Raw genomic sequence first — 105,007 nt, 5'->3', positions numbered from 1 at the left:
ATAATTTAACTTCATGTTAAATAAAAACAAAATATTCTCATTGAAAAAAGAACTGCCATTTTAGGTATTGGTTCAATTCTTAAGAATTTAATTATCAGTAGAAATGTGAAACACTGTATTCTTCAAGGCTCTTAACGAATTGAGCCTGATCGTTGACATGAAATACGAAAGAGGAGTCAGAAGTCAACCTTTTTCCTTTTTAGAGCGATTCCATTTTCCAAAATATCCAGAGGTTATACTACAATGAAGTGGTTATTAGAATACTGCCATGTGAAGACTACACCTACTTCTCAACTAGTGCAAAATCATCATGTGAATCTCAACAGAGAAGCCATCCTTGACTTTTTCAAATGCTAACTTTTCACTGGACAATCATGACATGTAGGTATAAGGAAAATCTTAAACAGTGGATGACTGATTCCTTCACCTATAAAGGTAACAACATCTTTTTGCTGTAAAGGATCTTAGAATTAAGGCATATATAGGACATGCAGCTGAGAAGCAACTTACTAAGTATAATATAAGCCACTGTAAACTCTTAAACGCCAAAGGGACATAAATTTAAAAACAAATGTGCTGGCAATTACTACTTCACTATCCCTTGGACCAATAGCAAAGGAATAAAGAATGAAAAAGGTCATTTTATTTAGAATGAGGAACAGGGAAACGCTAGAAAACATTATGCATTTGGCTCATTCTCTCCTTTGATAATACATTTCCTTTCTGGCACCCAAGGGAAGATCAGGATGCAATACTTTTATATACCCATAGCCTCTAATACAAGTTACATTCATCACAATAGACCCAAGGCAAGGTTTAATACTTTAGAATATGAAAAATTTGAGCATTACTATATCCACTACTTTGGAGAATAGAAAAGCAAAGAATATGCCTTTAAAGAGTTGATGGTTTACCTGGGGAGGAAGACTAGTTAGTATTCAGGAATTATCAGCTACTCATTTTTCCAAGTCAGCTGTCATTCATTGCTTCAAGTTTTGCCAGATTCCTCAAATTTATGTTGCATCCCTCTTATGTGCACCCTCTACACTTCCCTTTCAAATCACTCCTCACACCATATCAGAATTAACATATAAAAACCCTATACAAGACTCTAATCTCTAAAGGCAGAGAACATGTCTATTCTATCCACTGCACCCAGCACAATGCCTAGAACACAGTAATTGCTGATGCAAAGATGAGGCACACTCTTTATTAAGTAAAAAGTGAAGTTTCAAAACAACATGAACAATCCTCTTTAAGTAAAAACAGAAAAAGATAAAACGTCTTGAAGGCTAAGGCTTATATACCATTATCTCTGGATTGTAGAATTTGGAGGAGTTTCAGAACTGTACGTTTTGTGTTATCTGAATTTTCACTGAAATATTTTTGTATCATAGTTGAAAACAGTAAACCATTTTCACTTGGGGAAAAAAATAACAGAGTTGATAAAGACTTCCTCCTCTGTTTTTCTCATCTACTACCTCCATGCCTCCCAATCATTGCCCCTTTCTTCTAAACCACATCTTCATTTTCTTAGAACCACTTCACTTTTTGTTGCCAGCTAATACACAATGTGAAAGTAAGCAGAAAAGCAATACATGATAAACAAATTAGCACTATTTCCTCCAAGTCAGATTTAGATGGAGAAAAGGAGTACTTTAAACACCAGATGTAATTTCTATTACAAGAAAATCCATAATTGGAGAATACTGCAGCTTCCTTATGAAGGGAATGAACTGCCTGTTGATTGTTATATTTAACTAGTTTTCAATTATTACTACTACTAGACTATAGCAAATGCTTGTCATTTTCTACACCTAAATTTATATTTCTCAATACCAAAACACGAGTATAATTTCTTAAAGAGGTCACTTTCAGTAACTACCTCAAATACTTTTTTTTTTTTTTTTTTTCAGTACGTGGGCCTCTCACTCTCGTGGCCCCTCCCGTTGCGGAGCACAGGCTCCGGACGCGCAGGCCCAGCGGCCATGGCCCACGGGCCCAGCCGCTCCGCGGCATGCGGGATCCTCCCGGACCGGGGCACGAACCCGTGTCCCCTGCATCGGCAGGCGGACTCTCAACCACTGCGCCACCAGGGAGGCCCTACCTCAAATATTTTAAGGCTGCTTTGCAGAGTTAGCCAAGAAAACCATCTGACATTTTTACTCACTACTCTGAATACCTTATAAATATTGTAAGTATCAATATTACTGACTCTGTTTCCTTCCCAGAACAGAGACTTTACCTCATTCTTTTTAAAACTCAAACTACATTCACATTAGTTTTTTTTCAGTATTTCTTTGATTTTTATTACAACCTGTTTTTTGTTTAACACCATTCAGAAGTATGGACTTTTGAATGCCCAGTATAGAATATCCATCTGGAAAGCCCCAGAAAGCATTCTCTTGAAAACATTTCCAAGTGCTTTTGCTTCAGAATAAGCTTTTAAATAAAACAACACAATGGTTTCCCACTATGTAGGTATTGTTTCAAAATACCAAATACTTCCTTTGTTCAACTAATACCTTAAATCTGCTCTAATTCTTATTTTTATTCTATGATAGCAGGTAAGACACATTTTTATTGAAAATTTTCAGCATACCTGCCACAGTACCATCATGAAGAAATATGAATGTTCTAGGTCTTTGCTTGAAGAATGATGAGCAAATGTTTAATAATAAAGGGCAGAAGCTTCTGGGAAATGCCTGACAGAAGCAACAACTGTTAAAAAATAGTCTTGTTCCATAATCCCATCCTACTCCACTTCTTTACTTATTCCACTACTTCCAAGCATCAACCTTTTCTTCCAATCAAGCCTATCTTCCTTACTGCTCTCTGAACAGGGCTGCTCTATTTAATGACATAACTAGCCTCCCAGGTCCTCAAAACTTAAAGACCCATGACCTGCTCAGTCAAGTACTGTCAACTAATCTCTCTAACCTCTCTCATAAGTATTCCCAACATCCCCACTGCTTCTACTACCTCAGATTTAAGTAGATTTAGGGACTTCCTTGGTGGCACCGTCTGTGCTCCCAATGTAGGGGGCCCAGGTTGACCCCTAATCAGGGAACTAGACCCCACATGCATGCTGCAGCTAAGAGTCTGCATGCCACAACTAAGAAGTCAGCCTGCCCCAACTAAGGAACCCGCAAGCCACAACTAAGGAGCCCGCCTGCCGCAACTAAGACCCGGCGCAACCAAATAAATACAATGTTTTTTTTTTTTTTAAGACACGGTTAAAAAAACAACAAAAAAAAGATTTACCTATATTTAGATTAGCCCTAGCTGGCTTTGTACCTCATATTTCCCTCTAATTCATCCTACATCCCAGTGCCAAATTAATTGTAAAACACAACTTAGCATAGCAGTCCCATCAGAATCCAGATCATTTCCAGCCTCAACTATGTCACACACTACCCAAATTCTACTGTCCTTTTCTGTGTGTGGGCTTAATGCCTTTGCTTACCGTTCCTGTACTGTGGAATGCCCTAGTGTGTTCCCTTCTCTACAAATCCTGATCATTCATGGTCCAGTTTAAACTCCTTTATGAAGTCTTCCCTAATAATTCCTTTTCCCAAACGTCCTCCACAGCCAGGCCCCAGGCAAAAGTACTCTCTCCCTTCCCTTAAATGCTCTTGCCACTCTTGCCACTTTAAATAGGTAAACATATACATTCTAAGCTTCCCAGCAAAGAGAAAGAGATAATTATATCTACTTCACATTTTCCTCCTGGTAGTGTCTTAGAAAACAGTAGGCCCTCAAATATTGAGTGAAATGTTCATTCTCAACTCCAGGCCTGTTCTTACCCTGTTCCCTCATTTTGAACTTAGCTTTTCTTTCCCTTAGCCTCTATTTAACCCATCCTTCAAGGTACAACCTAAGAAATATTACACCAAATTAATCTCATTTCTCCAGCAATATAGCACATATTTGTAGATACCTGTAGTCATATGCTGTTTCCAAACGTTGCTTAATTCTCATGTTTATATCCTAAACTCCCCAAGACTGTACCATTCTCTAAAGTATGCTCATTGAACTCCCACGCCCCCACCACCAAAATTCCATCTCCTTGAATTTATTTATGCTGTTTCTTATCCTATCCTATTTTCCCGCCCATCAAAATCCTATCATCCTTGGAGGAGGGATGGATTGGGAGTCTGGAATTAGGAGATGCAAGCTACTATATAGATAGAATGGATAAACAACAAGGTCCTACTGCACAGCACAGGGAACTATATTCAGTATCCTGTAATAAACCCTAATGGAAAAGAATATGAAAAAGAATATATATGTATAACTGAATCACTTTACAGCAGAAATTAACACAACGCTGTAAACCAACTATACTTGAACAAAATAAATTTTTAAAAAATCCTATCATCCTTCAGAGCCAAGTTCAAATGAGATTCCCTTCAGTAAGTCCTTCCCTAATGCCTCTCTTAGATTTACCCTTCCTATGGAATTCTGTACCAATATTCCATAGTACCTAATATATTTCAACTCAAATTTAGTTCTATTTATGTTTGCATCCTCCATAATTTAAGAATTCAGAGCAGGACTCCTAATATTTCATTTTTCTCTTACAAGCAACTCACAGGTATTCAAAATATAATTGCTGCATTTAAATAAACAATAATACAAAATGGTTTGAAAAACCATTTTCAGGAACTGAGGCATACAAAAAATATCCTGCAATAATACTGAAGTAGGTTGAATTGAGTCCCCCAGAAGACAGAAGTCTGAACTTCAAGTACTTATGAATGTGAACTTATTTGGAAACAGGGCTTTGTAGATGTATTTAAGTTAAGGATCTTGAGATAAGATCATCTTGGATTTGGTGTGGGGCTTTAATCCAGTTACTGGTGTCTTTATAAGAGAAAGGACAGGGAGATTTGATACAGACTAAGGTTGTATAAATTGAAGGCATTAACTGGAATGATATGTGTACAGCCAAGGAATGTCAAGGACTGCTGCCTACCAGAAGCTAAGAGAGAGGCATAGAATAGATTCTCCATCAGAGGTTCCAGAAAGAACCAACCTTGTCACCACCTTGAGTTCAGACTTCTAACCTCTAGAACCATGAGAGATAAATGGCTTTTGTTTTATGCCAAGCTTGTGGTAATTTTTTTTTGGCATTACGCGGGCCTCTCCCCGTTGTGGCCTCTCCCGTTGCGGAGCACAGGTTCCGGACGCACAGGCTCAGCGGCCATGGCTCACGGGCCCAGCCGCTCCGCAGCATGTGGGATCTTCCCGGACTGGGGCACGAACCGCGTCCCCTGTACCGGCAGGCGGACTCCCAACCACTGCGCCACCAGGGAAGCCCAAGTTTGTGGTAATTTTTTATGGCAGCTCTAGGAAACCAATATATATAGTTTTTTAAACATCCAGAAAAATAAATTTTTTATCTTCAAAAATAAGCGCAATAATGAAGCTCTTAAGAAATAAACATGTTTTGAATTTTATTTAACTAAAACTGTATTTTACCAAAACTTATGACATGGTTGATAAGCAGTGGCTTACCTTAAACTGAGTTTAGGGCAACCTCTCAATATGAAATGTCTATGTTAAAAGTATACAATTTTAAAAGATGTAAAACCAAAGTTATACCTACATATACTATAATTTTAAAAATTCACCCCAATTCTCAATATAATAATCATGATGAATAGATGAAGTTTTATGAGGTTATTTTCATTACAATATAAATCTTAATGTTCTTAATGGTGAAGGTTCAAAATTTCAATGTAACAATATTAGGTATGGGTCAATATTTTGTTTATTCTGTCAAAAAAATTTAATCCAGCACTACCCTTTAACACTTATATCATGTTTCTAAGTTATCTAACTTTTGCTTTTCTAAGTCAGAGTGTGCTTAAGTAACACAAAACTGATTTCAATAATCCTAAAACAATAACAAAGCCATTAAATTCAAAACATAAGTAATTGCATACTTTGTGAATCTGCTTATCTATGACACTGGCATTTTCAATTAGCAGATAAAATTTTATTATAACAAGGCTAACAACACACATAGTTTTTCTAGAAAGGGCCCCCAAATAAACGTAAATTATATTTTAAAACACTGAGTCTTACATTAAGTACTACTTTTTAAGTACAAACTTATTTTTTTAATATTTTCAAATTTAAAAAAATTATTTCAAAAAAATCAAGAGTTTGACCCTACTGAGACATTTTAAATTATACCTTCCACATAAAGGCAATAAACAGCATAGGTAACTTAATTTTACACATTTTCCTGACTTATTTAGCCAAGAAAATAAAACAAACTAAATTTAGCTGACATACAATCACATAAATTTAGTAAAACAACTATTTTCTTAGAAATTGTAATCCTCTGAAGCTTGACATTTTAAAGTTTAATTGCGATCACACAATTTCAGCATTTAAAGTAGTAAAAAGTTAAATTACTACTATTCAATTCTTGTATTCATTTAACCTATAAAGTCATGAGGATTAGTATGGAATTATTGCTCTGACTGAAATACTATCTCCTCTCTATTCCTTTAGACTACTTTTGTGACTATTAAATATGTTCATGTAATAACACCACCGTCAATTTGCTATTCTCTAAAATAATACTGTTCTTATATGACAAGTCCAAACTAGACAAAAAACGTATTTTCTCTTTCCCATAATGCACAGATGGCATGAGCCAACTCTTAACACCTTGTTGGAAAGGAAAAGCCTATTGGCTCATCTAATTTTATGGAGGAACAGTTTGGATTCCTGCAGCCCTTTATCACCAAATCTCCTCCAGAACCCAAGAGCATATCTATAACAAATCCACTGCTTTTTTTGGGGGGGGAGGGGTGTATGCAGTTTTTACTATCTTAAGACAAACTGAGATCAATCAGAGAGCCACAAAATAATCAACCTACTCTAGCCTATATTACAGTCTTACCTCACTTATCCAGGAGTCGAGACTTCAAACAATCTCCTAAAATAGGAAGCATGAAAAACAAAAACTTGTTCATTACTCAAAACAAGGATGTTGATTGAAAAAAAAACTGCACAACCTAAAAGTTGAGAATTATCTTTTATTCGGTGGACCTACTGAGGACTGAAGTCCAGGATACAGCCTCTCAGCTATCTCCAAGCAACTATTGTGAAGAGTCAGACGACCAAAACAAGGATATGGAATAGGACTAAGGTGCCAGGTGAAGCCTTCATCTCAAAAACAATGACACTTCCTTAGTCTTAAAAAGACGTGATAAAATGTCTCTCTTCTCATCATAGATCAAAGTTATTTTCATCATTGCCTTGGCATTTCCTCATTCTGAAACTGCTTTTGCATCTTCAGGAGACATGTGCAAAATGCCATACTGTAATGTATACACAGATAAATTACATTTTTGCACCAGAGAAATGGATCCAATCTTACAACCAATGGCAAAACTTACTCCAATAAATGCATTTTCCACAATGAAAAGCTAGAAAATAGTGGAAAATTTGAAATTTCATCATTATAGTAGTTGCTGGCTCTGCCTCAGCTACATAGGAATATATGGCTTCTATTGCAACCCTATTTTGCCATGGATTCTACAACCAATTAGAGTCTTCTCAATTAGGCCTTTAAATTCCTAGATGAACAGACAAAGCCTTGTATGTCACATAAGATGGAATACAGAATGAAGAATTTTTCCAACTCTAAGTACCTGCAAATGAAAGATTTTTATTTTCTATGTTCAATTATTCAATGACAGTTGAAAAACTATCTTAATTGTGTTTGATAATAGAAAACCTGATGCAACTTATGATCATAAACGTTTCAATCAATAAAATGTTAAATAGTAAAAAACAAAAAAAAACCTCGTTTTGAGTAATGAACAAATATAAGAAAGCCATTTACTTTTTCTCAAAGGAAATCACTTTTTTAATTAATTAATTTTTTTTTATTGGGGTATAGTTGTTTTACAATGTTGTGTTAGTTTCTACTGTACAGTGAAGTGAAATAGAGCTCCCTGTGCTATACAGCAGGTTCTCATTAGAAAATCACTCTTGAGCCATTACTCAAGAATCTGGGGGCTTCCCTGGTGGCGCAGTGGTTGAGAGTCCGCCTGCTGATGCAGGGGACGTGGGTTTGTGCCCCGGTCCGGGAGGATCCCGCATGCCGCGGAGCGGCTGGGCCCGTGAGCCATGGCCACTGAGCCTGCGCGTCCGGAGCGTGTGCTCCGCAACGGGAGAGGTCACAACAGTGAGAGGCCCGCGTACCGCAAAAAAAAAAAAAAAAAAAAAGAATCTGAAGATCAGAACTGTGGGTAAGAAAAGGTTTAAATTTTTACTTAAGTGGTTATCTATTTGTTCCAGAAAACTTCGCTTAAATTCTTCCCAGTCTACTGTAAATTAAAAACGTTTAGAAGCTAGATGGGAGAGAACGGAAAGAGAGAAAGCTGCTCAACACACTGTGAATACACATGTATTATCAACGTGAGGACTGACACAAAAGATATGTGAAAAGTAGACAAATATAAAAGCACCACCTAGGCTACGCCATTAAGAGTAAGGGCTAGGGCTTCCCTGGTGGCACAGTGGTAAAGAATCCGCCTGCCAATGTAGGGGACACATGTTTGAGCCCTGGTCCGGGAAGATCCCACATGCCGCAGAGCAAGTAAGCCCGTGCACTACAACTACTGAGCCCGAGATCTAGAGCCCACGAGCCACAACTACTGGGCCCATGTGCTTCAACTACTGAAGCCCGCGCACCTAGAGCCTATACTCCACAACAAGAGAAGCCACCGCAATGAGAAGCCCGCGCACCGCAACGAAGAGCAGCCCCTGCTCGCCTCAACTAGAGAAAGCCCGCGCGCAGCAACAAAGACCCAAACACAGCCATAAATAAATAAATAAATAAATTTCAAAAGAAAAAAAAGAGTAAGGACTAGATTCCCTTAACCACATCTGAATCCCTGAGAGTAGCACCATATTACAGCAACATACAATAAATGAACATTCACAATCTCTCAGTAATTAGGAAAAGGTTAGCATGCTAAGAATAGTGTTTTTAAAAACGTGAAGTACTTCATAACTAGAAAAATCTTCAATAAAGTTGCATTTTAAATGTTTCTGGTCTTTAATGGTTTAAAAGTTGCTTAAAGAGCAAACTGTGGTCTATAGAGGTATCAAGAATGGGTTTCTAACTAAAAATAGAACCACCATACAACCCAGAAATCCCACTACTGGGCATATACCCTGAGAAAACCATGATTCAAAAAGAGTCATGTACCACAATGTTCATTGCAGCTCTATTTACAATAGCCAGGACATGGAAGCAACCTAAGTGTCCATCGACAGATGAATGGATAAAGAAGATGTGGCACATATATACAATGGAATATTGATCAGCCATAAAAAGAAATGAAACTGAGTTATTTGTAGTGAGGTGGATGGACCTAGAGACTGTCATACAGAGTGAAGTAAGTCAGAAAGAGAAAAACAAATACTGTATGCTAACATATGTATATGGAATCTAAAAAAAAAAAAAGGTTCTGAAGAACCTAGGGGCAGGACATGAATAAAGACACAGATGTAGAGAATGGACTTGAGGACACAGGGAGGGGGAAGGGGAAGCTGGGATGAAGTGAGAGAGTGGCAGGAACATATATACACTACCAAATGTAAAACAGATAGCTAGTGCGAAGCAGCTGCAGTAGCACAGGGAGATCAGCTTGGTGCTTTGTGTCCACCTAGAAGGGTGGGATAGGGAGGGTGGAAGGGAGATGCAAGAGAGAGGAGATATGGGGATGTATGTATACATACAGCTGATTCACTCTGTTATAAAGCACAAACTAAAACACCATTGTAAAGCAATTATACTCCAATAAAGATGTTTTTAAAAAAATGGGTTTCTAATGGCATAATTCTTCACTGGAAAATTTATATCCAGAGGTAAGAAAAGCATAGAAAGTCTAAGATACATGGTTATGCAAAATTGTAACACCAAAGGGAAAAAAAAGCAATGGAACCGTTACAGATATGCTCTTGGGTTCTAGAAGAGATTTGGCAATATAGGAATAACAGGAACCAAAACTGTGCCTCCATCTTAAATGAACCAGTAGGCTTTCCCTCCCAAAACTCTCTCCAAAAAGCTTCATTTCCTTAAACTTCCATGTCTCCTCAAGGAAGTTTAACTTCAGGGATATCTAAGCAAGTTTTACATATTTTCAAAGGGGACCCAAATTCTCACAAAATCTTGTTTTTGTCTCAAATTCTGTACAGGAAAAATTTCCTTACATTCCACTAATTCTGTATAGGAAATTCTAATCCTTCACTAAGTATGTACAGTATTATTAATACTGGATGCTGCTATTATAACTTCATTTTGAGTAACTTTCAATGTAATTTATTTACTTATATAAATTGATTCTAAAATTATATGTGCAATTTTTATAAACACAAAACAGCAATGTAAATATTTAAAAATTCAAACGTGGTATTTCTCCAACAAAAGTAAAACATCAGAAAAACTTAATTCCTTAAAACAATTGTTTTTGGTGAGCTAACTTTGAACCTCTGCTTAATAGAAAAAAATTACTTTTAACCAGCTGCTAGATATTCATTCAGATATTGTCAACATTTTTTTCTTTTCAGTACCTAACACAGTTAGTGATGGGTTAAATATAAATAACCTTGAAAACTAAATAACAAAATATAAACTAGCTTTATTTAATTCTCCAAGCTCAGGTCACACACAAAAGCACTTAGGATCAAACATAAATGACATCACAAGGGAGTTAGTAGAAGCCAATACACACGTGCAGACCCACGTCTGACAATGTGAGTTCAAGACTGAACAATCAAAGTCCTCCAGAACATAGCTATACATTTGCCACGGTTTCACAGCACTGACCTTAAAATTATTTTGTGTATGTTCCTTTAACTCAATGTCAGTGCTGCTCTTGTGATATTCAAGAAAACTCAACAAAAGTAACTCAATACTAAGGAATAAGATTTTTGTCAGGTAGAGTTGAGTGAGCTCTGGAGGGCCACAAACCATTATCTCAGACTTTTTTGGCCCCCCCTCCCCACGCCATAAACCAATTTGTGCCCATATTCCCCCCACTGGGAAAGCATGTTACAGGATAGGGGGAAGAAAAAGGATCAAAACCTTTCGGTAAATATAAGGAACAGAAATTAAACTTATGATTTTAAACAGGATATAGTTTTACTTTATGCAGTAAGTACATCTTGTCATCTACGAAGGTTTTATTCATTTGTTTGCTTGCTTAAATCCAGTGGAAAACTTTCTTGAACGAGAAATCACATTCCTTGAAGATACTGCAAAAGTGAGGAGTTATTACTAAGCATCTATGCATCATCTCCAACAAAGAGAAAATGCAAGGGTTAAGAGCAAAAACCACCACTCCCTGGTGGTCCACTGGTTAATACTCCACCTCCGCTCCCAATCGGGGAACTAAGATCCCACATGCCACATAGCGAGACCAAATAAAAAAAGCAAAGAGGGATTTTGTTGGGTAGAAGTGAGGCGAGGGGAGAAAATAAGTAAGCTGGTTAATTTGCAGCCTTATTCTAATTTTAAATATAAAGAGAGCATAATATTTTGATCTAGTTATTGCTCCAAGATATTTTGATATTACGACTTAAAAGCTACTTGCTCCCATCTACTTGTTATTTAGTGAGCCAATTTGCTTTCACAACGTCTCCCACCTCCAAATTTATATCAGACAGATATCTAGTTTCTTAACTGCTACTAATTATAAAAGAATCCCATGATAAAGTTTTCATTTCACATTTAACTGTCAAGTTTTTATTTCCCTGAGGAAAGAACATGACTGATCAACTGCCACAAAAGAAACTGAAGGAGACTTTTGGGAGTATATTCAGAGGTACTCAAATATAATTAAAAAGGAAAACTTCCCCACGCAAAGAAGGCATTTTTACTATTTCCCAACGTTGCACAGACATCTTCCTTTGCCATTACATTCTCATTCAAACAACTCTAGAACCAGATTATAAAAGTCTGCTATAACTACAAGTCAGATCAGGTTCCAACCAAAACTTAACAGTACCTAATAAAAACTCAATCAAGTAGCCCAAAACACAGAATTAGCTCTACACCAACACTAACAGAAATCTTAATACATACACAATAGAAACCAAACATACCTTGCAAAATAAAACATGGAAAAATACCCTCAACTCACATATCAGTGAACATTCACTTCTGTTAAACATTTAGTAACAAAATATATCCAGCAAGATCTGTCTTCATCACTCCCACATTAGAATCTATAGAATAACTCTGATAGCTCATATTCTGATCTAGTTTGATCACCTAAAGGCCTAAGAATCCATATTTACCCATGACTATGAGTGTATTTATAAAATATATTTGTTTTGAATAAAAATGGAATTAAAATGAATAAGGTATATTATTTTTACATCTTTTCTTTCTGTAGCCTGGGGCAAAGCTTTTCAGGGGAAAAAAAAAAAAGGAAATCCTTTTACATGAACCCTGACACCTTGTATATCCTTAAGAAGAAAAGAAAACACAGTTGAAAACTGAATTTTTTTGAAGTTTGGGGACAGGGTAGATACAGGAAGATATATTGTCTTTCAAGTATAAAGTGTACAAGCTGCTAAACATAGTTTACTTCTTTACAGGATCATTTAAGATGAACATTCAATAATTATTAATATTTATTTGGGGGACAAGTAGAAAATGAAAGCAAAGTTTTATAAAGATTAATTCAAATGAACATATTTACAATGGAACTAGAACTCCTTGTCTCCCTAGCTAAATAAAAGTCGTCATCTACTGCACCAGTGTGTATTTTCAGGCAAATACAGAAGCAAAACTCATTAGCTCTTTAAAAAATACACACATTTAATGTTGGTCTGTTTTAATCTAAGTAAAGCAATTCCAAAAATACAAACTGAACATCAGAGCCATGTGAACCACCATGATAAAATAAAACAAACATTCACAATAATTACGTCTAAAGACAGTTCAGCTTAATAAATCATCTTCCAAGTATGCTAAAGAAAGAATTACTAAAAATACTGCTGGTGTTCAGTTAGAATTAAAGGACTTTGGGAAAAATGAAATAATATGATACACGTGGAGTGAATAAGGTTACACGGGATTTACATTTTCCATTACCCCTAGATATAAACAAACATTCAAAATCAACACAAACTCTGTGTGTTATTCAAAATATTGCAGCTGCAGGAAAGGCAACTTTAAATTAATAGCTAGGGGAAAATCAAGTTTTGGTGGAGGTAAACAGAAGTGACAGTTCTTAATTTGCACTTTTGTAAAGCTCATTTATACCTGGCCAACCAGGAACCAAATGCAGGACTACGAAGTTCTCTGCTTCTTTTGGCTATAATGTGACAAGAAAAGGTCATCTTTTGAAGATGTTTAAAGAAATAAAGCAACTTTCTTATAAACAGTCAAATAATCAATCAATGGAATAAATAAGTACTAACCCACATTTTAAACCGCTCTGTAATCACTACACTTTACATATTTTTCATTTTGGTGGCAAACTCTCCAAATTTTAGGCTAAAATCCACCAATCACTTTTAAGAGTAAAATGAATAGCCACCAAAATAAGAATATTCTTCTGTTTACTCTTTGGCTAAAAAAGAAAACAAACAAACAAAACAAAACAAAAAGAAACAGAAGACAGCTCTAACACTGGTGCTAAAAGAAACTTGTTTTTCTTTTTTTTTTTTAACACATGTAAAATAAAGTTATCAATTTAAATCTTGGTACGCTGTATAAAAACAAGAGGTAATGTTGTAATAAAACAGCAGTTGTCTCTGCAGGCAACACACTGTTTGTTAACCCTGTGCAATAAAATACTTTGTTCATACTACACTTACTCAACATGACTAACAGTTACTACAGACATTTCAGGAATCTTCACGGGACTCCTATAGACTTACTGTTAAAACTGAGAGACATTTACAATCATAATGTGCCATGAAAACTTGAAAATGTTACTTCTAGTAGGAGATAATATTCATACTATTTGAATTTGTTTTAGGTACTGAACAGCTGAGTTACAAGGACTGAAAGTGAAAAGCATTCGAAAAAGCCCATGAACACTGTTGTTCACACCCTTCTTCAGAACACACTAAACTTGTCTGACACATTTCTCTTCATACATAGCAAGCAACAGCACCCAATAAAAGCCTGAGAAGAAATGCTGCTGTGTAAATACTGCAACTATTCCTGAAAAAAGAATTATGGGATATATACTCCAAAGCTGCCCATTCCCATAATTTGTATTGCATAGGTCACATAATCAATCACACACATATATATACACACGTGTGTATATATATGCACATGCAAAGAATATATTAAGACGACAATGAAGTCTAGTCACAGAGCAATTTACAGGCTCAATATATTTTTTACACTTTGAAAGAAAATTTCAATATTTTACAGTCTTTTAGTAGGCATTATATACACTGCACTTTATGAATTCTAAAAGGTATTGAAATAAATTTTTTCCAACATTTTGGTAACAAAACAGACAATGTTTCTCCAAATACTTGTGCTATCTATCTACATGATAAGTTTGCTCTGATAACCACTAACCACAAAAACTGACTCAATGGAATAATTAGAAAAATTATCTAACACCATGCATTGGTTTGAATCATTTTTAATATCCTATCCTAGAAACATTCTACAAATCTTAAGATTTAAAAAATTAAGTCTCTGTTCTGATTTTTAAAAGATATCTTTTTATGACAATATCCATAACATTGACAAGTACATGTTAAGGCTAGTATTATCTCCTTAAGTGACTTTTTTTTTACCTTTTTTTTTTTTTTAAGAAAGATAGTAAAAGCCAGACTCCTTTAGGGCTTTGAACTGTACCTACAGAAAATGAGAGTGCAGTGAACATAATGTTCAGTCCTACAGTCAGGATGCAGTTGCTCCTTCCCATTCCACAAGATACTGCACCTTTCCATCAAGTGTCACCCGACGAGCCAATACTCGGTATTTTTCACCACATGCTATTCTACCTGCAGCACCAAAATAACTGGTAATGGAGTTTTTTAGATGATTGAGTTGTAACTCCTGATCTGCTAAGTTATTCAAAATCTCTGTGTTGAGTTCATCAAATTGGTAATCTTCTTTGCCTTCATCATCCTTTACAATTTCTGAGTTCTGAGTCTGGAGTGCTCTTCTTGGAAGACGACCCCTTCTCCTCCGTAAATGTGGTATTGCAGCAGGCCAAGATCTTCCTGTACGAGTTCTTTTTCTGGAGTCAGATAATCTATAGAACAAACAAGGCCATAATTGTCTACCCTTGCTGACATTAAAAATCAGCCAAATCAAAACAACAAATGCTATATAAAATGGATTATCACTCGCCTTCATTAAATTCAATCACCTTCTTGAGGCTGACCTTTGAAGAGCTTTTCTTCCTTAACTATGTACTATTAAGCTTAAAAGAATCAGAGGAAATTTTTGATTTATGAGGCCAACGAGGCAAATTCTTACCAAGAGGATTTGTAAGTCAGGTCTTGTCAACGTTTTTATCATTAAAAAGAAGACAGTTCATTCATTCATTCATTCATTCATTCAATGCAAGAAACATTTAATAAGCACCTACTACATACAAGACACCTTTCCATGTGCTTAAACAGATGGCAGAACTAGTATAAAGATTCTCTTCGTTACTAATTCTAGGCCTACTGTTAAGTAAGAAATAAGCCTAAACTAGATGTCAGGGTACCTTGGGTCTAGCTCAATATGATATTGGCCAAATTTAAATCTCTTATCCTCTGTGTTCTCTTAAGTGAAGGGGCTGAACTAGACAATCTTTGAGTTCAGAAATATAATGATTTTATAAAACAAAGTCAAAATATAGCATAACAGGGGCTTCCCTGGTGGCACAGTGGTTGAGGGTCCGCCTGCCGATGCAGGGGACGTGGGTTCGTGCCTGGTCTGGGGGGATCCCGCATGCTGCGGAGTGGCTGGGCCCATGAGCCACGGCCGCTGGGCCTGAGCATCCGGAGCCTGTGCTCTGTGGCGGGAGAGGCCACAGCGGTGAGAGGCCCGCGTATCGCCAAAAAAAAATTTTAAAAATAAATAAATAAATAAAATATAGCGTAACAGCTAAATTCAAAGATTTTATAATCATACTGCCAAAGTTAAAATCCCAGCTCTGTATGCTTGTTAATAAACATGCTATCTTGGGCTTGTTACAAAAACCTTCTAAGTCTCAGTTTTCTTATCTGCAAAATGGGAACAACTCAAAAGATTGTTTTAAGAATTAAATAAGACGATGTACCAAAAAAAAAAACACCACCAAAATAAAGTATGAATGCTTGGCAAGAGGCAAAAAAAAAAAAAAAAAAAAAAAAGCTCACATTATTATTATTCACAAGTCATTTAAAAATGAGTTACATTTTAAGCCTTTAAATACTTAGAATTTTATATGATTTACAAGAGCAGTTTTTGAATTGTGAACAAAAATTAAACAAGACTAAGTATAAAACCTAGAAGCTCATAGCTCTGGCCCCAAGTAAACTAAACTTTTCTTACATGATACATCAAACTTCTGGAAAATGTTGCCCTTCTGAAGAGTTAGGTTAAATAAAATATTAGAGGGGAAGTCTACTACTGATAAAAATCCTGAGTTTAAAATCCTTTTATTAATAAAAGGATCTGTGTTCCTGATTCCAACTTATTAAAAAAAATATCCACACTTGCATATTAGAAGCATAAAAAGGTCTCACAGAAAACAGCACACCTATAAACACCAGGATACCTCTTCTCTGTGTACATAGCAAAATTCCTGACAAATGTGAAAATTTTAATGTCTGTGCTCTGAAAAGCAAAAATATTCAGATGAATATCAACAACCTAAGGAATCAACATATAGATTGCTTCTCAAAAGCTGAAAGACAAACTTGTATCACTTTCAATTGCTAAAAATTTATTTAATCACCACTTTACAAAGAAAAAGTCTAGAGGAAAATTAGTCAAGGATAATAACATAAAATATCTACCCATAATGCCTGGAAATACTAGACGAGGTAGTTTCTTTTGCACTGGAAGCACCCGTGAAATCCACATCTGAGGTATTGGATGAATGTGCAGTTCCCTCAGTTCTCCTGAGACAAAAGAATTTAAATGGTATAACGACTATATTACATAACAGTAGAAATATTAATTTCCCCCCCAAAAGAAAATTCCTAAGGTAGGAGAAAATAACTTTCTATTTACCCTATAGAACAAGGTAAATCCAAAGTAGGATTCTCTGAAATTGATTCCTTATCCTGGAAAATAAAAAAACACACCTAAAGCATGGTTTCTAAAGTAAAGATATTAGTTTCTCAGTAATTTCAAGCAGACTTCCTCTCTGAGAACATATGCCAATATATCCTCTTACCAAAGGTGGCTCAGCAGTCTTCTGAATCATTTTTCTTGTATATGGGCCAGGTGGACGACCTACAGACTTTTTCTTTCCTTTTTTTTCTATGCCATTGCTTACTTCCCTGAAACATAAAACCATTTATGTATTTAACCTCTGCACAAAGAAAACAAAAAGACAATGGACAATATATACTATCATAGCTCTACTTATGTGATAATTAGATTATACTTATATTTTTACATTAATGGTAATATAAAAACAACAAAGTTAAATCTACAAGTTTAGTCAAGTTCATAGATAATACATTCTAATTTAAATACTTAAGAGATATTTATATACAAAAGGTTTAAGAAAAAAGTTCTCTAATACAATTCTGAAAAATACATACCACCTAAATTTTTTTTAAAAAAACATAAAACGAAACAAAAAAATACTACTATATTAGATGGAAGATTCAAAAACTCCTTAAAGTTCAATTATTTCATTTAGGTTGTTACTATGTAGGTACTTGGGGGATGTTTCAAGAATTTACTATACTAAAAGTGATTACAAAGTTAGTAGTTAACCTCATGGAGCCAGGAAGTATCTATGTTAAAACAGAGTAAGTATAAACAGGGACATCCTGTGGGTTCCTAAATGATGCTAATCAGAAAGAGAATGAAGCCCGGGGTGGGAGAATGTAAAGGAAGAAGGAATCCTTCATACTGGGCAGGGGAGTCATTCAAGGACAAAATTAGAAAGATCAGGAAAACCATTTTTGAGACACAAAGGCAAATATCAAGCAATAGGAAGGGGAAAAAAGCAATAGGTCAAGAACATCTCTAATTAATAGAAGGGAAGAATGGCAAATATCAATACACAGAACATCCATTTCATTTATGCAACAAACATCTCCATATAAAGGGGATACTAACAATTGGAATACAAAGCCATTCCCTGTGCTAAGGGTTCACAATATAATTTGAAGGTGACAAATGTGTATACAAGCAGGATAATAAAATGGTTTAAGTGCTATAAGAACATTATCCAGGAACATTCAACTTAAAAACAAGGTAAAGGAACAATATTATATAATAGGCTAGAAAGAGGTGACTGGAGAAAACTAGGAAAGACTATCCCTCCACACACCAAACTAAGGTTGGGGAAAATAAAGGTGGAAATACAAGGAAGGAGAAAGTAGAGAAGCATAACTAGAACTATAATCAAAAGTTTCAAGGATAAGATGGATGAGGTATACATTTTTTTGTTTTTGTTTTTTGGAAAGATGATCACCATTAACATTTATAAAGGACATTTATAAAGGACCTTTATAACATTTATAAAGGATCACCATTAACATTTATCTGGGACCTATATAACATATATAGGTCCCAGAAGAAACTGAGAATACCTTCAGAGAAAGTTAAACAATTACCTGGTGGCATCAAAAGAAAACCTTATAGCTACCACAGACAAAGTGTCCTATCAACATCATGATAGGAATAAGAAAGATTGTGGAAATCTTTTTTCTAATTCATAATATAAGCAATTGTTAGCAAAAGATTAATAATAAAATTTGAAAGTGATAGGAATAAGTATTCTTTCCTTAAGAAAAAACAAACCCTTAAAGTAGTATCTACTTAATTACCAACTCAAATGGATATAAAGCACTGTCAACCCTCTGTAATTACATTTTCTTATTCTCCAAGATAATTATCTCATAGCTTGTATTTGCTCCTTAAATTTCCCTCTCAGCTATCTTTCCCTCATCATTTCACTGAGAAAACAGAAGTTACCAAGCAATAACTTTAGTCATCTTCCAAATGCTAAATCTAAAACAGAACCAGCATTTGTACCCACCTTTGCCTTTTACACCCCATTTCAACAGAGGTGTGTAAGTCCTCCTATCAAAGGCTACTCCCACATTTAGGCTCTAAATCCTGTCCCTTTTGGCTTCTCAAAGACTTTACAATATCTTCAGTTTCCTCCCCCTCTCCTATACCATTCTCTTCTCCACTGACACACAAAAACAAGTTACAATTATCTTCTATCTATTAAAAAAAAACATCAATTGATTCAGCTCCCATTCCCTTTACAGTACAGTAAAACTACTTCTGAGAGCTGATGATACATATCCTTTTCCACTTTCTTCCTTCTCTTTCAGAATTTTTAAAGATTATTTCCTTTCTTTCCCCTTTTCCTTTATTATCATCATCATCATCATTTTGAATCCACCCACGTCCCTTATTGTAGAAAAAGCCCAGTTTTGACACGTAAATTGGGCAGTGCTGGATTCAATCACACTGACCCACTCCCATCTGACTTCTACCTTTACCACTCAAGCAGAATTGTTTTTGTCAAGGTCACTAATAACAGAATGTTATCTAATCCAATGAACATTTTTCTCTCATCTTAACCTGCCTCTCTGCAACAACATTCAGTAGTTTAATACACCCACATCTTTCTTGAAATACTCTCCTTCACTTGGTTTTCATGACATCAAACTTTCCTGGTTTCCTCCTATTTCACTGATTGCTTTCTGCTAGTCTCCTTCATTTACTTCACTTCTTTCAAAACTCTAGATGATAGCAGGACATTATTCTGGGCCACATTCTCTTCTCTTCCCCTCCCTCTCTAGGTAATTTCATCCATTCTCATGGCTTTATAAATCAGCTTCAAAATTTATTATCATGTGTCCTGACCTCTCCTGAGCTCCTGATTTACACACCCAACTGCCTATATCTAACATCATCACCACTTAGATATTCCTCATAAGAATCTCAAACTCAATGAGTATGAAACAGAAGAATGCTTTATTCACCTTGCCAAAATCTCTTCTTCCAGATCTTGGTAAGTTACACCATCCACTAGTTGCTCAAGCCAGATATCTGGGCATTGTGTAACTTAATTTCTCCCTTCCTTTCAGAAATTTAATTTATTAGCAAAGCCAGCAAATTCTGCCTCCAGTGGAGATCTTGAATCTATTTTCTGTTTGACTGCTACCACCTACACCTACATAAGCAACCATTATTTATCTCTCACCTAGAAAAGTGAACGAGTCAATTTTTTCTTGCTTCTATTCTTACCTCTACTGATATCTGTTTTCCAAACAGCACCCAAAGAAGTATTTTTAAAGGATAATTCAATCTGCATACATCTTTAAATAGCTTCCCATTATTCTCAGAAAACAACCCAAACTCCTTATGAGACCTACAAAACTCTGTATGACCAAGCCCTACCCAACGTTTCTAGCACCTGATGCTATTCTCTAGCCCTCATTCACACCTCAGCAGCCTTCTGTGAGTTCCTAGAACATGCCTCACAGCTTCACACTTACTTTTGCTACCTGAAATATACTTCCCTTTGTTCTTCACATTGTTAGGTCATTCTCATTCTTTAAGTTTCAGCTTAGATACTATCTTAAATAGGGCTTCCTTAAGCCTCCTTCTTAAAGTAGACCCCTACATCTCTATCCATCCCGGTACAGTCTAAATCTGTTTGCTATTTCCTAAATGGTATTAGCATGATCTGTAATTATTTTACTTGTTTATCACCTTTCTTCCCCACTATAATGTAAACCCCATCAGGGCAGAAAGAAAGTCTCATTTGTTATTATATCTCCAGCACTTAGACAGTAAGGTACTTGATAAATGGAATGAATGAACAAACGAATGAGAAATGAACAAACAAATGAACAGGCCAGTACTTAAGCTGTTTGCTAACAAAATCAATAGGGCCTACTCATGGAAAGCCTTAGATCTAAACATAAATAAATAAACATCTAGCATTAACTCTTTGTACCTTGTCCAAGCAAGAAATTATAAACAGGAAAACAAATCAGGGTCACTGCCACTTGTACTTTCAAATATACTAATGAGACTAAATAACACACATTTTTAGTTACAAATAAGCTAATGAGAAAAACTAAGCCACAGATCAACTTTTACCTTGAATCAGGTATAGGTTTGGATGCCTTTCTGCCTTTAATTTTAAATTCATGGGAAGTTCCTTCAGGTTCTTTCTCTGCTTTGAAAGCCACATTTGGTGGCACAGGAGGAACACGAATTCGCAACCCAAACAAATGCTTCTTCTTCTTTATTTCTTTCCCAGACATAAACCTAAATTTTTAAAAAAAATTAACTAAAAATTAAAAAACTGAACACATATACATGGCAGACCCTAAGTTATAACTTTCAGATATAAAGCCTTTACACATGAAATCCACCCAATACTAGAAAAACTGACTTTTTGCCCCTTGCTTTCTTTGATTCTTATCTGCTCCAGAGCCAGTCCATAGTAGGATATGATGGGGGAGTAGGGAGAGAGGAATAGTATCAGAAGGGAGAAGAACACATGTCCATTTTTCTTCTTAAAATGTGGCATCCAACTTTTTAAAGTTAGAACGAAGAATAGAGAGTGGTGTCTTTTTAGTTCCAATATGTTTCTCCATATTTTTAGTGTCATCTGTCAAAAACATCTCAAACAAGGTTTAGGAAAAGAATAATTCTATTTCAGAGTGGATCTGTGAGGAGAGAAACCCTGGCCAGAAAGGAATCGGTGAAAGCACTGGAAAAGAAAATAGGAGACCAATCCTAGAGGCCCAGAAAATAAAAGGAGTGTCTGGTATGTCAGATCTGGAATTGGAAATAACCTGGAGCAGAGAAGTGACATTTCAGTGTGGGCCTGAGTTTCTGAAAAATATGCTCCTTAATCCTTTCCCAAAGTGCTTAGGGTTCTTATTCTAAAACACCCTCTTAGCTCTACTAGAGCATGCCTGGCCATAAAAACCACTACCAAGTGCTTACATTGTTCTTCCACTTTTACATAGGTTTGAGAAAGGGGAGCTCCCATTTCTACCATAACAGGAACAAATGTATTTCAAGCACACTAAGTTGGATTACAGAATTCATTGTCCCATAAAGTATTTTTATGGCACTGTAACTGCTCGTGGCTTTTTGAGCTGGCCTAAAGATCTAGCCACTTGTAATTGTAATACTTTTTAATGAGGAAATGTTGCTAAGTTCAAAAAAAGCAACTTGCTGCAAACAAAAATGTTATAATTCAATAGTTGGTTGGAACCAGCATATACATTTAAAAAATTATTTCTATTGCATTTTGAAAATATTTTTAAGAGACGCAGATATGCTGGTGTAAAAAAAAAGGGAAAGATCTATACAAGAATGTATCAAACAATGTAGCTTAATTATCAAAAACTTAAATCAAAAACTAATACTACTATTTATCAAAATACTACTAATTATCAAAAACTAATACTACTATTCTCTAAATGATGGCAATAACTAAACTTAAAACCACAGAAGACCTCAATCATTTAAAAACCCACATTCTCTATACTATATCCCCCTATCTTTTGCATATTCCTACCAGCTAGCAAGATTTTATTTTACTTTCAGTAGATTAAATTATAAAAACAAGTCATTATTGAGTATGCTTTTTCAACTGAACTGACCAAATTCCCCTGAGACACTGATAATGCCTCCCATCCACCATTCCCAGAGGACTGATCTTCCCTTCTCCAGCCTTTGAGAATCACTGCTTTACTCTGACTGAAAGAGAAGAGGACATTAAAAGGTTTAAAATGGTATGTACTAACTCTATAATCAATCCCACAATTCTTAATGCCATTATTCCTTATACTTACTAAATATCTCCCTCATAGGGATACATAAAATAAATCAACTTACATGGTCTTGTAATCATTTAATGCCTCCAGAACATGCTCATATCTTTCAGATTTTGGTGTGTCTGCCAGCTGTGAAGTATCAAGAAACAATTTAATGCACTATAATTTCATCAATTAGTAATACACAGGTGCCAGATAGAGGCAATGTGATACAGAAGAAAAGTGTACTGACTAGTAGTCAGATCTAAATTCTAATTCCAGGTCCTCACTGACAAGCTATGTGACCTAAGGCCATTTAACCTTTCAAAGCTGTTTTCTCACCTATAAAAAAGGGAGTATAAATCCTTCATTAGTTTCTTTACTAATACTTGTATAGCTCAAATGATATGCCTGCAAGAACTATAAACTGTAAAATACAATAAAAATGGGATTTTATTATTAGTTATCATTAAATTTATTTTAATTCTATAACCTGGGAAAGTAATAATACATTAGAATTACTTTAATATCAACCATAAAAGCTTCTAATAAATATTAACAGGAAAGAATATAAAAAGTAAGGAGAAATATGCTATTTTATTTCCCAATACTTCTAATACTAACGCAAACCAATAATCTCTATAATTTAAAAAAATAATGTAAATTTGGGGATTTTATTTTCATAACAATTATAGACTTTGGTTAGCCCTAAACCCCAAAATGGCTCAGTAATTTTTTTATCATCACATACCACTTTAAAATCTAAACATTCATTTCTAGAAAATATTCTATTTTGTTCCAGAAAGTTTCTTTCAGAGTCATTTCTGCCTTTTCTTCAAAGTTTAAAGACTAGGGCCCAACAGAAAAGCAATTAAGTTATAAAAGACCATCCTCAAAGCAACAAAAACTAAAAAAACAAAAAACTTGCAAAATATCACCACTGACTTTCAAAATTACTACTAGTAATTTTCTTTACCAGTTGAAACTCCCAAAGCTCAGAACTTCTTCAAGTAAAAAGAACAAACAAACCTGTCAAATAGAATATTAGAAATAGAAGAGACTCATAAAATCATCTATTTTTATTTTACAGATTAGTCAACAGATGTAAAGGTTAAATTGCTTAAATTCACACTGCTGGTTAGCTAGAGAGCTCGAACATGAACCCAAGTGACAATTAAGTACCTTCACTGAACATTCACTGAGAGCCCATTCTCAGTGTATTGGGTACTTAAAAAAAAAAAAAAAAAAGAGGAAAAGGCAAAGGAAAGGAAAGAAGGAAGCTGGTTTGGCGGTCATTCCTCTTAACCCTACCACACCTTCCTATTGTAATTTCTGAAGTGTCCAGTGATAGAAAATTTCTATTAAAGGAGAAATAATGGACTCAGGTTTTACAGTTGGAAAGAGACCCAAGATATCCATCTAATTCAAGTTTTCATTAATACTTCAATCCCTTTTATAGTACTGAGTCATGCAACCTTGGTTTAAATAGTACCACTAATGAAACCTAAAGAAGGAGCTCATTCCATGGGTGAACAAAACCTTCCTTCCTGGATTCCCTTTTTTATAAGACAGTTCTTCAAATATCTGACAATAGCTATCATGGCTAAGTATAAGATTAGATTAAAAATTTTAAGCAGCCCCATCACATGATTATTTCATATTAAGCTTGGCTAAATAATTCCATCCTCTTCCTGGTCCCCCACTGCCACCTCAACTCTAAAATCTTATTAGATGAACTGCTATCAAGCCAAGTATCCCCCATCATACGCTGCTTCTTCCATACTGTTGTTTGCATATTTAAGCCTAAAAGCAAAATTTAACAACTGTTGTTAATTTGATTTTGTTTTCAGCTCAGTGTTTGAGATGGTCTTTTCTCTTGATTCTGTCATCCTTCTTGAATTGAAGATAGAGAAAAAAACAGAACCCTGTGGCTCTCCATTAGAATCTCCCTCAAGAATATTTCCAAGCCATTGACTGCTTTTGTTACTATTACTCAATTAGTTACAAATCCTTTTAATTTTTATTTTAACCAGTTCACATTTCGATATCTTATGTGAAACTGAGTTATACTATGTCTACACCATGTGCATTAGCATTTGACGTAACAGTGTTGCTAATCATATCAAAAAAGAAACCAGGGTATTTAATGTGGTTTATTCTAATAAATTAATGGCATTTTTTCCTTATTGCCTGTTCTTTTTTTGTTTTTTTTTTTTTGCGGTACGCGGGCCTCTCACTGTTGTGGCCTCTCCCATTGCGGAGCACAGGCTCTGGACGCACAGGCTCAGCGGCCATGGCTCACAGGCCTAGCCACTCCGCAGCATGTGGGATCTTCCCGGACCAGGGCACGAACCCGTGTCCCCTGCATCGGCAGGCGGACTCTCAACCACTGTGCCACCAGGGAAGCCCCCTTATTGTTTTTTAAATCTTCACAAGCCATATGTATGAAAAATCTGCTCTACAATTTTGCTGACATTCAACAACAGTTTCTAATTTCTCAAATCCACTCCTTTTTACTTTTTGAAAATCACAATGAACTCTCTTTTTTCTTTTGGTACTTATTCTCTGTGGGTTCCCAGAAATTTTATCTGTAAGTTGCTTCCGCACTCCAGGACTGTTCTGCATAGGACTGTTTATTTCAACTCGCATAATGCGGTCAAGGGTTCCCTTTCTGTATTTTGAAAACGAAGACTGCAAATATTATAATGTAAATCAAATAAGCTGTATTAGAAGAGCATCATGTTCTAGATCTTCCATCTGACCACGAGGTTTATAATATATATCTTCAACAGAATAATCATTTTTGTTCCTCCCTCTACAGACACTAATCTCACACTATGTTTTCACTTTCAGGGTTGTATATTTCTGTACAGATATACATGCTATTATGTATAGTTAAAATTCTTCCCTTCAGTAAAATACATGCCTCAATTACCAATATTTAATTCCACACCACCGAGGCTTAAGTATGCCAAAAGCTTCAGTAATTTGTTTACCAACATATACACTGCATGCTAATAATATACAACACAAGGCCCCAAGTACTGCTTTTAACTAGATTTCTTATAATTTTCACTTAAAAGTATTATACCACCTCTACTATACTACATTTTCTCTAGCCAAAACATTGTTTCTGCCATAGTATTTCACTTGAATTTTACCTATGCTTTTCTCCCTACATCCTTCAAGTGAGGCAGCACTCAACACACTGCTCTCCTATCAACCTTTACGTGTTTAAAATTTAAGACCACAGTTAACAGAAAAGTGGGTTGTCCTTACAGAACTGAAATTTCAAATCACATTAGGAAGCAAAGACAAATGATAATAGGCAGATTCTAAAAAGTATTAATATCTCATTGTAACTCCCAAAAGCAATCTGATACAACCTCATTCTAAACACCTTATTGTATATAAAAACCTTAAGCAACTTTTATTTGGGATGTCAAGTGTTATATTACATAGTTTTACTATCTCAAAGAAAATAATTCAAAACACAGCAGTTTCTCAAATAGCTATACTCGGTCTGTGTGATAATCATTAAGGCACCAAGTCTCAAAGATGTTTAACAAGATCACATAAGGAAATGATATAAAATAATCACTGTGTTCTAATATGTTCTAACAATCCTAAAAATAATCAAGAAAGAACAAAATATATGATACATAAATGTTAAGTTTGCCTTTCAGTATGTAAGGATATAAAGTTGACCTCTGAACAACTGGGGTTTGAACTGCATTAGTCCACTTACGTACGGATTTTTTTTCACTAAATACATACTACAGTACTATACCATGGTTGGTTGGATCTGCAGGTGCAGAACTGCAGACAGGGCAGGGTGCAGAGGGTCAGTGCCTCTAACCCCGTGTTCTTCAAGAGTCAACTGTACTCTCTAAAATGTACTCTCTAAAATACACTCTCTAAAATTCTAGAGCAAACGTCTTTGTCATATAATCTATAGTCTGTATAGTAAGAACTGATGTTCAAAATGACTTGAGTGTTCGAAGGTACTCTAACCAATACAAGCATAAATCCTTTCACTTACCTCACTTTACTGTGCATCACAGATACTGTGTCTTTTTACAAATTGAAGGTTTGTGGCAACCCTGCCTCAAGCAAGTCTATCAGCTCCATTTTTGCAACAGCATTATTTTTTTTTTTTTTTTTTTTTGCGGTACGCGGGCCTCTCACTGTTGTGGCCTCACCCGCTGCAGAGCACAGGCTCCAGACGCGCAGGCTCAGCGGCCATAGCTCACGAGCCTAACCGCTCCGCGGCATGTGGGATGTTCCCGGACCGGGACACGAACCCATGTCCCCTGCCTCGGCAGGCGGACTCTCAACCACTGCGCCACCAGGGAAGCCCCTACAACAGCATTATTTTTAAATTAAGGTATGTACATTGCTTTTTAAAGACAAAATGCTATTGTGCACAACAGACTACAATGTAGTGTAAGTATAACTTTTATATGCACTGGGAAACCAAAAAATTCGTGATTCTCTTTATTGTGATATTCGTTTTATTGCAGCATGTAGCAGCCTGGAACTGAAACCGCAATATCTCTGAGGTATGCCTGTAATATACTTAGCATACAGCAATTCTCATGTTTGGAAAGTATCGTTGGCCCTCAGTATCCCTGGGTTCCAACTGCAGAAAATCAATCAGATACTAAGGGCCAACTGTACTACATCATTTTATATAAGGGACTTGAGCATCCTCAGATTTTGGTATCTGAAGGGGGTCCTGGAACCAATTCCCTATGGATATCAAGGGATAACTGTAATTAATGTTATTTTATAAAAAGATTTTGAATATAAATATAAACAAAAAGAAAATTTTATTAACCTAATTTTGAGTTTGTGACAAAATTCAATTTGCAATTCAATTTCAGGTAACCAAAGATTTACTACTTTAATAATTTGGAATAATACATTATTTGTATTATCTTTGTTTCTATTACCACAAACATTTAGAAGTAAACTAAATGAAAACACTGAAAAAATATTACTGACAAATTTTATGGTCTCTTTATCATTAAAATCTCACTCTAAAAACCATTTACAATATTAAGATGAAAATATTAATACAGAGGATTAAAACCTGAACTTTCATCTGTAAATAACTAGTCTGAGGATGAGATGACTAACCTAAGACGTCCGAAATATTTTCTTTTTTTTTAATGCAGAGCAAGAGCAATGAGAAGTGACTAGAAAGTCACTTGTTCTGATAATAAATTTTATGGCTCCCAAAAATGAAACACTCCTCAGAAAAGTAAAACTTTTCTGTTGTAAAGTTATATTAGATTGTAATCATGTTTTTACTTTTTAAATAAAAGAGATATATTTTTCCATTTTGGCAAAGAATAAGAAATTGAAATTTCTTATGTGTTAAGACATTATCTCATAGGTTACAAAAAATAAAACATGTACCTATTGCTGAAATAAACTTTTTCTGACATGTGTCAGAAATTTAGTTGGAACTGAGATACCTGAAATTCATAAACTGAACTCATTTCTTTAAAAACATCTAATTATGGTTTTTATTATTTTCTATTTTCAGCCTCTTTAATAGAATCTAAATTACATTTTTATTTTAATAAAAAATGATAGCATTTGAAATAAATAAACAACTTGAATTTGTTCGTTTGGGGTTTTTTTTGATGTGGACCACTTTTTTAAATTCTTTATTAAATTTGTTAGAATATTGCTTCTGTTTTTTATGTTTTGGCTTTTTGGCCACAAGGCATGTGGGATCTTAGCTCCCGTACCAGGGATCGAACGCACACTCCCTGCATTGGAAGGCAAAGTCTTAACCACTGGACCACCAGGAAAGTCCCAAAACTTGAGTTTTTATATGCATGCCCGCTATCTACGTGAAGTAACCAATGCAGAATTTAATCATGTAAAACATAAAGTGTACTAAAAGGAATATAGATGTATCTGCATATGAAGTGCTGAAAGAACCATAGCTAGAAAGAAAGCATTTCAAATTAATGTATTAGAACAATATTAAGATGACTATAAAGAACACTACACTTAACAATGCCTTTCACACTTTTTTCTCCCATTACTAATCAGTTCATTAAAATTTATCAAATTTACAAGTCACTCACTTTCTCTCAAGTCATCTGAAAAAAGCTTTTAACAGAAAACTTAATGAGTATTATATTCCAATTTCTAACACTCAAAACACCTTAGCTCAATTGATTTTAATATCTTTGATTTTAAAATCTAAGTATTCCACAGGTATTTATTTTATGCAACTGATCTACCACTAACTTTTAAATAAATGTGTATTATGCACTCCTTGATGCCCCATAAAACCCCAGAACAACAACAAAAAAAACTTGATATCTTACTTGATGTGAACCTTATAAACTGCCTCACGTCTAAAAGCTACAGAGGCAGAAACTCTTCCTAAATTTCAAATCAGTTTAGTTTTTACCTCAAAAAGTAATGCATGACTAATTCCACATATTATAAAACAAAAAATTTAATGTCCATATTTTAATATTTAATATCTGTATTTTAATAATTCTAAATAAATGCTAAAAACAAAGTAAATATTAAAGTTACTCTAGTTATTTTCTTCTTTGTGCTATTCTGTAGTTTCAAAATCTTCAATGAATATGCATTAATTTTTACATTGCTTTTTCAAAAAAAGACTCTTTGTAAACCAGCATGAGTGGTTACACTTTGTAAACAAAAAGCAAATGAGATGTCAGAATGAGGGGAATAATCTCCAACTCAGGTAGCTTCACTCTCTAACTTAGCTAACACTACTATCGGGTCTCACTATTCCTGGAAGTTAAATATATATAAGGGAGTACCAACAAGAGAGGAAAGAAGAGTGTTGGTTATATCCGTAAGTTTTATTTATTTATTTATTTTTTGGCTGCATTGGGTCTTGGTTGCTGTGCATGAGCTTTTCTCTAGTTGTGGCTAGCTGGGGCTACTCTTTGTTGCAGTGCGTGGGATTCTCATTGTGGTGGCTTCTCTTGTTCCAGAGCACGAGCTCTAGGTGCATGGGCTTCAGCAGTCGTGGCATGCGGGCTCAGTAGTTGTGGCTCACGGGCTCTAGAGCACAGGCTCAGTAGTTGCTCCATGTGGGATCTTCCCAGACCAGGGATTGAACCCATGTCCCCTGCATTGGTAGGCGGATTCTTAACCACTGCGCCACCAGGGAAGTCCCCATCTCTAAGTTTAGAGTAAACTTAGAAGAAAAGGAGGAGGAATCATAAGTAAGATACCCAATAATAAGGATTTCTCCCTCCCTTCTATCTTTAACTACAGTGATTTTCACTTCAGAAAATGGAAGAATCAAGTAATTTACTTCCTCCTACATTTTTCCTCAAGCCAAGAGGCAACAAACAGGAGAATGAGGGCTATAGCCTCACCAAAGATTATTTCTCCCTAACTAAACATAAAATGCTACTTTAGATGTATGGCTTATACATGTGCGATAGTTGCTTTTAACAAAACAAAAAAGACATTAAGTAGCTAATGAAGTTAGCTCTAAGACCACCTACCTCTCCAGGGTGCAATCTATCCCAGTTTTCATTAATGTATGTCATAAGCTCAAGTTCAGAATCAAAGTATTTCTTCTTGTGAATAACACTTAGGTTGTAAAGGCATAGGTGTGCTATATCTACCCTGGAATCCAAAAATAATCAAACTTTATGAAAACAATGTTTTTGGTTATTGTTTAAAAATCACACAATATTTTTATAAAACCAGCAATTAAAAAATCCAAAGTATTTAGGTGAACAGAGGGTTAATATCACAAGTCATATTCACAATAAGTCATTACATATGAAAATAAATTAAAAACATTAGCTAAACATTTAATTTATCCTGAATAGTAAAAATTAAAAGATATTTGATTTCTTGAAATACATTCAAAGAGGACCTGACTGTAAGAAAAAATAACTTATGATCTAAAATTTCATGTTTTCACTACTACATAAGCTACAAAATGGATCACGCTTTAACAGACTTTTATCTGATTCATGAATTAAATCTTATCTTTTCCTAAAATATGTAAAATATTTGACAAAAATTTCTAAGCACTTACTATAAACATTTTCAGTAAATCTCCAAAATTCATCGTACTTCCCATGCCCAAGGATTACTTAACTGAGGCAGAAATTGGCATATTTGTTATAAGACGTTTCTCTGTTCTACTGATGCTATTCTGAAGGCCCAAAAGAACTAGAAACATGAATAAGAATTTTGAAGATCTAAAAGATATTTGAAAGTTACTTTTTATGCCATTAGAAACTGAATGGCCTTACTACTTCAGCAATAAAACTAGATAATCTTTGGGGAAGATGACATCAGGCTTGAGGATAAATACAGAAAAAGAAATAAAGCCAGGCATAAAGAAGAACAAATTTTTATTTAAGCTAAGTAAATGTATATATAAAGTTTCATCCTGTAGATTTAAAAATATGGCTCTTTTTTGTTCCTTAACAGAAATGTCCGTACTTACCATTGTAATGGTAGACGTTTGAGGTATTCTGGTCCAGAACTGCAGACAGAGCAAATAAATGTATAAAACCTAAGGAAAAAAGAAAAGTTATATATACTGAGTAATCAAGAATACATATAAATTATTTAACAATTAAAATTAATATTCAGCAAGTGCAAATCCTACAATTGACATAAGGACTGATACACAAAGCAAAATATAATTTGAATCATGACACTGTGCTTTAAAGAGTTTCTTTTCCAGTAATGACAAATAATAAAATAGTTTGTATATGGGGGAAAGGGGCAATTTTTTTTTAACCATTAGAGACCTTCAGAGTTCACATACAGATTGATATACAGGCATAGTTTACTAATGGCTTGTGTGTAACGGGAATTGTGATGGCTACTCCGATACACATTGTCACTTTTCAATGCTCAAAACAACATGGTAGAAAAAGCCCAGGAGACAAGCTGACCTTCCTAAGGTCAGAAAGACAATAAATCACATAAGCTAAGATCTAAACCCAGAGTTTTTGATGTTACATTTAGTGATCTAATTTTTCTTCTAGAGCTCTCTCTGCTATTTCATGCTCTCTTAATCCAAAAAGACATTAGGTCTATCTTTGAGGTTCTTTGGATCCCCTTGAGGTTCTTTAAAAGAAGGTACCAATGAGAATAGTTTAGAGTACTGTGGGGCAATAGGTGCAAATATGTTCACTGGTCAAATACTTCAAAGCTTTCTGCAATATCCAAAAGTACAAAAATTATGTGCTTTTTAAAATTATATATAATTTAAGTATATTAAACAATATATTCCCAAGGTGAACCTTTTACAAATCACTATTAAAACTACTTTTAGAAATGTGAAAATGAAAAAACATAAATACAATTTTAAAAAGCTAAAAAATCAGTCAAATGCCCTTCTCTCACCTGTCTCCAAATAGCATTGGCTTTTGAAGGCATTGCACACAAGCTTCATGAAACCACTGTTTACATTTGCAGCACTGCAGCATCTTTAAATACCAGCTATAAGAAAAAATTTAAGATTAAAATTACTACCTTTCATGAGGTAAAGTTTAAAAAAAAAAAACAACGACAAAAGTGACATACAGAATATAGTTCTGATTACAGTATCACATTTCTGGTATATTTAGTGCTAAATTTTTCTTCCCAAAAAGGTTATTAGTACTGACCATTTCATTCCTCTTCTCTTTTATCCATGAGAATTTATAAGCTCTTGAAAGCTACATCTACTATTTCTAATCAATAAGTGCCTGGGTCCTAAATTAGTAAAGGATCTTTGTGAAGCCTGGGATTTTTTCACATCAACAGTCTCAGAGGTCACTGATATGTAGAGCTATCTGTCTCATATACCAAATACCCATAGGCAACTTTATGCCTTCACTGTGTTTCTATTATTCTTGTTCCTTATAATGAAAAGAAAAGGAGTACAGCAATTTAATAAATTTGGTTAACATAACCACAAATCTAATCTAAGACTCCACCAGGTATGAAGGCTTTGTGACAGATTTTGTTCTCTTTCAGATGGCTGAAGATGCTAAAACTGAATCTTCAGCTAAAGATATCCTCTCTTTTTAGTTAGTACATGGTTTTAATATCCTTACTTGCCACCCAAATAATGCCTCTTCTTCAAATAATTCTTTTGCTCAGTAAGTTAGCCCCACGTTAATTTTAAGCCATACACAGGCAAAGGCAAGATGCTACTAGTAAGGTCATTCATTCATCAAAAGGCTAATGAATACTATGTTCTAGGTACTCTGTTAGGTGTTAAAGTGTTAGCAATATCAAACATAGTTCATGAAGTCATAGTACTTAAAGAACAATGAACAATCTGCTTCATAAAATAATGTCTATAAACTAAGATGCTAGGTATAAATGAGTAAAGGAGAAAGATCAATCTCTAGGTTCACTTTAGCTCTTATAAATGATTTAAAGAAACCAGAGAATGCTTCTTAAACCTGCAGGCAACCAAAAACTGAGAAATGTTATAGAAATGTTAAACCACAAATAAAAATTCCGTAAGACTAGAGACAAGGTAGAATGAAGAACTAAAATTTCATTCATTTACATATTCATTTATTCATGTTTTCGTCACTGAACATCTTATATGTCCCAGCATTCTTCTAGAGAGCAGCCCTGTCTTAAGAGAAACATGGAGTCTGATAAGATTTAAGAAACCAATAATTTAATAGAGTTAAATGTAAAGTTATCCACTAACATTTTTTTAAATGTAGTACAAATACATGATGCACAATTTGGTTTAATATTAGCTTGTATGAAAAAAAGAACTAAAAGCTTTAGTTTTAGTTGACCATCTACAAATTCATAATGAGCCAAAAGAGTATGATGGGACGACCAAAAAGGGGTAATACAATCTTTCCTTGCAACAACAGAAGCATAATATCTAGAACTCTAATAGCTTCGTTATATTCTGTCAGACTAGTCCTGGAAACACTGCATTTTGTAATCATGGCACCATTATTTCAAGAGTAAACTTTCAAAAACTGAAGAGCAACAAAGACAGAGTTTGGAAAACACGTCATAAAGAATGTTTGATAGGAATGCAGATTTTAGCCTAGAAAAGAGAACACTTGGTATGTGAGTCATGGGAGTGGGAAATACGATTACTGGATTTAAGTATTTTAAGAGCTACCTCCTAAGAAAGATAAGATGCATGTGTTTAGTTACAAAGAGCAGAACTAGAACCAGTGATCAGAAGTTAAAGGTAAATTTCTAAACATTCTTAGTTAGAACTCTGACTCACTTATTTAGCAAACATTTAATGATAAAGATGAATAAAACTACAGCTTCTAATCCCTCCCAATTTTCTTTATTGATGCTTTCATGCATTTACAATTCACTATCACTCCCATACCACAATCAATAACAAAAATAAAGTGGACAATATAAGCAATTAAGGGCATTAAATAACCATATTTACTTACTCTCCAGGGCCTCCACAATAGCAGTAACATTGCTGGACATTGGTTTTATGACCTGCATCCCATTCAAGGTCTGCCACACTATAGGGTAATGTTTGCTTCATGACTTGCAATGCTTTGGCATTTGGTCCTTTCTTAAGCGCACCACCCCTCTATATTAGAGGGAAAAAGTTATTTAAAAGAGTGAAGGATAAAATTTTAAATACAATTCTATAATTTAAAAATGCTTCTGAAACTTATGAAGAAATTTCCATTCTAAATTTCTTACCATATCACAAACTGTTTGACCAATAATAATCTTTATTTATTTTGTTGTCTTTTCTTTCAAATTATTGCCCCAAGACCACTATCAGAAAATAAGCGCAAGAATAGTTGCAAGTCACTTAAGCATCATTAGTCAAACAATAAGCAGTACCTCCTTCTACCCAAGATTGATTGCTCATTTCATTCAAATAAATTTTCAACGTACACAATCATTACGTTGATAGTGTCTTACAAATTCCATTTAGGGCGTTAGCCCAAAACACTTAAAAGATACCTTTGTTGTTGTTGCAAAAACACACTGTCGACAGAGCCATTTTTCATCTGAATCAATCACACTGGAATCAATATGAGGTGTGTGACACAACTGATGATATCCTTAATATCAAAAAAAGCATAAAGCAAATTCTCTTTTATTAATAAATACTGCAACACAATTTAAAGAAGGCATTTTAGTATTCTCTTTTCCTACGTTAATATATTTACAACTGATGACTAAACTTACGGTAACAGCTTCAAATTACCAATGTAAAGAATTTTTAATCATTAATCTTCAACAGGGGCATTAAGTATGTAATAAAACTTTTCCACAAGATTAAAAAAAAAATCAATGTTTACCTTGGCCACACTTATCACATATAACCATTTCATTGGGAGCTTCTGAATACTCTTCTTGACATATTGTACAGACCATTTCCCCACTTCCAGTGGCTCCTGAAATATTTAAAATATACATAAAGAATTGTTCCATATAACAAAACCACTTTTTTTACTCAGTGAGTAGCCCATATTGGCAATGTCTGTTTCCTAGATCATAACGGTATTTTCTCAAGGCAAAGTACTATACACAAAATGCTCTCTCTCTGCTCCTTATCTGTGTTCTTCCTACCTTTAACTTAAGATGCCTCACTGTCTACATTCATAATTTAATCTGCTTTTTGGCAGAGGGCATAATTTAAACTGCTCTCAGGCAGGATCCCTTACTATTTACTTCCAATATTCCCACCCTCTCGGGAGGCAAGAGAAGGGGATGTTTTGTGAACACTAGAACTACTCTCCAGAACACACACCTACCCATGAACATTACTCACTCACCCTACACTGTGTAACATCATGAGACTAAAGAAAAGGGGCAAGGAAGATCCGCCAATGACTCCCTACTCTCAAGATTCAGAACACTTCTTTTTACCTACTAATTTATAAAAAAGGCTGAACACTAATTATTTGATCTCCAGCTTCTGAAATCTGGAACTATGGTGTCAAACAACATACCTAAACAATATCCCACTGAAACAAAAATGAGGGGTTCCAGTTATTAATTACATTTTACCTGAATAGGTAAGTTATTTCTTCCTTAAACATTTTTATTCTAAAAACAATTTTATTCTGCAAAATTTAGAATAGAATTTTATCACTTTAGCACAATTATTTCCAATAATCTCTTCTCATGAATTTCAATATACATAGTTAAAATACTAATACATACACTTTATTCACATACCAACAATAATAAAAAGGTACAATTTTGTGCTATGAGCCAGCATTATGTTAGGCTCTTGATACATATTATTTTAATTCCACAATTTATTAGATACATATCTTATTTATAGAGAAGAATTGAAGCTCAGAAAGATAAAGTATCTAATCCAAGTACCCTCAGTCACAGAGTATCAAGGCTAGGATTCAAACCCAGATACACCAGAGTCCATATTCTCTCCACTGTGAGATGCTTCTTTTCATTAATACTATGTAATGTTTTTTCCATCAAAAGCATTTCTCACACTGTAGTTTTCAAACGTATAACTTCTAAAAGCTGTATAATATTCTGTCCAGTGGAAAGAACCAAGTTTACTTTATTATGACTCTATTCTTAGATATGCAGGTTACCAAATTTTTTGCTTGCTTGTTTTTTGCATTTCTCCTTTTTTGTTTTGGCTCTTGTCCTCTCTCCTCTCCTCTCCCAGGCTTTGTTTGCTTGGCTGGATGTGGCTTCCCATAGTTTCTCAGTTTATGGCTCCAGTCACGAGAGCGACCAGACTGAGCCTAGAACCTCTCAGTCCAAATCTGCAACTTCCTGGAAAAGGACCAATAGCCCAGATTGTGGTAGGTGCCTGATCTGACTCCCACTATAACCATGTGGACTGGTGTAGGAGAAGGCAGTTCCTCGTAAAAGAGGGTGCTGATCCGTCAAACAATATGTGTTCACCCTCAGGAAACAATCCTGAGGAAGCAGAGAACTGCCTTTACTTGTGAAATCTAACATGTCTTTTTTATCATCAAGTTTACAAAAACTTTCTGTGTAGCTTAGTGACCTTCTGTAGTCTCCCTCACTCTAAACCCAAATGACTATAAAGCCATTTCATCTTAGACATGCCGAATTTTTTGTTGTTAAAAGAAAGCTACAGCAAATATTTTTCATCTAGATTTTTTACTTATGAATTATTTCTTTTGAATAAACTGCTACAAATGAGTCTGCTGTATAGATGAAAGCATATAAAACATCTTTATGTATTTAATGCAACTATTAAATATCCAAAATAGAAATTTACATTGCCACCAGCAGTGTATCATTTTCACAGAAACCATAACAGTATTAGGTATTAAGATTAAAAATCCTTTTAAAATTATTTAATGGTTTTAATATACTATCTCCCTGTTGTAATGTACATTTCTTTGACTACTAATATGACTATACATTGTTCCTACTTATGAAAAATTTTTAAAAGAATCTTATGAGTGAAATTACTATAATTTATTAAGTTATTTTGATATATAACTACTATAAGCAGGATCCTTACAGGAAGAAAACTACTAAAGCTACACTCCACACTGACATCTGCCATATTGCAATTTTCAGGTTCACTTACTCATTCTATATCAACTGCAAGTTACATACATGTGTGCTACTTTCTGGGTGTTACAAAGAGTTAAATGGCCAAGGAGCTGTCCTATCTCATGAGGATAGTAAAAGGAGCCAGCGAGGAAAAAACAACCACAGACCACTGAACTGATATACTGGATATGCCACATGTAGGACAAGACCCCCTCACTTTCACAACAACTTTCTATCTATGTACAACTGGTTTTCTTCTTCCCTTCTGGAAGGGAGGAAGGATGGGAGGGAGGGAAGAAAACACAAAGACAGACCTATATTTAACCCACAGAAACCTCAAAATGGTAGAAAAGTTGAAAGGGACACATAGTTAATACAACGGGAACAGAAGCAGTATAACATGTTTCAGTTCCACCAGAGAGAACCATATTTACAAACTAAGTAAAAGGGATAATTCTGTATGCAGGGTAATAAGATCTGTTCAATATTACTACTGCTGGAGACCTCCTATCTGCCTCCTATTCCTTTCCTCACTGACCCCTCAATTTGAGATTCAAAACATAACTTTAGACCTTTAAACTGATCAGTCCTAAAAACGGTAAAAAGTTTCTTTCACTAGAAAGACATTTTACTAGAGTAACAGCTATTGAGTTCTCCACCTAATCCCTGAGTACCATGTATAAAAATGGCAACTACAACATTCCAATTCCTTAACCAAAACTTTTTTTATTCTTTAAAAAAAAACTAAGAGTGAAATCAAGAAATTGAACACAGCAGTAACCTACCATAAAGTCGCATTTGGGATTCAAATTAAAAACTCAATTGATAAAATACTTTACAGAATGTCTCCTTTCTACAGGGGGAGATATAAAAACACCTTAGTGCAGGCCCATTAACCCATTAAAAGGATACCAAAAGTGGGGCTTTAGTGTGCAGCTGAAGTACTCAGATTTTTACTATTCATAATTTTTTATAAAGCACTTTCCATGAAATAGATATCTGAAAAAAATACCTTTATTTAGCAGACTCAAAAAACATACAGTAATTATAGCTTGCAAAAATAAAAAGCATAACAAGAAACATACCTATTACCAAACCAAAGCATACCTGTATTCATTTTTACTTGTACCCAAATGCAGCCTCATTTTCCCATCTAAACATAAAAAACCGTAACTAAGCAGTAATTTTAAACTATTCTTATCAATGAATATTTCTAGCATTCTAAAGGTATTTAATAGTCCTAATTCCCCAAAACATCTGGCAAACAGTATGTTCTCAATAAATATTAGCTCTCTATATTACTTTGTACTAATACAGGCAAGTAACAGCAAAGGTGAAGTCGTGTTACTCATTAGTAACTAAAATTTTTCTTCAAAGTTCTTAGAAGGGTCCTAACAATAATTTATACATGTGCGCATCAGTGATGCATCTGTCGTCTAATCTATCTCTACCCTAACAGAGCAATTCTTGTTCTTCTTATGGTCTATAAAATAGATTATAACTCCTTGAAGACTCTGAAGAATACACGTATTTTTTTAGTTATCTTAATACACTGTACTAAACAGAAAGCACTAGAAAATGACAAGCTGAAGAAAATAAAATTTTAGTGTAAATCGTGTCCAAGGGAAATAGTAGCACCTGCCTGTTTGAATGTCCTTCCAGAGAACCCAGGATTTAGAACTGTCTTCAAATATGATGAAGCAGCTCTGTTTCAATATGTTTATCTGAAATACAGAGGAAAACTTATGGTGATTTCTTTTAAAATCAAAACCATGAAGTTAAATTTCAATCCAATATTATTAAAAGTTTACTACAGAAACTGCAAAAGGTATTAAGGTAACTTGCCTTTTTGATAGTTCCAAGATAAAACAAGCCATCTGACCATCTAGCTAGGACATCCTGACCCTCTTCAAATTTACATGCTGGCTTTTTGACTTTATGTCCATCCTGTAAAGACAGCTTGGTCAAGGATGTTGGGGTCTTTTGGTTTCGACGTAAAGGAGACCGCTTGTGGACCAGTGAATTACCTGCCCCTGTAGAGTCTCTGTTTAGGAAATAAATAACCATATATAAGAGTGACCGAAAGGGAGGGGTTATCTGTATGTGTATGGCTGATTCACTCTGTTGTGCTGTGGAGGCTAACACAACATTGTAAAGCAACCATACTTCAATAAAAATTAATAAAACGAAACAGAACAGGACTGATTTACTTATAGAGCTTATTTTATAACAATCATATATTTCATGTATTAATCAAATTTTTTTACTTACTGAAAACCTTACATTTAGGGAAAATATTAACAAGTACCTCAAATCATAAAAACTCCAGAAACAAAGAAGCTTAAAATAAAATGATAGCAGTTGTCAATATTCATTCAATGAGGCCAGGATTCAGCAACCACTCCAAGGTAACATATTCAGGGCAACTCTCATTAAAATGACAGCTGTAAGTTGAAGTGGGTAGGCCATGGTCATAAGCAAAGGATGCCGTGAATCTCATATCTAGGTTTAGATAAACTAAAAGAAGCTGCATGGTATAATTTCATAAGCACTTGATAAAGAATAAAAATGATTAGGCCAACAGATACACACTACTATATGTAAAACAGATAAACAACAAGGACCTACTGTATAGCACAGGAAACAATATTCAATATCTTGTAATCAGCTATAATGGGAAAGAATCAGAAAAAGAATACATATATAGGGACTTCTCTGGCAGTACAGGGTTAAGACTCCACGCTCTCAATGCAGGGGTCACTGGTCAATCCCTGGTCAGGGAACTAAGACCCTGCATGCCATGTGAACAAAAAAAAAAGAATATATACACATATATACATATATGTATAACTGAATCGCTTTGCTGTACACACGAAACACTGCAAATCAACTGTACTTCAGCTTAAGAAAAGATTATGCCACATGTAGTTAAAACACACTAACCAGTGACTCTGGGTAGTTGGGTATATTCAACCTACTGGAAGGGTAGTCATGACCTACCTCCAGGGAATCACCACTGAATTAAGCCTTGTTTATTGACGGGAATGTGTCACAGTCCCTCAAATATGCAGAATGGAAGTTTAAAAAAAAAAAAAACTAAGAGCCACCAATTTCACAAATCATACTCAACTGAGAAGCCAATTATAAGATCACTTACATTTTTTAAGCATAAGACCCCAAAATTACATACTCCAAAATTACATTGTAACTTATGTATCAGTTATTGTATAAACAGCATAGCGTACCACCAACAGCTTTCTTAAAGAAAACAAAGCCGTATTTGTTTGGTTTCACTTTCCCAATTTAGATTTTTTTTTTACTAACTAAACATACAACAGTACGTAAAACTAGATAGACGATAATTCAAAAACAGTATAAAAGTTAAGTAAAAACGAAACAAATAGGGAAGAAAAAAAATGTTTCCAATTGGGAATACCTATTTTCATTACCTATAAGGATAAACAAATTCTGGGAAATTCTGTCATAAACTACAACATGAACAAACCTTAAAGACATTACGCTAAAGCAAAATCAGCCAGACAAAATGGAAAAATACTGTATAATTCCACTTACATAAGGTTATAAGAGCAGTCAAATTGATAGAGACAGAGAGTAGAATGGGGATTACCAGTGGCTTGGAGGAGGGAGGAGAAACTCTACACACTTCTAAAGTGTACAGAGTTTCAGTTTGAAAGATACACTACATTTTAAAAATATACAAAGGAATATGGGCTGCCCTGGTGGTGCAGTAATTGAGAATCCACCTTCCAACGCCCAGGACATAGGTTAGAGCCCTGGTCCGGGAAGATCCCAAATGCCACGAAGCAACTAAGCTCGTGCACCACAGCTGCTGAGCCTGTGCTCTGGAGCCCGTGAACCACAACTACTAAAGCCCACGTGCCTAGAGCCCATGCTCCGCAACAAGAGAAGCCACCACAATGAGAAGCCCACACACTGCAATGAAGAGTGGCCCCCACTCGCCAAAACTAGAGAGAGCCCAGGCACAGCGGCAAGGACCCAATGCAGCCAAAAATAAATAAATAAATAAAATTTATTTAAAAACTTAAAACTAAAAAAAAATTAAATATCCAAAGGAATAATGACTGATAGCATCCCACATTTGCTAAAAAACATTAATCTATATAATCAAGAAGTTAAACAAACTCCAAGTAGGATAAATACAGAGTTACACATCCAGACAAACCACAGTAAAAATGCTGAAAGACAGAGAAAATCTTGAAAGCAGCAAGAAAAATAATTCATCACATGCAAAGAAACCCCAGTAAGGTTAACTACTCATCAGAAACAATGAAGGCCAGAAGGCAGTGAAATGACATATTCAAAGCACTGAAAGAAAAAAAACTGTCAATCAAGAATCTTATATCCAGCAAAACTGTCTTTCAAAAATGAAGGTGAAATAAAGATACTCCCAGATAAACAAAACATGAGAGAATTTGTTGCTAGCAGAGCTACCTTACAAGAAATGAAGGAGGTTCTTAAGGTTGAAATTAAGTAAACCAAGGTAGAAATTCAAATACACACACACACACACACACACACACAAAACAAAGAACACTAGGAAAATAAGGTAATTATAAAAGACAGTATAAATGCATATTTCCTCTAAAGGAAACATATGGAAAAATATGTACATAACTGTATTGTTAGGCCTATAACATACAAGAATGTAATATATTTGACAATAAGAGCACAGAGATGTTGGTGGGAACAAAATTGTATTTAAGTAGTGACACCAGATGGCAGCTCCAACCCATAGGAACAGATCTAGGAAACTAAAAATGGTAAGTAAAGTAAATATAAGTGAAATGAGTGTGTCAAGAAAGTATCCACCATATACCAAAGCAAGTCACTGTTTCAAGTAAAAAATGGTGTTCCATGGAAAAGCTACTAGCTCAGCCAGCAACTCAAACAATGGCATTAATACTTTATATATATATATATATATATATATATATATATTTCCTATTCTGTCACACATAACATTAAAAACCTGAACTCAAGATTAAGATTTAGTGAAAATAATTTCTACTGTTTCATCAAGAACGTTCTTGAATAAAATAGGGTTTTCTGCGTGTGTGTGCACATGTGTGTTTTGTTTGTTTTACTGTGAGTGCTCAAAAATAAAGAATGCTAGCACAGTTTGATGCTTTGTTTCATGTTAAGGTACACAGCAGTCTGACCAAACACTGTGTTTACGCCATTGTACAAATGTCAACACAGTGGGAAAGCAAACAACATCTTAGTATTATCATGAAAATAGTTTAGATCTTACAGGCCACCTGAAAGGACCCATGGATCACATTTTAAGAGCCATGCTCTAAATAAAGGAATATATATTGTCATACGTTATTGTCAGAGTCAGCTGTAAGGAAAAGGCACTTCAATACTATACTTAGAAGGGTTAAAAGACTTAAAAGCCTGACAAGATGAGTCCTAGATAAGTAAAAATGGAGAATGAGTCACTACAATAAATTTTATCAGCACGAATGCTCAATGCCAGGCTGAGAACTTTCTCCAGACAGTGAAACAATACTTTCAAATCACAGTCTGAAAATGACCCTATGAGCAAGTAACTTTCTAGAAAGCTACAAATCCAATGGTCACAGCAGCACTTTGCTTCCCGTAAGTTAAAAAAACTAACTGAAAGCCTGAGCAACCTAATTAATTATGGGTGAGAAATGACCTCAACAGAATGCCAGGGTGACTACAATGACCTAGAGCCTTCCAATTCTAGAGTGGAAGATGTACAAAAATCAAAACTGCAAACATTCCCAAATAGTTTCATATGCTCTGCTATTGCTTCAACAAATTCCCTCCCTTTTTCACCTTTGATGGCAAGGTCTGTCCCCATCTTACTCTCCATTATATTACTCCCACTACACGAGGACATGTATGTCCTTAGATCTTAAGAAATGAACCATTAAAAATTTTTTTTCCATCTCCTAGTGTTTCCACCTAGTGTTTCTGGTGTATCGTGTATAAACAGTACCTAATCTAATAACACTTGCCCTTGATTCCTTATGACCCCCTCCCACTACAACCTCCTTATTGTTTCCCTTCCATTTACAGCCAAACCTCTGGGGAAAAGTTACTTGAGTGATTATTATGTGCTCAACCACACATTAAGCTTTCTGCATATTTATTCTTTCACAGATCATTTGTTAAGCCCCCATTATGAGCCATTTACTGTGCCAGCAGAACAGAGATAATACTCAGAACAATGTTATGGAGACATTTTTACAGATAACAATTTCACAGATCCCTTTTTACATATGAAAAAACTGTAACTCTAAGAAGACAGATTAAATAACTTGACCAAGGTTATAGAATTACAGACCAGAGCCAGCATTCAATAAATCTTTCTACTCGCACCTTCCCAGTAACATTCAACTATTCTTAAAAACTTGCAAGGATCGAGGCGGGAAAAGCAGAGAACTAAAATTCCCTTGATTCCTTCTGCCCCTCCCACCACTTCCTATTATTTCTTCCCTCTCATTCACAGCCAAACCTTTGGGAGAAAGTTATACACATTTAACTGTCTCTGCTCTTACAGTCATTCCCATTTAGTCTGAAACCCACTGCAACACACACCACCACTCTCCCACCCAAACATTCCACCCAAACCAGGAAATGTGTGTGTTACTCTTATTCACAGTTGTATCCTCAATGCTCTATATAGGGCAGGGTACATAAAAGTCAGAAAGGTTATATGGAATTTATAAAGTTCAAATTCAATTCAAAAACATCTATATTTAAAGTAACATGTTTTCTAAAAATGAATCTATGCACAAATAATCTGTTTGCTCTGAGTAAACAAGAGACTCTAATTCACATTCTAAGGCACATGCACACCAATCTTTTATCCATATAAACATGGAGAACATAAATCATGTATTATATAAAACTGCTTTAATAAACAGATATTCTGTAAAATTATTACCCTCTTTTAAAATTCCTCTGCCCCTAAATTAGACATTATGGTAATAATAAAGCTATTTCATGTGTGGATTGTAAAAAAATAAAAGAAAATTCCTCTGCCCAAAGAAATTTTAGAGAAAGCAAATAAAGGGTAAATGATCCAATGACCCATAATACCATAACTCAAACATAACTAGGATAAACAATGTACATCTTCCCCTCTAAGGAACTTCCCCCCACTTTTTAACATATTTCTTGGAGTATAATTGCTTTACAATGGTGTGTTAGTTTCTGCTGTATAACAAAGTGAATCAGCTATACATATACATATATCCCCGTATCTCCTCCCTTTTGTGTCTCCCTCCCACCTCCCCATCCCACGCCTCTAGGTGGTCACAAAGCACTGAGCTGATCTCCCTGTGCTATCCCCCCCTTACTGTCACTGATTACTTCCCTCCTCTCTAGAATGTATGCTTTACTAGAAGTTAAATTGATTTTTAGAATTTATTATTTCCTCTCTGATTACAAAGGTAAACATGCAGCTGTTGAAATAAATAATAGAGAAATCAAAACTGAAAATTCCCCATGCTACTTCCTGAAAAGAAGTAATGATGAAAAGAAAACTGTTCATCTCCTGATTTTTCTTACATATAAAATCCATATGTAGATATAATTTACATATGTTTTAAAAGAAGTGGATTATTATTACATGTAGTGCTCTACAAGCTTTCTCACATAAAATGTATCTTAGCCTATGTAATGTCCATCTGTATAATAAAAGTATGTAAGATAATCTTTCCATCAGCTGTTAAGCTACTTTCCAACTATTACCCAACTGAGGAACATTGAGGATTTTCTAGTGTTTTACTATTACAAGCAATAATACAAAGTTCATCCTTTTACATTTTATTTTTAAAGTATTTCAAATACTATATAAGATAAACTCATAAAGAATAATTACTATATCAAAGAATATGCATTTCCCTTTTATTGTAGAAAATTATAAATATATACAAAAGTAGACAAGTATAATGAACCATCAGATATTCACCATCCAGTTTCAATTATCATCTCATGACGAATGCTGTTTCATTTAAACACCCCATTTCCTCCAAACCCATATTATGTATATATTTAATGTGATACATATTGTCAAATGAATCTCAAAAGTGGTACCAATAACACTCTGACACTGGACTTCCCTGGTGGCGCAGTGGTTAAGGATCCGCCTGCCAATGCAAGGGACACAGATTTGAGCCCTGGTCAGGGAATATCCCACATGCTGCAGAGCAACTAAGCCTGGGCGCCACAACTACTGAGCCTGAGCTCTAGAGCCCACATGCCACAACTACTGAAACCCACACACCTAGAGTCCGTGCTCTGCAACAATACAGGCCACCACACGAGAAGTCTGCGCACTGCAACAAGAGTAGCCCTACTCGCCACAACTAGAAAAAGCCCGGGCTCAGCAACAAAGACCCAACACAGCCAAAGATAAAATTTAATTAATTAATTAATTAATTTTTAAAAACCAACACTCTGACACTATCAGAGTAGACCTGATGGCCCACACCTTCACCAAAATGGAGTAAGCATTATTCATTCGCTATTTGACAACACACACAAGCACAAATTTCCATCTACATTTCTATTATTGAGAAGCTTTTTTTCCCCATAAATTTGTTAACAATTTGTATGTCTTCTGGGAACTGCAGTTGATGATCTTTGCCTGTTTTTAAAACTGAAATGTTAATCCTTTCCATAATGATTTTCAAGAGCATCTTACATACTTTGAACTTCATTATTATATAAGTTGGAAATATTCTTCCCAGTTCATATACTGTAAAAGTTCCTTCATAAATAGACTTTTTGATTGGGAGAATAGTGCTTCTGGGTGCTCAGTTGACTCTGGTCTATGGCTACAAAGCTGCATCTCTCATCCTGCATCAAGGCTACACTGGCTCTCATGTTTAAGTCAAACCTGAGAAATTTACACAGAAAACAGAAACAAATAAAGGAGCTGGCCTACCTGCCCGTTCCTTAAGCTCTGTACTCCCTACCTTTGCTGTTGGGTTATGAATGCTCTTCTCAACACCCATTAAATCTCCAGTCCGTACCTTTTCTTTTTACAGGATGTTAAGAGTGTCTAGAATACTCCTGCTTCTCCCAAATGGAGTTGATGCAAGCTAAATTTCACGGTATTGGGCAGATAATCTTTAGCATATAAATTCAATGAAATTCCAGTAAAAACCCCGGCAGAATTTTTTGAGGTCAAACACTTCAGAAAATTAATATGAAAAAGTAAAAGTCCTAGAATAACTAAGTCAACTTTTAAAATGAAAAACAAAGAGGTGAAGATGTGCCCTACCAGATACTGTGACACATTCCAGAGAAAACTGTTCTGTACTGGTAAGAGACAATCTATAACACCAGTTGAACAAAACAGGTATTTCCAAAACAGATCTATTTATGGGAAATTGTTAATGATAAAAATGATACTACAAGTCTGTACATACAGGATGTTATATTTACTAAACAGTGTTGGAGAAAATGGCTCACTTAAAGGGAGAAACAGTTGTATCCCTAGTTCACAATACACAAAAAGGTGAACTCCATAATGGACCAAAGACATAAAGGTAAAATGTAAAACTTGAAATCTAACTGGAAAATGTAGAATATTGTTTTGATCTTGGAAGTGGAGCATACATTCAAAAACATGGAAAGATTCTGCAAAAGTGTTGATAAAAACAGAAGCAGAACAAAATATATAGCACAATTATCACTTATGCAAACTGAAAAAATGCATACATAACACCACCAAATATTTTATAAGGACACACATATACAGGATGCGTATTAAATATATTCAAGTGGGTATGTTAAGACAATTGGTAAATGAGAGCAGGGATGTGACTAAGGATTGGGGAAACTGGACAAATCCTGACCACAGACTTGGGATGACGTATCACACTCATAACATATGATACAGGTAACTGAGCAGCAGGAGTCGAATCATATTTCAACAATACTCACTACTACTATTACTATTTGCTTTTGAAATTTGATGACACACACATACAGACTATTTCTATCTATAATGCTATTATTACTAGAGTAGCATTTTTTTTTTCATCACTACTACTGATATCCATCTTGAAGGAGACTGCCTGGACAAAAAAGTTTCTTCCCTTGAAATCAAGTGGAGTCCAAGGGTTTAAGCCACTCCTTCCTTCTTGTTTTACTACTCATACAGTAAATAAGACCCTAACTCAAGAACTTGAGAACTGGATATATAATTCAAACAGTGTGGCTTTTTTTCTCCCCCAGCCATTCCCCAACTTATTCCCCCAGCTAACTAGGAAACTTTCTGATTGTTACTTGTGAGACCATGGACAGTTTATTTCATCTGTCTGAGATAATCTGTGGAGACGACTACAAGGCTAATATTAAAATACATGAGGGGGCCAGACAGCCCGGGCGCTGAGACTCCCTTGTTCCCGGGCACCGCATCTCTTGTCCAAGGGGGTCCTAGGGGCGCCAAGCAGGAGGGATCCAGGAGACACTGGGTGCCACCAGCGCATCCTTCCAGCCATGAGCACCCAGCAGGATAAATCGCCCAACAAAGAAACATCCAAGACACCAGTCAGATTTTTCCCATAGTTCTCTACAGGTCTTGGTGCTCCAGCCGGGTGTCAGGCCTGAGCCTCTGAGGTGGGAGAGCCGAGTTCAGGACACTGAACCACCAGAGATCTCCTGGCCCCACGTAATATCAATCAGTGAGAGCTTTCCCAGAGACCTCTGTCTCAACGCTAAGACCCAGCTGTGCTGGACACCCTGTGCCAAACAACTAGCAAGACAGGAACATAACCTCATTCATTAGGAGAAAGGCTGCCTAAAATCATACTAAGTTCACAGACACCCCAAAACACACCACCGGAAGCAGTCCTGCCCACCAGAAAGACAACATCCAGCCTCATCCACCAGAACACAGGCACCAGTCCCCACACAGGCACCAGTCCCCTCCACCAGGAAACCTACACAAGCCACTGAACCAACCTTACCCACTGGGGGCAGACACCAAAAACAATGGGAACTAAAAACCTGTAGCCAGAGAAAAGGTGACCCCAAACACACTAAGTTAAGCAAAATAGGAAGACAGAGAAATACGCAGCAGATGAAGGAGCAAGGTAAAAACCTGCCAGACCAAACAAATGAAGAGGAAATAGGCAGGCTACCTGAAAAAGCATTCAGAGTAATGACAGTAAACATGATCCAAAATCTTGCAAATAGAATAGGGAAAATACAAGAAACATTTAACAAGGACCTTAAAGAATTAAAGAGCAAACAAACAATGATGAACAAACACAATAAATGAAATTAAAAATTCTCTGGAAAGAATCAACAGCAGAATAACTGAGGCAGGAGAACGGATAAGTGACCTGGAAGATAAAGTAGTGAAAATAACTACTACAGAGCAGAATAAAGAAGAATGAAAAAAATTGAGGACAGTCTCAGAGACCTCTGGGACAACATTAAATGCACCAACATTCGAATTATAGGGGTCCCAGAAGAAGAGAAAAACAAAGAGACTGAGAAAATATTTGAAGAGATTATAGTTGCAAACTTCCCTAATATGGGAAAGGAATAAATCCAAGAAGAAACACGTCAAGACACATATTAATCAAACTATCAAAAATTAAATACAAAGAAAAAATATTAAAAGCAGAAAGGGAAAAGCAACAAATAACATACTATGGAATCCCCATAAGGTTAACAGCTGATCTTTCAGCAGAAACTCTGCAAGCCAGAAGGGAGTGGCAGGACATATTTAAAGTGATGACACGGAAAAACCTACAATCAAGATTACTCTATCCAGCAAGGATCTCACTCAGATTCGACGGATAAATTAAAAACTGTACAGACAAGCAAAAGCTAAGAGAATTCAGCACCACCAAACCAGCTTTACAACAAACGCTAAAGGAACTTCTCTAGGCAGGAAACACAAGAGAAGGAAAAGACCTACAATAACAAACCCAAAACAATTAAGAAAATGGTCACAGGAACATACATCTAGATAATTACCTTAAATGTAAATTGATTAAATGTTCCAACTAAAAGACACAGACTGGCTGAATGGATACAAAAACAAGCCCTGTATATATGCTGTCTACAAGAGACCCACTTCAGACCTAGGGACACGTATAGACTGACAGTGAGGGGATGGAAAAAGATATTCCATGCAAATAGGAATCAAAAGAAAGCTGGAGTAGCAATTCTCATATCAGACAAAATAGACTTTAAAATAAAGACTATTACAAGAGACAAAGAAAGACACTACATAATGATCAAGGGATCAATCCAAGAAGATATAACAACTGTAAATATTTATGCACCCAACATAGGAGCACCTCAATACATAAGGCAAATGTTAACAGCCACAAAAGGGGAAGTCGACAGTAACACAATCATAGTAGGGGACTTTAACACCCCACTTTCACCAATAGACAGATCATCCAAAATGAAAATAAATAAGGAAACACAAGCTTTAAATGATACATTAAACAAGGTGGACTTAATTGATATTTTTAGGACATTCCATCCAAAAACAACAGAATACACTTTCTTCTCAAGTGCTAATGGAACATTCTCCAGGATAGATCATATCTTGGGTCACAAATCAAGCCTTGCTAAATTTAAGAAAACTGAAATCATATCATGTATCTTTTCCAACCACAGCACTATGAGACTAGATATCAATTACAGGAAAAAATCTGTAAAAAATACAAATACATGGAGGCTAAACACTACACTACTTAATAACCAAGAGATCACTGAAGAAATTGAAGAGGAAATCAAAAAATAACTAGAAGCAAATTACAATGAAAACACAACGACTCAAAATTATGGGATGCAGCAAAGCAGTTCTAAGAGGGAAGTTCATAGCAATACATTCCTACCTCAAGAAACAAGAAACATCTCAAATAAACAACCTAAACTTACACCTAAAGCAATTAGAGAAAGAAGAATAAAAAACCCCCAAAGTTACCAGAAGGAAACAAATCATAAAGATCAGATCAGAAATAAATGAAAAAGAAATGAAGGAAACAATAGCAAAGATCAATAAAACTAGAAGCTGGTTCTTTGAGAAGATAAAATTGATAAAGCATTAACCAGACTATAAAGAAAAAAAGGGAGAAGACTCAAATCAATAAAATTAGAAATGAAAAAGGAGAAGTAACAACTGACACTGCAGAAATACAAAGGATCATGAGAGATTACTACAAGCAACTTCATGCCAAAAATATGGACAACCTGAAAGAAGTGGACAAATTCTTAGAAAAGCACAACCTTCCGAGACTGAACCAGAAGAAATAGAAAATATAAACAGACCAATCACAAGCACTGAAATTGAAACTGTGATTAAAAATCTTCCATCAAACAAAAGCCCAGGACCAGATGGCTTCACAGGTGAATTCTATCAAACATTTAGAGAAGAGCTACCACCTATCCTTCTCAAACTCTTCCAAAATATAGCAGAGGGAGGAACACTCCCAAACTCATTCCATGAGGCCACCATCACCCTGATACCTCAACCAGACAAAGATGCCACAAAGAAAGAAAACTACAGGCCAATATCACTGATGAACACAGATGCAAAAATCCTCAACAAAATACTAGCGAACAGAATCCGACAGCACATTAAAAGGATCATACACCATAATCAAGTGGGGTTTATCCCAGGAATGCAAGCATTCTCCAATATATGCAAATCAATCAATGTGATACACCATATTAACAAACTGAAGGATAAAACCCAAATGATCATCTCAATAGATGCAGGAAAAGCTTTCGACAAAATTCAACACCCATTTATGATAAAAACCCTGCAGAAAGTAGGCATAGAGGGAACTTACCTCAGCATAATAAAGGTCATATATGACGAACCCACATCCAACATCTTTCTCAATGGTGAAAAAGTGAAACCATTTCCACTAAGATCAGGAACAAGGCAAGGTAGCCCACTCTCACCACTATTATTCAACATAGTTTTGGAAGTTTTAGCCACAGCAATCAAAGAAAAAGAAATAAAAAGAATCCAAATAGTAAAACAAGTAAAGCTGTCACTGTTTACACATGACATGATACTATACATAAAGAATCCTAAAGACACTGCCAGAAAACTAGAGCTAATCACTGAATTTGGTAAAGTAGCAGGATACAAAATTAATGCACAGAAATCTCTGGCATTCCTATACACTAATGATGAAAAATCTGAAAGAGAAATTAAGGAAACACTCCCATTTACCAGTGCAACAAAAAGAATAAAACACCTAGGAATAAACCTAACTAAGGAGACAAAAGACCTGTATGCAGAAAACTAAAAGACACTGATAAAAGAAATTAAAGATGATACAAACAGATGGAGAGATATACCATGTTCCTGGATTGGAAGAATCAACATTGTGAAAATGACTATACTACCCAAAGCAATCTACAGATTCAATGCAATCACTATCAAACTACCAATGACATTTTTCACAGAACTAGAACAAAAAAAGTCACAATTTGTATGGAAACACAAAATACCCTGAACAGCCAGAGCAATCTTGAGGGAGAAAAACGGAGCTGGAGGAATCAGACTCCCAGACTTCAGACTACACTACAAAGTTACAGTAATCAAGACACTATGGTACTGGCACAAAAGCAGAAATATAGATCAATGGAACATGATAGAAAATCCAGAGATAAAACCATGCACATGTGGTCACCTTACCTTTGATAAAGGAGGCAAGAATATACAATGGAGAAAAGACAGCCTCTTCAATAAGTGGTGCTGGGAAAACTGGACAGCTACATGTAAAAGGATGAAATTAGAACACTCCCTAACACCATACACAAAAATAAAATCAAAATGTGTTAAAGACCTAAATATAAGGCCAGACACTATCAAACTCTTAGAGGAGAACATAGGCAGAACACTCTATGACATAAATCACAACAAGATCCTTTCTGACCCACCTCCTAGAGAAATGGAAATAATAACAAAAATAAACAAATGGGACCTAATGAAACTTAAAAGCTTTTGCACAGCAAAGGAAACCATAAGAAGACAAAAAGACAACCCTCATAATGGGAGAAAATATTTGCAAACGAATCAAGGGACAAAGGATTAATCTCCAAAATATACAAGCAGCTCATACAACTCAATATCCAGAAAACAAACAACCCAATCCAAAAATGGGCACAAGGCCTAAAGAGACATTTCTCCAAAAAAAATATAAAGATTGCCAACAAACACATGAAATGATGCTCAACATCACTATTAGAGAAATGCAAATAAAAACTACAATAAGGTATCACCCCACACCAGTCAGAATGGCCATCATCAACAAATCTACAAACAGTAAATGCTGGAGAGGGTGTGGAGAAAAGGGAACCCTCTTGCACTGTTGGTGTGAATGTAAATTGATACAGCCAATATGGAGACCAGTATGGAGGTTCCTCAAAAAACTACAAATAGAACTACCATATAACCCAGCAATCCCACTACTGGGCATATACCCTGAGAAAACCATAATTCAAAGAGTCACGTGCCACAGTGTTCACTGCAGCACTATTTACAACAGCCAGGACATGGAAGCAACCTAAGTGTCCATGGACAGATGAATGGAGAAAGAAGATGTGGCACATATATACAATGGAATATTACTCAGCCATAAAAATAAATGAAGTTGAGTTATTTGTAGTGAGGTGGATGGACCTAGAGTCTGTCATACAGAGTGAAGAAATCAGAAAGAGAAAAACAAATACCGTATGCTAACACATATATATGGAATCTTAAAAAAAAACAATGGTTCTGAAGAACCTAGGGGCAGGACAGAAATTAAGACGTAGACATAGAGAATGGACTTGAGGACATGGGGAGGGGAAGGGTAAGCTGAGACAAAGTGAGAGACTGGCAATAACATATATATACTACCCACGCCCACTGCGTTGCAAGCACGGAGTCTCAGCCACTGGACCACCAGGGAAGTCCCAGAATACAGCCTTATTATAAACAACTATCTCATACACTTTCGTCTCCTAAGCTGCTAATAACTGAAAATTGGTATCTCAGAACAAATATACTTTTTAATTAACCAGATCATTTAAGCAACCAAAACAGGCCATTCCCAAAAACCATTTTGAAGAAAAGGCCAAATGAAAGTTAAGGAAAACATAATGATTTTATTTAAACTGTACAGCTGTGGACGTTCAACAAGTATTTACTGAATACCGGCTATGTGCCAGGTACTATGCTAGGTGGCAAGAGAAACAAATATGAAAGAATATGTGACATAAAACCAAGGAACCACAGCCTAAGTGGGGAAACAAAAGGCCACACAAAAACTATGTAACATAATTCCTATAATGAATACACTCAAAAAGAATTTCTAATCTATCCAGAAGCAAGAAAAAAGGTCAGTCAAGGCTTCATCAACACTCAGCTAATTAACCTGAAAGATGAGTAGTATTTTCCCAGATGAACTTTATAGAGGGCTTTGTAAGCCTAGGGAACATATGCAAAGGTTCAGAGTCCCAAGACAACACACACTTTTCTAGGAACAAAACTTCAGAATTGTTACAGCTAAAATTATAACAGAGAGAAAGTGGCAAAAATAACATTGGCCAAATGAAAAAGACCCAAGCTTGGGTCTTTAAAAAAGACCCAAGCTAAATTATCTTGCCTCTCTACTTCACTGCTATATATCCCCTGTACCTAGCACATAAATAGATTCTCAATACTGGCTGAATGAATGAACATACAAATAAATTAATGCTATTAAAGGAGAGAAAAGATGGGAACCATAATAAATCTGTGATAATCTATGAACAAGGAAAGAATAACATGAATTAGGGCCATGAAGAAATTGGGGGAAAAAAAAAGCCCTGTGTAGTAGGGCTTTGAGTAACTTAGTTTATATACTTTAGGCTTTCCAAGGTTTTTATTTTAATCATAGCATGACTCATATTAAGAAATAATTTAAAAAGTGGACTGGACAGGTACTAAGAATTATCTTGATGTGGTATTAAAAGCAAAGGAGAAATTCAGAGAAACTCCCAGGTTTTCAACTTGGGGAACTGGGAGGACAGTATGAGGGAAATTAGGAGGAAAACAGTAGCAACATTAAATTATCTACGTTTCGTCAAAGAATGGATGTCTATTAGATAAAATATTTATAAACACTGACCATATACTGAGACACAAAACAAGCCTCAATAAATTTCAAGCTATAAAATCATATGCGGACTTCCCTGGTGGCAACCTGGTTAAGAATCCACACGCCAATACAGGGGACATGTGTTCAAGCCCTAGTCCAGGAAGATCCCACATGTGGCGGAGCAACTAAGCCCGTGTGCCACAACTACTGAGCCTGTGCTCTAGAGCCCATGTGCCACAACTACTGAAGCCCGCACACCTAGAGTCTGTGCTCCGCAACAAAAGAAGCCACCGCAATGAGAAACCCATGCACCACAACGAAGGGTAGCTCCCACTCGCCACAACTAGAGAAAGCCCACGCACAGCAACAAAGACCCAACGCAGCTAAAAATAAAAACAAAAAATTAAATCTTTAAAAAAAAAAAGAAAAATCACATGGTCTATGTTCTCTGACTGCAACGGTATAAAGCTAAAAAGCGATAAGAAATATAAATTAAAAGTTTAAATATCTAGACGTATACTTCTAAAATAACCCATGGGCCAAAGAAGCAATCATAATGGAAATTACCAAGCATTTTTAATTGAACAATTATAGTAACACCATATATTACAACTTTTAGGATGCAGCTAATGCAGTACTTAGATAAGTCTTAAAATATCTGTCTTAGAAAAGAATAAATTAAGTCTTCTTTTGTGGTTTAACATATAATGTATCTTGAAGAACGTTCCATGTACACTTGAAACACATGATGGAATAGAAGAAAGTATATTCTGTTCCTTTTGGATGGAATGTTCTGTATATATCTGTGAAAGTCCACCTGAATCATTTAAAGCCAATGTTTCCTTTTTGATTTTTCTGTCTGGATGATCTATCCATTGATGAAAATGGAGTATTAAAGTCCCTATTATTATGGTACTGCTGTGTATTTCTCCCTTTAGGTTTGTTAACATTTGCTTGAAATATTCAGGTGCTCCTATTTGGGAGCATAAATATTTACAAATATTAAAACCTCTTGTTGTATTGACCCATTTACCATTATGTAATGCCCTTCTGCATCTCTTATTACAGTCTTCTCCCACTGTGATGGTATGAAAGTAGAAATGAATTATAAGAAAAAAACTGGAAAATTCACAAATATGTGGAGATTAAACAACATACTACTGAACAACCAATAATAATTCAAAGAAAAATCAAAAGATAACAAAAAATATCTTGAGACAAATGAAAGTGAAAATACAACATACCAAAACTTATGAGATGCAGCAAAAGCAGTTCTAAGAGGGAAGTTCACAGTAATACAGGCCTATGTCAGGAAACCAGAAAAATCTCTAATAAACAACCTAACTTTACAACTCAAGGAACTAGAAAAAGAAGAACAAAGGCCAGAGTTAGCACAAAGAAGAAAATAACAAAGACTGGAGCAGAAATAAATGAAATATAAACTAAAAAGCCAATAAATAAGATCAATGAAACTAAGAGCTCATTCTTTGAAAAGATAAGCAAAATAGACAAACCTTTAGCTAGAGTCACCAAGAAAGAGAGAACTCAAATCAGTAAAATAAGAAGTGTAAGAGGAGATGTTACAACTGATACCACAGAAATACAAAGAATCATAAGAGACTACTATGAACAACTGTACATCAACAAGACTGACAACCTAGAAGAAATGAGTGAATTCCTAGAAACACACAATCTACCAAGACTGAATCATGAAGAAACAGAAAACCTGAACAGACCGATTACCAGTAAGAAGATTGAATCAGTAATTTTAAAATAAACTAACAAACAAAAAGTCCAGGACCAGATGGCTTCTGAACATTCAAAGAATTAATACCAATCCACCTCAAACTCTTTCAAAAAACAGAAGACGAGGGGACACTTCCAAATTCATTTTATGAGACCAGCATTACCCTGATACCAAAACCAGTCAAAGATGTCACAAGAAAATTACAGACCAATATCCCTGATTAACACAGATGCAAAAAATCCTCAACAAAATATTACCAAGCTGAATTCAACAATATGTTAAAAAGATCACACACAATATATTAAAATGATCAAGTGGGATCATTCAGAGATGCAAGGATGGTGTAACATCCACAAATCAGTCAATTTGATACACATCAACAAAATGAAGAATAAAAACCATATGATCACCTCAATAGATGCAGAAAAAGCATTTGACAAAATTCAAAATCCATTTACGATAAAAACTCTCAACAAAGTGGATGTAGAGGGAATGTACCTCAACATATTAAAGGCCATATATGACAAGCCCACAGCTAACATCACACTCAGTGCTGTTCCTCTAAGATAAAGAACAAGACAAGGATGCACACCCTTGCAACTTTTATTCAACACACTATCAGAAGTCCTAGCCTGAGCAATTAGTCAAGAAAATGAAATACAAAGAAGGCATACATGGTCAAAACACATGAAAAGATGCTCAACATCACTAATTATTAGAGAAATGCAAATCAAAACTACAATGAGGTATCACCTCACACCGATCAGAAGGGCCATCGTCAAAAAATCTACAAACAGTAAATGGTAGAGGGGTGTGGAGAAAAGGGAACCCTCCTACACCGCTGGTGGGAATGTAAATTAGTACAGCCTCTATGGAGAACAGCAGAGGTTCCTCAAAAACTAAAAATAGTTACCATATTACCCAGCAATCCCACTCCTGAGCATATACCCAGAGAAAACCATGATCCGAAAAGATACATGCACCACAATGTTCACTGCAGCACTATTTATTGGGTTGGCCAAAAAGTTCATTCAGTATTTTCTATAAGATGGCTATAGTAGCACTTAGCTGTCTTTAACTTCATTTGAAACAATTTTGTTATACTGTATTGTGACAGCTGTCATATCAGCGTGCATTAAAAAAAAAATACCTATCAAAATTGGTGAATTTTTGTGTAGCCCTTTTAATATTGAAGATGGAAGACAAAAAGCAACATTTTCGGCATATTATGCTTTATTTAAGAAAGGTAAAAATGCAACTGAAACTCAAAAAAAAGACTTGTGCAGTGTATGGAGAAGGTGCTGTGACTGATCAAACGTGTCAAGAGTAGTTTGCGGAGTTTCATGCTGGAGACTTCTCACTGGACGACACTCCATGGTCGGGTAGACCAGCTGAAGATGACAGAGATCAAATCGAGAAATTAACTGAGAACAATCAACGTTATACAATGCAGGAGATGGCCAACATACTCAAAATACCCAAATCGAGCACTGAACATCATTTGCACCAGCTTGGTTATGTGAATCACTTTGATGTCTGGGTTCCACATAAGTTCGGTGAAAACAACCTTCTTGACAGTATTTCCACATGCAATTCTCTACTTAAACACAACGAAAATGTTCTGTTTTTAAAACAAATTGTGACGGGTGATGAAAAGTGGATACTGTACAATAATGTGGAATGGAAGAGATCGTGGGGCAAGTGAAATGAACCATCACCAACCACACCAAAGACCAGTCTTCATCCAGAGAAGGTGATGTTGTATATATGATGGGATTGGAAGGGAGTCCTCCATTATGAGCTCCTTCCAGAAAACCAAACAATTCCAACAATTATTACTCTCGATTAGACCAACTGAAAGCAGCACTCGATGAAAAGCATCCGGAATTAGTCAACAAAAAACGCATAATCTTCCAACAGGATAATGCAAAACCGTATGTTTCTTTGATGACCAGGCAAAAATAGTTACAGCTTGACCGGGAAGTTCTTATTCATCTGCCATATTCACCAGACATTGCACCTTTGGATTTCCATTTATTTCGGTCTTTACAAAATTCTCTTAATGGAAAAAAATTTTAATTCCCTGTAAGACTGCAAAAGGCACCTGGAACAGTTCTTTGCTCAAAAAGATAGAGTTCTGGGAAGACGGAATTATGAAGTTGCCTGAAAAATAGCAGAAGGTAGTGGAACAAAACGTTGAATGCATTGCTCAATAAATTTCTTGGTGAAAATGAAAAATCTTTTATTTTTAACTTAAAAACTGAAGGAACTTTTTGGCCAACCCAATACATCAGTCAAGATATGGAAGCAACCTAAATGCCCATCAAAAGAGGAATGGAAAAAGACGATGTAGTACATATATACAACGGATTATTACTCAGCCATAAAAAAAGGAACAAAATAGTGCCATTTGCAAAGATGTGGACAGACCTAGAGACTGTCATACAGAGTGAAGTAAGTCAGAAAGAGAAAAACAAATATCATATACTATTGATTATATGTGGAATCCAGAAAAAGGGTACAGATAAACTTATTTGCAATATAGAAATAGAGACACAGATGTAGAGAACTTATGGATACCGAGGAGGGAAGGGAGGGGTGGGATAAACTGGGAGATTGGGATTGACATATATACACTACTATGTATAAAACAGATAACTAACGAGAACCTACTCTATAGAACAGGGAACTCTACTCAATGCTCTGTGGTGACCTAAATGGGAAGGAAATCTAAAAAAGAGGGGAAATGTGTATACGTATAACTGATTAACTTTGCTGTACAGCACAAACACAACATTGTACAGCAATTATAATAAAAATTAATTTAAAAATAAAATAAAACTGATTGCAAAAAAGAAATCCAAATTGGAAAGGAAGAAGTAAAACTGTTTCTATTTGAATATGACATGACATTATATATTAAAAACTGTACCAAAAACCTGCTAGAACTAGTAAACAAATTCAGTAAAGTTACTACAGGATATAAAACCAACAAACAAAAACCTGAGTTTCTATATACTAATAACAAATTATCAAGAAGAGAAATTAAGAAAACAATCCCACTTACAATTGATTCAAAGAGAATAAAATACTTAGGAATAAACTTAACTAATGAAGAGAAAGACCTGTACTCGGAAAACTATAAGACACTGAAGAAAGAAACTGAAGACACAAATAAATGGAAAATTATACCGTGCTCATGGATTGGAAGAATGAGTATTGTAAAAATGTCCATACTACCCAAAGCCACCTAGAGAGTCAATGCAATCCCTATCAAATTTCCAATGGCATTTTTCACAGAAATAGAACAAAAAAATTGTACAATTTGTATGGAACCACAAAAGACCCCGAACAGCCAAAGCAATCTTGAGAAAGACAAGCAAAGCTGGAGGGATCACACTTCCTGATTTCAAACTATAATACAATTATCTCATAAAGCTATAGTAAACAAAACAGTATGGTAAAGGCATAAAAACAACAGATCAATAGAACAAAACAGACAGCCCAGAAATAAACCAATGTATATATGGTCAAACAGTTTACAACAAAGGAGCCAAGAACATACAATGGGGAAAGGATAGTCTCTTCAATAAAGTTTTGGAAAAACTGGACAGCCACATGCAAAAGAATGAACCTGGATCACTATCTTACACCATACACAAAAATTAACTTAAAATGGAATAAAGACTTGAACATAAGACCTGAAACCATAAAACTCCTAGAAGAAAACACAGGATGTAAGCTCCTTTACATCAGTCTTGGCAATGATTTTTTGAATTTCACACTAAAAGCAAAGGCAACAAAAGTAAAAATAAACAAGTCGAACTACATCAAACTGAAAAGCTTCTGCAGAGCAAAGGAAACCATCATCAAAATGAAAAGGCAACCTACAGAATGGGAGAAAATATTTTCAAATTATATATTGTGTAATGGGTTAATATGCAACATATATAAGCAACTCATACAACTCAATAGCAAAATGACAATCTGATTCAGAAATGGCCAGAGAATCTGTATAGACACTTTTTCCAAAGAAGACAGATGGCCAATAGGCACATGAAAAGGAGCTCAACATCTCTAATCAGCAGGGAATGTAAATTAAAACCACAATAACACTTGTATTTTGATAACAGAATGGCTATTATCAAAAGGACAACAAATAAGTGTTGGTGAGGATGTGGAGAAAAGGGAACCCTTGTGCACTATTGGTGGAAAATGTAAATTGGGGCAGCTACTATGGAGAACAGTATGGAGAGGCCACAAAAAATTAAAAATAGGACTACCACATGATCCAACAATTCCACTTCTGAGCATTCATCTGAAGAAAACAATAACACTGACTGAAAAATATATATGCACCCCCATGTTCACTGCAGCATTATTTACAATACACAAGACATGGAACCTGAATTTCCATTTATGTATGAATGGATAAAGAAAACACAGGGTGGGGGACTTCCCTGGTGGTCCAGTAGTTAAGACTCCCCACTCCCAATCCAGGGGGCATGGGTTCGATCCCTGGTCAGGGAACTAAGATCCCACATGCTACACAGTGTGACCAGTCAGAAGGAAGGAAGGAAGGAAGGGAGAGAGAGAGGGAGGGAGGGAGACAGAGGAAAAAAAGGGAGGGAGGGAAGGAGGGAAGGAAGGAAGGAAGGAAGGAAGGAAGGAAGGAAGGAAGAAAGAAAGAAAGAAAGAAAGGACTTCCCTGGTGGCACAGTGGTTGAGAATCTGCCTGCCAATGCAGGGGACATGGGTTCAATCCCTGGTCCAGGAAGATCCCACATAACGTGGAGCAACTAAGCCTGTGCGCCACAACTACTTAGCCTGCACTCTAGAGCCCATGTGCCACAACTACTGAAACCCGTGTGCCTAGAGCCCGTGCTCTGCAACAAGAGAAGCCACCACAATGAGAAGCCCACGCACCGCAACAAGAGTAGCTCCCCGCTCACAGCAACTAGAAACACGGCACTCAGCAACAAAGACCCAACTCAGCCAAAAATAAATAAATAAATAAAATTTAATAAGAAAGAGGGAGGGAAAAGAAAACGAAGGGTGTGTGTATGTGTAAAATAGAATACTGTTCATCCACAGAAAAGAATGAAATCTTGCCATTTGCAACATGGATGGACCTGAATCACATTAGACTAAATGAAATAAATCAAAGACAAATACCATATGATCTCAATTACATATGGAATCTAAAACAACAACAATAACAAAAAATTGAGCTCATAGATACAGAAAACAGATTGGTGGCTGCCAGCTGTGGGAAGTAGAGGTAGGAAGGGTGAGCCAAATGGGTGAAGAGGGTCAAAAGGTACAAACTTCCAGTTATAAAACAAGTCATAGGCATGTAATATACAGCATAGTGACTACAATTAATAATACTATATTTCATACTTGAAAATTGCTAAAAGCCTGAAAGTTCTCATTGTAAGAAAAAAGTTTTATAACCATGTACGATGACAGATGTTAACTTGATTATTGTGGTAATCATTTTACAGTATATACAAATATCAAATCATTATGTTGTATGCCTGAAATATGTAAATCATACATCAAAAAACAAAGAAACAAAATCCCAGTAGTGGATGCAGGGTCACACCAGGGATTGAAATGAGAAAAGTTCTAGTTGTCGTTTTTACTTTGCCAGTTGGAGTAAGTTTTCAACAAATAAAAAGTGGAGCAGATCTCAGAAAACAAAACAAAACAAAAAAGCAAAGATAGAAGACAGAAAGTTAACAAGTATCCATCTCATGTTGAAGGTGGGGGGAAAAAACAACAAAAGCAAGGAAACCAAATGAAAAAAAAAAAGAACCGAAATAAATGAAAGAAAAAAACCCCACAAAACAGAACCAATGGCACCAAAAATCAGTCCTTTGAAAAGACTGATAAAACTGGCAAACATCTGCAGAAGATTAATCAGGAAATCTAGGAAGCAGCTGGATATAAAGATACATGAAATCAGAAGCTCAGAACAAAAATCAGGTTTGGAACTAAAGATCTGGAAGTCTTGAAAATACTGATGGCTGTTTGGATCCCTGGATAGAAATGAGAAGAGAAATAGGATGAGGAGGATTTTACTGTATTAAGATGGCAGAGTAAAGATTTTTCTGTCCCTTCTCTCCCTAAAACAAGGAGAAAAGAAAAATTAAAACAGAGTCCATCTTCACTCATATGAGAGTACTTGTGAAACTCCAAACCACAATAAAGGAAAATGGAAAGCAGATGAAAGAATAATAAACACTGCTAAAATGAGGAAGATTAAACTTAAGCGCCCAGCAGAAAGAACAATGAGAAGCAAATCCATTTGTACCACAGAACCCCAAAAGCCTGAAGAATTGGTGGCACCAGATGGAAAAGGCAGAGGTCAGGTGGGGCACAAAGAATGGAATAATATGCAGAAGTCTGTACAAAAGGACAGCTGGATTCCCAAGTCACATCTCCAATCCTGCATTTCCCATCAGAAGATGGAAAGTTTATTCTTTCAAGGAACTGAATCAGGGAAGACACAGGGAGGGGAATAGGTGAAGTGTCTACTTTATAAAGAAAATAGGGGTAAGTTTTCTTTATAAACATATCAAGCCAATAAATTAAAAAAGGAATGAATTTTTTAAATCACCATTTTGCATTACCTAATGAATAAATGGATCTTTGCACTGAGTATCAGTAGCTTCTAATCGTGCACAACGAACACCCAGACATTCTATGCTTCTTGACGGGAGAAGACACCACAGCTATGAAGTAGTCTTGCCCCCACCCCAAAAAGCAAACCTCAATCTGGTAAGCCTCTAGATCTAGCCACCAATTTATAGGAAATGCAGAGAAATAAATGGTCAGCTACCCAAAAGGGATATAATCAGCAAGATCCAGGCTGGGAAATCTGCATGTTAAATGACCTGGTTTCTTTAGCAAATAACAGGAAGGGGAGGGAGGGAGGGAAGAAAAGAGGGAGAAAGGAAAAAAGCAAGGAAGGAAAGGTTGAGATGCAAGCTGGAACCTGTAAGTGAAAAAGATTTAAAACATTTATTTTTAATTTGGCAAAACTAAACTATAATCTTTAAGAGGCACGTTTGCATAATAAGACTAGAAAGAAAAATAAGTAATCACCACAAAAGTCAGGATGTGATTACCTTTGAGGGAACAGAAGACTTGAAATTTCGGCTTCTGCGTTGGCTGGCAACATTCTATTTCTTGACCCGGGGTTGGTTACAAAGACCTTCATGTTATAATAATTTATTAACCTATAAATTTATTTTATGCAGTCTACATAGGTGCTTTGTCTTACACCTCTGAAAAGGGTTTTGTTAAAAAAAAACAAACTATAATATCCTCAGAAATCTGAGAAAATACTGCATCCACGAAGTAAGATACTGTGAAAGGGAGAATAATAACAAGCTCTAAGAAATGAAATTACAGCCAAAATAAAAAACTCAATAGAAAACCCAAAACTAACTAAAAATAGCTAAGAAAATCAATCTAAGAAATCTAACATGTGACTAGTAAAAGTACAATAAACAGTGTAAGGTCGGATCTTAACAAACGGCACCGCAAAACAGAGGAAAGCTTCAAGTGCGCTTTATTAGGGAGCGCTCCCAGGCGAGGTTCACTGGTCCGAGAGAAAGGGGCCAGAGAAGTCGCACCCAGGGCGAGGGTTGGGCGAGATTTTATAGGGGAAGAAGGGAAAGGGGTGTGGTAAATCTGGGAGGGCTCAGGGTATTCCTTATTTGGTGGTCTTTTCGGGTATCCTGGGGGACGTTAGTCCCGCCCCTCGAAAGGCGGGAAGGCTGGGCCGGGTTCAAAGTCCCCAGGTCAGTTCCTGGAACTGGGTGGTCCAGAAAGTCTCCAGGTCAGTTTCTGGAACTGGGTGGTCCGGAAAGTTTCGGTCTGATACAACCTGTGAATCTGCCTCGGGCCAGTTGGCCTTACATTCCGACATCTTTGGTGTAATGAGGCGGCGTTCTGATCTCTGGATACTTCATGCTGAATGGCGGCGTCGAAAGGGGAGTCGGGCCACCAGAGGTCCGAGGCTTAGGGGAGACCAGTGGGGGGTTCTGTTAGGAAGCAAGGTGTAAAGACCGAGGAGCATTTGGTTTGTGGCCACCCGAGAGACTTCCTCCATGCACCTGCGAAGTAACCTAAGAAAACAGGGAGCAAACATGAGCAAGATACAGATGAGAATTAAGGGGCCTAAGATTGGTGTTAGCCAGGTATAGAGGGTGGATCGCCACCAATCGGGAATTGGGGAGGCGGACTGTTGGTGTTTGCGTTGGAGTTCTTCTCTTAAGCGATGGAGGGCTTTTACGTTGTCTTCGACGAGTCCTGTTTCATTGATGTAATAGCAGCATTCCTCCTGTAGGAAGAGGCAGGTACCTCCTTTGTCGGCCGTCAGGAGATCCAGGGCTCGTCGATTCTGGAGAGTGACTCGGGCTATGGAGGTGATTTGGCGCTGGAGAGAGGAGATGGAGCCAGCGGAGGCTTCAATGGCTAGCTGGAGTTTATGTTCTAAGTCGTGGGATGTTGAAACACTGTGTTAGAGCTCCACCCCCACCCCCCACCCCGAGGCCTGCAGCGACCAGGGAAGAGGTGAGAGAGATGCCTGCGACCAGAGGAAGAAAGATAGCTTTTTCGTCGGGTAAAGGGCGGCGTGATTAGCGAGGAAAATTCGTCTTGGCTATACAGTGGGAGAGTAACGGGGATACATGGGGAAGGGGGAGGAAAAATTGATCTCTTTTGTGAGGGAACCATTGCACCACAAAAACATGCCAGGTTAGTGCTTCAACTGATGTGTTTACCGTGAGGGATGAGTTGCAAAGAAACCCAGTATCAGCTAGATTTAGGAGGCTGCCGTAACAGATGGTGAGATTTTTTGAATCAAGGAGGCAGGAGGGAAGCCGGGTTCAGGCGAGGGGAGAGATCAAGATAAATAGCTGGGTTTTCAATGCATAGTAGGTGGAACTCCTGGATGCGGGAGGGGCCCAGGAGGGAGAGAGACTTGGGGCCTAGGAGGTCGACCAGCCGGTGGGAGGAAAACACGGTTAGTGGGTGGGCCAGAGTCAGTTTGAGTGTTTGTTTGGTCGGTTCGGCTGCCGCTGCTAGGGCCCAAAGGCATGGTTGCCATCCCCGAAGGCATGGTTGCCATCCCCGAATGGTTGGGTCTAGCTGTTTGGAGAGGTAAGCCACGGGGCGGTAGGAAGGCCCTACAGGCTGGGCAAGGAGTCCAGTGGCTATTCCGGTCCGTTCATCCACGAAAAGGTGAAAAGGTCGGTTTGGGTTGGGCAGAGAAAGGGGAGGAGAACATATCAGAGCGTTACGGAGGGTGAGAAAGGCCTGCTGAACGGCGGAAGGAGAGGTGAGGGGTCCTTCGGGGGTTTCTTTAGCAGCCAAATATAGGGGTTTAGCAAGAAGAGCAAAGTTAGGGATCCAGTGTCGGAAAAATCCTATAAGGCCCAAAAAGGAGAGAATTTGTTCCGCTGTTTCCGGAGGCTAGAGTTCACGGATAATCCGGGTGCGATCGGCTGTTAGACCTTTTGTGGTAGGGGTAAGGTGAAGCCCCAGGTAGGTTACAGAAGATACAGATAACTGAGCCTTGGCTGGGGAGACCCGATAACCACGAGAGCCAAGGTAATTGAGGAGATCTGCAGTATGTTGTCTTGAGAGGCTGAGAGATGGGCTACAAAGGAGGAGGTCATCTACATATTGAAGGAGTGTGCTGGGGGTAAGGGAGCAGGAAGTGAGGTCCCGTGCCAGCGCCTGAAGGAAGAGGTGAGGACTGTCGCGGAAGCCCTAGGGAAGAACTGTCCAGGTGAGCTGAATGGAAGTATGAGTATCCGGATCCGTCCAGGTAAAGGCGAAGAGGAAATAGGAGTTGAGATGTAGGGGGATAGTGAAAAAGGCATCTTTGAGATCCAGAACTGTAAAGTGGGTTGTGGATGGGGGGATATGGGAGAGCAAGGTGTATGGGTTTGGTACTACTGGGTGGAGAGGAATTATGGCCTCATTGATTAGTCGGAGGTCCTGGACCAGGTGATAATCCCCAGAGGCCTTGCGGACAGGCAGGATGGGGGTGTTGCAGGGAGAGTCAGTGGGGATAAGGAGTCCCTGGTTTAGGAGTCTGGTGATAATAGGTTGTAGGCCCCTAAGGTGAGTCTCAGAGATGGGAAATTGGGGCCTTGATGGAAATTTGGAGGAGTCCTTTAGGCGGATGAGAACGGGGGAATGGTGTGTTGCTATTATGGGCTTAGAAGTATCCAGACTTGAGGATTGATTGGGTTCGGTGTGATTGGAAGAGGGGGATAGGAGGGGGAGGGTTCTAGAGACAGGCCGAGAAGAGGAAGCAGGAGTTGGGAGGAGGGGACCTTAGGGTCAAGTTTAAACAGCTGGAGGGAGGCCCCTAAGTGGAAAAGGACATCTCGGCCTAGCAAGGGAACTGGGCAGGATGGTATGACTAAGAAGGAATGAGTAAAAGGGAGTCCTTCGATATGACATGGGAGTGGACCGGTCTGGAGTGGGAAGGATGGTTTGCCATCAATACCCATGACCGAGATCTGGGAAGGAGAAACTGGCCCGGAGTAGGTAGGCAGGACCGAACAGGTAGCCCCCGTGTCCACCAGGAATGAGATGGACTTACCCGCTACCTGTAGCGTTACCCTGGGCTCGGCGAGGGTGATAGGGGTCTTCGAGTCCAAGCGCCGTCAGTAGTCAGCCAATCCCAGCAGTTCGAGTGGTAATGCCGTTGGGTCGGCCTGCCCCACGCGTGGAGACGCTGAGGGAGGGCCAGTCGTAGGGCAGTCACTCTTCCAGTGGCCCGTTAGCCCGCAGCTGGGACAGGGCTTAGAAGGGGGTTGGGGATTGGGAGATTGGCGAGCCCAGTGGCCTTCTTTTCCGCATTTGAAGCAGGCCCCCGGCGGGGTTGCCCTTTGCGGACCCCGTGGATGCTGTGATCCATGGGAGATGGCCGGCCTTAGGGCGGCTACAAGAGCTTGGGTTTGGAGGGCCACCTTCTGGTGCATCCGAGCCTGTCGGCTGGATTCTGCCAAATCCTCACGGCCATTATAGACTTTAAAGGCCATTTTTACCAGATCTCGAATAGGGGTTTGAGGGCCGTCTTCTGCCCGTTTTAATTTCTTTCGGATGTCCAGGGCTGATTGGGTGATAAAATGGGTGGCTAGGACCGCTGCCCCTGCCGGGGTGTTGGGATCCAGCTGGGTGTAGAGAGTTAAGGCCTCTGTAAGGTGATTGAGAAAGATAGCTGGATTTTCGTTAGGTTCTTGGGTTATCTCTTTTTTCAAAATTGACTACCTTATGAGCTGCAGCCTGCATGCAAGCCAGGAGGCATTGGATCATGAGGTCGCGTTTACGGTGGCCATCTTGGCCATCCTGATTAAGTCCAGCCTGGATCGGTGCCAGGTACGGCAGTCGCTCTGACAGGCGTGGAGTTGTTGGTAAGGTGAACCTGAGCTGCATGGTTTCGGGCAGCAGTTTGAATTCTTCCCCTCTCGTCAGGGGTCAGAGTAGAAGATAGGATCACAAAGATATCGTGCCAGGTTAGATCGTAAGCTTGAGAGATAGCGAAATTCTTTGATGTAGCGGGAAGAGTCGGCAGAAAAGGAGCTTAATCGCTTTTCTATTTGAGAGAGATCTTGGAGAGAAAAGGGAACATGAACTCTAACTAATCCTTCCGCTCCTGCTACCTCCCTCAGAGGGCAGAGGAGATTTGAATCTTGGGAGACGTGAGAGCGTGTATGTGCACTAATTGGCGAAGCAAGGGGCGTGGGAGGAGAAACCGTTGGGGGGGGGGGGGAACGGAGTGGGCCGGAGCGGGTTATGGGGGAGGAGGGACCGCCTCAGGGTAGGGTGGAGGTTGGAGAGGAGCTCTGGAGGGGAGATTCGGGTGGGTCGGCTAGTGGAGAGGGGTCATCATCAAAGGAAATTAGGGGCTTGAATGTAGGAGATGTCTGGCAAGAAGGATCTGGGAAGTGGAACAATCGATGCAGAGGGGAAGGGCGGGAGCACAAATACCAGAAGGCCTGAACATAGGGGACCTCGGACCATTTGCCCGTCCTGCGGCAGTAATTATCTAGATCACGGAGGATGTTAAAATCGGAAGTCCCTTCAGGAAAATAGCGAGGGCTGTAAAATTGGCTAGGTGACACCCCAGGGGCGTCTTAGGATCTGGTTTCGATTGTGAGGTTCCCATGACCCCCAGTCTGTCCCTGAGTGAATGGAGAGGGAGGGAGGAGTCCCTGGTCTCAGTCTCCAATACACGGCAGGTCGGAGGGCGGTCAGGCGATTGGGACGTCTCCACAATCACCTGAGGCCCGATGGGTCGGAGAGCGGTCAGGCAACTGGGACGTCTCCACAGTTGCCCGAGGCCCGGAGAGAGGACGGAGGAGTCCCTGACGCGGCCGCGATTAAGGACAGGGAGTCCGCTGGGCAGGGACTCTGGGGATCGGAGGGAACGAGGGGGACTTACCCTGTTTTCTGCCGGATCGGGTGGATGACTAGAGGTTCCCTGGTTGTCTCCTGGGGGAGGGGAGGAGCAGCCCACGCGGTAACCCGCGGGGCTTGGTACCCATCCCGGTTTCGGCACCAAATGTAAGGTCGGATCTTAACAAACGGCACCGCAAAACAGAGGAAAGCTTCAAGTGCGCTTTATTAGGGAGCGCTCCCAGGCGAGGTTCACTGGTCCGAGAGAAAGGGGCCAGAGAAGTCGCACCCAGGGTGAGGGTTGGGCAAGATTTTATAGGGGAAGAAGGGAAAGGGGTGTGGTAAATCTGGGAGGGCTCAGGGTATTCCTTATTTGGTGGTCTTTTCGGGTATCCTGGGGACCGTTAGTCCCGCCCCTCGAAAGGCGGGAAGGCTGGGCCGGGTTCAAAGTCCCCAGGTCAGTTCCTGGAACTGGGTGGTCCGGAAAGTCTCCAGGTCAGTTTCTGGAAGTTTCGGTCTGATGCAACCTGTGAATCTGATTGTGTTCCCCTGCCTCGGGCCAGTTGGCCTTACAAACAGTAAAAGAAATAGAAAATTATCAAAGGAAAAGTAGAAGAAAACATTCTAGAACTGAAGGATAAGAGTCACCAGATTGAAAAGGTAAAATCAAAGAGACTATGCTTAGAAAGGCAACTTACAAAGGACTGAGAATAGGAATGACATTATCATTAGAGCAACATTAAAAGCTAAAAGACAATGAAACTACTCATTTAAAATTCTGAGCGAAAAATAAATTGGGTAAAAATCAACTTTATAACCAGCCAAATTATCAATCAAGAGTGAAGGCAGGCTTCCCTGGTAGCACAGTGGTTGAGAGTCCGCCTGCCAATGCAGAGGACGCGAGTTCGTGCCCCGGTCCGGGAAGATCCCACATCCCGCGGAGCGGTTAGGCCCGTGAGCCATGGCCGCTGAGCCAGCGCGTCCGGAGCCTGTGCCCCGCAACGGGAGAGGCCACAACAGTGAGGCCCGCATACCGCAAAAAAAAAAAAAAAAAAAAAAAAGAGTGAAGGTAGGGGGCTTCCCTGGTGGCACAACGTTTGAGAGTCCGCCTGCCGATACAGGGAACACGGGTTCGTGACCCGGTCTGGGAGGATCCCACATGCCGCGGAGCGGCTGGGCCCGTGAGCCATGGCCGCTGAGCCTGCGCGTCCGGAACCTGTGCTCCGCAACGGGAGAGGCCACAACAGTGAGAAGCCCGCGTACCGCAAAAAAAAAAAAAAAAAAAAAAAGAGTGAAGGTAGGGACTTTCCTGGAAGTCCAGTGGTTAAGACTCCGCCCTTCCACTGCAGTGGGCGCGGGTTAGATCCCTGGTCGAGGAACTAAGATCCCACATGCCTCATGGCCGCCCCCCCACAAAAAAGAATGAAGGTAAAATAAGAGTATTTTCAGGCCTAAGAAGTCTGTAAGACTTGTCCCCAAACACACATTCTTTGGCCTTGACAGAAGATACCAAAGAAGAACTAAACCAAATAAAAGACAGACATAAGATGCAAGGGAGTCAACATAGCAGACAAGCAAAGGGATGACTGTGAAGGCAAGCCTCAAGACAACACCTTTTAGGGAGCTACTTAGAGCAGAACTCCAGGAGAATATCTCTAAGAAAAATAAACGCAACTGATAAATAACAGAGTGACTGTGGGAAAGAACTGCAAGACATCTTACAAACAGTGGAAAGATCTGTGAAGATTTCAATGTTCAAAGAAAACTAAGCAAATTTTCATGAGACAATTTTTAAACCTAGCTGTATGAGAAAGAAATAGAATCCTAGAGATAAGAGCTAAAAACAGCTAACAAATGCCCGACATTGTTCTAAGATCTTTGCATATACTAACTCACTAAAGCCTCACCATTACTTTGCCGTATCATATTCTATGTGGCTCATATGTGAACTATTTTCATATAATCATACAAAGGTAAACAGGTTTTGAAATGTTTTATATAACCATATTGAAAGAATGGAGGAAGTGGCTATGAGAGAAATTCCGCATCCAACATCACAGGAAGAAAATGCCTAAAATTGGTGAATCAAGGCAAAGCAATGGGGACTTCGCTGGTGGCGCAGTGGTTAAGAATCCGCCTGCTAATGCAGGGGACATGGGTTCGATCCCTGGTCCGGGAAGATCCCACATGCCGTGGAGAAACTAAACCCATGCGCCACAACCACTGAGCCTGTACTCTAGATCCCGCGAGCCACAACTACTGAAGCCCACATGCCCTAGAGCCCGTGTGTCACAACTACTGAGCCCGCGGACTGCAACTACTGAAGCCCGCATACCTAGAGCCTGTGCTCCACAAAGAGAAGCCACTGCAATGAGAAGCCCACGCACCACAACAAAGAGTAGCCCCCGCTCACCACAACTAGAGAAATCTTGGGCACAGCAAAGAAGACCCAATACAGCCAAAACTAATTAATTAAGACACAGCAATGGGACTTCCCTGGTGTTCCAGTAGCTGAGACGCCCTGCTCCCAATGTAGGGGGCCTGAGTTCAATTCCTGGGCAGGGAACCAGATCTCACATGCCTCAACTAAAAGACCTGGCGCTGACAAATACATAAATAAATATTTTTAAAAAGACACAGTAATGTTTTATTTAGAAATATAAAGAAGAAATAGTTAAAAGTTTAAAACAGTTGCCTAGGGCTTCCCTGGTGGCGCAGTGGTTGAGAGTCCGCCTGCCGATGCAGGGGACACGGGTTCGTGTCCCGGTCCCGGAAGATCCCACATGCCGCGGAGCAGCTAGGCCCGTGAGCCATGGCTGCTGAGCCTGCGCGTCCGGAGGAGCCTGTGCTCCGCAAGGGGAGAGGCCACAACAGTGAGAGGCCCGCGTACCGCAAAAAAAAAAAAAAGTTGCCTCTAAGAAGGGTAGAGGGAACAGATAAAGCAACTGCATCTTTTTGGTTAAAAGTTTTTAAATTTTACAACTATTTGATGTTTTATACTCTTAATAAGTAATACTTTGATGACTATTAGAAATTAACTTTAAAAATATAGAAAATGATAAAAGTGAAGAAAAACTCTTAGTAACATCAACATCCACAGCAGTGTTTCCCAAAGGGTATCCTCTGGAATAACAGTTCTACATGAAAAAAGTAGAACTAAATGTAGTTCTACTTTTTTCATGGAGTTGCTACATGAAAAAAATAATACCATGTAAAGTGGGGGGCTTTTTCACAAAGGATTACTTTGAAGCCTTTAATATTTTATGACACACTTTACAGTTTTTCCTTAACATTAGACCACAGAACTCCCCACACTCCCTTCCCCTTGAACCAGCTCAAAAAACTACTGTTTTAAGTCAGCAGTTCTCAAATGTAATTAGGTCTATAGACCAGTGTCAATCTATAACAAAGAAAAGCAAGGACAATATATTGAGCTTTAATTGAGTTAAAATTAATCACCTTACCGACCATTCTGTATTTTGAGAGCATATCCTTCTTACATTCTTAGAGCTGAAATACCTCTTCTTTTACGAAATAATGATGATATGTGGCAGTTCTTAAAAACATTTTTACTTCCCAAAATAAAAAGCTGGCAACCCTACGTCAGTACACTACCTTCATCCCACCAAGAAAAGCTAAAGGTTTGCGCAAGTCAAATCTGGGAATCTTCAGAAAACTCTTTTATTCAAATGATGAACCAAAGAATCCTCTGAGGCAAGGAGTCACCACAGAAATAGATAATACAGAGAGAAATATCATTAAAAAAAAAAGACAACTAAGAAAAAGGAAAAAGTAGCGTATCAGATGTACCTAATAGGTTAGGTAAAATAAGTAATAAAAACTGTTTATCGAAGTTAACAATTCCAGTCACATATGATCATTGAGCTTAAATGCCAGACAACATGGAGTTTAGAAGCAAAGACTAACAGGTTAAGTTTAGCTTACTCTTTCTAAAAGCTTAGCTCCTCAAGGAGGTAAAAAGACGTTTTGGGGTAGGAAAAATCTGAGCATTAATACAAGCTACTGGTTGCAAGAATGAAGAGGCTGTTGAAACTAGATTATTTTTTAACCATAAATATTCATATTCTAACAAACCTATTCTTTTACTTTCATACACTGATGATTAAGTCTGAATCTTCTGTGTAAAACATATATTAAAAGCAGACTCAAACAATTTTCTAGAAATTTATGACCTAATAACTTCAAACAAATGGAATTTGCATTTCAAATTACAAGTGAAAGAAAATATTTCGCTTTCTAAAACTTTACACAGTGTCTGGCACCAAGTAGGTACTTAATAATTATCTCTTGAATAAATTAATGAAAGCCTATACTTACCAGTACAAATACTAGTTAAAAAAAGAAAAATCCACCTATCAGGCAAATATCACTATCCTATGAATACACATATACTACACAAAAGGCCAAAACCTCTTTTTTTTTTTTTTTTTTTTTGCTGTACGCGGGCCTCTCACTGTTGTGGCCTTTCCCGTTGCGGAGCGCAGGCTCAGCAGCCATGGCTCACCGGCCCAGCTGCTCCGCGGCATGTGGGATCTTCCCGGACCGGGGCACGAACCCGTGTCCCCTGCATCGGCAGGCGGACTCTCAACCACTGCGCCACCAGGGAAGCCCAAAACCTCTTTTTAAATTGCCCTTAATTTCACCTCACTTGAAGACAAACTAAAAGCAGAGGCAAATTCTCCACCCCCAACCTCAGGTTCGGCCTGTGCCCTGTAGAGTTAAAAACAGCTTAGCCAGCTAACAGGTCAGGCAATGACAGAAGTGTTTACAATTTCAGTGAGTGTGGCCTTGGCTCTCTTCATGAAATTATAGAAAATATACTTAAAAACCTTAAAATTTAGGATAAAATATCAGTTTTATAGAACACTTCTGTATGCTCAAGCTTTTGCAACAAGTATATAATATTTTGTGATCATAAAAAGATTTTTATAAACTATTAAAAGAGATGGTTAACTTTTTTAAGAACTGTAAATGACACTTACATTAACATATCAAGTTTTTTCAGAATGGCAAAGAAATACCAAACATTTAGAGAGAGTATAAGATTTCAAGAATACACTGGATTTTTTAAAATGACAGTTAAAAAAAATAATAAAAAAAATAAAAATGACAGTTGGTTAAGTCTTTTCATCACAACATCCATAGTCATCTAAACTATTTGTGCAAATAGAAAACAGAATGTCTCCACAATGACATTTTATTATTAGCTAGTAATATTAGTTTACAGATCTCTGATGATATATTAGTTGTGAGATGATTAGTTATCTTGCATAGAAGTTAGTTATATTGCATACAATAGATAGCAGGTAACTACAGATTTAAAACACCAAAACCAACAATACTAATAATATACATAAAAACCATAGATAACTGTGAGTTAAATATATATTCACGTTCAAGTCCAAAACTGGTAAGGTTGATTGCAATACATAAATGAAACTCCACTAAAAATTCAGCCAAAAATGAACTGAATGGAAAGTTGAGAATTTTCATTGTAATCCTGCAGAATTTGGTCCTCCTGCAGAATTTGGTTCTAAGACCAAACAAAACTGTGGTATCCTTGCTGCAAGCCAAAAATGCCCTAGAGTTTAAAAGTTCCAATTCCTAAAAGAAAAATATGAACTGGATCTTGGACAGTACAACAGAACAGACATTTTAAAGGGCCTGAAAACATCTTCACCTTATTATACTGTTTAACTTTCTCAGGATCATTCACATCTCATTTTTTCCTAATACCAATGCCATAAGATAGGAAGGGGAGACTACTCTTCCATTCAACAAGTAACTCAGAAATAAAAATCACTTCCTTGACTAACACAATATTTTAAGTCAACTATACTCCAATAAAAATTTTAAAAAACAATCACTTCCTTGAAGATCTAAAGAAAGTCACATAGTCTCTGAAACAGATGAAGTTATTCTAGATATTTGTCATTTTCGATCCCAAATATGAAATGAAGTCACAAAATATAGTGGGAAGGCCAAGAACATTTTCAGACTCAACAAGTGGTGAAATCAGGTCATTCATTACCACTAACAAGCCTTCTGTCCATAGTATATTTAACCACAAGGCTTCCACAAGCTTAATTTACCAATGATGAAATGTCTTTCTGGAGATGGTTCAACTTGGATGTTAAGTTTCCTGGGTAAGAACAGCTGGCTGTCCCTGATTCTGACAAAATAGAAAGTTCAAAAACAACCAACTGTCTCTATTTTACTTTTTCAAACTTCTGCATATAAGAGTCTCATATAGATAAATACAAAAGGACTTTTATAAATAGTTCCAACACTAACAAAACAGGGACATTAAGATATTTAGAGACTTCCCTGGTGATCCAGTGGTTAAGAATCCGCCTTCCAATGCAGGGTATGGGGAACCACATGCCGCGGGGTAACTAAGCCCGCACACTCTAGAGCCCGTGTGCCACAACCAGAGAGCCTGAGCACTACAACTACTGAGCCCGCGCACTCTAGAGCCCGTGTGCCACAACTAGAGAGAAGCTCGCGCCACCACAAAAGACCCCGCATGCTGCAAATAAGACCGAATGCAGCCAAATAAATAAATAAATGCATTAAAAAAAAAAAAGATATTAGGCTAGGGAACTATATCCAATCTCCTGGGATAAACCATAATGGAAAAGAATATTTTAAAAAAGAATGTAGGGCTTCCCTGGTGGCGCAGTGGTTGAGAGTCCGCCTGCCGATGCAGGGGACACGGGTTCGTGCCCTGGTCCGGGAAAATCCCACATGCCGCGGAGCGGCTGGGCCTGTGAGCCATGGCCGCTGAGCCTGAGCGTCCGGCGCGTGTGCTCCGCAATGGGAGAGGCCACAGCAGTGAGAGGCCCGCATATCGGAAAAAAAAAAAAAAAAAAAAAAAAAAAAGAATGTATATATGTGTATAACTGCATCACTCTGCTATACAGCAGAAATTAGCACAACACTGTAAATCAACTATACTTTAATAAATTTTTAAAAAGATATTTATTAGGCTAAAAATGTTATAAATAAAGTGTCACATGTTACTTTTCTCCTCTCATAGGAGTATTACATCCTTGCATCTCAATATCTAGCCATACACTCCACCTTTCAATTCTTCAAAACCAAGACCTTTCCCACCGAAGACATTCATACATATTGTACCTACTCCCAAAACTGCCCACTGCCCACCCCAACGTCTCCATTCTTTGAATAGCTGATTCTTCTAAGTAATTATATCAAAATAGTTGCACTCTACAATACTATCAGAGAAGCCTTATTCTTTAAAGCACTTATAACATATTTACATTTCTTTTTTCTCAATTCTTTATTTTGAAAGTTGCCAAATATAGTCAAAACATAATAATCATCAGTATACCCTTCACCTAGATTCACCAATTAATATTTCACATTTCTCTCCCTCTCTCCAACACACACACACACACACACACACACACACACACATTTTTGCTGATCCATTTGAAAGCTGCAGACACCATGACACTTCACCAGCAAATATCAGCATGTACCCCCTTAAAACAATGATCTTTCTCCTGTGTAGCCACAAGACCATTACCATTCACAGCAAATTTAACATTAATATCATCACCTAATGTACAGTCCAAATTCTCCCATTTGACATACAAAAAAAAATGTTCTTCAAAGCTTTTTTCAAAACCTAGGATCTTAGTCAAGGTTCACACATTGCATTTGTCATGTCTCTTTTGCCTCCTTTCATCTCAACTTTATCCCTGTCCTTGTTTTGTTGTTTTGTATTTTTAACACTCAACACTTTTTCATTTCAGCTATCTTGGTAGCATGCTACATGTTCTGGATTTGCCTTATCCTTTCCTCATGATTAAAGTTAAACAGTTTTAGAAAAAAACACTACATAGGTGATACTGTGTGTTTACTTGCTTCCTGTGTGTATGTGTCTGTGTGTGTCTCCCTCCCCACTCCCTCATCCAAAATACTGCATACTCCACAAAAGCAGTGAAAATGTCTATGCTGTTCCACAATATATCTCTAGCATGTAAAACTATATCCCACATTATAAGGTCCTCAATAATATTTGTTGAACTAATAAGAAAATAAATTCTCCATAGCATATAGCACTAAATTATAGTACTTTCTTCAAGATGAGCACCGAACAGATTATCTGTTGATGTTATTTCATGACTAAAAGGTAATGTAAAAGATACATGCACCCCCAATGTTCACAGCAGCACTATTTACAATAGACAAGATATGGAAGCAACCTAAATGTCCAATGACAGATGGATAAAGAAGATATGTGGGGGCTTCCCTGGTGGTGCAGTGGTTAAGAATCTACTGCCAATGCTGGGGACACGGGTTTGATCCCTGGCCTGGGAAGATCCCACGTGCCATGGAGCAACTAAGCCCGTGTGCTACAACTATTGAGCCTGCACTCTAGAGCCCACGTGCCACAACTACTGAAACCCGCACGCCTAGAGCCTGTGCCCCACAACAAGAGAAGCCACCACAATGAGAAGCCCGCTCACCGCAACGAAGACGCAACACAGCCAAAAATAAAACAAACTAATTTAAAAAAAAAGAAGATATGGGGTGGGTGGGTGTGTGTGTGTGTGTGTGTGTGTGTGTGTGTGTGTGTGTAATGGAATATTACTCAGCCATAAAAAAGAAATAGTAACATTTGCAGCAACATGGATGGACCTAGAGATTATCATGCTAAGTGAAGTAAGCAAGACAGAGAAAAACAAATATTGTATGGTATCACTTGTATGTGGAATCTTTAAACAAAAAAATGATATAAATGAAGAAGAAAACAAACTTGTGGTTACCAAGGGGGAAAGGGAGGAGGGCTAAATTAGGAGTTTCGGATTAACATATACACACTGCTATGTGTATAGATAACTAGCAAGGACCTAAAAATAGATAACTAGCAAGGACCTACTGTATAACACATGGAACTATACTCAATATTTTGTAATAACTATAAGGTAAAAGAATCTGAAAAAGAAAAAATATATATATAACAATCACTTTACTGTACACCTGAAACTAATACAACATTGTAAATCAACTATACTTCAATAAAAATAAAAATTAAATTAAAAAACTCACAAATCCCTGTTTAAAAAGAAAAAAGGTAATGTCATTAGGATCCAAAACTACATTATGAGGAGAATATTTTGAAATTCAGTATAAATTTATTTTTAGTACTAGGTAAGTGTTCTTAACCAGAGCTGCATAAACTACTCTTCTAATAGAGAATTCATGAACTGCTATCAAAAAGTCCTCAATTGTCAACAGAGGGGTTCAAGTTTCCATAAAGAAACTTTAAACTGTGAGGAGGAAATGATCATCTCTCTTCTCACTGAAAACTGGTTTATTTTGTTTCTATATGTTTTAAAACATCTTAATATTATAAAACTATTTTTCTTAAAAAAAAAAAATACTCACCTAGGAATAGTAAAGCAGTATTTGTGCCAGATAGTCCTCAAAGAGCTGACTTCTTTTTTTGGTGTGTATTAATAACTTAGCATATGTCTAGTTATAGCACCTAAGCTTTTTGAAAAATATGTGTTTACCATTTTTCTCCTATGTATACACACTTTCAGAAAGAAGAACTTGGTGGAAGATCTGCTGGGGTACTCAATTCCTTCACTCACAAGGTAGAGTCTAATCAGAGAAAACAGAAGCTACAAATATTAAATACCTCACCTTTCTCCCACCCCTTTCCCCCTAAACCTATCCACAAAAACAAGTACCTAATAAGCTTCTCTAAGAAAGACAAGTCTCTTCTCTCCAGTATGAGAGCGAGATCTCGTATTGAGAATCTCACTTTATCAATTATTGCCTTTCCTTTATTTTAAATCTCCAACTCTCCTTGGTGTAAATCTGCCGTAACCAAAATTAAAAACAAACAAAAACAACAAAAATCTTTACAAACTACATCTCCATTTTTATCACTCTTTTCACCAATAAACTTTAAAAAGCACACTCCACTTAATCCATAGCAAATTGACAGTCCTAATTACCAGTTGCATCGAAGACCTCCAAATGACCCAATACCAGTCAATGCTCTAATTTCAGTTCTCATTGTACCCAAATCTTTACATAATAACTGATGATCATGACATACTTCTTAAAATTCACTTCTCTTAGTTTCTAAAATACTCCTCACCCCATTGCAACGATTCTTCTCCCATCTATCTGACATTTCCTGTTACTGATTCTTCCTCCTTTGCCAACCCTTTAAATGGTGGAGTTGCCTAGGGTTCCCTCCTCTTGTGCTACATGTCTGCTTGTCCTAAGTAGTCATGTTCTCCTAACGCTTCACCTAATTTTTGTCTGTTGACAATTTCTAAATCTTTCATCTCCAGCCCCATCCTATCTCAAAAGCTTCTGACCCTCATTTGACACTGCCCACTAGACACCTCAACCTGGATTATCCCAGCACCTTTAACTTAACAAAACTAACATTCTCTTCAAATTCCTCCCCTTTCTCCAGTATTCCCTATCTCAGCTAATACCATTACTATCTGACCATCTCTATCTAGAAATTTGTTATCCTTGATTCCTCCCTAATCCTCTTCCCTAACCCTCCAAATATTCACCAAATCCTGATTCCTCCTTAAAGACCACCTCACAAATGTCGCCTATAACCACAGCCTTATTTCAGATCATTATCAGCTCTCACCTGCACTATTACCATCAACTCCTAACTGATCTTTTTGCCACCAACCCCATCACTTATTTAATGCACTTTCAATTTGCTGTAAGGAAAACCTGTTTTAGCCACTCACTCCTTTGCTTAAAGAGCTCCAATGGGCCCTATGCCTAGAGAAGTCATTAACTAAAGGACACATAATTTTCACATTTTAAGTCTATGAAATGCAAATCTGTCTTACAATTGCTGGTAACTCCTAATCACTAACTAGCCAAGCAGCAGCAGCAAAGTACTCCTCACTGCCAGTGCATATGCATACAATAAGAACACCAGAATCAAAACATAGAGAATGAGTATCAGAAGCCACTGGGGAGAAAATTTAGAGAAAATACTGAGGCACCTTTTATCCCTCTGGGAAACAAATGATTATAGGTGAAGTCAGGGTACACATAGTAAATCAGACATGTTCAGCTGGTCTCCTAAAGTGAGAATCAAGAAAAGACCTGCTGTACTTCACTATAAACCTGCAATAGAGACCAGCACCAATCTTTATATAATTATTTTAATTCTTACATAGATTAGTTTAAGAAATACTATCACCAATATTCATGATGGCACCAAAATTGACACTGTGAGGGAAAGCTATGCTATAAAACTCAAGTAGTGATTCAGAATACACACACACACACAAAAACTATTAGAACTAATAAATCAGTTCAGCAAGGTTGCAGAATACAAGATTAACATACAAAAATCAATACTGTTTCTACATACTAGCAATGAACAATCAGAAAATGAAATTAAGAAAAAATTCCATTTGCAATAGTACCAAAAAGAACAAAACATTTAGGAATAAATTTAACAAAAAAGTGGAAGGCTTGTACAATGAAAACTATACAACAGAGAGAGGAATTAATAAATAAGACCTACATGAATGGAAAGTTATCCCATGTTCATAGATGTTAACATTGTTAAGATGGCAATATTTCCCAAATTGACGTAAACATTCAATGCAATATCTATCAATATCCAGGTGCCTTTTTTGCAGAAACTGACAGACAGATCTTAAAATCCACATAAAGCCAGGAACACAGAATACCTAAATAACCTTGAAAAAGAACGGCAAAACTAGTTTAAGCATGCCCCAATTTCAGAACTTAAAGCAAAAGTAATCAAGATGTTATGATACAGGCATAAGTACACATAAGTGGAGGGAATGAAATTAAGAATCCAGAAACAGGGGACTTCCCTGGTGGTCCAGTGGTTAAGACTCCCTGCTCCCAATACAGGGGGCCCGGGTTCGATCCCTGGTCAGGGAACTAGATCCCACATGCTGCAACTAAAAAGATCCCTCGTGCCGCAACTCAGACCCGGTACAGCCAAAAAAAAAAAAAAAAAGAATCCAGAAACAAACCCTTATGTTTATGGTCAACTGATCTTTGAAAAGATTGCCAAAACAATTCCATGGGGAAAGAAGGGTTTTTAAACAAATGATTCTAGGGAACTGGTATTCACATGTAAAAAGAATAAAGCTGGACACCTACCTCACACCATACACAAAAATTAACACAAAACAGATCATAGACTAAATGTAAGAGCTAAAACTATATAATTCTTAGAAAAAAAGCATAGGAGTAAATCTTTGTGACCTTGTGTTAGGCAACAGTTTCTCAGATATGACATCAAAAGCACAAGCAAAGAAAGAAAAAGGGATAAATTAAACTTCATCAAAACTAAAAACTTCTGTGCTTCAAAGGACACCATAAAGTGAAAAGACAACCCACAGGAGAAAATAATTGCACATCATACATCTGATAAGGGACTTGTATCCAAAATATACAAAGAATGCTTACAACTCTCAATAAAAAGAGAAATAATCCAATTTTTTTTAAATAGGAAAGGACCTGAATAGACAGTTCTTCAAAGAAGTTATACAACAGACCAATAACTACAGGGTTTAAAACATGCTCAACAACATTAGCCATCAGGGTAACGCAAATCAAAACCACAATGAGATACCACTGCACACCCACTAGGATGATTATAATCAAAAAGACAGACAAGTACAAGCAAGGATGTGGAGAAACTGCAACCCTTAGTTGCTGGTGAGGCTGTAAAAAGGTGCAGGGTCTTTGGAAAATGGTTTGGCAGTTCCTCAAAACATTAAACACAGAGGTATCGTCTGACCTAGCAATTCCACTCCTAGCTACGTATCCAAGAGAAATGGAAGCATGTGTCCATACAAACCCTGTACATGTCTGTTTATAGCATTACTCATAATAGCTAAAAAGTGGGGGGGAAAAAACCCAATGTCCATCAACTGATGAATAAACAAAATATATGTCCATATAATTAAATATATTTTAGCCATAAAAAGGAAATACCGATACATGCTACAACATGGATGTACTCTGAAAACATGCTAGGTGAAAGAAGCCAAACACAAAAGGCCACAAAATGTATGATTTTACTTATATGAATGTCCAGGATAGGCAAAATATAAACCTACAACGTAGATTAGTGGTTTTCAGGGGCTAGGGGGAGGCGGCGGAAATGAAGAATGAATGCTAATTGGTATGGGGTTTCTTTTTGGGGTAATAAAATGTTCTAAAATTAGATAATGGTAATGATTCTACACTCTATGAATTTCTTTTAAAAGACACTGAATTGTATACTTTAAAAGGATGAATTATGACATATGAAGTATCTCAATAAAAATGTTTTTTAACTGTTTTTTTAAGTAATTCAAAACAAGCAAATTTTTAACAGAAAGTCATAGAAATACCTTAACCCAATGTCCTTTATACTTTCCTTTTTATGTTTATACAAGAATGATAGATAAAAAGCTGTCTTTCAATCGGCATAAAATAAAAATTCTACATGATAAGCTCTGTGTTCCAGCTTAATTAATAGGGCCTTTCCTTTCTTAATGATACACCAAATAATAGCATATCCTGCAATTGTTGGCATCTCATAGTTGATGATATACAGCATTTTACAGAGTTGTAATGAGTATCTTGGCAGGAAAAAACATTTTTAATTTTGTATAATTATTTTAGTGCGTATTAAAAATATATTCATTCCCAAACTGATGGTTATTGCTTAGAATAAAGCTAAATGAGTTAAAGCTAATATAAAGAAAACCATTTAGTAAATAATAATAGAGATACTCAGATATGGCAAGAAATCATTTTGGCAACAAAATTAAGTTTAAGAATCACATTGGTCAAAAGAATAAAGTTTAAATCCCTACAAAATATAAAATGCTTTCGTAAGTTAACCTCTCATACAATCCTCATTCCCACTCCCCAATATTCCAATCACAACAATAATTCATTTTTCTCATTATTCCTGTGAGATGACATTGTCAACAAACATACCATAAAGGGCTTTATGTGTTACATTTGGACCTTGTAAACATTACAGTCTCACTCAGTATTCACACGATATTGGTTCCAGGACCCCCACCCCCACCCCTTCTCCCCTGACCCCTCAGACACCAAAATCCAAGGATGCTCTAGTCCTTCATATAAAATGGTATAGTATTTGCATATAACCTATCTTCCCATATACTTTAAATCATCTCTTGGTTACTTATAATACCTAATACAATGTAAATGCTGTGTAAAGAGTTGCCAATGCAAGACAAATTCAGTTTTTTCTTTTGGGAAATTTCTGGAATTTTTTTCCTGTATATTTTCCATCTAAGGTTGGTTCAATCCACGAATGCAGAACCCCACAGATATGAGGGCCGACTGTATTTCTCAATCTTTTTTTTTTCCACCTTGGCCCAATGTTCCTGAAAATCCCATTAATAACAGCAACTCATTACAGCAGGGGTCCCCAACCCCCCGGGGCCACGGACCGGTACCAGTCTGTGGCCTGTGAGGAACCAGGCCGCACAGCAGGAAGTGAGCGGCAGGTGAGCAAGCGAAGCTTCATCTGTATTTACAGCCAGTCCCCATGGCTCGCATTACCACCTGAGCTCCGCCCCTATTCAGATCCGCTATAGGAGTACGAACCCTACTGTGAAATGCGCATGCGGGGGATCTAGGTTACGCCCTCCCGATGAGAATCTAATCTAAAGCCTGATGATCTGAGGTGGAGCTGAGGTGGTGATGCTAGTGCTGGGGAGCGGCTGCAAATACAGATTATCATTAGCAGAGAGGTTTGACTGCACAGAGACCATAATAAATCAATTGCTTGCAGACTCATCAAAACCCTATCAGTGAGTGGCAAGTGACAATTAAGCTGCATCTGGTGGCAGGCTTTATAGTGAGTCGATGTACTTCAATTGTACAGCTGCACCTGGTGGCAGGCTTTAAGTCAGAATCCGACACTTATTTTAGTCCGCACATGGCCCGCCCATTGTTTTATTTACCACTTCCGTCCGCGCCTCTTTCCTGCACTTTGCACTTGTCTCAGTCACAGTTTTGTTAAGCCCACAGGCTAACCCCAGCCAAAATTAGTAAAAAACAAACGTCGCTGGAGAGCTTCTTTGAAAAGGGGGAAGACCCGATGATGAGACAGCAAAAGACTCTAAGACTGCCAACAAAAAGAAAGCTGCATTTAAAAGAAAATACCAAGAATGCTACTAAAATTATGGGTTCACTGCAACAGGTGATTCACATTCTCCAAGCCCGCTTTGTATAAAATGTGGCAACCGGCTATCCAACGAAGCCATGAAACCTTCAGAACTGCTTTGCCACATGCAGACCAAGCACCCTGCATTAAAAGACAAGCCTTTGGAGTTTTGCAAAAGAAAAAAATGTGACCACGAAGAACAGAAGCAATTATTGAAGGCCACCACTTCATCAAATGTGTCTGCACTGTGAACATCATTCTTAGTGGCTAACTGCATTGCTAAAGCTAAGAAGCCCTTTACTATTGAAGAGTTGATCCTGCCTGCTGCTAAGGACATTTGTTGTGAACTTTTAGGAGAGGCTGCAGTTCAAAAGGTGGCACGTGTTCCTCTTTCAGCTAGCACCATAACTAGATGAACTGACAAAACAGCAGAGAACATTGAGGCACAATTGTTAGAGGATTAATGAGTCACCATGGTACACAATCCAGGTTGATGAGTCTACCGATGTTGACAACAAGGCAACAATGCGTGGTTTTGTTCGATATATTTTTCAGGAGGATGTACATGAGGATATGTTAAGTACACTTTTGTTGCCAACCAACACCACAGCTGCAGAACTATTCAAGTCTTTGAACGATTGCATATCAGGAAAACTGAATTGGTCATTTTGTGTCGGTATATGCAGGGACAGAGCAGCTGCCACGACTGGACGGCTTTCTGGTTTCACTACTTGGGTCGAAGAGGTCACTTCTGAATGTGAGTCTATGCACTGTGTCATCCAGAGAAGTGCTGGTTAGCCGAAAAATGTCACCTGAATTTAACGTTTTACAGGATCTGATTAAAATTATCAACCACTTTAAAGCACATGCCCTTAATTCACGTCTGTTCATGCAGCTCTGTGAGGAGATGGACGCAGAGCACACACATCTTCTCTTATACACAGAAGTGAGATGGCTTTCTAAATGTAGATCACTGGCCAGAGTTTCTGAGTTACGAGAGCCGCTCCAGAGTTTTCTTTTAGAAAAACAGTCACCACTGGCAGCACATTTCAGTGACACACAGTGGGTCACAAAATTGCTTACTTGTGTGACATATTCAACCTGAACGAACTCAATCTGTCATTTCAAGGGAAAACGACAACTGTGTTCAGGTTGGCAAATAAAGTGGCTGCATTCAAAGCCAAACTGTAATTATGGGGGCAACAAGTAAACACTGGGATTTTTGACGTTTCAAACATTAGCAGAGATTTTGAAAGAGACTGAACCAGGGCCTTCTTTCTCCCAGCTGGTGCATGATCACCTATCTCAGCTTTCAAAAGAATCTGAGCGTTACTTCCCAACCACAAAAGACCCCCAAACTGGGAAGGAATGGATCCACGACCCATTTGTGAATAAGCCGGGTGAATCAACTTTGTCCGTGCTAAAAGAGGATTGACTGCTTGAGATCGCAAATGACGGTGGCCTTAAAAGTATGTTTGAGACAACTTCAAATCTCCATATGTTCAAGGTGGGATATCCTGAGACTGCCACAAAAACAATGAAAAGCCTGCTTCCATTTCCAACATCCTATCTTTGTGAAGCAGGGTTTTCTGCAGTGACAGCAACCAAAACAAGATTACAGAGTAGAATGGACAGAAGCAACACACTTCCGGTGTCACTGTCTCCCATCACCCCCACATGGGACCATCTAGTTGCAGGAAAACAAGCTCAGGGCTCCAACTCTGCATTATTGTAAGCTGTATAATTATTTCATTATATACTACAATGTAATAATAATAGAAATAAAGTGCACATTAAATATAACGCGCTTGAAGCATCCCCAAACCATCCCCCACCCACCCTGGTCCGTGGAAAAATTGTCTTCCACGAAACTGGTCCCTGGTGCCAAAAAGGTCCAGGACTGCTGCACTACAGCATTAGTTAGTTCTCTTTCCTTTCATTTCTACTCCCCTTCCCCCTTTTACTGAGGGGAGGAAGGGACTATTTTTAAATATACCTCCCCATGTTCCTGAGATGTCACCATTCTTGAGCAGCATCTCAAGAATTGGCTGCCTCCTCTACATCTAACCATCATTGGTATGACCAGCTGCTGGCTTTGGGAGCAAAGGAAGGAAAACAAAAAAAAAGTGAGGGTTCAACTCACAAGGAGAGTGCCTGAAAAGAACTAAGAAGGGTGAATGAGTGCTGGTGTCCCAATGCCTTTCACATTCTGGAACATGGGAGCAGAAGGGAGCTAGCTATCCACATTTCATCATGAATTAAACCCTGCCACGCCAGGTACCAAAGCATGTATTGCCTCCTGATTTAATAATATTGAAAAACTACAATATAAAAGACGAAGCCCAAGAAAACAGATTACAAAGGAAACAATCCAGGAACAGAGAACTTAAAAAATAAAGTCTATGGGGCTTCCCTGGTGGCGCAGTGGTTGAGAGTCCGCCTGCCGATGCAGGGGACACGGGTTCGTGCCCCAGTCCGGGAGGATCCCGCGTGCCGCGGAGCGGCTGGGCCCGTGAGCCATGGCGGCTGAGCCTGTGCGTCCGGAGCCTGTGCTCCGCAACGGGAGAGGCCACAACAGTGAGAGGCCCACGTACCGCAAAAAGAAACCCAAAAAAACCCCCCAAAAAAATAAAATAAAATAAATAAAGTCTATGGGAATTCCCTGGCAGTCCAGTAGTTAGGACTTAGCACTTTCACTGCCAGGGCCCTGGGTTCCATCCCTGGTCAGGGAACTAAGATACAGTAAGCTGCAGCCAAAATAAAGTCTAATTAATATACATAGAAAAAAATTAAGGATATGTTGCATCCAAACATTGAAAACATGATGATGTAAAAAAGGAACAATCAGAATCCAAGAATGAGCTCCTGAAATTAAAAATGTGATTTAAAAAAATCTTTAATTGAACTGGAAAAATAAGTCAATGAAAATATCCCCAGATTATTGAGGGGCGGTGGGGGGAGGGTAAATGATCAAGGAAATGGAGAATATAAAAGAAAAGAGGGCTTCCCTGGTGGCGCAGTGGTTGAGAGTCCGCCTGCTGATGCAGGGGACATGTGTTCGTGCCCCGGTCCAGGAGGGTCCCATGTGCCGCGGAGCGGCTGGGCCCGTGAGCCATAGCCGCGGAGCCTGCGCATCCGGACCCTGTGCTCCGCAACGGGAGAGGCCACAACAGTGAGAGGCCCGCGTACCGCAAAAAAAAAAAAAGAGGCCCTCAATAAAGAGATAATGCACAGAACCAAAAAAATTTTTTTGATCTACATGTATATTTTCATCTCTAAAAATTAGGTCTTTGCATACTGCTCATAACATGCCTTTTTTCTTTTCTTTTTTTACAATTTAACAGTATATTTGAAACATCTTTCCATATCTAGAAATATATTTCCACAGCACCTTTTTACTTTTACTAGTTAATATTTCACATTGAGATACAATTGACATACACTATATTAGTTTCCTGTATACAATATGATTTGATATTTATATATATTGTGAAATGACAACAAAAGTCTTATAACATCAGTTAGCAGTAAGTCTAGTTAACACCAGTTCCCAGTTACAATTTTTTCTCCTGTATGAAACTTTTAAGATCTACTCAACTTTCAAATACACAATACAGGATTACTAACTACAGTCACTATGCTGTACATTACATCCCCATAACTTTGTAACTGGAAATTTGTACCTGTTGACCCCCTTCACCCATTTTGTCCAACCCACACCCACAGCCCACAACTCCGGCAACCACCAATCTGTTCTCTGTATCTGAGCTTGGGTTTTTTGGTTGTTGTCCTGTTTTAGATTCCACATATAAGTGAGATCATGCAGTATTTTTCTTTCTCTGACTTATTTTACTTAGCATAATGCCCTTAAGGTTCAGTCACCATGTTGTCACAAACTGCAAGATCTCATTCTTTTTAATGGCTGAATAATATTCCATGACACACACACATACACATCCCTACCTCATTTTCTTTATCCATTCATCCACCGATAGACACTCAGGTTGCTTCCAGGTCTTTGCTATTATAAATAATGCTGCAATGAACATGGGAGGTATATACAGTTGACCCTTGAACAAGTAGGAGGTTAGGGGCAACAACCAACACCCCACCCCCACCCCCACCCCGATGCAGAGTCAAAATCTGAGTGCTGCTATCTCTGCCTCAAAAACAAAGGAACTGATAAATGACTCACCCAAGGTCAGGAAACTGAAATAGTCTTGGATAGAAACATAATCAAATCCTAGTTCTTCTGATTCCACATACTGTGATCTCTAATCAAACACAAACTTTCCCCTCACACTTAAAGACCTGTAAAATGAAAATACAGGTACTATATTTGTGGGAAAAAAATCCACATAAAGGTGAATCCGCACACTTCAAACCTGTGTCATTCTAGGTCAACTGGGTATCTTTTCGAGTTAGTGTTTCCGTTTTCTTGAAATAAATACCCAGAAATGGAAATGCTGGATCATATGGTAGTCCTATTTTTAATTTTTTGAGGAACCACCATACTGTTTTTCATAGTGGCTGCACCAATTTACATTCCTACCAACAGTGCCCAAGGATTCCTTTTCTCTACATCCTCACCAACACTTGTCATTTCTTGTCTTTTCGGTAAGAGCCAATCTAACAGGCGTGAGGGAATATTATTTTTTAAATAATAATAAAAGAAAATTTCCCAAGGTTGAAAGGAGACAAAAATCTTCAAAATGATAGGACTTTCAAAGTACTGATTTTCAAAAACCCTAAATTTGCATGAAATTGCATAACACTGAAAACAGAAGACTCAATAAGCTTCTGAAAAGAAAAATCAAGTTACCTATAGAAGAATGAAAAGCAGAATTAGAGTTAAGATTCTAGAAGATAACGGACTGCCTCAAAATTGTGAAGAAAAATAAAGTTCAAACTAGAATCCCAATGAACCAAACTAAATTTGAAAAAAATGAAGGCATATAAAATAAATGTTAAGATCTTAAACCAAGATTTGAGGATTTGGCTCTAGTAAAGTGAGGAAATATCCCCCAAGAAAGAAAAAACATGGGATGCAGGAAACAGTGCACCCAACCCAAGAGAGCAACAGAGAGAATCCCCACAATGGCAGCCATGAAAAAAATCTAGAGCACAACTAGTCTGGACCAGAAAAAGAAAAAGAAAGAAAAAAAAAAAGGTTCTAAAGAGTGGTGTTTGAGGAAAAAGGAAGATTAACAAACTAGACAGTTTAAGACAGTTTAAGACACCAGAAAAATTTACAGATAAGACAAAGGCAGAGAAAACATGAAAAAGTGTTAGAAATTTAAGGGAAAAAAGTGTTACAAGAAAGGAACTGTAATCATGGTTCTATCCAGCACAGCAGACGATAATATTTACTTGGTCAAGATCATATAAAAGCTGCTTATTAATCTTCAACCTTTAGAATCAACTATAAACAAGACAGATAATTATAGCTAAGAAGAGAATATTAAATGTTATCAAAATTTAAAACAGAAAAGCACTGTGAAAATGACAAAAATTGAGCAGTGGAAGGAGGAAGAGAAACCAAGGCAAAGGAAGGGAGTTTAATAATACTTGCCTTACAAGGTGGAGGAATAAAGTCCAAAACTGATGGGATATGAAAAAAGGTTTAAGTTTAAAGTTAAGGAACTAACCAGTAGAGAACCCAAAAACTGGAAAGGGGAAAAGAAAAGAAATGTAGGGCATAAGTTAACTGAATCTTTATCACAGCATAATCTTTATGTCTTTATACAGCAAAATGTCTAAAGTGAGTAAATCAAATAGTAGTATACGGGTTTCCCTGGTGGCGCAGTGGTTGAGCGTCCGCCTGCCGATGCAGGGGACACGGGTTCGTGACCCGGTCCGGGAGGATCCCATATGCCGCGGAGCGGCTGGGCCCGTGAGCCGTTGGCTGCTGAGCCTGCGCATCCGGAGCCTGTGCTCCGCAACGGGAGAGGCCCGCGTACCGCAAAAAAAAAAAATAGTAGTATAAAAAAGTATCACTTAGCATTATGGAGACAATGAGCAGAACAAAGGAATATAACACTTAAAAATAAAATAATTCCCTCTCAAAGCAGGACTCAGGAGGCCTAAAGACTGTAGCTGTTCATTTAAATCCTTCTGTTTCTATACTCTGATATTTTTAGTCAACTACATGCATTACCCCACTAAAGGAAATTTTTAAGTGTTTAGCATAAGTGAAAAATATGCTTAAAAAGAAGGCAATGAGACTAAAAAAGGCATTTTTGGTAGCTGAGTGATATAGATTACTTTTTAAAGTTTTTTAATATTTAAATTTTCTACAATGAGTGCATCATATATATATCTTTATTAATAAAAGTTTAAATGAGAGCTGAAGTTGAAACTATTTTTTCAGAGCTTGGCTACATAAAGGAGAGAGGGCTACAAACATCTGGATAAGGATACAAGGTTAAGGTGAATGGCTTTTTCTGTTTTTAAGTATGAAAAGTCTTGACCATGTTTCTAATATGAAAGGAGGATATCAAAAGATAACTGAAAACACAAGTCAGAGAAATTGAATCTTTAAGGGAAAGACTAGTCTTGAATCAAAGAAGGTACATTTCTTTTCATGTCAGTTTGGAAACATTTATAGTTAAGTTGGTAGATGTGAAGATAGGAAGTTGAAGCAGTTCATGGTGGGTTTTTTTGTTGTTGTTTTTAACATCTTTATTGGAGTATAATTGCTTTACAATGTTGTGTTAGTTTCTGCTGCATAACAAAGTTAATCAGCTGTATGTATACATATATCACCATATCCCCTCCCTCTTGCGTCTCCCTCCCACCCTCACTATCCCACCCCTCTAGGTGGTCACAAAGCATGGAGCTGATCTCCCTGTGCTGGTCTCCCTGTGTTATGCAGCTGCTTCCCACTAGCTATCTATTTTACACTTGGTAGTGTATATAGGTCAATGCTACTCTCTCACTTTGTCCCAGCTTACCCTTCCCCCTCCCCGTGTCCTCAAGTCCATTCTCTACGTCTGCATCTTTATTCCTGTCCTGAAGTAGTTCATGTTTGAGAGCCTCAAATTTTTCCCAAGAAGAGACAAAAATCTGCTTAAGGAGAGAAGCCAGGAATGCTAAACACCCTGCAATGCATAAAACCACCCTAACTCCCTAAAGAAAGAGTAGACTGAAGAAGCAGGTCTCCAGGTATGGTACCTGGGGATCTATGAGCTCTACAAAGCCTAGCTAGTTTCAAAATAATATTAAGACATTATGTGCCTTTTTCACTCATTCTCCCAGAACTGTAGAGTGGAATTTTCCAGGGACTAAATGATATGTGATGATTTCACTCTTAAGATTAATGGGGTGTGCACATATGTATTCTCATTTTTTAATTCTTGGGGTCCTCAAGAATTAAGACTGTAAAGGGGTCCTAAGACCAAAAAATTTGAGAATCACTGCACTAGTGAATTCTGTAAGGCTATTCTAAATTTTTAATTTTTGCAAATAACCACTTTTTGTTTGTTCCTCTCTAATGAACAGCAATAAAACTCTTGAAACAAAAAAACTGAAAAACATCATATTCTGCAGGCTGTTTTTGAAAAAGAAAAATCTAAGAGATGAATTTAGACATAAAGTGGAAAAGACTGAAAAAATAGAAAAGAGGACATTCAGGAGAAACTTAATTTGGGGAAGGATTCTATCCCCCTCGACAATTCTCATCAACCTAAAGGAAAAAGAGTGCCCATTGTTTTCATTATAATCTAGAAACTTATTTTAGTTTCAGAAAGTTCCTAGAAGGTCATTTACTTCCTAGCTAATGAAAAAAAAAAATCCCTCCTTATAATATCCCTAAATAAGATGATCATCTAGCCTCTGTTTAAACGCTTCCCTGAAAGGAGAATTCTCTATCTCACAACACCTAAATGCAATATTATAAAACATTTAACAGGTTCACAAGGTTCCCAGACTACAAAGTTCCATTAACTACTTTATTAACCACTTATTTAAAAGATTTTAAATGAGTGTGATGGAAACACTACTAAAATATTTTTCTTTTTCATTTCAAGTATGAAAAACATGCCTATTATTAGTCTTTCCTTTGTATAGCTCTTAGTAATGTTTTAATAAGTGGTAAGTTTCTAAACTTGACCCTAGAACAAAATTTAGTACTTCTTAACCCTGGCTGCAAAACAAAATCAAGTGGGAAAAAATTTTAAACACAAACGTATATAAAAGCCTGTACCAAATCTCTCAAATCAGAATCTCTAGGGTATGAGTTCTAAGAAACTGGTCTTGTTTGTTTTGGTTTGTTTTTTGGTTTTTTATTGATAGCTCTATGGGTGCTTATCTTAGATCAATTAGATCTATCAGCACTGGTCATACCAAAACACCAAGGGCCAGTATTTTCAAATGCTAACAAAATATGGTTTTAAAAAATTCAACATCTGGTTCAGTAACACTTCTAAATATATTATACTCAACAGCGTACATGGCAGTTTAGTTAACATGTCTGAGGTCATAATTATGAACAGGGCAAAATAATTTATTCATTCAGTATTAGACATACTCATCAGCTGGAGAGGAAAGTTGTAGAAGATGTTTTTAGTGCATAGGTTTCATCACAGGTATACCTGATTCTCTTGTTCTATACAACAACTCTTCTGGGAAAAGATTCTGGAAAATAATACTAACCAATTACACTGCACCTAGAGTTTATAAAGTGCTTTCTCCTTTATTTTCCTTCTTGACCCTCCCAACAATCCGGTGAGTAACACATGTGGGTAACATCCCCATTTTACAGGTAAAGAAACTAAAACTGCTGCGGATCTAGCAGATTAAACAAAGACCCCAATCTTCTGAGTATACATTCAGTACTTTCCAGTAGACACCTGTGTCTTTCCACTCCACCCCCCACTACAACTTAAAAAAATTGTGGGAGCTTTTCCTGCAATGTAAACTTCACTAGTAAGGGTAGAGAAAAACAAACGCGCATCTTTAGTTTGTTTTTAGAACCTGACTGACCGAAACCAAACCAATTTGACCTGTTCTTGCTACGCCTGCTTTGGTCCACTTTTGTCCCCCTAACTTTTATTTTTTAATCAATCATTTTAGTTTGTGATAATTGTAGATTTATATGCAGTTGTAAGAAATAATAAATTCCATGTAACTCTTACCAAGTGGAAGCATCTTTGATGTAGCATTTTATACTACAGAATAATATCACAACCAAAAATATTTGATACCAATATTTCCATCATCACAAGGATCCCTCACATTGCCCTGTGCCCTTAATTTTTAAATCCTCATCTTAGGCAACATTTGGAAGTAAATACTCATTAAGTCCCTACTCAGTTTTATCCATTCAAAATAAGAGAACTGTCTTCATAAGCCATTAAAAAAAACCTCATGTTACACAAAGTACTGGTTAGGACTGTCACCACATAATGTAAGATTCTTAAGCCACTACTACAATATCCTTTGCATAATGGGATTTTTCAAGCTAAGACTGCAGTTCTAGTTTCATGAAACAAAAATTTTAACAGATATGCATACTGAATGATTCCATTATATAAAGTTCTATTCAAAATTAAAGTGAACAGTAATTAGGGAGAGGGAAGACTGAGAAAGGCTACATGTGAGCTTCCTAGAGAGAAGTATTCTACACCATGATAGGCTTATGAGAAACACAGTTATATCCATTTTTCAGAACCGTACTGGAGGGCTTCCCTGGTGGCGCAGTGGTTGAGAGTCCACCTGCCGATGAAGGGGACACGGGTTCGTGCCCCGGTCTGGGAAGATCCCACATGCCCCGGAGCGGCTGGGCCCATGAGCCATGGCCGCTGAGCCTGCGCGTCCGGAGCCTGTGCTCCGCAACGGGAGAGGCCACAGCAGTGAGAGGCCCGCGTACCGCAAAAAAAAAAAAAAAAAAAAAAAAAAAAAAAAGTACTGGAATTAGGCAATGATTTCTTAGATGTGACATCAAAAACACAAGCAAAAAAAGAAAAAGGGATAAATTAAACTTCATCAAAATTAAAAACTTCTGTGCTTCAAAGGACATCATCCGCCAAAAAAAAAAAAACAAAAAAAAAAAAAGGGGGCTTCCCTGGTGGCGCAGTGGTTGAGAGTCCGCCTGCTGATGCAGGGGACACGGGTTTGTGCCCCGGTCTGGGAAGATCCCACATGCCGCGGAGCGGCTGCGCCCATGAGCCACAGCCGCTGAGCCTGCGCGTCCGGAGCCTGTGCTCCGCAACGGGAGAGGCCACAGTGAGAGGCCCGCGTACTGCAAAAAAAAAAAAAAAAAAAACAAAGGACACCATCAAGTGAAAAGACAATCCACAGGAGAAAATAATTGCACATCATACATCTGATGAGGGACTTGTATCCAAAATATACAAAGAATGCTTACAACTCTCAGTAAAAAGAGAAATAATCCAATTTTTTTTTAAATAGGCAAAGGACCTGAATAGACAGTTCTTCAAAGAAGGTATACAACAGGCCAATAACTACAAAACATGCTCAACAACATTACCCATCGGGGTAATGTAAATCAAAACCACCAGGAGATACCACTGCACACCCACTAGGATGATTATGATCAAAAAGAAAGACAAGTACACGCAAGGATGTGGAGAAACTGTAACCCTCATAGTTGCTGGTGAGGCTGTAAAAGGGTGCAGGGTCTTTGGAAAATGGCTTGACATTTCCTCAAAACGTTAAACACAGAGGTATCACCTGACCCAGCAATTGCACTCCTAGCTACATACCCAAGAGAAATGGAAGCACGTGTCCATACAAACCCTGTACATGTTATGTTTATGGTAGCATTATTCATAATGGCCAAAAAGTGGGGAAAAAACAATGTCAATCAACTGATGAATGAATAAACAAAATGTAGTATGTACATACAATGAAATCTATTTTAGCCATAAAAAGGAAGTACTGATATGTGCTACAACATGGATATACTCTGAAAACATTACGCTAGGTGAAAGAAGCCACACACAAAAGGCCACAAAAATGTATGAGTCCATTCATATGAAATGTCCAAGACAGACAAAATATAAACACAAAAAGTAGATTAGTGGTTAGCCCAGGTAGGGAGGAATGGAGAGTGACTACTAATGGATACAGACTTTCATTCTGGAGTAATAAAATGCTCTGAAATTAGATAATGGTGACGGTTGTGCAACTCTGAATATACTAAAAATCACTGAATTATAACTTAAAAGGGTATATACATGTGAGTTATGTATATATAAATATAATACATGCATTATATCTCAAACTATTATTAAAAGTGTAGAGTTAAGATCTTCAAGATGTGTAAATTTTCCCTCAAAAAACTTTAAAAAATAATAAAAACAAAGGAGTGGGGGGGGTAGAAGTACAGATGAAACAAGCATGGATACAAAACAGTTCATTATACTTCTATTCACTTTGTATGTGTTTGAAATTTTTTGAGTAAAAATAACAAAATAAATTTTTTAAAATAACAAGGTAAACTAATTTTCCTAAAATCCATTTTTGTTGTTTTTGACACAGGAAAAAGAAACTTACATCTTAAAAAGACCAGAGACATTGATAACTTCATTATTCTTTTGCAATGTTATATGAAAACAGAGAAATGACAGAAGACGTGATGCGTGGCAAAAATGAAGATTACTTCATCTTAAAAATGTACAAAGAGAATTTGACTCTCCCTAGTTCAAAGACAGTTCTGAATCTCCTTAGTTCAAAGACAGTTCCTTAGTTCCTGTGGTTTCCATGGCTGATGGGTGTGACAATGCCTAATAAATGGATGCAATACTGTGCTGTCCAATACAGCAGCCACATATGGCCATTTAAATTTTAGTTTTAATGAAATAAATTAAATTATAAATTCAATTATCAGCCTCACCAGTTACATTTCTAGTGTTCAACACCACATTGGCCTATGGCTATCATACTGGATACAGCAGATATAGATAACTGCCATGATTGCAGAAAGTTCTATTGGACAACACTACTCGAATACATAAAAAACATCCAAAGAGAAACTACCATATTCCAATTTAGGATTGCTATACTGTATTTTGCTGCAAGAAACAAATCTTGAAGAACATGGGAAACAAAGCATAAAAATATCAACCAAGGAGTATCATTCACGGAAGTTTAGACTAACTAAAGCTGCAATTAAATTTTACTTTCAGAACCACCAGTCTACAGATGTTGGCCATGGCAACTGCTCAGAGGCAAATTTCCCCATCTGTTAAAATAGATTATCACTATACTGCCAGTTTCCTAAAGTCAGATGTAAAGATTATGCTGAAATACAAATAAAACAAATTATCCTTTCAGTCAAAGATCTAATGAAAAGGTATATTTATAATCCATGACATCAAAGAACTTATGACCCACAGCAAAATACAAAGGATAAAATTCCTTTCCTAACTGAGCTTTGAGGTAACAGGCATAATTAAAAGCATAATTAAATATATTTTGTTTCATCTAGAAAAAAAGTTTAACCAGATGATTTCTATACTTCTAGTTCTAAAATTGTGTGTGCATTTCATCATGATAGGTATAGATTTCCGTTAATGCCCATTGACATGAATATGCAGTTATCAGGAAACAGGTGCACTCTTAATTCAAATACTTCAGAATATTTTTAGCACTTAAAAAAAATGAAGGCGAGCAAATTTAAAATATGAATTCAAATAGATTTTTATATTAGGAACCTAAAAAAAAAAGTTTCACCTTGTATTCCCTTTGCAAGCTATCACTACAAATGCTTGGAGTGTGAATAACATTCCAAATATCAAGAACAGAAAAGACATTTAAAATCAGCTCTTTCCTTGCCAAAACTACTGGGCACTTACAGCTGTCCGTCAAAATGGCTCCATTTAAAGCATTTCAAACCTCTGAAAAGGTCACTCAATAATTTAAGTACATTTTATTTTACCCACATTAAATACTTTTAAATTCACTGTCTTTGCAATCCACTGCTCAAAAAAGAAATTCTCAAGGGAGAATGAAAACATGGAAATTGAAACCAGCCTATAGGCAAAGTGTACAGAAGGGTCACCTGGAATCAATCTGAAGGAGAAAGTTACTACTACCGGAGCATCTGGAGTCAAATTAAATCAGGCACTATTTACATATTTCTAGTTCTATACTGACCTCACATGGTGCTTTCTTACGTTATACACAGGTCTACCTAGGTTTATATATTTGAATTAGTAAATGGGTTCTATCTTTAACCAAAGTTAAATGTTTTAAAGAATAGAATAGCATTCCATATTCCTTTACCCATTGTTCAGGAACCCTCACAGTTCGTCAAATCACCCCGATAAATCCATCTGTTCCCTCTAGCTGCTTCCAAAGAAAAATTCTAGCAACCAAGGACGCCAGACTGTAAAACACATAGTTAAGAGTTCTGGCACTACTAAAACATGTTAAGAAATCTTGGCAAATTAGTTAAAATCCCTTCAACCGTAAGTACCTCAGTTGTAAAAATGAATACAATAATACAAATCCACATCCAAGCAGGCATACGAGTTAGATTTAATTAAACAGAAAACTGTCTCAAATTTTTGGTGGGCTCCGAATATAAGGTACCTCTCCCCCATCTCACACTTTCCCTTCCACTTCTTCCCCTTAAGCTTTCAGGGTTTGCTCTCACGTTCTACTTAGTGTTCCCCTTATCCTCCTACTCCATCCTGCCCTTCTACTCTACCCCCATACTCCAATTCCATACAATTCCACCACCCTCCCGTTTCATGCTGCTACTTCCCTTTGCGGCCCCTAAGGTCCCAGGCAACCCCTGCACTCTGGTCCCCCTCATCTCCCTCAGTCCCCATTTCCTCACGGCTCCTCCCCTCGGTTCCCCACCCCCTCATCACCAGGTTCATCCTGCCCCTCCAACCGTCTCCCGCCCCCAGGTTCCTTCCTGCCCCTCCAAACACAGCTTCCCCGTCTCAACGTTTCATCTTGTTTCTCCAACCGACTTCCCCAACGCCCTGCTCGCTCCTTTAGTCCCTATTTTCTCCAACACCCAACTGACTGCCCCTTTCCATCCATTCTTTTCAACATATACATATATGCAAGGCACCCCCATACGTACACTGGAGCCCCCACCCCCACCTCGAGCCTCCATCTTTCCCTTTTATACTTGCTTCCTTTCTTCCTCCTCCCCACCCCCTCCACCTCCTCCGGAAGAGCCTGGTTCCCAGGCCAAGGTCTCTCACCTCATTCGGTCACTTCAGTGGTGCCAACCGCTTCATACAGGAAAAAACAACCAATCACGACCCCGTGGGCGCTTCCCCTGCGAGTCCGAGCACTTACCGGGCACCCGCCCCACCAGGCACCCCGCACATACACACGCACAAACCGAGGACCTGGGGACGAAGGTTGGGGGGGGAGAGAGTGAGCGTTCTTACACCGGCCTCAAACACAGCCCACTTCACTACAACCCTTCGCCATTTTGGTTTCCCGCGGACTGCCGGTGCATTCTGGGAGCGCAGAGAGACTCCGGGACCGAATGGCAGCTCTCCAGAGCCGCGAGGGGGCGGAGACTGTGTGGTAAGCGCGGAAGAACACCGTGCCCTGCGTCCGCGGCCGGGGCTGAACAAAGAAGGACTCTTTAACTTTGCGGCGGGGCTAAGTCCTTCCGCCGCCGGCGCTAACACAATAGTGAACGCTGAGCTTGGGACGCTACGCTGTCCTGCTGCTGTTTGTGTTGCAGAGGGAAGATTATGTCCAACTTTCACGCTGCATGTTCTGTTCCTGAGAAATAAGACGGTGCTCGCTACGTCTTGCCTTGCCAGTATCCTTTCTGTGGAGAAAATCTCTTATCTTCACCCTGAGACCTGCTGTTCGAATTTCATTCAGCGCGGAAAAGACCCTGGATGTCAGAATTATATTTTGTTCGGCAATTATTGTCCAGTCCCAAATTCCTTCCTATCAGAAGCTGCTTATATAGAAGATTTTCGGACTTTTTTTCCCTGACGATGAAAGGTTTCTCTGTTTACTTGCTTTGCAAATCCTTACGAATTGCGATGAAATTTGAGAATAATTTCGTGCAAAGTGGTTTATTTTAGGAATACAGAACTTTTTCGTACTAGCTGCCGACAGAGGTTCCAAGTGACAGAGAGTGCATGCTTGTCTCTCTGACTTATACTTAGATAAAACCCAGCTCCTCTTAGTAGCCACATGAGGGACCTTTGTTTATAACTTTGTCAAAATATTTTAAAAATCATTTTATATTTTGTCATATTACATCACAGGGATAATTAGTACCATGTTTTTCAATCTTTTTAAGAAGACAGCTTCAGTCTATGTGCTACCCTTCAAGTTTCATTTTGAACTCAGTGATAACATAGTTTCTCAAAAATATATCTTCAATGCCCTTCACACTTTTTGGTTGAGTAGAGTTTAACTTTAAAAAAAGTAGATGCAGTCCAAAAATGGATAAAGATATTACACAAACAGGTATATTTGCTGTGCATCTAAGCCTAGTCACAGAATATCAGTTTTAGAGAACATTTGATCTAAATTCTCCTCAACATTTCTCTCAAGTGGTCAGCAACCCTCAGCTTCAACATCTTCAGTGGTTCAGAACCTCAGAGGCAGTCATTTCAATTTCACAAACACTAATAACTAGAAAGTTATTCCTTGTATAGATGTACAATCTGCCTTCCTATAATTTCCACTTACTGGTATAACTTTTGGCTTTAGCCACACGAAACTGTTCTAATTTCTTATACATTAGAGAAGTCAATGATGCCTGTCTTTTTGAAATTAAAAAAAAAAGCTTGCTATTTCCCTATGTAAACATATAAGTACAAGAGGGCAATCATTTAATTTGAGGAAGCCAGGTGCTCAGGGAATAAAGGGCACTGAGGGAGGCACAGTAAAAAAAATTCCTGTAACTGTGGTCGTAGGAATTTCTGGGGACTTCCCTGGTGACACAGTGGTTAAGAATCTGCCTGCCAATGCAGGGGACACGGGTTCGAGCCCTGGTCCGGGAAGATCCCACGTGCCACGAAGCAACTAAGCCTGTGCGCCACAACTACTGAGCCTGCACTCTAGAGCCCGCGAGCCACAACTACTGAAGCCCTTGTACAGAGAGCCCGTGCTCCACAACGAAGAGTAGCCCCGCTCACCACAACTAGAGAAAGCCCACGTGCAGCAATGAAGACCCAAAGCAGCCAAAAATAAATTTAAAAAAATTTTAATATATATATTTTTGCAGAGTGAAGTAAGTCAGAAAGAGAAAAACAAATACCGTATATTAACGCACATATGTGGAACTTAGAAAAATAGTACAGATGAACCAGTTTGCAAGGCAGAAATAGAGACAAAGATGTAGAGACCAAACATATGGACACCAAGGGGGGAAATTGGGGGTGGGGGGACTAATAGGGAGATTGGGATTGACATATATACACTAATATGTATAAACTAGATAACTAATGAGAACCTGCTGTATAAAAAATAAATTTTTTTTCATCTTTATTGGAGTATAATTGCTTTACAATGGTGTGTTCGTTTCTGCTTTACAACAAAATGAATCAGTTATATATATACATATGTTCCCATATCTCTTCCTGCTTGCGTCTCCCTCACTCCCACCCTCCCTATCCCACCCCTCCAGGTGGTCACAAAGCACCGAGCTGATCTCCCTGTGCTATGCGGCTGCTTCCCACTAGCTATCTACCTTATGTTTGGTAGTGTATATATGTCCATGCCTCTGTCTCCCTTTGTCACAGCTTACCCTTCCCCCTCCCCATATCCTCAAGTCCATTCTCTAGTAGGTCTGTGTCTTTATTCCTGTTTTACCCCTAGGTTCTTCATGACATTTTTTTTTCTTAAATTCCATATATACATGTTAGCATACGGTATTTGTGTCTCTCTTTCTGACTTACTTCACTCTGTATGACAGACTCTAGGTCTATCCACCTCATTACAAATGGCTCGATTTCGTTTCTTTTTATGGCCGAGTAATATTCCATTGTATATATGTGCCACATCTTCTTTATCCATTCATCTGATGATATGGACACTTAGGTTGTTTCCATCTCCGGGCTATTGTAAATAGAGCTGCAATGAACATTTTGGTACATGACTCTTTTTGAATGATGGTTTTCTCAGGGTATATGCCCAGTAGTGGGATTGCTGGGTCATAAGGTAGTTCTATTTGTAGTTTTTTGAGGAACCTCCATACTGTTCTCCACAGTGGCTGCATCAATTTACATTCCCACCAACAGTGCAAGAGGGTTCCCTTTTCTCCACACCCTCTCCAGCATTTATTGTTTCTAGATTTTTTGATGATGGCCATTCTGACTGGTGTGAGAAGATATCTCATGGTAGTTTTGATTTGCATTTCTATAATGATTAGTGATGTTGAGCATTCTTTCATGTGTTTGTTGGCAGTCTGTATATCTTCTTTGGAGAAATGTCTATTTAGGTCTTCTGCCCATTTTTGGATTGGATTATTTGTTTTTCTGTTATTAAGCTGCATATAAATTTTGGAGATTAATCCTTTGTCAGTTGCTTCATTTGCAAATATTTTCTCCCATTCTGAGGGTTGTCTTTTGGTCTTGTTTATGGTTTCCTTTGCTGTGCAAAAGCTTTGAAATTTCATTAGGTCCCATTTGTTTATTTTTGTTTTTCTTTCCATTTCTCTAGGAGGTGGGTCAAAAAGGATCTTGCTGTGATTTATGTCATAGAGTGTCCTGCCTATGTTTTCCTCTAAGAGTTTGATAGTTTCTGACCTTACATTTAGATCTTTAATCCATTTTGAGCTTATTTTTGTGTATGGTGTTAGGGAGTGATCTAATCTCATGGTTTTACATGTAGCTGTCCAGTTTTCCCAGCACCACTTATTGAAGAGGTTGTCCTTTCTCCACTGTACATTCCTGCCTCCTTTATCAAAGATAAGGTGACCATATGTGCGTGGGTTTATCTCTGGGCTTTCTCTCCTGTTCCATTGATCTATCTTTCTGTTTTTGTGCCAGTACCATACTGTCTTGATTACTGTAGCTTTGTAGTATAGTCTGAAGTGAGGGAGCCTGATTCCTCCAGCTCCGTTTTTCGTTCTCAAGATTGCTTTGGCTATTCGGGGTCATTTGTGTTTCCATACAAATAGTGAAATTTTTTGTTCCAGTTCTGTGAAAAATGCCACAAGCAGAGACTAAAGTTGTGCAACCATCACCACAATCCAGTTTTAGGATGTTTCCATCACCCTAAAAGAATTCATTATGCCCGTTTGCAATCAATCCTTATTCTGACTGCCAAACTCAGGCAATCTGTTATCTGTCTCTATAGAATTGCCTTTTCTGGCCATTTCATAAATGGACTCACATAGTATGTCATCTTTTGGTCTGACTTCTTTCACTCAGCACAATGTTTTTGAGGTTCATCCACATTGTGCCATGTGTCTCTAGTTCTCTCCTTTTTATTGCTGAATAGTACTCCATTGTATGAATGTGCCATATTTTGTTTATTCATTCACCAGTTGATGCACATTTGAATTGTTTCCAGTTTGGGGCTATTATGAATAATGATGCTATGAATATTTGTGTACAAGTCTTGTGTAGATACTTGTTTTTACTTTTCTTGGATTGATTCCTAGAAGTGGAATTCCTGCATTGTATGGTAAGTTTATGTTTAATCTTTTGAGATACTGCCAAAGTGTTTTCCAAAGTGTATGCAATGAGAGAGAGTTCTGATTTCTCCACATCCTCACCAATACTTGTTATTGTCTATCTTTTTTATTTTACTGACTCCAGTGGGAGTGAAGTGGTTTCTCTTCATGGTTTCAATCTGTATTTCCCTAATGGCTAATGATGTTGAGCATCTTTTCATGTGCTTATTAGCCATTCTTATATCTTATTTGGTGAAACATATATTCAAATCTTTTAACCACTTTTTTTTTAACACCTTTATTGGAGTATAATTGCTTTACAATGGTGTGTTCGTTTCTGCTTTATAACAGAGTGAATCAGCTATATGTATACATATATCCCCATATCTCCTTCCTCTTGCGTCTCCCTCCCACCCTCACTATCCCACCCCTCTAGGTGGTCACAAAGCATGGAGCTGGTCTCCCTGTGCTGGTCTCCCTGTGTTATGCAGCTGCTTCCCACTAGCTATCTATTTTACATTTGGTAGTGTATATATGTCCATACCACTCTCTCACTTCGTCCCAGCTTACCCTTCCCCCTCCCCGTGTCCTCAAGTCCATTCTCTATGTCTGCGTCTTTATCCCTGTCCTGCCCCTGGGTTCTTCAGAACCATTAAAAAATTTTGTTTTAGATTCCATAAATATGTGTTAGCATACAGTATTTGCTTTTCTCTTTCTGACATATTTCACTCTGTATGACAGACTCTAGGTCCATCCACCTCACTACAAATAACTCAATTTAGTTTCTTTTGATGGCTGAGTAATATTCTAATCATGTCTTTTGAAGCACAAAAGTTCCTTAATTTTGATAAAGATCAATGGATCTTTTTTCAATGCCATATGCTTTTGATGTTATAGCTAAGAACTCTTTGCCTGACCCAAGATCACAAAGATTTTCTATTATGTTTTCTCATGGAAGTTTTATAGGTTTAGCTCTTACATTTAAGTCTATGATCCATTTGAGTTAATTTTTGTGTATACTGTGAGGTATGGGCCTGTATTCATCTTTTTGCATGTAAATTTTTAATTAGAGAAACAAACTCTTGTTGTGTTAAGCCACTGCGATTTGGAGTTGTCTGCCACCCAGCATATTTTAATTTACTCTGACTGAAATAATCCAGATATGTTAATATGTAACAGAACTCAATAATAGCATTGAGCTCTCTACCATATTCAAAGCCAAAAGTGAAAAATACAAAAATTTGAGCAGAATATTCAAGATATTAGGTAATTCTCAAAATTTATAAAAATTTATATAATTGAAAAATCACAGAGAATATTATAAAATTCTGTGTTTATAAACCTACAAGCTCTCAATTATTAGCTATTATTCTCTGTGGAGAAAGACTAGAAGATCTTTTACATTATTCATTGTGCAGAGATAGAAATACAAATAACTAGACAAGTCAGAGACGTCAAAGAAACACATTCTGTAACAACAACAACAAAAAAACAATGGTTCTGATAAACCTAGGGGCAGGACAGGAATAAAGACGCAGACATAGAGAATGGACTTGAGGACACGGGGAGGGGGAAGGGTAAGCTGGGACGAAGTGAGAGAGTGGCATGGACATATATACACTACCAAACGTAAAATAGATAGCTAGTGGGAAGCAGCCACATAGCACAGGAAGATCAGCTTGGTGCTTTGTGACCACCTAGAGGGGTGGGATAGGTAGGGTGGGAGGGAGAAGCAAGAGGGAGGAGGTATGGGTATGTATGTATATGTATAGCTGATTCACTTTGTTATACAGCAGAAATTAACACATCATTGTAAAGCAATTATACTCCAATGAAGATGTTAAAAAAAAAAAAAGGAAACACATTCTGTGTCCTTATAGAGTTTGCTTTCATCGGTCTGAAAAGGGAAATGGATCTGAAATATAAAAAAAAAAATAGGGCTTCCCTGGTGGCGCAGTGGTTGAGAGTCCGCCTGCCGATGCAGGGGACACGGGTTCGTGCCCCGGTCCGGGAGGATCCCACGTGCCGCGGAGCGGCTGGGCCCGTGAGCCATGGCTGCTGAGCCTGCGCGTCCGGAGCCTGTGCTCCGCAACGGGAGAGGCCACAATAGTGAGAGGCTCGCGTACCGCAAAAAAAAAAAAAAAAAAAAAAATAAAGAATGTTTTCATAATAATCAAATCAAAAGGATTTGCTAAAATTCCTTTCCTTTTTATCCAAAACTGAAACGTCCATATGTAACGTGAACATTGTTTTTAAACCCAGTTATTTGTTGTAAAAATATATATAGCAAATTTAGACCCCTCATATAATACATCTTAAAATATAGCATGCCCATTATCAATTTATTACCT

General features: G+C 37.6%; 1 protein-coding gene across 5 annotated transcripts; it reads right to left on the bottom strand.

The window, feature by feature from the left end:
- Positions 1 to 12,840: 12,840 nt before the first annotated feature.
- Positions 12,841 to 98,557, bottom strand: MTF2 (metal response element binding transcription factor 2). Of its 5 annotated transcripts, XM_032638431.1 has the most exons (16): positions 98,257 to 98,557; positions 39,543 to 39,559; positions 39,361 to 39,462; positions 39,158 to 39,239; positions 35,301 to 35,396; positions 34,960 to 35,060; positions 34,425 to 34,573; positions 32,389 to 32,484; positions 31,478 to 31,546; positions 30,516 to 30,639; positions 23,075 to 23,142; positions 21,317 to 21,487; positions 17,406 to 17,511; positions 17,240 to 17,292; positions 17,023 to 17,127; positions 12,841 to 15,281 (listed from the first exon to the last, which is right to left on the bottom strand). In XM_032638431.1, the coding sequence occupies exons 5-16, from the start codon at positions 35,374 to 35,376 to the stop codon at positions 14,924 to 14,926; spliced, it is 1,476 nt and encodes a 491-aa protein (XP_032494322.1). In that variant the 5' UTR covers positions 35,377 to 35,396; positions 39,158 to 39,239; positions 39,361 to 39,462; positions 39,543 to 39,559; positions 98,257 to 98,557; the 3' UTR covers positions 12,841 to 14,923. The 5 variants fall into 5 exon arrangements, with proteins under 5 accessions (XP_032494322.1, XP_032494314.1, XP_032494298.1 ...); XM_032638423.1 differs by having other exon boundaries at positions 39,154 to 39,239; positions 39,361 to 39,559; positions 98,257 to 98,525; XM_032638407.1 differs by having other exon boundaries at positions 39,361 to 39,559; positions 98,354 to 98,525.
- Positions 98,558 to 105,007: the final 6,450 nt, after the last annotated feature.

Source organism: Phocoena sinus, chromosome 1 (assembly GCF_008692025.1).
Source record: "Phocoena sinus isolate mPhoSin1 chromosome 1, mPhoSin1.pri, whole genome shotgun sequence".
Classification (NCBI taxonomy): Eukaryota; Metazoa; Chordata; class Mammalia; order Artiodactyla; family Phocoenidae; genus Phocoena; species Phocoena sinus.
This window is presented reverse-complemented; position numbering and strand designations above follow the sequence as displayed.

Coding starts and splice junctions, on each gene's coding strand:
- MTF2 (XM_032638407.1), bottom strand. CDS start 98,385: ATGTGCGGGGTGCCTGGTGGGGCGGGTGCCCG. Junction 31,547..32,388: donor CCAATGCTATTTGGAGACAG/GTGAGAGAAGGG, acceptor TTTTTTCCTTAG/GTTTTATACATTTATTTGCT. Junction 23,143..30,515: donor ATAGATTGCACCCTGGAGAG/GTAGGTGGTCTT, acceptor GATACTTCACAG/CTGGCAGACACACCAAAATC.